Source organism: Quercus suber, unplaced genomic scaffold, assembly GCF_002906115.3.
Source record: "Quercus suber isolate HL8 unplaced genomic scaffold, Cork oak 2.0 scaffold_253, whole genome shotgun sequence".
In the NCBI taxonomy this organism is placed as follows: Eukaryota; Viridiplantae; Streptophyta; class Magnoliopsida; order Fagales; family Fagaceae; genus Quercus; species Quercus suber.
In genome coordinates this window covers 617185-745568 of record NW_027069709.1, presented here as the reverse complement: position 1 = coordinate 745568, position 128384 = coordinate 617185, and the positions used below count along the sequence as shown (strand labels likewise).

The 128384-nt window shown below is 34.5% G+C and overlaps 5 protein-coding genes across 6 annotated transcripts; all 5 read left to right on the top strand.

Annotated features, from left to right (window-relative positions):
- The first annotated feature begins 10174 nt into the window (after nt 1-10174).
- Nucleotides 10175-14752, top strand: LOC112002953 (cytochrome P450 714C2). 2 transcript variants are annotated; one of them, XM_065780999.1, is made up of 5 exons: nt 10175-10579; nt 11917-12143; nt 12542-12783; nt 13118-13472; nt 14073-14752. In XM_065780999.1, the coding sequence occupies exons 1-5, from the start codon at nt 10261-10263 to the stop codon at nt 14496-14498; spliced, it is 1569 nt and encodes a 522-aa protein (XP_065637071.1). In that variant the 5' UTR covers nt 10175-10260; the 3' UTR covers nt 14499-14752. The 2 variants fall into 2 exon arrangements, with proteins under 2 accessions (XP_065637071.1, XP_023890887.2); XM_024035119.2 differs by lacking the exon at nt 10175-10579 and adding an exon at nt 11185-11270 and having other exon boundaries at nt 14073-14747.
- A 9978-nt stretch (nt 14753-24730) lies between these two features.
- On the top strand, nt 24731-40972 carry LOC136070693 (fasciclin-like arabinogalactan protein 17). Its single transcript, XM_065780980.1, has 2 exons — nt 24731-24978; nt 40399-40972. Exons 1-2 carry the CDS (start codon nt 24731-24733, stop codon nt 40970-40972), a joined length of 822 nt encoding a protein of 273 aa, XP_065637052.1.
- A 10343-nt stretch (nt 40973-51315) lies between these two features.
- On the top strand, nt 51316-60531 carry LOC112006944 (uncharacterized). Its single transcript, XM_065780998.1, is given in 10 exon segments — nt 51316-51624; nt 51627-51707; nt 51709-51834; nt 51837-51883; nt 53752-53943; nt 54477-54564; nt 54566-54606; nt 56710-56879; nt 59129-59259; nt 60176-60531. Coding segments are annotated over 10 exon segments (1068 nt in total). The 5' UTR covers nt 51316-51513; the 3' UTR covers nt 60257-60531.
- Nucleotides 60532-100826: 40295 nt separating this feature from the next.
- LOC112006935 (auxin response factor 6) lies at nt 100827-117971 on the top strand. Its single transcript, XM_024039257.2, has 14 exons — nt 100827-101193; nt 101596-101708; nt 102639-102737; nt 102818-102874; nt 102956-103114; nt 103224-103308; nt 107056-107146; nt 108179-108343; nt 108420-108542; nt 109855-109930; nt 110072-110219; nt 110320-111464; nt 112030-112220; nt 117341-117971. The coding sequence occupies exons 1-14, from the start codon at nt 101145-101147 to the stop codon at nt 117543-117545; spliced, it is 2706 nt and encodes a 901-aa protein (XP_023895025.1). The 5' UTR covers nt 100827-101144; the 3' UTR covers nt 117546-117971.
- A 5631-nt stretch (nt 117972-123602) lies between these two features.
- Nucleotides 123603-127574, top strand: LOC112006937 (protein DETOXIFICATION 41). Its single transcript, XM_024039260.2, has 8 exons — nt 123603-123996; nt 124078-124622; nt 125805-125891; nt 126010-126066; nt 126191-126429; nt 126523-126641; nt 126719-126805; nt 127246-127574. Exons 1-8 carry the CDS (start codon nt 123688-123690, stop codon nt 127315-127317), a joined length of 1515 nt encoding a protein of 504 aa, XP_023895028.1. The 5' UTR covers nt 123603-123687; the 3' UTR covers nt 127318-127574.
- Nucleotides 127575-128384: the final 810 nt, after the last annotated feature.

Below are 128384 nucleotides of genomic sequence, written 5' to 3'. Positions count from 1 at the left end.
AGGTCCCACGGCATTGTACACGGACCAACCAACTTGTGAAAAACATAGCAATAAGTTTGCTACAGTGTTTTGTGTTTTAAAAATTATTTTGCTACAGTGCTTTTAATAATAAGTTTTCAGTTTTCAGCAAAATAAGCGGTATTCAAACAAACCCTAAGTCTAGAAATTCGGTCCATTTATTGGATTTAATTCAACTAATCATTTTTTTTTATTATTATAAATTATATGAAACAAAAAGCAAAGCATCCACAATTGACTACTATTTTGAGTATATATTTTCCTCAAAATCTAGCGCCAGAATTACCCCAAAATAAATATTAAGAAACAACAACTCAGCAAGTCCCACCAATATATCATCAATATGTTCCTTATAATAATGCCTTAAATCAAGATACCAAAATTTTTGAAGAAGTCATGGCTAAAATTAGGGTTGCCAATTTGGGTTAGCGTGTCGGGTTTATGTCAACTAAATGCCTCAGAACTTGACCCATTTAATAATTGTGTCGTGGTTTTTTAACCCTAACCCAACTTGTTAATAAAGTGAGTTGACATGATTCGATCCGACCCGACCAACTTGACACGCTTAATAATCGAGTTGTGTTGGGTTGACACAAATGTGACACAACCCATTTCAACCCGCATAATATTAAATATAACATCCATATTGAAATAAATTCTTTACATCCTGAAAGCAATGCATACACTTCAAGTCTTCAACCCACATTCAAAATAACATAGTTCAACAAAAATATAACATCCATCTAGAAAACAAGTTATTTACACTCCAAAAGAAGTGCATACACTTCAACTCAAATTCAATATAACATAATCCAACAAAAATATAACATCCATGGAACTAAATGCTAAGTATTAATATTGAAAGAGATGGTGCAATAGTAGGTTGATCATGACTAGGGTTTATAAAGTTTTAATTTACAATTATATCACCTGTAAGTTTTTGTAATTACTCACTTTTCTTTTTAAGTTTAAAATATAGATTGGATATAAAAGGTATTTAACAATTTAAAATAAAATGAATATTTATTTGTTATACGAGTTAGATGAGTTGTGTTAAATGAGTCATTTTCGGGTTGACACAAATAAATTAAAAGAGATGGTGCAATAGTAGGCTGATCATGACTAGGGTTTATAAAGTTTTAATTTACAATTATATCACCTGTAAGTTTTTGTAATTACTCACTTTACTTTTTAAGTTTAAAATATAGATTGAATATAAAAGGTATTTAACAATTTAAAATAAAATGAATATTTATTTGTTATTCGAGTTAGATGAGTTGTGTTAAATGAGTCATTTTTGGGTTGACACAAATAAATTGGCATGTTAAATATGTCTATTGCAGGTCATGTGGGTTGACCCGTTTATGACACGTTTCTTATCGTGTTGCTTTTGAGTCGACCCGTTTATAATCCAAACCTGTTATGTCCCAACCCTAACCCGCAAAAACCATGTCATATTCGCGAGTTGGGTCAAACATTGATACCCCTAGCTAAAACTCACGAAACTTTTAATGAAGCTGCAATTTCTCACATGCCTACAACTTTGTCAAGTCTTAAGGCCATGGTTCAAGCCCAGAGATTTCATGGGAAAGCTTGGGAACCTGTGATTTGGAAGGCCAAAACTTGTATTCAAACAACTCCAATTGTCCTCAAAATTGCAAATGGAGCTTGACATTGATTTGGGCTCTTGAAAAGAGGCCCAGACACCTAATCACTCATTTTGGTCTTTAGTAACAATGGGCCTTCCTCCTCTCTCCTGTAAAAAGTAAAATTAGAATTTAATGCGTCATTCGAGACTAAAACACATGGACTTATGAGTGTTAAAGCCATTGCCTAAGTTGGAGAAAACCACTCCCACACTTGGTTTTTCCCTTTCTTTTCCTTTTTTTTTTTGCTCAAACTTGGTCATTTGTCCTATATAAAGGTATCAAAAGGAGCACAAGAACTATAATAAAAATACCAAAATCATGCTTATACATGTTTGAAGTGCTTTCTAGGGTAGTAAAAACAGTTTTAGCTCAAAATATTTGCTTGTTTGTTTATTTATCCATTGTTTTCCAACTCTCTCTCTCTCTCTCTCTCTCTCTCTCTCTCTCTCTCACATACAAGTTTATTTATAAATAAAATAAACTATAAAAATAAGTTCATCTAATCATTCATACTCTTAACACTAAGATTAATTTTTTGATTTCCTTCATATCTTTGCAAATTAATAACAATTGTGTTTGATTTCTTTCTTTACCTTTTAATTGGGGGTCATGGAAAAAGAAGAAGAAGAGTAGTGCAATTGATTATAAGGATGCGATCACTAGTATGAACTTCCTTCTCCTTTACTATCTTCCTTCTAAAAAAAAAACCCTTTCCCTTTATCTAATGAGAAATTGTATTGGCTATCTCTCTGAACGCCATCATATTTACCATTTTTGTTATGCACTAATCACAATATAAATTACTTGTGAAAATAGTTGTGTTCCTAAACCTATTGTTATCCAAACCTCAGTTGGAAAAAAAAAAGGGATAAGAGTATCCACAGTAGTGGAGCCAAATTTTTAGCTTTTTAATACCACAAAAAGTCACTTTATCTATTTTACCTTTTCACATCCAACAACAGTGGTTTTATTTTAGCTTTTAACACAATAAAATAATATAAACACTACAATAAAATAATATTTCATTCAACCACCAAAATACAACTACAACCAAAAGTAGTATGAATGCATAGTGGACATTAGGAGAGACACGAACGGGTAGTGAGGAGAGAGACAAAGCAGTGTGAATGCAAAATAACTTCTTTTTTTTTTTACCTTTCGGCTACAGTGCACAGCTTTTGGCTGTGCACTGTAGTTGTGGAGCCAAAAAATATAGAGAAATGCTACATCCACAACATTTTTACAATATTTTCACAACAAATTATAGGTGGTTAGTTGTTATTGGTTTAAATTTGAACATAACACTAAGATTAATTTTTTGCTCCAACAATAACAATTAGTAACAACCTGCCACTTAAGATTTGTTGTAAAAATGTTGTGAAAATGTTGTGGACATATCATTTCTCGAAAATATAACTTTAGCTCCACTATTACAGGGTACATTTTGATATTTAGTGGTGCTAAATGCTAAATTTTTAGCATTTAGCACACTAACATAAAAAAATCCTCCTACATCAAATATTCTAAATCACTAAATGTTAAAAAATTTAGCATTGATAAATAGTATAATTCTAATAGTAGAACAAAATTGTAAAACTTTTGAATGTTTTTAAATTTTACTTCTCTCTCTTTCCCCATTTGCTTCTCTCTCTTAGCCTCCGTTTGGGAAGCGCATTTTACGCTTCCTAGCGGTGTGTGTGTGTGTTTTTTTTTAACGGGTCCCGTGTACTATTCATGGGACCCGCAAGTATTTTTTTTTAGCAAAAACAACTTTAAAACTGGGTCTCATAGCACTATTCACACATTTAAAAATTATTTTGCTACAGTGTTTTCAATTTTCAGTTTTCAGCAATAAGCGATATCCAAACAGACTCTTAGACTCTCTTCCTCTCTCATTCTCGCTCTCTACCTCTCCTCTCTTCCATTCTCTAGAGTATGCTGACGATCTTGCCACCTTACCCACTGTTGATCTCGCTAGACCTCTCTCTCTCTCTCTTACGGTGGTTTGTGATGGTTTTTTTTTTTTTTTTTTTTTGGGGTTGATTTTGATGGGTTGCAATGAGTTGTTGGTGGTGGTTTGATCTTTGTGGTTTTGGTGGTCTAGTGGAATGAGTTTTGGTTGGATTTGGATGTGGGTTAAGGTGATTCGGTGGGTTCCAATTGGTTTTGGGTGGGTTGTGGTGGCTGACTTGCTACTACCGGTGGGAAGGGTGATGATATATATATTTTTTTTTTTTTAAGTTAGTAATTTTTTGAAAAGTTATTTTAATAAGCGATATGCTAAAGTAAGCAATGTTAGAGCATCAGCAGTGGGCCTTCCAAATGCCAAATGTAAGGTACATTTGGCATTTAGGCCCAAAATATGCTTAGCAACTGGAAGGCCAAAACTGAGAAATGTCAAATTTTTTTGGCATAGTGCTACAGTACCATCTTAAAAAAAGTTGTTAAATCTAATAATATCTTTTGGTTTGCTGTATATTGTTCTGTGTTTTATTCCTTATATTCATACTATCTTTTATACTTTCTTAGTAGCCTACGTTATTTACCAGTTTCTATAATTTCCCTATCCCATAATCTTCTTACACTCCTTGTTTCTCCTGTGTGCTTTACCCCATCCCAATTCCAAAAAGCAATGGTAACACTGTTCCAGCCCCTCTTGGCAAATGCATTAATTTATGTGGATGATATTCTCTTGTTCTCAAAAGATGAAGAGTCCCATGAAAAATTGCTCACTGAATTTTACAATTTAGTGAAATCTCAAGGTTCACAGGAAGATTGCGAGAATGGTGGATTAATTTAGGAGAATACAGACAAAGACAGGCAGTTCAATGCAATACATTGGAAGATTTTTTCCCGACAATTCATAATGAGTTCCTTGGCTCTGTGACTCATTACACAGAAGTAGCACGAGAAGAATTCCTACTGATGAAATGCTGCTCATTTGAAAGAAAAGATTTGGAGAAACATTTTGACAGAATGTCAAGGAGATACTACTCTTTTAATGGCATGGATGATGTTAATTTCAAGCATACTTTTCTCAATTCCCTTCCACAACCATTGGGAGATGAAACTCTTCGCATAATGAATCTTCAAAAAATAACATTGCAGCAAGCCTCCTTGGGAGAAATCTATTAGCATGTGCTTATTGCCTTAGAAAAACTCTGCAACCAGAGAAAATTTCTTTCAAAAATTGACAAGATTCATGGCAAACTCAAGGATAACTGTAAAAGAAAAGATTTGCAGATCAAGTGTTATGACAAGAATTGTGCTTGCCCAACAAAAAGAAGAGATCATTCCAAGAAATATTCCTAGAAGAAAAAATACTATGCAAGTCAAAAGAAGAAATCCTTTAGAAGGAAGAAATGGAAATTCCTTAGAAGAAAACAGTTCAAAGGAAAAACTTCAAAAGTTTGTTTCGTATGCAGAAAGCCGGGCCACTTCGTAAAAAATTGTCCAAAAAAGGAAAAAAGCAGCAAAACTTCTGGAGCAAGCATAGATTCATGCAGATGATACTCCTTTTTCAGATGTAGAATCACTCTTTTCACTGGATGATGATTATTCCCCTCAAGCTTTGGCAGTTATGGCCTATTCTACTTCTGAGGAAGATTCAGATCTAGACAGTGAAGAAGATTCAGACCCAGAAATCAAAACCATCTTTACATCTCAGCCCATTATAGCCCCCCTAACTAGTCCCACACCTATAGCCCAAGTAAATATCCTCCTTGATACTTATGCCAAACCTATTTCAGTAATAGCTTAATTTGATACAGGAGCAGTAGCAACAATTCTCCATGCTAAGATATTACCTAAAGAATGTTGGTTACCTCATCATCGGATGTTCAGAGCAGCAAATGGAGAAACATTTTTGGTCACCTTGAAAAGCAAGCCTATCCTCATCAGAACTTTTCCAACCCTCACCATCAAACACCATGTCCTTGGATCCCTTCTTACAGGTAGATACCTTCTTATAGGATTTGATCTCCTCCATCAAATACCTAGCCTTAGATGGTCCTCAAAAGGACTCATGCATAAACAGCACCTTCTCACCTGGACCCAAGGTCCTCATTTATTCACCGTTGATTCCTTTGACTCTCTAAGATTTTAGATTATCAATGATTGTTGTGCAAACAGTCACTCTGAATTCCTCCTTAAAAATCAAAATCCTTTATGGAAAAACCCAAATTTCTTCATCTATTTACCCTTCAAAAAGAATGAAGATGTTAACCCCACAAAAGTCAGTCACAGAGGAATGAACCCAGAACACCTAACCTTGGCCAAGCAAGAACTTTCTACCCTCCTTTCAGAAAGCCTTATTGAACCTACAACCTTCCCATGGGCATGTGAAGCCTTTTATGTCAACAAGCATGCTGAGCAAGTACGAGGAAAATTCAGATTGGTAATCAATTACCAGGATCTCAATCATTTCCTCGCAGATGACAAATTTTCTTTGCCAAATAAGAGTGCTCTTTTCCAGTATCTTTCAAATGCCAGAGTATTCTCAAAGTTTGATCTTAAAGCAGGATTTTGGCAATTAGGAATCCATCCAAAATGACATTTTGCATCCCAGATCATCATTACCAATGGACTGTCATGCCTTTTGGTCTTAAAAATGCTCTATCCCAATTCCAAAAAGCAATGGTAACACTGTTCCAGCCCCTCTTGGCAAATGCATTAATTTATGTGGATGATATTCTCTTGTTCTCAAAAGATGAAGAGTCCCATGAAAAATTGCTCACTGAATTTTACAATTTGGTGAAATCTCAAGGGATATAATGCTTTCAGAAAAGAAAATGGTTATAGGATAGTCTTCCATAGACTTTTTGGGAGTAAATATTTCAGATGGAAAGTATACTTTGCAGCCTCACATAGCTGTCTCTCTTGGTGAATTTTTAGATAAGCTCACAAATGCCAAGCAGATACAACAGTTTCTTAGAATTGTCAATTATATGTCAGACTTCATCTCAAAAATATCCAAATACAGGAATTGTTTAGCTCAATTACTGAAGAAATCACCTCCAGAATGGAATTCTGTTCATACAAAGGCAGTCCAACAACTGAAAAAATTAGCAGAAAAGCTTCCCCCTTTGTAGATTCTAGGATCAGATAAATGAATACTGCAGACAGATGCAAGTGATGAATACTCTGCAGGAGCTCTTTTTGAAGAACTTAATGGCAAAAGAAGCATTTGTGGATATAAAAGTGGTGCCTTCAAGCCTTCAGAACTTCATTACCACTCCACTTTCAAAGAGATCCTAGCAGTCAAACATGGGATTGAAAAATTCCAGTTCCATCTCCTTGGGCATAATTTTCTAGTAGAAATGGATATGTCTTCCTTTCCCAAAATGCTTCAGTTTAAGAGAAAAATACTTCCACACCCTCAGTTACTCAGATGGTCAAATTGGTTTTCACACTGGTCTTTCTAGGTAAAACACATTAAAGGCAAAGATAATCTTATCACTGACTACCTTTCTAGAAAGTCTCCTGTCCTTAATACCACTATTATTCCTCCACCCCTGTGTGTATATCCTATCACTGATCCATCCTTATCCTCAGGCCCCCCTCTTGCAGACCCTGATGATATCCTTACCATGATAGAAACCCTTCCTCCAGAAATAAAAGACCAAATAAAAAATTAGATCCTTGAAGCCAGATCCAAAAGAATCATTAGAACCCTTCATGAGTATCTTAAAAAATACCAGTGTCACTTCCTAGCTATTTTCCCTGACATCGACCAACCATGGAAAACCCCTTTTGCCTTTTGGATAACCAATTGAAATGTTGCACATTACCTCTACATGTGGTATTTACTCAATGAGTATTACCTATGTCTTCATTTTGAACCAGAATTCTACAAGTATATTTTCCCACATGGAAATAAATATTTTCACAAATTCTAGTTTGAAATCTTAAAAAATGATGCGCATGATGGTGAATGGATAAAGTATCCAAAAATAGAACACCCAAGATTTGGTCATAAAGTCACTTTAGCGTGTTTAGTAGCTAAGCTCAATTTCAAAAATGATATCCAGGCGGATAGAATTTTCCATCCTGCAGAGATGCATTGGGTCACCAATTTAGATGGCACTCTCCATACACATGCGGATGTTCATTGGGTATCCTGTTTTCATGCTCTTATAATGGCAGAATCTCTTAACAAAGGAATCTTCCCTGAAATAATACCAACTGATCCAGAGCTTTGTAGACAACAATGGCCACATGAAAATCATTGGGAAATGCCTAATCCCCTTATTGGATATGATGACCCCCATTATCACAACCATGATCCAGATGATGATGTTGATGAAGAATAGTTCCAAGGAAGAGATGGATGGGATTAGATATCTTTAACACTTTAAAAAAAAAAAATTCCTAGAAACGTCTTCAAACGTAATCCTTTATCCTCCACTGTTCAATATATATCCCTTTGTCAGAACCGTATCTATGGCAGTCTACTCATACAACTAGACCCCTACTAGGTTTGGCACCTGTTGGTCAGCTCCCGGGCATCTACTCTTCATCTTATCCTGACATGAATATTAATACCTATGGCAGATCTTTATCCTTCAGAAGGCTCTTCGCAGGCCCCCCACCCTTTTGCCACTTGTAAATTCATGAATTAGGCCCCTACTTTTCTGATATGTATCAGGTATGCTATATTGTCTATAAATAGAGTCCTTGTAAGCCTGAGAAGGCAAGAGAGAGTGAAGGAAGCCTTCATAGTTAGACTAAGGTCTTCTAAGTCCCATATGTCTGATGTAAAAAAGTTGTTAAATATAATAATATCTTTTGGTTTGCTGTATATCTTTCTGTGTGCTATTCCTTATGTTTATACTATCTTTTATACTTTCTTAGTAGCCTACGTTATTTACCATAACGTTCTGTGTCAAAATTTCTTTCTCAGCACCTCGAAGTATTTCGTCTCCCTCTCTCTCTCTCTCTGACTTCTCTCGTCTCTTTCTCTTTGTGCTGGTGCTTGAGGTAGAAGACCTTAGAGTCATCGGTGGCGGCGGAGGGGATGAGTTTGGTGTCAAGGAGCTTAAGGATTTCGTCGCAAATGTTGGAGAGCTCCAACTTAATCTGGGTCAAAAAGCACAGCCGAAGTGGGTTGCGATCCGATTCTTCTGGGTTGCGATTTGGGTTTTCTCTATGTGTGTGTTGTTGTTGTTGTTGTTTTTTTTTTTTTTTCCCTATTGTGACCGATGCCTAAAGGAAGAGATTTGGGTTCTTCTGGGTTGCGATCTAGGTTCTGTGTTTTAGATTTGTTGTGATTTTCTTGTTTGATTTGGATGATTTTGGTATGGATTTTTTGTTGTGATTTTGCTGGGGTGGCAGGTGATGATTTTTTGTTGTGATTTTGGTATGAATTTTTAGATTTGTTGTGATTTTTTTGTTGTGATTTTGCTAGGTATGGGTTTGCTAGAGGTTGAGGGAGAAAGAGAGGAAAAGTTTGAGAAAAAGAGAAATAGTAAAAAAGGATTAAAAAAGAATATTTAAATAAAATGGGAAAAAAAATAGAGTTTTGAGATGTTGAGTGTATTGTAAAATGGTATGGTATAATTAATAAAGTAACTTTTTGAGATAATAAAATAGAATAAGATGACATTTTGAGATGTGGATGCTTTAATGTGGGGTTTACGATTAGAGGTGTCAATTCGTGTTCGCGGGTCGGGTTCGTGTCGTATCGAGTCATAAGTACTCTGCTATATGGGTTGACCCGAACCCGACCTGTTTAGTAAACGTGTCAAGAATCCTCAACTCTAACCCGACCTATTTATTAAACAGGTTGACCCAATCCGACATGTTTAACCTATTTAATTAATAAGTCATGTAAAAATTAATACAAATAACTCATTTAATAATTTGTTTGATTAATAGGTTATACATGATCTAAATAATTTATTATTATTTTCTATATATCTAAAATTAAAATATAATTACAACCATAAATATAATAATAAACATATAATTACAACAACAAAATTAAGCAATAATAACAAAATTTAATATCTTTATTATCTAAACGGGTCAAACAGGTCAGACGGGTTCACGTATTAAACACGAACACGACCCGTTTATTAAACGGGTCAGCCGTGTCGACTCGAATATGACCCGAACCCATTTAACCTCAACCCATGACCTGTTTATGAACGGGTTAATCGTGTCGGGTTCGCGGGTCGTGTCAGATTTTGCCACTTCTATTTACGATAAAGTAAAATGTTAAAATAAATAAAGGAATCTTTTGTCAGGTAAAAATAGATTTTTTTTTTTTTTGGCAACTGATGCTCTAAAGAGTAAAAGACAAGATAGTTTGTGCACTTATTAATCGTTATCATAACAAAAAGGGGATCATATAGCCTGCAATGTCTCAAGGTAATACGTCTCAGTTAGTCCAATTACACTTGTCAAATCAGATAAAAATCCAACACAATATAGGTTTTTTGGAAAATGCTAAATATCAAAAAAAGAAAAGAAAAGAAAAGAAAAAGACAAAAAATGTGGCCAGCAAAACAGACTATTGACAATTAATACCTGAAAGAAAACACCCTAGTTTTGATCGAAGTCTAGGGAGAAAAGAAGCAGAAGAAGCAGAAACATGGAAGCAAACCCAATTCTAATGGCGAAGATCACTGTATCAGTGGTTATAGGTGGGTTTATAGTGTTGTTAATGCAACTCTATAACCTTTTGGTTTTGAAACCAAAACTTCTCAGAGCAAAACTTCAAAGGCAAGGAATAAGGGGACCTTCTCCTTCTTTCTTCTTTGGGAACATCCCCGAAATGAAGAGAATTCAACTCCAAGTTCATTCAACACCAAAAACTACCGCTACAAATGAGTATGATCACCCTGATGCTGTTGCTCATGACTGGCCTTCCACTCTCTTCCCACATTTAGAGCAGTGGAGAAATGAATATGGTACTTCACTTTTCATTTCCTCTCTCTCTCTCTCTCTCTACCAAAGTAGGTTGAAATATAGATTAGGGAGTTGAAAATGAAAATAAGTAGACAATAGCAGTAGTCATAGAGGGTGTAGCTCAGATTTTAGACAACTTTGGATGTCATAATATTCCAATTGTAATTAGAGTTTTAAACTTTTGTAGTCCATACTTATGGCAATGACCTTGTATTTGTATTAGATGGTTCCTTTTGTTTTTGCTTCTTTATTATATTTCTCTAATAAAAGCATTGTTCAGAAAATAAATTAATAATAAAAGTTGGTACTTTTCTGTTTCAAATGTTTTTTTTTTTCCACTTTTCCAATAGGTGAACTTGGACATAGATTGGGATTTGGGAATGGGAATTATAGTAGATTTCATTTGAATGATGAATGCTTATTTTTACCTGTAACAAGTTGTAGAAACAATGGCATGTTTTGTCATAGCAAATACTTTCCTCTGTTTTGTAATCTTTAGCAATTAGTCCAAGACATGCCTAGAATATTAACAATGGACCTCTTGAAGATCATATGATCAAAATATGCATATCAACACTAAATCAAAATCAAAATATTAAATTGCTACAAATGAGTATGATCACCCTGATGCTGTTGCTCATGACTGGCCTTCCACTCTCTTCCCACATTTAGAGCAGTGGAGAAATGAATATGGTACTTCACTTTTCATTTCCTCTCTCTCTCTCTCTCTCTACCAAAGTAGGTTGAAATATAGATTAGGGAGTTGAAAATGAAAATAAGTAGACAATAGCAGTAGTCATAGAGGGTGTAGCTCAGATTTTAGACAACTTTGGATGTCATAATATTCCAATTGTAATTAGAGTTTTAAACTTTTGTAGTCCATACTTATGGCAATGACCTTGTATTTGTATTAGATGGTTCCTTTTGTTTTTGCTTCTTTATTATATTTCTCTAATAAAAGCATTGTTCAGAAAATAAATTAATAATAAAAGTTGGTACTTTTCTGTTTCAAATGTTTTTTTTTTTCCACTTTTCCAATAGGTGAACTTGGACATAGATTGGGATTTGGGAATGGGAATTATAGTAGATTTCATTTGAATGATGAATGCTTATTTTTACCTGTAACAAGTTGTAGAAACAATGGCATGTTTTGTCATAGCAAATACTTTCCTCTGTTTTGTAATCTTTAGCAATTAGTCCAAGACATGCCTAGAATATTAACAATGGACCTCTTGAAGATCATATGATCAAAATATGCATATCAACACTAAATCAAAATCAAAATATTAAATTTATCTTTTTCAACCTTGCTCACCTACCTAGTATGCATTGGTGGCAGGACCAATATTCTTATATTCATCTGGAAACATACAGCTATTATGCATAACAGATCCAGGGATGGTGAAGGAAATCAGCCTTTGCACTTCTTTGAACCTTGGAAAACCTTCTTATCTATCCAAAGATCGTGGGCCGCTTCTGGGCCAAGGCATTCTGTCGTCAAATGGCGCAACTTGGGCCCATCAAAGGAAGATTATTGCTCCTGAATTGTACATTGATAAGGTTAAGGTAAATCTCACTTATTATAGGCAATGTAATCCTCTACAAGACATAATCTGAAACCATTCTTTTATTACTTTCTATTTTTTATTTTTGTTTTTAACTAACTAACCTGAAACAAGTTTTGTCATTTCTTTTTTGGGATAGTCCAGTTTTGACAATATTGAAATGCCATTTTACATGAACAAAACTCAGAAACAATCCCAAAGCGCAATATTGTCCCAGTTTTCTGATTGTTTGAGTCAAGATTGCGATATACTGTTGTTACTTCAATGCCTCATCATATTAAGCTTTAGATTAATTAATCACTACTATACCATTATTTAATGAATCTCTATAGACTAAGGCTAGGTTGTTGTTGTAAACTTTTATACTGCTACAAATAATATATGCATTTCTTTCTGAAGGGCATGGTAAACCTAATGGTGGACTCAACAACCTCAATGCTAAGAAGTTGGGAGAGTAGAATTGAAAATGAGGGAGGGATTGCAGACATTAAAATCAATGATGATTTGAGAAGCCTATCGGCAGATATAATATCAAGAGCCTGTTTTGGAAGCAACTATTCCCAAGGAGAGGAAATATTCTTAAAACTTAAAACTCTTCAAGGAATCATGTCCAAGGGAAACGTTGGAATTCCTGGTTTTAGGTATGGTAACATTTTGAATCCATTGATCTTAATAACAAAGACTAGAAAACTATGACATTGACAAATTTTGGTTTGTTGTTTGTGAACATCTTTAATTGACTAGTGTTCTTATAGCCTAATGATACTTCCCTTTCTTATAAAAGAGTAGGATTTAGATTTAACACTGGCCTAAGGATTTAGATTCAACCCTGGCCTTCTATGGGTTGAGGATTTATGAGATAAGAGAACTAGGGGTATCTCTATTCTTTTATAAATGGGGGTGGAGGGAAAGAGAACATTGCTAGGGATGATTATTCCTAAATTTTTCAAAATGGATGTTATGTATATTTTATAGATTCTTGCCGAGCAAAAACAATAGAGCTATGTGGAAACTTGAAGAAGAGATCAACTCAATGATATTAAAGGTGGTAAAACAGCACACTGAAGCATCATATGAGAAGGATCTTTTACAAATGATTCTTGAGGGTGCCAAAAGTAATAATGACTATTATGGCCCATGTGACAAGTTCATTGTGGATAATTGCAAAAACATATACTTTGCTGGCCATGAGACCACTGCCATCACAGCCTCATGGAGCTTGATGTTACTGGCTGCACATCCTGAATGGCAAGCTCGTGCTCGTGCTGAGGTGCTCGAAATAGTTGGGGATAGTCTACCAGATGCCAACATGCTCCGAAACATGAAAACGGTATGTATTTTTCTTTAAAATTTATAATTCTAGTTACTGTATGATAGTACTATTAGTTTTAGCTATTTTTGTATTTGATTTTATCAAATTATCTTCCAAGAAAACACTCCCACTACATATGGATTCATGTTAATTCAGAATATCCCAGCAAACAAGAGAAAAAGAATGCATGTAGGAGTGTATTATATGGTGCTTCTGTGCATATGGTATATATTTAGAAGAATGCTTCTGCTCATATAGTGGTGTCATATGCACTTATAAATGTAAGATTGCCTTAGAATTGAAGGTGGTGCCTGGAAAAACGTTCAAGAATAAAATTTCATACCCCATTGAGGTATCATCAGAAAAGTGACTTCTAATGGCTAGTAACATGATTGAATATTCTTCCCATAATTATGCCTTTGAGGTTCTTTTTTTTTTTTTTCCATTTAATTTCACACATAAAGAACTTGATGCATCAGTTACCAAATATTACAAGGAGAGATTGACACCAATGCCTCACAAATACTGAAACCGTGTACTCAACATTGAGAAATTAATACATGAGAGTTGACACACCCATTCATTGACTAGGTTCACTAAACTTGTATTTGACTGCAGTTGACAATGGTGATCCAAGAGACATTGCGTCTTTACCCACCTGCAGCTTTTGTGAACAGAGAGGCCCTGGAAGACATAACATTCAAAGACATGATGATCCCAAAAGGCATAAACATTCAGATTCCAATCCCAATATTACAACTGCACTATGATTTGTGGGGACCTGATGCACACAAATTCAATCCGGAAAGATTTGCTCATGGAATTGTTGGGGCTGGTAAGACACCCCAGGCTTATATGCCATTTGGAGTAGGCTCTCGTGTCTGTGTTGGCCAACACTTTGCCATGACAGAACTGAAGGTGATTTTATCTCTCATTCTATCCAAGTTTTGCTTCTCACTATCGCCTGCATACCAACACTCCCCTACATTTAGGTTGGTTATTGCACCTGAACATGGAGTTACTCTCCGTGTGAGGACAGCTTGACGTTTCCTAGCTTTGACAAAGGCTTTGGTGGATAAAAGAAAATAAAAATATGAGAGAGGTTGTGGACTATTTTTACCATCTTTATGTACTAAAAAACAGAAAGCAAGGACACCTTCGATGCACACATCACATGCATCATTACGATTTCTTGTAATAAGTTCCTTCGGTTTTTACATTGTTTCTTACTGGTTATAAATATTTGAAGCAATGATGAAGAGCAGTGGGGATGCTAGAATTTGCAGAAATAGGAGTCATGGTCTAATCATGTAATGCTAAGCAATTTCTAACGTACATATGAAGATGAAAATTCAAAATCTTGAATCTTATGAATTGTTCAACAACCGGGATATGCTGGATTTAAAAGAATAAAAATTTTGATTCATAGGCACCCCACACTTCTGCCCCACCCGTGTCCTCCAAAAAAAAAAATAAAATAAAATTGAAAGCCATAGATGAACATTGTCATTGAAGTAAATGACTCCAATTCCTTTATTGGACTCAGGTATTCACAGAGTATAGTGAAATGACACATTCTCTTCTTACATTTATGGTAAACCCACAATGAATTTAATGATTGAATTCTATCATGAATGTGAGAGAAATGAGCACTATTCATTGTATTCCAAGAGTATCTAAAAATTATTTTGTTTACAATGACTCCTAAAGATTAAAATCAAGGCTGGAGTACTTCAAAAACCAAAAGAACTAATTTTGAAAATTTGATAATTATAGTTTTAAACCTTGATTCTCCTAAACAGAGAATGGATCAAGTCATTGAGTTACATGACTTTTGATACTACATACAAATAGAATTTAAAATTTAGTCTAAAATTGTTCAACAACATGATTATACTGGATTTCCACATTGCTATATAGAAACCGGGCGAAATCCTCCACTTACATTCAGAAAAAGAATTCAATCTGACAACACTAGGCTAAGGTTAACCGTATAAGCCCGTCTAAGTCTAGAAATTCGGTCCATTTATAATTCCTAGTCAATACTAGAACAACACTCAAACAAATTTGTTGCCAAAATTAACAAATATATAGAAAAGAGATTAATCTCCATTTGGTTGTTGAGAAAAACTAAGGAAAAAATAAAATAAAATTTTGAACAACTTCATAGGTTACTTTATAATTTTTTTTAATAAATTTTGAAAAAAAAGGGAACTTGAATAGCTCAAAAACAATTGCATGGACATTGGACACTGACCAAGTAAAGGGTCTTCGTTCCCCAGTCCACTCTCACATGTTAAAAGATACTCTAAACATCGCTAGGTGTTTTTTTTTTTTTAAGGAAAAAAAGAAGAAGAACGGTTCTTTGTAAATTGTGATCGTTGAAGTTTATAAGGAAGATTTTGAGTTAATGATATAGGACAGAATCTACAATTTAATTATTGTAATTTATTAATTTTGGTATTTAATTTGTAATTTTCGTTATTTTAGGTTTAGGGTTATTATTTTCTTGCTTTTAGGTACTTTTAATGCTTTTTAAGTCAAATTAGTTCCTATTATGGTTAGGTATTAATTATGAGTTATTTTAGAATATATTTTCTTGTCTGTCATATTTTATGAAGCCCTTAAATAGACCCCTAAGTCTGTACACGTTTTTGGAACAATTATTCAATCAATAAAATTTAGACTTTCGTCTTTTTATTCTCTGGTGGATTCCAGACCATTTCTCCTTGTGGATTTAAAGACCTTTGTGGATTCAAGGAACCCTTGTGGATTCGAAATTATTTTTCAGAAGCAAACGTGTTTTGTTTCTTGTTTTCTACAAGTAGATGTGTTCTACTTCTTGACGCTTCTACATCCTGCATCAGTTGGTATCAGAGCCTTGACATACCCTGGTCTGATGGCTAACCGGCGAGACGGTGACCACCACAACAACGATGGCGGCAACAATGTCGACAACATAGTCCTCACTAAGGCTGAGTTCCTTGTTTTTCGTGATGAAAATCAACAATTTCGTGAAAAGAGTTAGCAAATTATAGGCAAAATCAAGCAAATGATTGCTACTCTTCTTGCTAGAAAATCATCTCACAACAACAATGATCAATGTATTCAATGACGCACTCCTAACTACAAGAAAATTCCATTCTTTGACGGAGATATGTGTAAGTTGGGTTTTATTGACTGGCTTCTTGATTTGGAAGAGTATTTTAATTTTTGGAAGATTAGTGATGAATTAGTGATGAAGAAAAAGTGCGGCTTGCATCTAATAAATTGGATGATGAAGCAGAGGAATGGTGGGAAGACATTCAAATCGATAGAAAGCGACGAGATAAGCATCCAATCCGCTCTTGGCAAAGAATGAAAAGGGTATTAATTGATTTATGGTTTCCTAATGACTATTATGATATACTAGATTATACAAGTGTTGATTATAAATCTGTATTCATATGAAAAGCAATATGTTTACAACATGAAAGGTCAACCACAAAACCAAAATTATCACAGCCAAGTCCATGTGTCACGTAAAGAAAAGGGTTTGAGGGTTAAGAAGAAGCAGCCTATTTCTAAAGAAAATTTTGAAGTGGTTAAAAAAGATCAAGACTTGCAACAAGTTATTGAATTGAAGATTGAAGCTACCACTTGTCAAAAGTTTGATGAAGATGTCAAAGAAAAGAAGAATGAGTTGATTGTGGATAATGACAGAAATCAAGAGATGGTAATTAATGAGAATATTGTGGCAGATCCAATTGAGGTTAAATATGATGATGAGTCCATCATCCACAACCCCCAGGTTCCGGTTGATTTGTTGAAGATGACTACACAATATGTTGATTTTCTTGGAGTAGAAAATTTTAATTTTATTTTCAACCCTTTGTTGATTGATGTTGCAAATAAATTGAAGGTAGATGAGAAGAAATTTTCCGCTACACTTTATGAAGAATTCATGTTTCAAAATTGGATCAAGTTATTAAAGCATTCGAAGTATTTGTTTATTTGGAGTGGAAGATTTCAAATTTCGACCATCAACTTGAGGATGAGTTTGTTTCAAGTGGAGGGGTTTGATGTAGGACATAGTTTAATATTTAATTATTGTAATTATTTAATTTTAGTATTTTTATGTAATTTTTGTTATTTTAGGTTTATGTAATTTATTTCATTCTTTTTAGGTGCTTTTAATGTTTTTTAGTCAAATTAGGGTTTGGATCAAGTTATTAAAGCATTTAAAGTATTTGATTATTTGGAGTGGAAGATTTCGAATTTTGACCATTAACTCGAGGACGAGTTTGTTTCAAGTGGAGGGGTCTGATGTAGGACATGGTTTAATAATTAATTTTTGTAATTATTTAATTTTAGTATTTTTATGTAATTTTTGCTATTTTAGTTTTTAGTAATTTATTTTTTTAGTCAAATTAGGGTTTTATATACTTTCGTAGCTGCCTTAGGATTTCCAGTTGCCCTAGGTTTTGTTTTTACTATTTAAACGCATTGTAGCCTCTAAAGGCAAGTAAGTTATTAGACTATTATCAATAAACATAAATTTTTTGTCAAATTATTTCTCTTGTGGATTTTAGTTTTCTTCTTCTTGTGGATTCAAGGAAACCCCTTATGAATTCGAGGTTTACTACCAGAAACTAATAGTTTAGTTTCTGTTCCATCAAGAGAGCATCATGTGTGCTTTCTTCAGGCTTCCGTGACGTCAGTTAAAGAATGAAAAACTGTGGATGTTTGAGAGAAACTAATTAGAAATCTCTCTCTCTCTCTCTCTCTCTCTCTCTCTCTCTCTCTATATATATATATATATACCCATAGAAGTGTGTAGGTGAAATGTTCTTGCCTAGGTGAATGAGTGTTATCATTGTGGCTTCTTGCCTTTTGTGTTAGGTGCTAATGCATCATTAACTTTCGCACAAAATCCAAAATCTATTTTTATATATATATATATATATATATATATATATATATATATTAATAGGTAAAGTTTAGAGAAAGTTAAATTAGAATTTGAAATTAAAATCCAATTTTATGTCATGTGTCTAAATTTATGTGGTGACCACATCATAATTATTCACTTAAGTTTGTGCCATGTATCCACTTAAGTTTTTTAATCTTTGTACCAAGTAAGTTAATGAATGTAAAATACTAAGAATCTAATATTAATGAACTATAAAATTAAAAAAAAAAAAATCAATCACAGATCCTCAATAAAAATCACCACACAACAAAGATCACCACACTTTTTTTTTGGTAGAAAAGGATATGTATTAAAAACTAAGAACAAACATTAGAGTTAAATTGAAGCCTTTCAAAGAAAACTCTAGCAGAGTCATACAACAAAGGCAAAACTACCTCTGAAGGGGGGTATTCAAAGACAACAAAATCTTACTGAAGTCTTGCATCAGCCTTAGCCAATCTACCTGCACAATGGTTCACCTCACGAAAGTAGTGTTTGATTCTTACCTCTGGGAAAGTAGTCACCAAATCTCTGCAATCTGAAATAAGCAAAGAATGTTGTAAGTTAGTCCTCAAAGGATTTACTAACCAGTTAACTACAATTCTGCACCCAGTTCTGCCTTAAGGGCTTGAATTCCTATTGTTCTGCATAATTGTAAGCCATCCCGTACTGCCCACAGTTCAGCTTCCACGCTGGTTGCAGTGCCAATAGCTCTAGCAAATCCTGCCAACCAAGCACCATTCTTGTCTTTGATAATTCCACCACCACCTGCTAATCCTAGGTTACCCATAGCTGAGCCATCAGTATTTAGCTTGATCCAATTTTTTTCAGGTTTAAGCCACCTAACCTGTATTGGGTGCTTGCCTTTATGAGGTTGATGTTGCCCAGTACAGAAGTAGAATTCTATTACTGTGTTCCACACCTCCTCTAGAGAGAGCTGTATCGTAGAGTTCCGATTAAAGATCTTTCAATTCCTGAATAACCAGATTTTCCAAATACCAAACGCAAAGAAATACATCCATGGAAGTTGGTTCCTCATCATACTTAAACTATTTTCCAGATTATTCTTTAACCAAGAGCACAGGTCAACATTAAAGAAATTGTCATTGCAAATGTCAATATTTGCTCTTTACCAAAAGTCTTTTGCTGCAGCACAGTCCCTCAGCATGTGTAAAATTGTCTCCAATTCACTTCCATAGCCCTTACACTGGTCTACCTTTGCTATCTGATAGGCCAAGAATGTATAGACCCATTGTGATGAATTAATTGATTAATTAGCCAAGTTTATTAATTAATCAAATTAACATGCAAAATGCATGGTAGCACAAACAAATCACCAATTAAACTAAATACAGCGGAAATTAAATTGACACGGTGATTTGTTTACGAATAGGGAAAACTTACATGGCAAAAACCTCACCGGGTGATTTTAAGGTCACCACTCTTGAGAATCCACTATTATCAAAACAAGCAGTTACAAGTAAAAGAATCCCAATACCTACCTATAGTTGAACCCTTACCCCAATACCCAATTGGACTTGTTTTGTAGTGACAATCTCTCCTTTCAATGCATGGCTCCCAGTACGTGACTAATCAATAGATGCGCGGATCCCAGTACGATACTTAATCACCAACTTGAGAAGGATGTTGACTGCAAAGTTCTTCAGTTCATCACACGATGAAGATCAAGAAACTCCTTGTCACAAAACCCTACGGTATATAAACACAGCAGCTTCCTCAAGAAAAAGATGAACTAGGGAAAATTCTATTTTCACTCATAATTTGCATGAACAAGACTTTGCTTCACACTTGTGCAACTTGTGTAACCTGTGATGATCCTCAAAATAATCCTTATATATATTTTGGGTTATGAGAAAAGAAAGCCTAAACACATACTCACGGAATGGATGAAAAACAGCTCTGAAAAATTGAGTTTCATAAACCTCAATAGATAGCCATCTATCGAGATAGCTATCGCGTCACGGGCTGAAACAGCTTTTAAACCTCGATAGATGCTAGTTGTCGAGCTTTAAAATCCAGCACTTTTTTACTTGATTCTTGGACAGACTTGCATGGCTTTAACACTTGAACTTGAAATCTTGTTCCTTGAAGTATTAAACACATCCTAGATCTACCAAATTACAAGTAAAGTGCATTTTGTCAAAGGATTAGCCAATTACATAAAATAGTGACATATGTTCCTAATATTGAATCACATATGTCCTAACACTATCCCTCGATGAACCAACAAGGATTTAACTGGTAGGCACTTCATATAACACTTCTACACAAAACATTGAATTTTTGGCAGTGTGTCAAGCTTCCAAATCCACTGACCTTTAAAGCTTTACTGTAGTTGAGATACACCACAGGCCAATTTGTAAGCACTCCTCCCATTGAATTCACCTGAAGGAGAGTTTGACTAGCACAGACCATCCACTCTGGCGTCTAAGAAAGGAATGGGAATGGCCTTGATCTTCATTCTAAGGACTGCAGGAAAATCAAAAGAGCAGAGGTTAAGATTCCAAGAACCCTCATAAATCATACCTCTGATCAGTAATAGATCTTCATCTCTATTTAGAGGACCTTCCATTAAGCTCCTAAGGCTCCCCTCATTTAGCCATTTATCATACTAAAAATTAACTGTACTGTTTGCATCAATGAGCCATTTAGTGCCTTGGATAAACACTTCCTCCCCTTTCTTAATACTTGATTAGGTTCGGGAACACACACTTCGAGTATTTGCATATTTACTCCAAAGCACTCTGGCCCAAGCTTGATCCTTCTCCATTCGAAGTCTTCAATTCAATTTAGCAAGTAAGGCAATGTTCTTCGGTTTAGTTGCTGAAAGACCTAGTCCGCCTTCCTTTTTTGGTTTGGTAATACTCTTCCACCTAACCAAATGGATTTTCCGTTTCTCATCAGTGGAACCCCAAATAAAATCCCTTCCAATCTTATCAACAACTGCAAGAACTCGACTAGGTAGCAATGTACCCTACATGACATATGTAGGAATAGTTGCTAGAACAGACTGAGCCAGAACAATTCGACCAGCAAAGGATAGAAGATTTGCTTTCCAGCCAGCTAGACGCCTTTGAACCCTTTCCATTACAAAGTTGAAATCTTGAGTTGTTGAACCTGGATTCTTCAAAAGAAAACCAAGATAGGTGTGATAACGCATTAAAATGTGTACTTGTTATATATTTATGTGGGTGTTATCTCCTTATTACTATGCTTAATTTGTATTAGTCCCTATTATTTATCTTTACATAATTTCTTGAATAAGATGCTATTCATTGTGTGTAATTTTCTACTTTCAGGAAATCATGTGAGAAAGATGAGTTTATAGAAATTTGTGAGAGAATGAAGGCCAAACTAGAATTAAAGTGGAGCTAAAGGACCATGCCTAAATGTCTAAGGAGGTGCAGCTGGAGTGCTTCGATCATCTAACATGATTGGAAGCTTCAAATAAGGAAAGAAATCAAAGAGGCAGAATCTGAAAAGGAAAAATCTGATTTGAGCACTGATCAGTATTTTGGGCGTATCTCTCTTCTCAAAAATCCAATTGACACAAGACTGGATGGGTTGGAACCGTGACTTAAATATCTACAACTTTTCAGTTTTGAGTTTTTCGAAATTCTCAATTTTTGAAGGCCAAAATTAACTCACAATTTACTGCTGTAAACCTGGACGGAAATTTAAATAGTAAAAAGTTTTATTTTCTTTGGACACTTAGACATTAGGGTTTTAGAGGGAGGCGGTGAGAACGAATTTTGGCAAAAGAAAACCTTGTATTTTTCTTTCTCTAATGGCAGCCTAAACTCTTTGCTAGGGCTAGGGGTTATGTTTCTTCTCTACGGTATGAATATTCAATGTGATTCTTTCTAGGATTTTATCAATGACATATTTGATTGTTCAATTAGATTTCTTTTGATGTATTAGTTCTTCCATGCTTTCAATAAGTTCAATCATGTTTTTCTTATTGTTTAGAGGAATTTCTAATAGTTTCAAATAGAAATCATGTTTTAAAGTGAATGAGTTTTTCTGAAAACTTTTCTAACCGCATTATTAATCAAGGTTATCATGCGTTCTTGAATTGTCTCAGTTCAACCGAATCATAAGTTTTTAATTGTATAAGAACAATCAATTATGAAATATATATTTTCTTAGATCATAAAGAATTTCATATCGATATAGGGAAACACCCCGATGCCCTAGTATTTACATTATTGATTTAAATCAGTTTTTATTATTATTCTTGTTAACAATCACCAAGCAAAAGTATTTTTATTCTTCACCCAAATTACTGTTTAATTATATTGTCTTTAAATTTATCCTGCTCCTTGTGGTTCGACCTCGGTACTCCGAGAATTATATTGCTACGATCTCCTACACTTGGAAGTGAGCAAGCAAAGGTTCTACCCATATTTTAAGGTAAATATTGTGGCTTGTGTATATGTGTAAATTATGAAGATTTGTGTAATTTTAAACCATTATGTCTATCGAAAATTAGGATTGTGTTGGAGCAATAGATGGTACACATGTCCGTGCATCTGTGCCACTTGAAACACAAGGAAGGTTTCGTGGTCGCAAAGATGGAACCACACAAAATGTGTTAGCTGCCATTAGTTTTGACTTGAAGTTCACATATGTATTGGCTGGATGGGAAGGTAGTGCACATGATTCACGTGTGTTAAATGATACATTTGCTAGGCCAAGGGGATTTTCAATTCCTTAAGGTATTATAGAATTACTTCGCCTTTTGGTTTTATTAGTTTAATAAGTTTTGTGCATTTTTCTAAGCATAGTAGTGATTTGGTTTTATTTTTTAATATATGTAGGTAAGTATTATCTTGGTGATGCTAGGTATGGCAATAAAAATGGAATTTTGTCACCTTATCGGAGTGTGCAATATCACTTGAAAGAGTTTAGTGATCGTCCTTGTGAGAATGAACGGGAATTGTTCAACCTCTGACACTCTTCATTGAGAACTACCATTGAGCGAGGGTTTGGAGTGTTGAAGAAATGTTTTCAAGTGTTGGATGCAGAACCATTTTGGCCTTTTGAAACCCAAGTGAAAATAGTGTTAGCATGTTGTGTGATTCATAATCACATTATGGGGGTTTATCCTGCTGACTATATTATGGAAGCTGCAATGAATCGAGTAGAGTCTAGTGGCTCCCAACAAGAAACACAATCACGTCAGGACTCCATTGAAGATAGTAGAGTGTGGAATGCTAAGAGAGATGAGTTATGCCAAGCTATATGGTCTGATTATACCAACAGTGGAGAGTATTACTTTATTTAGATTTCTATGATTGTAATATGTACTGTATTTTTGTTTTCTGTATGGACAATGTATTTGCTATAGACTTTTAGTGGTGTAAGAATAATTATTTTCAACATTACATTGTCATTTCCAGTAGTTGTTTCGTTCTATTGTGCACATCTATAATCATGGTTGTATGTGTGTTTGATTTGTTGTTCATATGCACAGTAATTACTAAATGCTACTCCCATTATTAAATGCTAGTCTCATTATACAATTATCATATGTAGTAATGTCGAAAGGGAAAGAGAAGGCAGGCAGTAAGCAGTTCAGGTGGTTGCCCCCAATGCACACGACCATGCTAACTGTACTTGCCAAAGAGGTCATGAAGGGCAACAAGCCCTTGAACACTTTTAAGGCCGGCTCCTTTACTACTGTAGCCAATGCGATATCTGATCAGTTTGGGGTCAAGTGCCACCCCTCATATGTGGAGAATTAGATGTGTACTCTGAGGACCATGTGGAGTACCATTCAAACTCATAGAAAGAAGAGTGGGTTTGGCTGGGACGATAACTTGAAAATGATCACATGTGATGCGAAGACTTACCAGGAGGAAGTTATGGTATGGCTTCCAACTATATTTTCTTAATATAAATGATAATATATTTTTTTGGCTTTTATAATCTATGAATTGAGAACAAGACAAGGCTGCTCAAGTACCCTCTTTATATGAAATTTACAATGTCATTCTTTTTAGGATTCCATTGCTTTTACAAATTTTCACATGTAACTTTCATGTGCGGATCTATTGTAAAATCTGGTCTTAGCATTTGTGCATTGTATTTTTTGTTGTACATATCCCATAAATCATGGGTTATGTCTCCTATTTCCTAATAGCCTTTTTTGTTTATCATTGACATAAATCATCTAATGGCATCTATATTGAATTGAATATTGAATTTATGAGTGAAGTGATTATTACATTGTTATTATACGTTCTTTTCTCCCTTACAAGCGCATCGTAAGCATGCAGAGTATTTGAACAAAAAGATAAAGATGTACGATGAATTGGCCATTGTAATGGGGAAGGAAATGGCCACGGGTAGCTTCACTAAGTCGTATGTTGATATTGACACAAAGAAAGACAATGGGGAAAGCACTGAGATGGTGGCTGACAATGGGGAGGAGGGTGTGGTGGATAAAGGGAAGAATGTGGTAGAATCATCCACCACTAGGTCCACAATTTTGAAGTCCCGCAAAAGAGGCCATGCACCTCCCTCTGATGATAGTGTTCTGACTGATCTGTCTAATTAGCTAAAGGAAATTGCTATGGCCTTGAAAGAAATCAACCGGGGCCCTGTTGATTACACCAGTTTGTGAAATAAGAAGGCAGCACGGGGATTTCTGGCCAAGAATGCTAAGCTAAGGAAGCTTTGGATGGATAGTTATTTGTTCACTCAACTCTGACTTGTCTGTTTGGTGTTGACTGTGATGGTAGCTTTAGGGATTGTCATTTGTTGTAGTACTAGTATTCAACTATCATTGTATTATATATGTGATATAATTGTATTACCGGTAAGCAGGCTATGTATGTATTTCTAACCATGGACATATGTTGATGGTACGTATATATTGTGAACTGTTATGCTCTAAGGGATAACAGTTACTTACCTTGACTGTAGGATGTGTAGTCTATTATATTATTGGGACGATACAATTGCCCAAGTTATGTATGTGTACTGTTCAGATACCACGTGTAGGTATCATTTTTGTACACCATGGAGGTGTAATGCCAATGGTGAAAGTACATTATGTGCGTTTTGATATAAATATTATGGCTATATTTAGATGCTCTTTATTGATGTTGATGTTGAAATGGATGATTATTTTTGTATTGTTACAGGTTCGTCTAGGCAATGCAGGTGTTTCTTTTGTAAGGCATTTCATATGTTCCGTAAAATGTTTGAACAAACCAAACATGGGAATTGACTTTTCGTAAAACAAATTCCAAGGCAGCCAAATAGTGGAATTCGTTTTCTACCCTATTTTCTATGGTGCAACCAAACAGCCTAAATACATTTTCCTTACAGGAAAAAAATTTCCTCTGAAATTATTTTACGCTCAGAATTGACTTTTCATTGAACCAAACGCAGCATTAGTAATTTTCAAAGGAATTCTCTACAAACTTTACACAATCAAACCACGATTTGTCATTCCAGAACATGTGGAGGATTCCCTGAAATTCGCTTCATTTTTTTCATTAACTCCACACATCTCCCATGATGATAGTGGATCTGAGCAAGTAGACCCACTTCTAACTCTTTATAAAAGGATCAAGTTTCATTCAATGAAGGTAAGTTTTTACTATTCACAAAAACCACCATCCTTGTCTTCTAAAGAGAATTTTTTTTTTGGTTGTTGAACAAATGCTAAAGCTAAAAAATAAAAAATAAAAAAAAAAAAAAAAACCTTGCAAACACTGTAGCAATGAATGTGATTAGTGACACTTTAAGAAGATAATAAACAAGTATTTGAATGAATGATGTTAAGGATATTATAAATTTTACAACACGAGTTATATAAAAATATAGCACGAATCACAAAAAGTAATTTAAAAATGCATTTAATAGGTTGTTGACATCCACAAATCATATTAATTGTCACATCAATTTGTAAAAGTTTTCACGTAAAACTTATAGTATTTCTGGCATTTTTTTTATCTAATTATTTCTTATGATTAGTGATACATATTTGTAAAAGTTTTCAATTTTTGTCTCTAAATTTTAGGGCCTTTCTATAGTAAGTGGCCCTAGGCAATGGCTTAAGTGGCCTAGGCCTAGGCCCAAACTGCTAAGTCCATACATCTCTCATGATGTTAGTGGTACCTAACAAGTAAACTCACTCCAAACTCTATATAAAAAGGACCCAATCTCACCAGCTTAAAGTTTGTTCTACTATTCATCCACTCACTATACTTAAGTTCTAAGAGAGAAATTTGACTTAATCGTCAAAATGTCCTTAACCAATTCACCTTGGTCACCTTCGATAGTCTTTTTCTTTCTTTTTAGGTCATCCATCTGCTGTTGAAGACCGAAGCATTCAGCCTACTAATTTCACACATCATTAGTTAGTGCCATCTATAGGGAAAAATAAGTGTTAGCCACTTTGCTCTCTAAGACAAAAGGCTACATGATCCGGACTAGGTCGATGGCCACAAGTCTAAAGCACCCAAAAAGTGGAAATGCTTCCAGCCATCCCAACCGCATACCAGCCCCGCCACCAGCGTCCATCCAACAACAATTATAGTCTATGGCGGGTGCAATGGCAAACTTAATGCAGTAGAACCAGGAACTGACTAGGAAAGTCCACGAAAAAAACACACTCTATTTTATCTTTCTTACCATATAAATGGGAGAACAAATACATTGAAATAGTTAAAAATTAGCAATAATAAATACTTAAATTTTATAATTTATTATAGTACAAAATTCACTTTTCTAATAATTTCACAAAATTTCATCCAATAACTTCACAAAAAAAAAATCCCGAACATCATAACCTCATTTAGACCTGTTAAAGCATTTTAGTTTCTTGAAAATTTCTTCATTTTATACAATTCCACAACTCACCCATGATCACCATTAACCAAAACGATCCACGACAGCCAACCCAAGACCACCATCGCAAATAATTGAGGCCACCAAAATGACCCACAACAGCAAACCTAGGACCACCATCACAAACAATCAAAGCCACCAAAATGACTCACCCAACAATCACAAGCAAAACCAAGCAACCAAAGTCAATCCAACATCATTGATGTTGATACAGTATTTTGTCCACTCCCGATTTGCGTGCTCGACCCTGAAAATTCAAACAAAAAAATCATTTTCTCACCAAGGGATTGTAGGAACATCTAAATCATTGTGGTTCATTCCGTTTAGGCTCGAAGAGCTCAAAATGCCAGTTTAGGTCAAAATGACCAAAATGCCCCTAGTCGACTGAGAGTTAACCGAAGGTCAAAATTGGTTAAAACTTCACCAAAATGAAAATTTTCATATTTTTATATCAAATCCAAGGTTATTGCATCTTTTTATCAATTTTGACTAAATTTGACCTAGGGTTGAATTTTTGGTAGCAACTGAGGGTTGACTTTTAATCCGACCATCCTATTGGGATGAAACCAACATCATTACAAAACTATTGAATTCTCTATAAAACTACTGCTCACAAGTTGAAATCGTAGTTGAAATGATTGAGATATCATAAAAATATTGCCAAGAGTGTCAGCTTGCTTCTAAGGTCCATAACTCTTTGGTCCTCCATCCAATTTTCAAAAACTTAGATGATCTAGAAACTAGACATCCATATCTTTCTAATTCCACTAGAATCAGGTCAATCAAATTTTTGGAATGCTTTCAAATAGGTGTCCAAATTTGGAAGCTAATTAGTCGCAAAGATCGATGTACTGGCGCATACTATGTGTGCCCAGCATGACTAGCGTACACTATGTGTGCACCTGTGAATTTCGGGCACACACTATGTGTGTGCCTAGAATCGAAAGTCACAACAAATATATATAAAGAGGTCTCTCCCCTTCTAGATTTCCCAAAAAAAAAAAAGAGGATTTTGGGGTCTTGGGAAGATTTTCTCTTGGCATATCTCTCTATATTTTCACTATAATTCTCTCCCAAACACATACATCAAAATCTTTGATTCTTTCTAGCTCCATACATCAAGAGGTAGTGTCGTTGCTTCCATTTCCTCCTCATTGGTCCTCCTTCCTTGGTTTTAAGGTTTAGAGGGTGTAGATGTAGCTTTTTAGCTACTATCTACACCCGTTTAATTTAAAAGCCTTTTCTTGCCTTGTTTAATTTTCCTAGTATGCTTTATTGCTTTGTTTAATTTCTCTAGCATGTTTTCATTACCTTGATGATGTTGGTCTAGCCTTCTTGACTATGATATGTCTAAATTTTATTGTCTATGCTTTTTATGCCATATTTGCATGTTTCATGCTATGCTTGAGTGCCTTTTTGCTTTGATATTTGTTTATGCCTTAATTTTGTGTTTTGGAGTCTTAGGTAGGGTGTAGATCTTGATTCTCTAGTCAAGGTCTTCATCGAAACACTCATGCTCAATAAAGGGTTTGGATTAGTGTCTTAAATACATATTTGTGCTTGTTTGGCTATTTTACTTGTTTTTTATGTTTTTAATTTCGAGATCCTTTGTAATGAGATGTCATGTTTGGATACTTCATTCTTGGATCCATGTTCCTCTTTAGATCCATGCTTATATACTTAGATCTAACTTTTTGCATCTTCAAACATGTTTCCTATGCAATTTATGCCTCTTTCGTGTTTGGTTGCATCTTTTGTGCTTTTACTTTTCTATGTTTGGTTGCATCTTTTCCCTTTGTTGCTTGTATGGGTGCAACTGCTTGTTAGAGATCATATGATGATGTTGTTGGTATGCATATACATTGCCTCTCTCTCTTGCCTAACTTTGCATGTTAGGGTTTCTCATGTTAGCCTTGAGTGTGCGTCATAATGTGTTTAGCCTTTATCCTTGTATGCGATAATAACATGCTTTATGTTGCCTGCTTTATGTCATTATGTATGATTTCAACATGTTGGTTGCATCCTTTCTTGCTTGTTTGTCTTGATTATGCATGTTTACTTGCTTGTTTAATTTTGTCACCAAGCCTCACTCTAGGGTAGGGTTTCATGGGGGGTTTGCACCCGTCCATATGCACAAAACCCAAGACCCACTTTTAGGAGCTTGCTTGTTGACACGTGTGTCTTCCGTAATTTAATTCAATGGATCTACGGACACAATCCAAATCTACATTTGTTACATATGTCTCTTTGTTTGTTTACTTCCATGTTTTCATCCCTTTGTTGTTTGTTTGCTTGCCATGCTTTGCTTGTTTTGTGTGATGTTTAGTTTGTTTATATTCCATGTGGCGGATGGATCATGCACCCTACTTCCAAGAGGCAAGCAAAAGGGCATTGATCAGTAAATATTAGGGGTTTAGCCCCTCTGAGAGGTTTATTATTTCCTTAGCCTTTACTTTAGAACTATGTCTAGTTGCTTTCCTAGGTTAGGGTTCTTTCCTTACATCTTGCTTTGGGCCACACCTTTTGGGTGTAGATATATCTACATTTTCACTCTCTATGATGAAAATATATTGTACATGCTTTATATTGTGAAGGTGTATCATGCACTTAGGATTATGGACATCCATGATTAGGTGGCAACCCCTCCCTAATCATGGATGCTTCTTGACCTTGAAGTGTGGGTATCAATTCAAGACTTATATTGTAGATGCATATTAATACTTTTATTGGGTACATGATCTACCACGTGTGTGATTGCCCCTATCCATGTCATCTAGTGACATTTGGTTTCGCTGTGTATATGACGCGCACCATGTGTTTGGTACTTAGGTGCACCTCGGCGTGCCTTAGACCAAACATATTGGGGCAAGCCGTATAGTTGGTGTGCCGTGGCACACCTAACACAAAACTCTACTAGATTTTTGCTATGATAATAGGACAACTTCTTGCTATATTTTCACCATGAAAGCTTAGTGAAGATCACGTTTTGCGTGCCACGACACACTCGATTCAAAGTGCTATCGGATTTCTGCCACGAAAATAAGGTGAAATGCTATTAGATTTTCATCATAGAAATTTGGTAGTAATTTCAATTTGCTATCAAAACAATGATGAAGACCACACACTTTTCTAAATCAAACCTCAAAAGCTCAAATTCTTTAAAGCCTCAAAACCTATAGCCAATAGCTTTATTTTATTTGCTAATGACTAAAACTTAAGATTTTATCAAAATAAAGGATTGTCTCACGACATGCGTTGTGGGTGCCTAACATCTTCCTCACATGTAACCAAATTTTTGAATCTAAGAATCAAGATTTTTTTATTATCCATTTAAATTAGAAAAAAAAAAATCGATTTCTTCTTAACCTAGGATTGGTAATAAAATCAAAATAAAGTTAGGTAACTGATCACACCTAGAAAAACCCAATGATTGGAAGCAACTCTTGAACCATAATAAAAACGGGTCACTATAATAATTAACACCAACCATGCACATCCCTAAAAGGGGAAGAGAAAGGGGGACATACATGTTTGTTCCTTTCCCCTTACCCACATGTGTGGAGTGGGCACACATCGTCGTTCAAGGTGGTCATAGCCATGAGGTATAGACAGTCGCCACCATCAAACCACTGCCTTCCATTCTCAAAGCTGCCATCGTCAACCAGAGGGAGAGAGAGAGAGAGAGCAACAAAGAGAAGAGACAAATAAGAGAAAGAGTGTTGAGTAGAATAAAATAAATGAGTTTAAGTTTAGAAACGATGAACATTAAGTTTTATAAGTAACAAATTATTATAGAAAGATGTAAAAAATTTTAGATATAAGAATTTAGTTGTTGCAGTTTTTTTGTGGTTTAGGGTACTAAAATTTAGCTTTTAGCAAACCAGATCCTAATGCTCTTGTAGTATACAAAATGTTAAATAAAGATAATAAAATGAATAATTGGTATCAATGCCCTAAGGTGTGACCTATGAATGTCACAATGTTTATCATTTGACTACTCCCTTGGAAATGCCACGTTTAACTTGTGTTGGGGGCGGAAAAGTTTTCCTTTCGACAAATGGAATTTGTGTTAGGTTGGGGGCCTAGACCGAAACTCAGTAATGGGCTTGAAGCACGGCCCAAAAGCTATTGGTGAAACTTTTGAGAACTCGCCTTATTTTATGCCTTGGGCATAGGTTAGGACTGGCAAGGATTATGGGATGGCCCAAAAATGTTTCCTATAGCAAACACGTCAGTACAATAGAAAAACCTATTGCAATAAAGAAATAGTCCAACAGTAAAGTATTCCAGCAGTAAAATGAGACAGAACAGAATAAAGCTCCAACCGTTAATTATTTCATAAATTAAGGAAAGTGTCTACATATCCAAAATCATCATCTATAGGTTCTAGTGAGAAGAAGTCCTCCAATACAAGAACATGAGGAAAAAACTCTATAGTAATAAATACATTATAACCTTTAATAGTAAATAAATAAACAAACACTATGAGGTCCATTATAACAAGTAATGGACAAAGCTTTGTGTGAGATGAAGGGAGAGAGAGAGATTCCAGCTAGAGCAGCAAGATCATTATTATGCCTAGATATGCTCATGAAGATTGTATATACAGTGAGTAGTGAGGGTCATTTTGGTAGCATGAATAGTGAGAGGGAGAGTATTTAGCAAAGCTGTTGGGACTTTCTGCTTGGGGATAGATGAGAGATTATGAGTAGAGGTGTGAGGGCTATTTGTCAACTAGGGGTTGAAGAGCTTATTTTCTAATTTTGGAACTAAGAACTCAATAGCTCAAAACCTTACTAAGAGCTTTAAGAAAATTAGAGAGAGAGAGAGAGAGAGAGAGAGAGAGAGAGAGAGAGAGAGGAAAATAGAGAAGTTTATGAGAGAGTTGTTCTTCTCTATTGGTGTGTCTTGGTGTGTTGATAAGGAGCTCTATTTATACTTGAGTTTAAAGGGGTATTTAGCGAATAATCTATGCCAAAATCAGTCTCAATCTTTAGAAAATCCTCAAAAAATCATTCTTAGGATTTGGCCAAGAATGGTATGTTCAGTTGTAAAGTGTTCTTGCTGTTTTTGGTAACAATAGCTGGAGTTTTGACTTAGCATTAAATCCTGATTGTCCTTAGCCAATGCGATTAAAGCATGTATTTAGGCTAATGATGTTGGTTGTCTGCTACTAGTATCAGAGCTTCCTAGGGCAGATTGTGTCACCCCAAGCCAGGTGTCAATCTTGGAGCCCTTTGCTGGAGATTTCCTTGGTACTCTCCAAACCACATTTCCCTAAGTTTCCTCATTAGGGTTCATGTGCTTGGTTCATGAACCAGAAAATATACATTTTTGGCATGGTAATGAGTTATTTTTAAAGGATTCCAGAAGCTTCCATGGTCTGCTCATATCTACCCCTTGTTCCTTAACCAATTGTGTTGGAGAAGAGAGAAAGCATGGTTGGCTTAAGCCTCACAGCTTTATGTCTTGTCATGACAACTTTATGTCACATCAATAATCATGAAAATCAACTTGCCAAGGAAGGATGTAAGCTCAGTTAGACATGTGTCCCCTTCTGATCTAATTTGACAAGCTAAAAGTGATGGTAGTAGACCCCAACTGTCAGCTTAATTGTGCTGAAACTTGACTAGTGGCTAGTCTAACCACTTTCTTTACATAAGTGAGCTTTGGTTGCTGAGATTAGCACATGAGTTAGGCTGTCTCAGCCGAGCCTTGTTGTTGAGTTTCTTTGGGCTTGTTCATCTCTACAAAATGAATAGTTTTGCTATAGGTTTGTAATATACATGGGCTTTTGTAGTTAGAGTTTCTTATGGAAGAAATAAGCATAGTTCCCGTGAATTTCGTAGAAGACATAGTTTTGAAATATGGGTAATATGTCATAAACAATTTATGTTTCCCATGGGTTAGGCAATTTAGTATATCAAAATATGTTTTTGCCAAAGAATAGTTTTGGGTTTTCAGCATAATATAATTCTTTTACCAAATAATATTTGGGCTTAGGTAAAATAATTGTTTGCCCAATAGTTTTGGGTTTTTTGATAGAAGGTGCTAAAATAGTATTTGAGCTTTTTGTAAATAGTTGCCAAAATAATATTGGACTTTTTGTAAATAGTTGCCAAAATAGTATTTGGGCTTTTGTAAATAGTTGACAAAATAGTATTTGGGCTTTTTGTAAATAGTTTGAGATCTTGTAAAAAAACATTGCCATGTAGCAACGGGTTTTAGGGTGTCGTGTAACAATGAGTTTTAGGGTGTTGTATAGTAACGGGCTTTGTAAGAATACCGTGTAGCAACGGACTTTAAGGTGTTGTGTACCAACGGGCTTTAAAGTGCCATGTAGTAACGGACTTTTAGAGGTGTCGTGTAGTAACAGACTTTAGAGTGCCGTGTAGCAACAAACTTTAGGGTGTTGTGTAGCAATGGGCTTTGTAAGAGTGTCGTGTAGCAATTGGCTTTAGGGTGCTATGTAGCAACAAGTTTTAGGGTGCCATGTAGCAACGAGCTTTTAGAGATGTCGTGTAGCAACGGACTTTAGGATACCGTGTAGCAATGGGCTTGGGAGTGCCGTGTAGCAACGAGCTTTAGTTAGAGTGTATGGCCTTTTAGGGTTTTGCCCACAAGGTAAATGAGTTTAGGCTTTTAAAGAGATGGCATAATTTTGTGGCCCAATTTTGATAATGATATGAGAAGTATTTGTGTAGACCAAAGTTGGATAATATGGAAAATATTTGTGAGGGCCCAAAATAATTTATGGGGCTTGTATAGGAAATATATGTGGGAGCACAAGTTGAGTAATTATATGAGGAATATTTATGAGAGCCCAAGTTAGGTAATATGTGGGAAATATTTGGGTAATATGTTGGAAATATTTGTAGGGGCCCAAAATAGTTCATAGGCTTGTATGGTATTTTAGTGAGTGGGTCAATGAAATTAGGACCTAAAAAATTAGACCACAACAACTTGTTAGGGTTTGAGTCCTAAAATCAATTTATTGTCATGTTTAATATGTTGGAGATATTTGTAGGGGCCCAAAATAGTTCATGGGCTTGTATGATATTTTAGTGAGTGGGTCAATGAAATTAAGACCTAAAAAATTAGACCACAACAACTTGTTAGGGTTTGAGTCCTAAAATCAATTTATTGTCATGTTTTAAGCAATTGAAGTATTTATTATATGTACCAATTAAGATTGTTGATCTTGATCATGGAAATTGAGACTTCTAGTTGATATGTTAATATGTTTTAAGTGTGAGACACATTGAATTGGACTGCTGTAAAATTAATTATTCAATTAACAATTGTTACCTAAATAATAAATCATCATTTTAGCACGTGTACACAAGTTGAGTTGGCAAAGCTCCATAAGGAAAGTATTTATTTTATTTTATTTTATTTTTATGGAAATTGGTGCAGAACTGATCTCACATTACTTTGGGAATAGCCCTGCACTATAAAAGACCTCCTAGGCTCTTTTCCTAAAATACACTAAAACCACTAGAAAAATAGTGATTCAAGAAGGAGCTTTCACTAAACATATTTTGATTTCAAAATTTTCTTGGCTGTGACCATTTTTTGTTCTAAGCCTTCTAGTTAAACATTTACTAACCTACTAAGATTCTAGGGGCAAGCTTTTAACTTGTTTGCTTCAAGGTATTTCTTTTCCACTTTTCTTTTTCCTTTTTTTCATTTTTGTGCTTGCTTTATTTTATTTTTTTTATTGCTTTCTAGTTTTTTTTTGTTACTTAGTTTATTTCTTTTCTAGGTTAGAAGCAAGCTAGGTCAGATTTATTTTTCCATTTATCGTACACTAGTTCATCTCTGCATACATAGTCTACATGCCTACATATGTAGGTGTAGACAACTGATTCTGTATCTGGTTAATAAATTTTGTCTCTAGTCCTAATGATGAGCTTGATATGTCTACAAAATGTAATTGAAGTTATTTTGATAGTTTTGAAGTAATCACAACTCAAAATTACTCAAATAGCTTCTTTTTTTCTTTTTCTTTTTTTCATTGAGTTCCCATTTAATCCTTTAGTTATTTTCTTCTTTTATGAAATCCAATCTCATTAAACATAACCTTTAGTAACTCTTCACTAAAGTGGTTAGACCCAACACTTTGAATAACTAATTTCTATAATACTTATTTCAAGGGAATGTTTCATGCCTCTTATCGAGGTTAAGGATTCCGTCTTGAGAATATATGTTCCCTCAACACTACATGTAGTTTCCCACCATATTGAGATTTAGATCATTAGATTAGATTTCACACTTGATATATCAAAGCAACCTACATTTCATGATTAGGTTCACAATCCTCCTAGGATAGAATCTATAAAAATAAAAGTCGTGAGATTTATTATTCAGGCAACAATTATTAATTGAATAATTAATTTCACAGCGGTCCAATTCAATGTGTCTTACACACATAAGACATATTAACATATCAACTAGAAGTCTCAATTTTCATGATCAAGATAGACTATCTTAATTGGTACATTATAGTCATTGCAGATGAAACACCCAATTTCATCACTAACTTCGAACTATGTTTTTTAGTCTAGAAGGAACTTGTGATTTATATCTTTTGTAACTAAATCACATACAATTCATCTTAAGGATTATATGGTAATATCCAATTAGTTAATGTTCAAAAACATGACAGTAAATTGATTTTAGGACTCAAACCCTAACAAGTTAAACGTGGCATTTCCAAGGGAGCATTTCAAATGATAAACATTATGACGTTCATTTGTCACACCTTGGGGCATTAATACCAGTTATTCATTTTATTAACTTTATTTAACATTTTGCATACTATAAGAGCATTAGTATATGGTTTGCTAAAGGCTAAATTTTAGCATTTAAAATAAATTTTTTTTTTTTTTTTTAAAAGATTAGTGTATATCCTTCACATTGAAGAAGTTGATATGAACAAAAAGTCTAATATTAGTCTAATTTATGGAAGTGTGAAGCTGATTTTTTTTTTTTTAATTGAGAGAGACTTCGTTTGAAAAAGAGGTCAATATATAATAGTTGATAAGATTTCAATTGTGACCAAATTTTTGTTTTTTATTTTTATGTTTTATGCATCTTAGGTTTCTTAGGCTTTATCTAATTAGGTTTTTTGGTCATTGTAATTCATTTTAATTTGAAGTTTTATATTCCTACTTTATCTAATTAGTTTTGGAAGTGATATTTATTTCGAATTAGTATTTCAATTGTATGACAACACAATTTTTGTTTTCTCTTTCTGTACCTAGATTTATCTATTTTTAAAATTATCTTGATTGTAGTAACTTGGTAGGTCTAGATACTTATATTGGAAAAAAAAAGTGTCTCCTTATAATGTTAGAATTTTTAAGTATCATATATATATATAGAGAGAGAGAGAGAGAGAGAGAGTTTTCATTAATAATTGTTATACTATTTTAACAATTTTCATCAATTATATTTTCAAAATATGATTTAACTTTCTAACATTTGAATGCTCATATTGTGGTTAACATAACAACAAGGAAGCATATATTACGCATATAGGTACCAAATAAATGAAGGACAAACAATACTCTTTGGTGGTTGACTCTTCCACCATTTCATAATTGATGCATATATACAACTATTGAAGAAGAAAGACTAAGGTTTATAGGCAACAAATAACCACAATTATAGAGACCAAGATAAATGATACAAAACCTTCGGGATGAAGGACAAACAATACTCTGTGGTGGTCGACTCTTCCAACAATGCATAATTGATGCATATGCAACAACTCATAGTCCGAAGTTATACAGCAATACCTGTTTATTTACTTATTTACTTATTTGTTACACCAATGCAATTTATTACCTTCTTTATAATAATTATTTATTTTGTTATTTTTTTCAAATAAAAAATATATTTTAAAGTTTATGATAAAACCGTGCAACGCAAGGGCCTTTTTACTAGTATATATAAAAAAAATTTTAAAAAAATTGAAATCCTTTTAATTAAAAAAACAAAAAGAAAAAAAAAAGGTTAAACAACAAAATGATGTCATGCCGCACATAGACAATGTTTTTCAAGCTGGAAGAGAAAACTAATAAAATTAAAGCTTAAGAGCATTCACACCAAAGGTGTGATAAATGCTAAGAAACTATTTTTAGCACAAAATCACCAAAATGCAAGCTACAACAAAGATGTTATACTTTAAAAAAATAGCATTGGAGCTACATTAAGTTGTTATCTTTGACACCTTAGTGTAGCTACAATCTTATAATAAAAAAAAAACATTTTATTTATGGACAAAGTTCAGTTACAAAATTGGTCGTAGCCTTAAACTACAACATTTTTCAATATCTTTTTATTGATGGTGAATTCTAACAAATCCACCATTAGACTACACATTCTTCTTATATCCTTCATGCTTGCAAAATTTTTAGAAAATTAAAGATCAATAGCTATGTCATCAACAATTACTTAAATTGCACATCAACAAATTGCTTAAGTTGCAAGTCTTTACAGTTTAAAATTATGCATAAAATATAAGCTTATAGATGTGGGCGCAAGGGAGTACACCTCAACCTTTGGAGTGGACCGTGGTGGAGGGCGAAAAATGGAGTTGTCACCTAGATTAGGTCTAAGAATCATATTGAGCCTTTTGGGCCAGTCACTTACATGGATAGGTCTGCATACCAAATTATGAGTCCAGTATTTAGGTAATGTTTTGTAAGGTGTTAGACACCCAAGACTGCTGGGCTTGTGGGTCGGGCTCCATTATGTGTTACTAGACCATATTTAAATAAATAAGTTATTAAAAGAGTCATAATCCTTAATCTAAACATAAATCATGCACTTAAATGAAATAATACACATAACATTTTAAAATTTAAATCACAATATAAAAGGAAACAAATAAAACACAATCAAACAAATATATTTAAAAAAAGGAAAAGATAAAAATAAATAAAACACACAAGAAAAAAAAATCAAATAAACTAAACATGGCAAAAAGACTCAAACAAATTAACATGGAAAATAATTAAACGCAATATATTAACCTAAACAGAGTCAAACAGAATTAAAAAAACATGTGAAAAATGATTAAATAAATAAAAACAAGAGTTTTGCCATAATCTGGGTTCAAGGTGCATACACATGGTTGAACCATGAGCACACATACTCGATGATGCATATGCATCCTTTAGCACAAATTTGAAAAATCACATTTTTATAGATTTAATCAAACAAAGTTATAAACATAGAAATCAAATAAGCATGTTAGAAACCCTAAAAACCTAAACTAACATAAAAACAAATAACACAAAGCATCTATATAAACAAATAAACATGAAAAAAATCAATAAGTAGTAAACTACATTAAATAAATAAGCATGTTAAACTTTACATAAAACTAAAATAATAAAACAAGTACAACCAAAACAGATTATAAACTACCTAAAATTAGATTAACACATATTAAAAAAAATTAAAATGAACAAACAAATCAAATAAAACAATTAGAGGAACTACATTAAGAAACTCATGTGAATCCTATTCAACAAATAAAGAACACAATAGTTTTTAGGAATCACAACTCCAGAACAAAAGGTTTTGAAAAAGTTTTGTAGAAATCCAATTAAGAACAAGTTTTTGCTTTAGAACTAACTAAAGAGAGGTTTTTGAATCTGTAAAAAATGTGCTAGATGCTGCCCTAAGGTTTTTGAAAAGAGAAAATAGGGTTTTAAAGAAGATGGAGGCCAAAAAATAACTCTCTTTAGTTATGGTTTTGATTGGAGACATAAGATGAGTATTTATAAGTTAAAATTAGGGTTTTCGGGGCTTTTTAATAGTCTTTGGATATTCCTAAGGGTCTAGGGGCCGGCCCACATCAAAGCATGATATTATAAGCCCTTAAAATGAAGTTTTAAAACCCATAAAATCTAACTGCTTAGTTGGCCCAACTTCAAATGGTCATAACTTACTTGATAAAAGTTCAAATTAGACAAAATTTATGTTTAAATTGAAGCTCAGGATGTCTACTTTCTAATGGAATAAACCTCACTCAAAATTTATTTGTGGATAAAAAGTTATGATAAAAAAGTGAGAAAAGGTTATTTTTAGTATCCATTTCAAAGTGATTTAAGCACTTTTAAGTTGTAATTACTACCAAATTATTGTGAATTCTTTTATTACCCTTGGTTGACATATGTCAAGCTCATCATTAAGGACGGGGACCAAAATTGATTAATGAGTACAAAATGCGGTGTCTACAATAGATAATATAATAAATAATATCTTATTGATCCAAAATTTGACATGTGTATTAAGGGCGTAAAAAACATGCAATTCAACGGTAGATTTTCAAAATATGTTGTATTATTTATTTTAGGCAAAAAGCCACTTTTAGTCCCTACATTTTCAGGCGATTCTCATTTTAGTCCCTACATTTTATTTTTATCACTTTTAGTCCCTAATCTAAAAAACGCTTTCTGTTTTAGTCCCTACCGTTACTCATTTAACAGAATTATCCTACGTGGCAAACAGTCCAACAGTAAATGCTGACGTGTTCATTAAAATAATATTAAAAAAATTATTTACATTTTTTTAAAATGCCATATCAGCAATTTAATTTTTTAAAAAAGCCACATCAGATAAAAATATTAAAAACATTTCTAACCTAATTATTTTTTAAAATAAGAAAAGAAATTAGTTAAATTAATTTTTTTTCTTTTTTTAGAAGAACATGAAGAACTCAGAAATTTTTTTTCATTTTCTTCCCCAACTAAGCTTCCCAAAAAATTAAAAACTAAAAATTTACTTTCCTTTTCTTGCATTTTCTTAATAGCCAAACCCATAAAATTACTCAGATTTACAAAATAAAAAGACATGGCCATAAAAATTTACAAAACAGAAACATTCAACAAAATTTTCTTATGCTTTGAAACCAAACACGAAAAACACAAAACTCAAACCCAGATTTTCGGCCTCCATGCACAACCAAACCACAAACAACCACACAACCTTAAATTCCTTAAACTCCAAAACCCCAAAGTAATTAAACCTAGAAAGAAGCTCCAACAAAACTCACCTTTGCCTCGCATTGCCTGAAAATCCCAACCTCAGATCATCTTCTCCGGCGAATAACTCCAGCCAAATAAACTCCAACTCGGTCCTCGTCGCTCTTCTGGACTCGCATTACACTGAGCTCGCCGAGCTGGTCGAGAAAGCCTTGCTGTTGCAGACGCTAGAAGAGACAGTCGACAAGCACAACATCATAATCTTCGCACCCAGAAATAAAGCTCTAGAACGCGATCTCGACCCTGAGTTCAAGCGCTTCTTGCTTGAGCTTGGCAATCTCAAGTCTCTCCAAAAGCTCTTGATGTTCCACATTATCCCAACTCGGATCGGATCCAACCAATGGCCAACTCACCCCGAGTCAACTCACCACCACTGCACTCTCTCCCACGACAATCTCTTCCTCACCCACCACGAAAAGACCGGAGACAAAACCGTTGACCACGCGAAGCTCATCCACCCGGATTTCCTGACCCAACCCGACGAAGTCATCCACAGAATCGAACGCTTGCTCATCCCACAGTCTGTGCAAGATGAAAATCTGGGTTTGAGTTTAAGGAATTTAAGGTTGTGTCGTTGTTTGTGGTTTGGTTGTGTATGGAGGCCGAAAAGCTGGGTTTGAGTTTTGTGTTTTTTGTGTTTGGTTGCTAAGAAAATGCAAGAAAAGGAAAGGAAATTTTTAATTTTTAAATTTCTAGGCAAGCTTAGTTGGGAAAGAAAATGAAAAAAAAAAATTTCTGAGTTCTTCATGTTCTTCCAAAAAAAGAAAAAAAAATTAATTTAACTAATTTCTTTTCTTTTTTAAAAAAATAATTAGGTTAGAAATTTTTATAATATTTTTATCTGACATGGCTTTTTTTTTAAAATTAAATTGCTGATGTGACATTTTAAGAAATGTAAATAATTTTTTTAATATTATTTTAATGAACACATCAGCATTTACTGTTGGACCGTTTGCCACGTAGAATAATTCTGTTAAATAAGTAACGGCAGGGACTAAAATAGAAAGCGTTTTTCAGAATAGGGACTAAAAGCAGTAAAAATAAAATGTAGGGACTAAAATGGGAATCGCCTGAAAATGTAAGGACTAAAAGTGGCTTTTCGCCTTTATTTTATTGAGTAAGCTTGTAGCCTTAGGTTACAACTAATTTTGTAGCTAAATTTTGTCCTTCATTTATTCTCTCTCTGCTTTTCCTTAAAAAAAATATTTTTCTTATCTTTCTTTCTTCTTTGTTCAATCCATCTGTCTCTCTTTTTTCTCTTTCTTCTCTATTCAGTGTTCAGTCCCTTTTTTTTTTCTTCTCTTCTCATTGGTTCTCTCTCCTTTTCACCGGTGGATCGTGGTGGTGGTGAATCGTGGATCGTGGTCTTTAAATCTCCATGGTGGTGGATCATGGACTGTTCTCTCTACTTTTTCTGGGTTTCGGTGGTTCTGGCTGTAAGTGATTGCGGTTCATGGGTCATGATGTTTCTATGGGTCACTTTGATTCTGTGGGTAATGATGTTTTAGAGGAGGTGATGTGGGTTGATTCGGTGGCTATGGGTTGTGGCTAGGTTTTGCGGCTGGGTTTTTGGGGTGGTCATTACTGTTGGTAAGGGTGGCTGCATCAAATCAAATTAGGGTTGGGGTGGATCGTTTGGGTGGCTGGGGTGGGTTGTTGTTGGGGTTTTGTGGGTGGTGGTTAGTTGTGGGTTTGTGGAGATGGTGAATGGTGGGCTGTGAGGTTGATCAGACGAAGAGAGAATGACCAAAATAGGAGAGAGAAATCAATAAAAAAAAATGAATAAATTTTAGCTGAGATGTGAAAAATATTACTTTTTGATATTTGATCATTTGTAAAGTGTGTTGTTAAAATAGATAGAGTTATATTTTAAGATGTTAAAAGCTAAATGGAGACAAAAAAAAAAAATGGTAAAAAAATTTGGGTTCACCCTTGGTGTGGTGGTCACTCCACAAGTATAAATACTTGTGGGGTGTGGGGGGTAAAGGCGGAGGTTCAAGTTTCCAAGAGGGAATTTTACACACATATGCACTTAGATTAGGCTAGTAGAAATTCTATCTTGTATAAAAAAAATAAAAATAAAAATAAAAAAAAGGGTGCGAAATAAATTAAAAAAGAAGAAGAAAAAATTGAAAAAGAAATAACAAGAAGTTGAAAGGCGCAGATTCCAAAAAATAGAAAAGAAATGAAAAACGGCAATTTATAAATGGCGTAAATGCACTTTTAGTCCCTACATTTTGACTTTTTTTCTATTTTAGTCTCTACATTTTATTTTTACCACTTTTAATTCCTAAACCAATTAACGCGGGACATTTAAGTCCTTGAAGCACCATTTCGTCACCAAACTAACAGGGAAAGCTGATGTGGCTGACGAATCAATAAAATAATGACTTTTTTTACACATGGATCAATAAAATAATGGGGAAAGCTTACATGAAGCACTTACCAAGCAATCTGACATGTAGGTAAAGAAAAATCCCCAAATCAGACTTTAATCCCTAGATCAGCCTCTCTGTCTCTCTCGAACTATCAGCCTCCCAAACCATCTTTGCCACTTGAAGCCACCATCATCATCAACCATCTCTCAAGATCTTCAACCATTTCAGAGTCCCTGATCAGATGGAAGCAAGCTCTTCAACCAATTCAAGCTTGAGGAGGAAAGCTCCATTTAGGTGCTACTGTGCTGAAAAACTAGTGTTAGTTGTTTCGTGGACAATAGACAACCCTAGCAGAAGGTTTTATGGCTGTCCAAACTACTAGGTATTTCAATATTTGAGTTTTTTTTTTTTAATCAATCATGTTTTGTTGTGTTGACCATGTTAGAACACCCAATTATGTTTTTTTTTTTTCTATGAAGTAGTTGATATTTCTTTGCTATGCTTTGTTACCGTTGGTGGGTTATTGATGTTATTCTGTTTTAGCCTTGGAGTTATGGGTGATTCCTGGAATCTTTGAGTTGGGTGCTTGAAATGTTTTAGTTGTCATTCTGTTCTGTGCTCTGTTTATGGAGATTATTAAAAATCTCAACCTTTTGGTAATCCGCTTAAAATATCTAAGCTATTCTATGCTTTCTGCTCTAATTTTGTTGGCATTTCCCAAAAATTTGACAAATATTGGTTTTTGAGCTTTTGGTTAGGGTTTGTATGATTATAATGCTCCAATCATTGGATTTGAGTTTGGCTTTCTGCTCTAATGTGCTATTAAAAGTTTGGGTTGTTTATGGATTTTTTAATTGCTAAGTAAAATAAATGAATATCAATTAAAAAAAAAAAAAAAAAAAAACCCCTCAACTTTTAATCATGTTGGCAAAATGTAGGTTTTGAGTATTTCAATATTTGAGTAATTAATCATTTTTTTTTTCTGTGGACTTAATAGACTGAGAGTTTCATATATGCTTTCAGATTCATTTATTTAAGACACTAATTATTGTTCCTTCAATAAAATTCAAATACTATTTTTTTTTTTTTTTTATTTGGGAGGGAGGAGGGCTGAAAGACCAAATATCTTCATTCATCCTGTTTTTGCTGAAGTTAAGTTATTTGTTTGCTATGGAGTGCATGCTTAAATGATGTTGATCTTCAATGTTAATGTTTTCTTAAAAATTGGATTGCTATGGTTATATATAAACAACAATGTTTTTTCAATTTCATGTTAATTATACAGTCCTTATTGGTCATTAAGTAGCTTGATGGATGAAGAAATTGGTTTGCATTTCAGGTTGGGCGAAAGTGTAAATTCTTCCAATGGCGTGATGATGAAATATGTGAACGTGGTAAGGTGCTCATCCCAGAGCAAAGGCAACAGATTATCAGACTAGAGGCCAAGGTTGCAAGATGCTACAAGAGAGAGAAGTTTTACATTGTGGTTTTGGCATTCTTATTGGTGATATGTGGGATTTGTCTCTTTAATTGTATGGGTAGTTAGACAGGTAGTGGAAGTTTGGTTAGGCAGCAAGTTGGAAGTGTGGAAGTGTTTATGTTTGGTTAGGTGGGTGGTGGAAGTGTATGTTTGGTTAGCATGTTACATAGATGGGGGAGTTTCAACATCCTATAATTGCTAATGCATAGGGTTGGTAGTGTGTAAAAGTTTTGGTTAGGTAGTTAGCATGGAAACACCTGTTGGCTTTTTTTTGTGTACCATTCCTATAATGAAATGAATACCCCTGTTTTCTAATTGTGTTTTTCAATGGTAAAATATTAATAATGATTCATTCTCTCCTTTGTAACATTTTTGCCACATTGAATGATTTCGAATTTTTGTGTGCTTAACATTTGTTTTGTATTCATCAATGTGGGGTTGTTGGAATGTGTGTATCTATGTTCCCTTTCCATGGGTTTGTCTCCCAAAAACAGAACATTAAATATTTTTAATAGTATTGTCTATTTGTTTGTGTGTTTGATCATCTGAACATGTCAATCCATTCCAGCTGCCTATGTGAACTTTGGCATACCAGTTCTCAAGAACCCCTGCAGGATCAATGCTGAAGGAACAAAAAGTTAAAGAGAGACCACTTGTGCTGAAGTGAAACATATAATTTGTCTTTCCTTTTTTTTCTTTTTTTCTTTTTCTCTAGGCTCTACTTACTGTGAAGATTACCCAACTTATCTGTAATATCACCACTGAAGCTGTAGCTAGCTAGAATTTTGAAAGATGGAAAAAAGTTTCAGTTATATAGAAAATAAAACATAAGAGAGTTGGATCATAGATAAGAAATATATAGGAAACCCTATCACCATTACCATTACCATCACTTTCTACAAAATAAAGGGCAATGTTCCATAGTTAACCCTATCATCATAAATACACAAAACAAGCAAAGGAAAAATGAACTTGTGCTCTCTTCATTTCCTTGGACCATGCACAGATGATTCACTCCTACCATGTCTAATTGCTTCCATGTATCTAGATACATTCTTAGAAGCCTTTAGAGTCTCTGATGTGACCACCCTTGTCTTTTTCTGCCTTGAATTTGGGTTGCTCCTGCTGGAGTTCTGATGTGCACCTAGATTCTATGTGATGCTGCCTAACTAGTGTGGTGTAGCTGGAGTGGAGATGTGCTGCTGTGTATATGAGTGGATGAATGTGCTTTTGCTGGCCTAAAAGTTTGGATGAGCTTGTCTTGGCATGAGGTGTTACATTTGGACTGGATTGGTGCATCCTGGTCTGAGATGGTACAAATTGAGTGGCTAAGCTTGTCTTAGCCTAAGATGGTGCACCTGGCCTGAAGCTGGGCTTGCTGGACTGGTATAGTGCACTTTGAGTGGCACAGCTATTCATGCTAGACTGAGGTAGTGCACTTGGCCTAAACCTAGGCATGCTGGACTGGTATGGTACACTTTGAGTGGATGGGCTATGCATGCCTAGATTGAGGTGGTGCACTTAGAGTGAAGCTGAAGCTGTGCATGTTGGCCTACAAACAAGAAATTCACACACATTAATATTGAATATTGAAAAGCAACTATTTCACACAGATGTCCATATATTACTTTATTAAATGTACTAGTTCTGTTTGTGGTGCTTGGCAGTAAGAAATTCCCTCCAATCTCACCCTTGCATTGCTTAGAGATGTCAATTCTCCTACTTGTTGGCTCATTAGGTTCCCTTGCTCTCTTCTTCTTAGGTCTGTTAGGTGTCTTCTTTTGATGGGAGGCTAAACTAGGGTCAAACCACTAGGTCTCCACATATTCTGTCCATTGATTGGTGATATGATTGGTTTATAGTAGACCTTGTATGTAGAGACATGGTAACATGGGTGAAAATACTGCTTAGCATCTTGTTTATTGAAACATATGCAGGAGATTACATGAGCACAGGGTATGCCACTTATATCTCACTTCCTACAATTGCAGCGTGCTGTGGCCAAGTCAACGGTGAAACTTTGCAGACCATTTTTTACTTCAAACTGGGTCTGCCCTGCCCAATAAGCTAACCACCTACTGACTGCCAGTTTTTCCTTGTGCAACCTCTTCAGAACCTTGGCACAAATATCTGACTCTACTCTCAGAATCTTCTCTCTATTCTCTTGAAACCTAGCCATGAGATATAGCCTAATACACTCAAGCTGCAAGCACATCCAAGTACAATGAAACATTAGATATTAATTGTAACACCTGCTAAAAACTGTACCAAACAATGAATCTAATTAACTGTAGGTGATCACAAAGACTCACACCATGCTAATTATAAGCTTAGACCTGAATTTAAGAATCCTGCTGTTGAAACTCTCACATATATTGTTTATTATAGTGTCAGTCAAGGCATCCTCACTAAACATGTGTCTAGCCCATTTTGTTGTTGAATGAGCATCCAACCAACTATGTGCATCAGCATCAATACCCTTTAGCTCATCTATCACCCTAACAAACTCTTCTTTATAAGTTGCCTTGGCTACCCTCCAAAACAGTTCTCTGATCAGAACATTAGGATGGTTCTTCTTCAAGTTGTTGTAGAGGTGCCTTTAGTAAATCCTATGTTCATATTTTGACCAGTTATCAATGAAAGTTTGCACCAACCCCTGTCACAAATAGTATCAAAGGAAAATATGTCTTAAAGATAGATACAATGAGTAAATGAAGAAAAAAAAAACAACCAAATAGAGAATAAACTGCACACCTTTTGCTGGTCTAACATAAACACCCATCTCCTATTTTGACCTATGTCTATAAGTAACAGATTGATGAACCAAGTCCAAGATTCCTTGGTTTCAGCCTCTACCACTGCATATGTAAGTGGGAAATACTCCTTATTAGGGTCTCTGCATACTACAGTAATCAATTGCCCCCCTGGCTTGTTCTTCAAATGGCAGGCATCCAAACCAATAAATGGCCTGTATCCAGCCAAAAACACCTTTTTGTAGCCCTCCAAACATATGTATAGCCTCTCAAAATAAGGCACCCCACACACTAAATCCATCTCAGCTACTAATTCACCATCGTGGAAGATATGTACCTTCATAAGTATGGTACTACCAGGACTAACCCTCCTTAATTCCTCACAGTACTCCCACAACTGGTTGTTCTGTTGTGTATAAGCCCCATCAACATATTCTTGAGCCTTACTCCTAGCCCTACTTGTTTTTCCTACACTTATATTTAGGGTATACTTGTCAAGGACAGTCTCTTAGATGTCTCTCAGCTTGATATTAGGTTGTCTTTTCATTTTCTTCATCAACTTCTTCCCAATGTGTGATGAAGTACACCTAGGATTCTTATAACTTCTAGAGCATGTGTGTTCCAATGTCAATGTCCTTAGTTGGTAGCTCCTCTCCCTTGGCACCTTTGTTAGATAGGCAACAAACTTGCACCTTTCTTGGCAGACAGCTCTTACCTTTTATAGATCATTTTTAACAAATCTGATCCCCATCCACCATGAACTACATAATCTGTTATAGCTTCCTTGAATTGCTTAGGTGTAGTAAATAACATATCTTTCTCAAAATAAATATGCTCAGCCTTAGCCACTGGCTTAAACACAGGGAAGTTCCTCACTTGCTCTTTTTTCTATTCCCTTTCATCTCCCATATGTGCCCTGTTATCATCCTCAGATTTATCATCACTATCATATCCAAGCTCATCATCAGATGATGATTCCATAAGATTGTGCAATTCCTCACTCTCATAATCAGAGTTCATTACACCAGCACTCATTTGGCCTGGTTCATTAACATCAGCACCCATTTGGCCTAGTTCATTAACATCAGCATCATCCTTATCATCCCATCTGTCACTACTATCTTTAACAAAGTCCCTAACACCATGGTTCAACTCTTCATCATCTTCTAGGCCATTTCCCCCACCATCACTTCCCCCACTATCACTGCTATCACTTATATGAAAGACCTCAAGTGGGTGCTCAATGGTTTACCTACTCTTCTTGAACCCATTTGAGAAGCAGCCACCTCAGTAGGAACATTAGCATTAACCTCAAGCTTATCCTCATTGTTAAAAGTTTGATCATTAGCATACATGTCATCACTATCATAAAAACTGTAAAAATCATCCCCATCATGGTCATCATGTTCACTGCCATCATTATTGTCATAATAACCTATAAAGTCTTGCTCCAATGCCAATGGCTGCACGCCCTCACCAGCATCCTGCCCTTCATAAACTAATATAGGGTCATGTATTGGGTGCTCTACATACACATGAATATCTTCATGACCTCTCACTAATTCTGTCAGGTACATGGCATCACTATCATCAACAATCAAATGGAAGTCTGCCAGCTCTTGGTCCACTCCAGGCATTTTATACCACAACCTGCTAACAGATGTGTACCCAAGGTCCCTACATATACTCTTTATCTCAACCTAGGACCACCTTTCAGGATCACAATTATCAACTACATTTACTGCACCTCCCACATATTTTCGGCCATTCTCAATAAAATGGCCACCATGATGCACAGATATACTAAATAGCTCATCCATTCTGCATGCAACATAACCCCAAAACCAATTAAACAATGCTAGTTACAGAACAAAATATATATTATTTAGAACAAAATAAATATTATATTTAACAAAAAAAACACTCATACCTAATAAAATATTCCATTCTGCATGCAAACAACACAACACTTAATAAAGTATTAGGTGATCACAACACTTAATCAAATATTTAAGTAACAATATAACACTTACTTCAATAGTTTTGTCATACTAAAAGAAACAGAGAAAAGTACTTTTGTCATACATGAGGAACACATGGACCATAATATAAACCACAAACAAACACATGCAGACAAGGACCAACAAACAGTCAAAAAGCCAAAATATACAAAAACATTGTGGCCCCTACTAGGAAAAAGCCAAGAAGCTTATTGTAAAGCTATAAATAAAGACAGAAAGAAGAGAGAGAAGACGTTTTCACAAAGACAGAGATCTCCCGGCTTTCATTTTCTCCACTCCATAAAAAGTGTGGGTATCAATTGACAGAGATGGTGGTTTTAAGAGATGGTTGATGATGATGGTGCTTCAAGTTAGTGTCTTTCAAAGATGGGTTTTGAGAGATGGTTGATGATGATGGTGGTTTAAGAGAGAAGTGGGATTTTTCTTTATGGTTGATGATGATGGCTGTTCGGCAGAGGCAGAGAACTGATCTAGGGATTAAGTATGATTTGCGAAAGCCCTTTACCTGCGAGCTAGAGAGGTTGGTGAGTGACAAACATGTGTGGGGTGGGAAAGCCACGTGTCGAAATGGGTGAGTCTGATTTCTTTACTTGCATGCCATGTGAACTTTCCCTGTTATTTTATTGATCCATGTGTAAAAAAAATCATTATTTTATTAATCCATCAGCCACATCAGTTTTCCCCTTTAGTTTAGTGACGGATTGGTGCTTCAAGGACTTAAATGTCTCGCGTTAATTGGTTTATGGACTAAAAGTGGTAAAAATAAAATTAATGGCTAAAATGAAAAAAAGTTAAAATGTAGGGACTAAGAGCATTCACATAAGCTCCTCTAAAATACAAAAAAGTGTACAATTTTACATAATTTTACACATTTTACCTTGAAAAGCACCCGCATCAGGTCTTCTAAAATTGTGCAAATTTCAAAAAAGCTACAATAACCGTGTAAAGATACACGGTTATCGTTCACTTGTAAATCAGTATTTAATTAATTTCTCTCTCTTTCTTTCTATTCCATTTTGTTACTTGCTTCCTTCTTAATAATAAAAAATTAATAAAGAATGAATATTTTATTGAAAAGTCTTGTAAAATAGATAAACTAATGTAGATATTTTGTAAAAGTGACAGTGTAAAACAAAAAATAATAATTTTTTTTGTATAAAATAGACGGAATCTTTTCCATAAGCTGACATGGTTGCTCTAAAAGTACATTTGCGCCTTTATAAATAGATGAGAGTTATAGAAGTAGTGTTTGGCTGATTAGAGCATTCTTATCAGGTGTGCCAAATACCAAATATTTGACATTTGGCACACCAAACACTAGAAACAACCTCTCATAAGGTGTGCTAAATGTCTCAAAATTTTGAGACATGCTACAGTACGCTCTCAAATATGAAAGTGTATGGACAGAAATGCTATAATTCTTTTGATTATTTTATTTACTTTTCTCTCTCCGTCTGCAACACAACTCTCTCTATTCTCTCTGGTCTCCATCTCTCCGTTGCTCCCTATTTCTTTCTCACCTTTATTTTTATTTTTTTTATCTCTCACTCTCTTCCTCTCTCTCTGCATTTCGGTATTATTGCCGCAGATCCGACCCATCTCTGCGCCTCTTTCTCTCTCTCTCTCTCTCTCTCTCTCTCTCTCTCTCTCTCTCTTTTCTGTCACTATCTCTCTCTCTTTCTTTTCCTGTCACGAAGAAGGCGATTCCAATCTGAAGTAGAGCTCGCTGATTGAAGGTCGCCAATCAGAACCTCTGCTCACCGATCTGACGCTCTACTTGCCCGGGGGCAATCTCTGATCTTTGCTCGTCGTCCTCCACAGCTCTCGCCGCCGATTGATTGATCTGTTGGGTTGGGATTTTGTTGAAGATTTTGAGTTTTTTTTTTTTTTTTTTTTTTTTTTGTTGAGGTTTTTGGATTTGGAATTTGTTGGAGGATCTGGTGATTGTGGTTGTAGTTTGTGGCAGTGGTTGTAGCGGTGGTTGTTGTTGTGGTGGTGGTTGTAGCAGTGGCTATTGGTTCTTGGGTAGTGGTGACTGCCACTGGCTGTACATTTGTATATTTGCTGGGTTTTGGGTAAATATATTATTTTAATGTATAGTAAATATTATTTTAATGTATAAAATTGAATTATGAAATATCTAATAAATGAAATATTATAAAATGATGTGCTAAAATAATAAAATAAATTTTTAGTGTGTTAAAATGGTATTTTTTATGAGGGAGTTGATGAAAATGTACTAAGTCCGAATCAGAAACGTAAATAAATAATTATAGTATTAATATATTTCTCTATTCAGGAGGCTGTGTCCCAAGGGGGTGACCCCACACATGTGGGGTTCACACCCTCGTGAGCGGGAGCATGTTTCCAAACATGCTGAATTTTCTCGTCTCAAAAGGCCAAAAAAAGCGTCATTTTCCAAATTCGGACCTCTTCTCATTGTTCTCTTCTCCCTGTCTCTCTCTGACTCTCTGACTCTGTTTGTGTTAAACACACATCCGAAACAGAAACCAAAGCAAAGCAGATATAATGAAGAAGAGAAACAGGAATGGAGAGATATGGCAGTTCGAAACGGAGGGCATTGAGAGTGAAAGTAAGGTGGTATTGGGTTTGGACGGTGGGGCCACCTCCACTGTTTGCGCGTGTGCATTCCATTCTCTAACTCAGTGGAACCTCTTGCTCCTCCTATCCCTGTACTATCTCGAGCCATTGCAGGGTGCTCCCTCCAACCACAACAGTGTGGGTGAAGATGCGGCAAGGGAAACTTTGGAGCAAGTAATGGCAGATGCACTTTCTAAGTGTGGTTCTAATCGAACTGCTGTCACTGCTGTTTGTTTTGCTGTTTCTGGTGTGGTGTTGACCATCCCTTCGATCAACACAGAATTTTATGTTGGCTTAGGTGCTCTCCCTTCCTACATAGTACCTACATTCTGCTCAATATTTGTTATTTTATCTCAAACTATAAGAATATTTTTCATGTTCATTCTAGTTTTTGCGGAATGAGAACACATTCAATTTTATTGTTATAAAGTGCCAATTATCCTAAAAGTAAGTTTAAGATAATAGGAAATAATGGGTCATAATTCTAACATTCCCACTCACCCTGTGGAGCCCAACAAGCAGACAGGATTTGAACTCATGATCACCAGCTCTAATCCAAGATAAATTGCTAGTTGTTCCAAAATATTAAACTATTAGGAAATTGTGAATTTATTCATAATTCTGATAAATTGTATTGCATTTATTGTCTTACATTAATTTTCAGGACGTTCTTTGAATTATATTATTTATTATTTTTTGGATTAGTTTATGATCCTGAACTTGTAATTTTCCTCATAGTGATTAGCTGCTCTCTCATTTTTGCTCGAGAATCTGTCGCACTCTGTATCTAACTTGTAAAAGTTGGGAAGGACTTTGTTTAATTTGAGATTTTGTCACCTGGATAGTGCCTAGAAAATTTTCAATTGATTATGTTCTGTCTAGATATGATACCTATAAATTTTGCACGATGGCAAGTGCCCTCCGCCCAAGCGATATGCCATGAGTTCAAGCTTGGGAATTAGTCTCTCCCACATTGGGGGTAAGGCATCAACCACCTCTCTCTAACCTTGTACAAATGGGAGGCTTAGGTACTGGGTATGACCTTTTTATGTTTTCTCTGGGCTCAAGCCAATGCAATCATTGCATTGTAGGAGAGGTGGGGGCGGTATATGTTGGATCCTTTAAAACCTAATTATGATTTTTAATACTGTTGAGGACTAACTGTTGAATTGTAAGTGAGGAGGGGATTGTGGAACACTATATATGTTGGATCCTTGAAATTCAAAATCCTATTTCTATCATTTAAGAAACTTGTCATCAAAGTTTGGTGCATGTGTAAAAGGGGATGGGGAGACTAGTGATCACTTACTCCTCCATTGCTCTGCCACTTGGGAACTTTGGTGCAGGGTATAATCTCTTTTTGGGGTTTAGTGGGTTATGCCAAAGGGTGTTGTGGAGTCCTTAGCAACCCAGCAAGGCAAGTTTGGTGGGTGTCATAATGTGATGATTTGGAGAATGATCCATCATTGTCTCATATGGGGCATTTGGTGAGAGAGGAACGCCAGGATGTTTGGAGGACTCAAAAATTATGTTTCTGGCCTGAAGCTTTTATTCCTCAAGAGTCAAGTCTTTATTTGAATAGATAAATGCTTTGGGGCTTTTGTCTTTTGGTTCTTTGCTTGAGATACTTGACAGTTGTTCTTTTAGAGGTTTGATGTTGGTGTATTTGTCGAACACTCCCTGTGTATTTACTTATAAAAATAATAAAAAACTCGTTGTCAAAGTTGGATAGGAAACTTTTTAGTTAACTCATTGAATGTTACTCCTCTGTCCTCACATCACACATTGCATGTGTATACTTCTTCTATCTCTCTCTTTTTACTGTTTTTTTAAGCAAAAGGGGGGGGGGGGGTTGAGCATTTTGATTGAAGGTGTGCAGTGAATTCCCCTTGGATTTATTATTGTAGAACATTATCTGCAAGTGATTTTGGATTATTTCAACATCCTTGAGAGGTAGAAGCAGTTATGGCAGAACCTGCTACCTGTATATCATTGTGCCCTTGCTTACACTATATTTCATTTGGCCACCAATGCCACTTTAGCTTTTATGAATTTAGTCTTCATTTCCAATCATGACAAACTAGCTTTTTCCCTTCCCTTTTTATATTTACAGATGCCTATTTAATATCTTGTTATTTAAAATATGTTTTGTCCTGATGTGAACAGGGATATATTCCCCAGCCATGTGCGACTATATGTTCAGAATGATGCTATTGCAGCTCTAGCAAGTGGCACTATGGGAAAGCTTCACGGATGTGTTTTAATTGCTGGTACAGGGACCATTGCTTATGGATTCACAGAAGATGGCAGAGAAGCTCGGGCAGCTGGGGCAGGACCCATCTTAGGTGATTGGGGAAGGTATAGGCTTTGTCACTAATCTTCTATTATATATATATATATATAACATGCCTTTTGCACACAGCCAGCACTCTCAAGATGATTCTGTCTAATTCTGCAGAAACTATTGGGAAAGATTGATACTGTCAAGCTATAATTGTTTTCTTAGGGTGTTTGAGAAATTGCTGAGTATGTTCAGCTTATTTCACTTATTTATCGGAAAAAAATTTGCTCTGCTTGTTTCTCTTGTTTAATTACCATTTTCTGGTGAGGGATTTAGATCCAGCTGATCTAACAATTTTGTTTTGTACTATATTTTATTTTATGCTATAACATTTTTGGCCTAATCTATGTTTTAGAGTCCAATGGTTTTGTTACTAAGATAAATATATTTACGGATCATGTTGATATGGTCCATTAAGGTTCTTCAAAAGGTTATGACCTTGGCAATAACACCATATAGAGCAAGTCTTTTGTCTTTAATTAGCTGGTTTAATATTCTCAATTCTCCCTCTGAATTATAGCCTTCGACTGATGGATTCATTTACTTGCAGTGGGTATGGAATAGCTTCACAGGCATTAACCGCCATCATAAGCGCTCATGATGGTCGTGGATCACAAACAATGCTTACAAGTAGTATATAACAAAATACTTGGCCTTTCATCTCCTGATGAGCTCATTGGGTACCTATCTAAAAACTTTTAGTAGTCATTATCACGTGTGTGAAGTTACTAGTTGTCATTTTGGATTCTACAGTGTACAGCCAATCCTACGCACAGTTTCTGAAATAAAATACTTGACTAGCTTTTTTTAATGAATAGAAAAGGACAACAAGCTTTGTTGCATTAAACTAACAATTTTATATTTGAGCAATCCACTTGGATATTGGAGAAATGAAAATAAGATTGAGGAATTTATATTTTTATAACCACCAAAATTCACAGTGGAAATAATTTGGTTAATTGCAGGAAGTTCCATTGATTTTCTAAACTACATAATGATACATTGAAGAAAAAATGCCTCCCGGAAGTATAATGAAGATCAACCTTTCATTGTTCTTTTGTGGACCTTTGTCATGTGTTCTTGGTTGGAATATAGTTCTGCTAAAACAAATTTGCTTTTTGGGAAAATTATAGTAAACCCACCTGTAGTTAGGCCCATTTTCACGTTGCCTACCTGTGGTTTAAAACTTAATATTTTGCCCACCTGAGGTTACTTCTGTTAGGGCTCCATTACTCACCTCTGTTAAAAAGATGGTTAAATATGTATTTTTGCACCATTTTTTTGTCTCTCTACTCCCAAAACATAAAACACATAAAAATTCAAGAGAAAACAATATCAAAACATGCTATTGGTAATAAATATTATGCAATTTCTTAGAACTTCAACTTGTATTTGAACTTATCATCTCAACCACAAACAAACTAATTATACATCTGAAAGCATGATAAAGCCGTATGAAAAAAATTGGATAAAAATTAAAACTCCTAATCTAACTCAACAAAATTCAAATAAATCAAATCAAATCTCCTACTCCTCATGTCCTTGCCAACAAAAATTGAAAACCCAGAAAAGTTCAAAAACTAGAAACCCAGAACTGGCACTACAAATGCCATTAGATCCCACAAATGCCACTAGTACACCCACAGTCCACAACCACCGCATCACTATCAGTCAATGTTACATGTAATTTAGTGACCAAACGTGTTGCCAGCAGGCCAAAGTGGAACTTGAGAGGAGGCAATACATGGGGAGACATGAAAGTATCTGTGTGAAAGAGGAGATTTTGGAAATGGGTCACATCCAATCTTCTCTGTTGAAGGAGATTGAACTAGTGGGGGTTCTTCCACTTGTAAATCTGATCCCTGAAAACCCAGAACTCAAAAAGATGAAAAAAAGAGTCATAGAATCAAAATGAAAGTGAAAGAAGCAGATTAGAGTTAGACCTATAATTTGAAATATAAAGAAAAGGGAGAAGAGAACAAAACAAAGAATAAAGAACTCAATTTTCTGTAAAAGAGAGAATAATTTTTACAATACAAAATGTACCTGTTTGACCCACTTGATTGTGCATTCATCCAGGCCTTCAGTAAACATCTTTGTGTGCTTTTTGGTTTGAGAAAAATGGTTTGGAAATGAGCAAAGCTTGATTGAAAGGATAGGAGAGGATCTGAGAGTAGAAGTTGAAGAAGTAAAGAAGAAGAGAGAGCGTGGGTATCATTGGGAATTTTCGTGATTCTAGGAAAGAGTTTTGAGGGTTCGTGGTTTTGATCCATCTTATGTTGTGATTTCTATTAAAAAGGTTTTTTTCTAACGTCTGAGGATGAGGTGGGTAACGGAAAGCAAACTGATTGAAGCTCAGGTGGGCAAAGTATTAAGTTTTAAACCATAGGTAGGCAAAGTGAAAACGAACTAAATTATAGGTGGGTTTACTGTAATTTCCTCTTTTTTTTTTTTTTGGTAGATGTTTCTCAGATCATTGCTGAAGGAATTTAAATATTGGTGGACCCCTTTGTCAACTATCCTTTATTCATTTTATTGACTAAGTTTCTAAATTTCATTCTAGCCTCCTATGTGGTTTTCTCTTGTATACAGTTTTTACACTTGGGCTACACCCCCTTGGCATCCTTAACTAATTTTCTTTGTTTCCTAAAATTAATGAGTTAGGAGATTGGTCAAAATTTTCATCTTTTGAACTGTAATTCACATGATAAGTTAACATATAAAGAATATCATGGAGATAATTGGATAGAATATGGGGTCACAATGTTTTTCTCTCAATTTAGGTGGACCTATGCAGATCCATCTTGGGCTCACATTGCAACACTTGTTCCAGTTGTTGTATCTTGTGCAGAGGCAGGTGATGAGGTTGCAAATAAGATCTTGCTAGATTCAGTCCAAGAGTTGGCTTCAAGTGTGAAAGCTGTTATTCAAAGACTTGGTTTGTGTGGTGAAGGTGTGGTGGTATCCAACTGAAACTGAAACTGAAACTGAAACATACAAAAGAATCTTTTCTTTTCTTTTCTTTTTATTCCTTGTTTGTATCATCATATATTAGGCATGAGGCTTAACATCTTAAAGCATTTTACTATTCAACATTTGCAGTTATCCCTTCCTCCAAAAGTAATATGATTCATATAGTTGAATGGTGGCGTCTACAGACAAAAGCTTTAGATGGCTATGATACCAATTTGATGTAGGATTTTTAGGAATTCATTATGATTCTCGATAACTTCTTGAGTAGGATTTGATGTTTAAGGATTTAGGAACAGTTAGATAATAAAAAATTGGATCTATCTTATAAAAAATAAAAGATTGGATCTTGACCAAATCTTGAAGGAATGTGATGGTAGTGTGGTGTTGAAACAATGAAAGATAAACCTTAGGCAATCCCTTTTTGGTTTCCTAAGAAATCACACATAGGAAGGCGAAAGCACTCATGCCCCGTAAGCTTAACAAGTTGCAGGAATTATTAAATGCAATCTCTTTGAATCTTATTGACTACATAAAAAGCCTTTATATAGGCTGTTGCCAATTCTTTTCACGGAAAGGTTAGGGCAGTGAAGAGCATTTTCCTAGAAAGCGTTGGACTCCCTAATAACAAAGAAAAGTAATTCAATGTGGTTCAGAGTATAAGCATTTGAACTCAATCTCCCCATTGTCTTGTGTGGTGCATTTGAGGGAAAGGAATTAGTAACTAAAACAAACCTTTTGTTGTCAAGAAACATAAAAGTAAGATTATTAGTAACTAAAATAAGCTGTGAAGCATCCCACTTAAAAACTAGACCATATTTCATAAAAAATATTTTCATCTTCGATCTTTTTTTCCAAGAGATTTTAGCTGTCAGCATCAAGTAAGTAATATTGTTTGGATTTCATTTAGAAAATACTTTTAGAAACTTTTTATGGGAAAGAAAAAGAAAAAGAAAAAATGATTTTTTGACAATTTTTTATATTTCCCACAAAAGTGATATCAAAACTTTCGTTAAATGGTTCATTAACAAATGCCCTAAGTGCACCTATTAACCGGACCCATATTGTTTTTCAGCATTTACTATCTTACCTCAACTACTACAAAGCTGCTTGTTGTGTGTCACAGTAAGCAACCCAAGCCTCATTGTCCTATTTTCTTTTTGTGGAGAATGAATGCCAATGTAAACTTTGTCATTTATATGAACAAAGTCAAGTCTATAAGATCAAAAGTGAGCAGAAGAGAAGATGATTTGGAGATAATTTTAAATTTTTCATTGAGGCTTTAGGTTTTGTATGACAAATAGTAAAAATTAATAGCTATGATTCATTATGTAACATCCTTTATGCAGCCAGTTCTGTGACTTATATTTTAACTCAATCTACTAATAAATGTGTTGATATGCTTTTTGAGTAAACATTGCATGCCAAAGAATAAACTCTACACAATGCAATTTGGAGCAAAAGCATTGTTTCCAGCCTATGAGATCTGACTCAAATGGGACTTCTTCCTCCCAAAAGAATGGATGGAGGGTAAGGTCACAGGTTCATGATCAATTGGGTGAATGTGTAACTTACGAAAAAAAAAAGAAAATTGTTGTCATACCCTTCCAAGCATTTATTTCACTGCGTCTGTGTGTGTGTGTTTTTTTTTTGGGTTGAGGAAAGAATTTCATTGTGTATTTTAAGATCTGAGATACTTGTCATACATATGAACCAATAAGTTTCATATTTTAGTTCCCACCCTCATTTGCCACCCTACCCCTTTCAGTTTTATTACTACTTTTAGTGATCAAATACCGTTTGAATGCATGCCAAAATCCTGGTTTGGTATAATGCTTATAGGAGGGGAAAAAATGAACTGTTTGTCATACCTTTCAGGGTACTGGTATGGCCTTATTGACCATATAAGATATTGCACCATCATGTTAACAAATGTAAAATGAAACAAAATCTCTATTTAATAAGTTATAATATCTAGTAAGTCAAATACTTTTGGTCTTTGCTCATTTCTTATTCTTATGGGCTTTATGATTAAGTCTGTAAACCATGCAGTGGCTATTAGATGTTGTTTTCACTATATGTTCATCAGGAGTAATGCATTTATACTTTCCCATAATTATTGATAGTTAGGAAGGTTTTCCACTAAAGTGTGCCTTTTTTACTTTCTTGGCGTGTCATGTGAATGTGTTGTGCTGATTTTACATATTTATGGGTGAAAAAAATTTATTGCAGTTGGAAGAGACTCTTTTCCCCTTGTAATGGTTGGTGGTGTTCTTGAAGCAAACAAGAAGTGGGATATAGGAAAGGAAGTTATAAACAACATATCAAAGGACTACCCTGGGGTACAGCCAATTAGGCCGAAGGTAAGCACATTTAGTAACAGTAATCTAAACTGAGGACCATTTATTTTTTTAGTACAGCAAGTGACGCTAATTTCACTTAGCCTATCTACAGATGTCAGCTGAAGAACTAAAATTATATGAAGCTAAAATGCTTCTGTACATTTAGTATTGGGTAAATTGCACTAACACTCCTTAAACAATCTTCTTGTGTCATAACTCATATGTTTCTCATTTGTGTAGTAAACTGGTAACCAATGATCAATAACTATGTCATCAATCGTGCTTGCAAAATTTATAGAAGGTCAAAGATCAAGAACTATGTCATCAATCAAATATTTAAATTTCAAGTTTTTGTAGTCTAAAATTATGCATAAAAAATAAATATATGGATCAAATGGTAAATAACATTTAATTGGCACGAAATTTGACTTTCGTGTTAAGAACTTAGAAAACATGCAATTCAACGATTGGATTTTCAAAATATGTAGTCATGTTAATTTTTTTAGTAGGAATTGTATTTATTGGCTACAACTAAGTTTGTAGCCAAACCTTTTCTTCTTCTTTTTTGTTGGCCAAATCACAGGATTGCGTGGTTTGGGGAAGTTTATTCTTTATTTATTTTATTTTTTTTGAGAAGAAAATTAATTTGATGTCAATAAATTACCTTGGTTAATAAAGTTTTTGCAAATGTGTTAACCGTGGTATGATGTTCAATACACTAAATGAATAATGGACAACATCAATAGTCTATTAAAGAAACAAATCGATTAAAATCATTACCTGCACTCTTTAGAATTTTCCCTCTAAGTAATAATATATGTTTCCTCATTATTTGTTTTAGTGGGCATATAAAGTAACATGCATGCGCGTATACACACTTGTAATCTGTATATTGGTAATACTATTTACAGTATTTGTCTTTTTGAATCAACACCAGGTGGAGCCTGCAGTTGGGGCAGCTCTGTTAGCTTGGAGTTTCTTCATGAAAGAATCTCAAAAGGAAGTTTATAGACGCTGATGGTTAATTATTCATAAGGAGCTCATTCATTGTATAGTGGCTGGAACGAACAACAATTGAAAGGGAAATTAGCATTGTGAAATTAGAAATAAAGATGATTTTGCAAATATTCTCCATATAGTGATGCAATCATACCAGCCTTGTGCTGTTTGGTTGATTTTTATTTTTATTTTGGTTGATTTTCGGAGTGTGATCTTGTGTGAAATAATTCTTTTTTGATGAACTTGTGTGAAATGATTCATCAATGCAAACAAAAGTAACTGGAATTATGATAATTGTGCTGTGTTTTTCTTTTTCTTTTTTGGCTTTGAAGTTTGAAGTATTTTTCTTAGGGGCCCGTTGGTTAAGTCTCACGAGTTGTCTAAGGGGATAATTTCATGTTCAGACTTCACAGCATGAATCAACACCGATAGCACGTTTGCTGACGACTTGTATGACTTTGTTGGACTTGGTAATAAATATGATATTGTACCGGCCAAAATACTTTGTATGGGTTGGTAATAATCCATTATACTTTAGCCCCTTGAAACAAATTGGTTTAAAACGAATAATTTAGGTATTTCCAACTGACAAAAAATTATGCATTTTTTATCAATTAATGGAGCTTCGGTTTTTTATCTTCATCAGATGAAATTTCACAAAGATATTGAAACTGTGTTTGAAACCTAATGTAGTTATTATGTATTTCTTATCATGCCATTATGGTTGACAAATGCATTAGTTGCTTTTCATGCCATTAGGGTTGACAAGTGCATTGGTTGGTTATTATCAAGGGTTTTGAGAAGGATTCTCCAAGATTTTAATGAAAGAAAATGAAGTATAAGTGGATATTATAGGGTCAGGCTTGGGTCCAATGTCCAATGACACTAGACTCGTTGAGATGGTAACACGTGTCACTATCTAACCGAGTCTAGTGCACTAGATGAACTAGACCTAAACCAAATCTAATATTATATGACTATGAATACAGTTTTCATGATTTAAAGTAGAAGTTGATTACCATCCCTGGCATCCCAATACTTCCCTTACCTTTCATGTTATGGGGGCTTTGTGATATACAAGGGTTTACATTAATTAGGATGTGTCCTGATGCATCATGCATGGAAAGGTTGACTTATAGCTTATGCCTCAAAACAAGCTAATAATGTCATTTGAACGAAACTATCATACTCAGGCACTATCTATACGGTGAACCCCGTATGACATACATAGATCAATATTGTGCTTTGGTGGTTGTGTTTGATACTGGAATATTAATTGGTCAAGATCGTGCCAAGATAAATTAGGACTTTGATTTATTCTTGAATGCAATGATTTTTTTTATTTATGAAAGATTGATTTTTCTGATTGGAATTGAAGGATTTGTTCTAGAATTTTCGTGGGTGTCGGTGAGAGTGACCTCGATCATGCTCAGTCCTAGCTATTTTTTTAGAGGTGGATTTGAACAATTAGGTCTCCATTGGATGGGTGTTTCGTGTTTGATTATGTAATTTTGTGGTCGGTGCTTATCATATTTTGATGGTGGGTATATCATATATGCTTGTTTCAACGTGTGTTTGATTGAAGATTTTATTAAGCACGTTGACAGAAGAAATTAGGGAAATAAGGTGGAAGATTGATTTAAGGCAGGGGTACTTCATCATGGCAATTCCACTTGTTAATGGTGACATAGCAATTCCACTTGTTTATATTCCTTTTTTATAATAGATCATAGCAATGGGTAAGTGAGCACGAAACTCAATTAATCTATTATACGTTGATATGTATAAATGTTTAAAATATTTATATATATACTAGAATTTTTTTTAATACAAGATAAAAATTCTACATTAGCCTAATTTAAATGTATATGTGTGTGAAGTTCACTCCTGAAAACTTGAATTCCGGCCCTTTCTCTCCACACCCACAAGTACTTATACTTGTAAAGTAATCATTACATCAAGGATTTATGATGGTTATATATACTTGAAATTGGATTGTTGTAAATAAAGTCATGAGATATCAAATTATCACTTATAAGTTGTTGATGAAATAAATATTCTTTTGACAATACAAGGTTAATAACTCTAATTTTTATAAGTTTATAAACAAAAATTATTTTATCTAATTAATTCAAATTATACAATTTCAATTAAAACCAAGTTATTAATTATAAGTATAACTTAGTTATTAACAGTTAGTAAAATACGGTATATGTACAATATGATAAATGTATGGATGGAGATAATTCAGCATCTTTAACAAAAGTACATTTTAAAAAATTGGCAGAAAAATACAAAAACATAGAAATAACGGAACATATATAGTATGTGTATAATACGTTTATATTTTAAAACTTCATCACAAAAATACGGACATATTTACCATATTCTTTTTATAGATAAATACAATGATTCAACAAATTACAATCATATAAAAATTTCTCAACAATTTAATTTGAAATAATCCACTTAATAGATAAAATTAATTCCATAATCAAGAATAAATCAACAATTATGTATATATCCACCCTAACAATAATAACCAAATTACGAATCAAATAACTTATTCAAAGATCCAAACTATTTTACCCAATATCATAACTAAAATTTTGAAACCAAAAACTAATCTAACAATACAAGATCTGTACCATTCATAACATCATCATTAATATTTTCAATCACTCCACTTGATATCTCATCTTGTGTATCTTGTTCATGATCAACATACGAATGGCATAATTCCTTAAAATAGGAAGACTATCTCCACAATAATCCCACCATATTCCTATAAATGAAGTCATAATTAATATGCAGTTCATAAAATTGATAAAGAAATAATTTATTATATAATTAAACTATATTAAAGTTTTTTAATTTACGAGGATGAGATGTTTTTAACATTGTCATTGCAGTACTAGTAAACAAGCTTGATACTTTCATGAGATAAAGTTGCACTTCTCCCATAAAAGCTATCTTTTCTTTAGTAGCCACCAAATTATCTAGAACAAAACTTATACCCTCTTTCATCTCACGATTCTCCTTAAATGTTTCACTACACATGTAAGTCGGATTAAAAAATGCTGTAGCAACGTGCACTGGATGGATTATATTTTGAGATCGCCTACTCTCAAATAACTCCCACATCTGTATGTATTTGTCTACATTATTACCACAACGTTGCCGAATTGCTTCTTTTGCTCTTTCCATTGCTTCAAATAAGTACCCAGCAGCTGACCCATCACTATCAACTAATCGAAGAACTCAAACCAGTGGTTCCAAAACTAGTAGCACCTCATGTCCTTGACTCCAACATTATGTACCTTGAATTATATTAGTAACCTCTTTGGCAATGCCCTTTTTGTTATACTATAATCCTCTCCAAACAGAAGATGCTACAAGTAACTGTAATTCGCTTTCAACATTCAAAATAGATTGAAGCATCAAGAAATTAGAAGCAAACCTATTATACAAGGATGTTTTAACTCATTATTTGTGTGTGCTCTCATGAGTGACAGGACAATTGTTTACTTGTACATATATGTAACAATTGATTTTGCATCATCAATTACCTTTTGCACTCAATTCACTCCCTCATATATATCCTTCAAAAGTAATTGAATCCCATGAGCAGCACATCGAGTTTTGTACATCTGAGGATACTTACCAATTAGCATGTCTCCAGCCGACTCATAATTTGAAACATTGTCTGTGATAAACTAAACTACATGAGCAAGCCCAATATCTTCAATTACCTTAGAGACGATTTCTTTGAAATATAATCCTATTTTTTTTCTCTTTAGAAACATCAAAGGAATGCATAAATACTGCTTCCCCAGGAGAATATGCAAATATATTGGTAAAAGATCTTTGTTTCATATCACTCCATATGTCTGACATAAGAGTACAACCAGTTGTAACTCAAGACTTTTTCACCTTTGATACATATTCTCCAACTTCTATTCTTGAATTTGGAATCAACTTTATTCGAAGAGTTGAATAAGAGGGTAACTTATATCTAGGACCATATGCAGCAATACCTTGCACAAAGCGAATGAAGGGTAGTGTTTAAACAATATTAAATGCTATGCTATTCAGTATAACATGTTGGGTAATCATTTTATCCACTGCATTTTTATCCTTCTTTTTGCACATCTCTAAAATGGTAGTTTGATGCAAATCATTTGACATTGAAGGTGAAATCGGCTTGCTCTCTTCTGCATTGCTTGAATTTGATATAATCTTAAGTTTTTTGTTGTGCCCTCCAATTGCTAAAAAAGCTTTTGCTTGAACATCTTCAGGTACTTTTGTACAAACATCAATATCACGTCCTATAACTCCTGCTAAGTATGCTTTAATCCTTGGAGCACCTCCAGCAAAATCACGTTCACAAAACTTACAAGTGAAGTGACCATTTAATTCCTCAACATACTCCCAAAAGTGTTCTCTATTTCTGTTGAGGACAAATTTTTCACACCACATGGAATTTATTTCACTGGCAACTCGCACCACATCAACAAATTATGAATTTTGCAAAAACCTCTTTTAAAGCCCAAAATAGCCCACATTCACAAAATGACACTGAAGCCTATGGTCCAAAACCCATGGCGATATTACCTCATCAAAGCCCATAGTTCAAGCTCATGGCACAACTTTTCATTCTCGGCTCATGATCCAAGCTCATGAATCTCATCGGGGAAATTTTAGGAGTCATGGTTTGGAGGGCCAAAAAGTATGATCAGTAAAGCTTCAGCGGTTTAAAGTTGATAAAGGAAAATATGTTGCTTGGCATGTCTTTCCCAATTTTCTGAACTCTGACGAGTCAGTGTGCAATAGGTAGCATCTGGTAAGCCTCTCATATCACATTACACTTAAAATGATAAAACTCTCCATGCTCTTTACATAAAAAATAATGTCCATCATATAATATAAGTTTAAAAATGTAATTATATTATTTCATATAAATTATATTATTATTTTCATTTAAATCAATCCTAAACACATGGCTAAATCTATATTAATATCTCATATCTAACATTAAATGCTCTCTTTGCTCTCCAAGATTTGGTCAAAACACAAAAAGACCATAATTACATCTCTAAAACTTTATCAAATATCAACCAACTAGTTTATTACTTACCAAAATTATATTGTAATAAAATCATGGACTAAACATATACTTTTCCAAAAGAGGCAATTTAGCCAAAAATATCAGCAATAGTTCCAACAGAAACTGTCTTAACTCCAGCAAAAGCTACAATAGCTCCAGCAGCAGCTGCAATAGCTCCAGCAGCAACTGCAATAGCTCCAGTACTAGCATAGGCAACTGACATATGTCCAAAAGTGACATCATCAACTCATTAATGCCCAAACCCAGCAGCTTGCTGCCATACCCAAAGAAGCGAGGGTCCTATAAAAGAAATCATACAATTTTAAATTAAGATCCTTAGCCTCTAGCTGCAATACCAGAAATAGAAGGATCTCATAAAAGTTATCTTACCATTTTCAGCCAAACCCATGAATTTAATATTGAATCTTTCCTCCAGCAAAAGCTATCATCTAGGTAACATCATCCAGCAATGTCAGCTACTACAACAGTTACTGCTGTAGAGTTGACAGCTGTGACTGACAACTGTAACAATAGCTCCAGTAGCATTAAAGTCTCAAAATTTCTTCTTTTAACTAAACCAAAAAACCAACTAAGGAAATCACTTGTTTTGCCAAAAATCTTTCCTTATTTGCTGATTTTCCCTTCAACTAATTCAAATTTAGTTACATACTTAGCTCTATATAAAGAGGACCAAGCAACACACAACTCACCACACCATTATCCACTATCCATCTCTCTCTCACTCTCTTGTTTTGAAACTTCGTCATTTTGCTGCCTATAAACACATCTCCATATCTTTCTCCATTTCTCTTACAAAATCTCTCTTCTTAGATAACATCATTACAACACACCTATTACACCACACCATTACCTCATCATATACTTACTCTCTCTTTCCCTCTATATTCAAAAAATGCCTATATTTTTCTACATATAAACACATCTCCATCTCTTTCTCCATTTCTCTTACAAAATCTCTTCTCTTAGAAAGAAACATAACTCATTATCATGACACAAAAGTCATTCCAACAACAACTATAATCTCATGTATTTACTATATTTAACCTCAATATCTCTCCTACTTCCCTATATTTTACAAACGCATGCCTCACAAAATATCCATACATACTTCTCATTTATCTTTAAACTCTACGTTTCATAAAATAATTATATACAAGATCCATATTCAACAAAGTATCTACATATATTTCTAATACATCTTACAAACACCTTATCTCACAAAACATATATATTTCTCACCATCTTCATACACCTGAAAAGATATCAAATACTCTTCCAAGAACATGTTACAAAACCCTTCTCATGGAAGGCATATAATTATAATGCTAAAGAGTCTTTCTTATGAAAGGCACAAACTTATAATATAAAAAGCCCTTTCTCATGGAAGGCAATATCACTCATATTTAAATAAAAAATAAAAGAGAATTACATGGGGAAAATCATTTAAGTGCATAATAAAGGAGATAAATTTAACCAACCTATGCACACGGTTGGACATATTCTCTCTCCCTCCAGTTGCACTCATTTTTTCCCTTCAATCATGAAGTCATCATGAAATGACTTATAATATCATATTGTATCGCTGGACTCATTTTACTGTGCCGCTGAAATGTTATAAGTCCACTGATGTCATAAGGTTGAAGCCACAAATCACATAAAAATAAGTCATTATGTCTTTATTTCTAAATTTACATTATTGAATATATTTTACTTCGTTATCATTGTACCACTGGACTTATGTTATTATGCCACTGGAATGTTATCAGCTCACTAATGCTATACGGTTGGAGCTACAAATCATAAAAAGAACAAAGTGATGCTATACAGTAGGAGTCAGAAACATAAAAGATAAGTCAATGTTTTTTTCATCTTTGAAATTACATTATTAAGTATATGTTAACTCATTATCATTGTATCGCTAGATGCAAGTTACTTTAATATCATCTCACTATTTAATAAAACATGATTTCACTAATACTTCATTAATGAACATATATATTAATAAATTGATCTACCATCGCTGGACATATTATTCGGACATAAACCACCAATGTACATATATTATTCAGACATATATCACCGATGGACATATATTACTTGGACATGAACCACTGCTGGATGTGTAATGTTTGCACATAAACCATAGCTGGATATGTATTATTTGAACATAAACTATAAGGTTGAATTTAATCAACCATCTTGTTGGATTTATTCTGTATCAATTTGCTTGTATTTCAGCACTTAGAAACCATGTATTTAGGTGGGAATCTTGTAAGGGTAGTGAGTGAGAGAGTGTGAAGAAATGTTCAAGATTGTGTAAAGAAGCAGGGACTTGCGACTGGATCTCGCGGGTGGCTCGCGGCTTGCAAGTCGCCAGAAGTTGCACACGTGCCGAGCATGCTAGAAGCTAAAGAGTCACGCCAGCTGTTGCATTAGGACAAAAGTCCCAGGCTGGCCAAGTCGTTAGCTCGCGGCTTGAACTCGCGACTCAACCCAGTCGCGAAGTCAAGTTGCCAGAATACCTTGTTTAGGAAAAACTGACTCTTCGCATTCCATTCTCACTCTAGTATAAATACCCCTTATTCCCACGAAATGTAGAGAAGTTCCAGAGAGAATTTTGAGAGAGAAACCCTAGAGAAAACAAGATTGCCTTATCATCCTTGAGAGGTTCTTGACCAAATCATTTTCTCACCATACCCACATTTATGAGAAGGTTCTTTTGGTGCTAAGGGAAGCAGTTTAGAAGGGACCAATGATTATTGGTTGATACTATGGTTTATAGCGGAATCCGGTAAGTTAGAAAAGAAAAAAATTCGGCGCAACCTCGTTGGAGCAAGAAGTTTAAAGGGCTTAGGTAACTAAGTAGATTAGGGTTGGAGGGTCTATTGATGTTCATGTATCTTAACTACATTTTCTAGTGGATTATTAACCGCTTGGAGGGCAACAGAGAGGTTTTACGCCATGGGCTTCGATTTCCTTTTTGATAACACATCGTGTGTTGTTCTTGTATTTGCATCTCTTTTCCATTTATCTTTACCATTTAATTACTACTGTGATTGTAATTATTTGTGGTTTAGATTGTTTACCAATTCTATTTTAAGCTTGTTATCATTTTCCGCACATACATTGTTTGATATAAAACTTGAATTGCTAATTTGTATTGTTTGATATAAAACTTGAATTGCTAATTTGTTGTTTGGGAGTCTAAACTTTCATAGTGTTTTCAACGCTATTTGAAATTTTATAAACTATTGCTAAACATATATTATTTGGACATAGACTATTGCTAAACATACGTTATTATATTGAACATTAACTATACCACAACTGAAAATGAACTATTGGACTCATTCTATTATTAGACATATGACAATTAATTAATCATTCTAATGGACATCACTTAACACACATAATAATAACTTTCAACTCATCATTTAATCAAATCTATTATACTAAACATATTATTTATTTATTTCAACCATTATCATAATTCTAAGACTTTGGGATTTATCTATTTTGTAGGCTTGAAAATGCACCGGAAACCATTGGTCCATGCGGCCCAATGTCGAGTTCTTGATTGAGCTCTCCAAAACAAATTCGAATCTAATAGAGTCATACTTCTAACGAAAGACACGTGACTACGCACAAAAACCGCCCCTGACAGTTTCGAACCATATTTTTTTCTACATAATAGACACACAAAAAAGTATTATAAGTAGAATCAAATATAAATTTTAAAAAAGGATATTCATTAAATTAAATAATATAATAAACTTGTTAAGTTGTTTGGTGTCTTCTTCTTCTTCTTCATTTTTTTTTTTTTTAATTTCTGGATAACCGTGTCTGCTTTTCAGTTGAACCTACTTATTGTATTAATTATAATTTGATAAGACTTTTACAGTTTTACAATTAATTCCATTAATAAAATACTTACTACCAGATTAAAATCAAATAAATTGTATAAGTAACTAGATACTACTACTATTCAGTAACCAAAAAAAAAAAAAAACTAGATACTGCTACTAATAAAATAGAATAAATAGTTCAATATAGAATCAATACATATTGTACAAGCAAATAATATTATATAATACTAATAGAATTTTATCAAAAAAAATAAAATAGTAATAGAATGGATCAACGGATAAAGGATTTTGGGAAAAAAAAAGTAACAAAGAGTGAACTTACAAGGAATAATTTGATGTTGAAAACCGTGAGAGCTAGCCTATAGGAAGTAGGAAGTAGGAACAATGAAAAATTGATTATAAAAAAAAAAGAAAAAGAAAATGGGCCTGCAGATGGCAGATGGCAGATGGCAGATGGCAGATGCAGAGTGTACTAGCATTGATGAATTTTACTTTTGACGGTGCTCTCAGTATTATGAGTTTTACGATGTTTAAATGATATGTGTTGTCTGTTTTAAAGTCTATCTTTTAGGATTATTTTGATATTTTATTATAGATTTTACTAATGTGTACCTAAGAGCATATAATAGTATAATATTTTTGAAAAAAGTTTTATTAAAAATTGAAAAAGTTTTGACAACCTTTTTAATTCTCGATAAAAAATTTTCAATACCGAGTTTATTAATGTATGTTCTAAGGGTATATATTAACCGGACTCTTTTATTATAGCTGAATAGTTGATAAACTCTAGCCCTCCTAGCAATTCTTAGACTTTAGAGTTTTACTTTTATCATTATTTAACTGCTATATTTATGTACGGAGTTAACACTTATCCGTAACAATTGGGAATGAAAATTTTCATTCCAAATTTTCGCACATTTTACCATACATTTGAGAATTAGACGGTAGACATAAGCTTTTTTAGTTGTTACGTAGGTACATGTACTATACAGGTATGTTATGCGTCTTTACTAACTAGGGTTATTAACTATAAGTATAGGTCTGTGAAAAGGTTAAAAAAATTAGTCATAGTGTTTATTATATATGAAAAAAGAATAAGTTAATTAAGTAGCTCGCGAACAAGTTTGGGCTTATATGACAGTAAAATGAACCAATCTTATGTTAGAAAAATGGTTTTTCTCCAAGTGTTTGAATGACCAATTTTTACCCAAGATAAAAGTGGGATTCATAAGTCATTTGAGGCAAGTCCAAGCCGGGACAAGTTCTCCTCTCTAAGAAGATTAACGTCATGTGGCCACTAAAAAACCTTTAAGGAGCAACTAAGAAATTGACTCCCAAAGTACAAACTTGAATAAGGTTTAAAGTGGTGAAATCTTTGAGTCCCACATAGGAAAATACTGAACTTTGGATGGGTAATACAAGTTGGCTATTGGATTACGCCCCAAGGAGCACCCTGTAGACACCGCATTTTGTACCCCTTACGACTCAGGTCCTCGTTCTCCAATGATGTAAGAATTCTAAAGCCTAAAGTTAGTTTAGGACCCAATCAAATGAAAATTAACTTGAGGAAAGTGATTATGGAAAATATAACTTATTTTTTGACCAAATAAACTATTTTTGGAAAAGAAAGACCATGGAAACCCTAGGGCATTCGTACACATACACACGTATGCACACGCATGCTCAAGATCTATGTGTGCATGCTTCATGCACGCGTACACACATGCATGCGTGCGCATGCTAGGGTTCCAGAAACTATAAAAGGAAAGGTTTTCTATATTAAAACTTGGTTTGAAATGAATTCCACATCGTCTGGTAGCCACCCCAACCCCATATTTTTCGACTATATAAAGCCATAAAAGGTACATTTTCAAGGAGGACAAACTCTGGTGGTAAAACACATAAGATTCACTAGAAAATAGTGAATCAAAGAGAAAGTTTTTCACAAAATATCCTCAAGTCATATTTTATTTGATTAGGACCTTTTCTAGTCTTGATCTTTGAGTTCTAAGTTTACTAACTTGTTTTTGAATTGATTCTGACTTGATTGACTAAGAGGAACAGTCAAAATCAAACTCTAAAGAGTTCTTGTGTTGAGGTAAATTTCTAACTTTGGCTCTTCGCTTTTCTTTAATTTTCTTGTTTTATGCATGTTTTTATATGTGTTTATATGTTTGTAATATGTTTGTTTAGTCTAAGTTTACTTTGTGTTTGTGTTTTATGCATGTTAGGTTGTTAGATTCTTGTTTTCTGAGTTTTTGTTTTGCATTTTACTTGGTTTTGTGTTCCGGGTGTGTATGCGTATGCTTGCTTCATGCATGAACACGCATACTCACAATATGCGTGCGCATACAACTGGGTTGCACACGCATGCCCTATGTATAAGAATGCATATCTCTGCCCAGAAATCCTAATCCTTTTCTGCTTGTTTTCCTTTTGTTTTATTCATATGTTCTAGCCTCTATTTAACATGTTTTATCTGTCCTTGAGTCTATGTTCCCCTGTTTTGTTTTGTTTGTTTTATCTCTTTTATGTCTATTAGGGTTTTGATTTGTTTGAATACCATGAACATGCATATGAATATGAACATGCATTGATGCATAGTTACTGTGATGCAATGAGGTAAGTCCTGCACTCACATGAACATGCATTAATTGGAATATGAGCTTGATATGTCTAAATAACATGAACATGTTTGGTTAAATGCCATGTCTATGAGGTTTAGATGCTTTAACATGTTTGTTTGATTCTGTCATGTGATGTTTCTGCCCTGGGTGATTTGTGTTTAAATGCCATGATAGATGAATGATTAGGTTTGGGATGATTATGCCATGTTGTATGTCTTAGATACATGCTATTGTGTATGTGGGTTAGAATAACATATTAAATTTGTCTTTAATAAGATAAAGATTTGGAAAACAATAAGTGGAAGCCGACCCACGGGTCAGGTGAAGTTGGGTGCCTAACACCTTCCCATCTCCATACCTAAACTCTAGACATGTGCTCTGGTAAAAGATCAGTCCTTCCACAAAAGACACTATATTTATGGTTCCTAGACCTAATCTAGGTAGCGACTCCATTTACACCCTTCGCATGGTCCACCCTACACCAAGCTGTCCTTCCCAATCGCAAGGATGAAACCACATCGTGGGCGCTTGCGCCCACACACCCCACTTTTAGTGGAAGGAGGAAGTCTTACCCTAGTGGGTCTTCTACCACTTGCTCTCATTGAATCGGGCTGGGTCAATGTGGTCATGAGTCCATGTTAGTTGGACTCAATTTGTTTAGTATTAGATTTTTTGTTTTTCATTTTTTTTTTTTTTTTAGTTTTAACTTATGGTTGCTCTACAACTATAAGAAACTTTACCAATTGAGCTAATTTGAACTCACATTTTTATAGTGTTTGTTTATTGTGCATTGTTCTTTAATTTCAGAATAATGTGTCTATTTGGATTGATTGCACCTATTATGACTTGGTGCATATTTGCCTATAAAATAGCTATCCGTCATTTCATTTGTCAATTTTTCATTCTCATTTTCATATATAATAGTATCTAGAGAGAGAGACACACGATGATGATGTTCACTTGGCATGGGGATTGTTGTGCTTCTTTTGCATGTATTTAATCATTGTATGTTAGGATATATACATCCATGAGACTCAAAGCACCACTATAAGGGGCAAAATTTGTTTTTTAAAACATGACTATGAGACTTAAAGCACCATTGTGAGGGGCAAAATTTGTCTTAAGAAAATAGTGTCAAATACTAGCTTTTATCATATTTGCATTTCGGTTTGTGAGTATATTTAATCGTTATTACTTATTTATAAACTAAAAAAATTATATTCTATTTTGTTGTTATAGTTTACATAATCCTAAAAGAAAATTGTTTTTTCGATCATTTTCAACAACTTGAACCTATAATGTATTTTGGTAATGAATTCGAGTCTCATGGTGAAATATTTATGTTTGGCCCATGTAAATTTATTTATGTCATTGTATAAAAATTTTACTTAAGAATCAGATTGAGATCAGATAGTCTCTCTCATTTTACTCACCTCCCTTCTTTGTTGAAATTTCACCTTCTTTCCTTGAAGTCCTAAATCTTTCTTTTGGATAAAAGAAGAATGAAAAGGAGTTCACACCTCATGCAGATGTGCGCACACCAACCTAGTCATAGATCCAATCAAAGCTAGTCCTCCCCAATTTGTCATGATTCATTCCAACCTACATGTTAGAGCATATTGATCCAGGGTTGTAAAAATAAATATATTGTACACTCTAAAACACTACTTTATTTATTTTACCAAATCATTTAACAACACACCCAACATTCCAATTCTTATTTTTACATACAACTTAATAAAATAATATAAACTATCCAATAAAATAAATATAAAAATACCCTCTCTCTCTCCTGTCCAATGTCCCTTTTCTCTCTTCTTCTCTGTCTTTCTTTATCAACCACCCCCATCACCCAAACCCAAACCCATAACAACCTATCCATCGCCAGCCCCCCAAACCTAGATCAACCTAACCACTAAAGCTCAGCCACTACCACCACTACCACAATCAGCCACACCGCCAACCACAACATAATTAATAACCACCACCAAAACCACAGATCTGTCGAAATTTTCCACAAACTCAAAACAACAAACTGCTAAAACCAAAACTACAACCATAATCAACAACCACCACTAAAACCGTAACCACCTCTGCCTAGCTATTGATCTACACCTCTCTCTTTCTCTCTCTAGGGAACCCAGTAACAACCACCAAATCCAGTAAACCCACCACTGCACCTAAAATCCTAACTGCCGCTACCACCGAAACAACCACCGATTTGGCCAAACACCAATCCAAAGTCACCAAACTGCCACCTAAACACCCACTGAGCCAACTGCTAATCCACTACCACCACATCCCACCGACACAGCCTTGTCGAGCCACCACAACTATGCCAAGCCACTGTCACCCCCAAATTGTAAGATAAAGAGAGTCAGGAGTGAGAGAATCAGAGAATGAGAGGGAGAGAGAGAGTTCGAAAGGAAAGGGAGAGAGAAGATAGAAGAGTGAGTAAATAAAATAATAATTTTTAGTTTTACAATCATGCTACAGTAAATTCTATATATTCAATTTTATTGTTCCCAGTTGCTAAAGTGTTTAGCAATAGAAACTAAGGCAATGTACATTTAGGGCTTCTGAAGATGTAAAATAGCAATTAGGGTGGGTTTTACACCCTAATGCTAATGCTCTCATGTTGGTTCTTGGCCATTTTAGCTAATTTCCAAGGGAATATAGTATGCTTATGACCTAATCTTAACATTTACTCTAGATTAAGCCACACATGGCCTTGATTGTGAATTGCTTTGGGATTAAGAATACATGACTTTACAACCTAGTATACTATACGCCATTATTATTATAAGTTGAATCCCAAGGCCCAAATCAAGTCATAAATATTCACTGTGCAAAAATTGGACAAGACAAAATGTGGCATATGGTTACTTTTTTTTTACACTGAGATGTTGAATAAAAGAAGGGGAAATTTTGATACCACCACATTTTGTTCACCTTTAATATTTTCAATTGATTACAAACCAAGCACATGGAATATTATCGTTTTAGCCTTGATAGTGTCAAACTTGTTAGAAGCTAACTCCATTAGAGTATTAGCATCAGTTGTTGCAAAAATATGTCATTTTAACAAATAAAAAAAAATCTACTTTACTATTTTAGCACATTATTTTACAATACAACCTACATGACTGTTCTATTTTTCATTTCAATAAATTAAAATAATATATTAACACAAAACTCAATTAACATACAAACACACAACCAAGTGGCAGTGGCCACCAATTAAGAATCAACAACCGCCGCCACAACCAGGGACCACCAAGCAACAATTACCGCCACAACCACCACATCCTCTACCAACCAAAACACAACTTAAAACAAACACAACCAAATACCCATAACAAATCCATTACCAAACCCACAACCACCAACAACAAGTCAATCATCACAAATCACAACCACAACCACAACCACCGGATCCTCTAACAAATTTCAAGTCCAAAAACCTCAACAACCAAAAAAAAAAAAAAACTCCACCAAAAGAGAGATTAAAAACTCAACCAACCACTGCCATTACCACCACCGGCCCAAAATTACACCAATCACCAGCCTAAAACCCCAACCCAATCGATCCATCAATTGCCAAAATCAACCAACCACCGCCCTAAAACCCCAACCAACTGACCCACAACCCATAACATCGTCAGAACGTCAATTCAAAATGCCACCATAACATCGATCCACAACGTCGCTACTTGATATAAAGAGAAGAAAGAGGTTTTATATAGGTTTGATATGAGAATCTGACAATGAGAGAGAAGTTTGAGGTTGAGAGGGGGTTGAGAATCTGACAATGAGAGAGATATTGGGAGGACATGGGGATGTGAGAGACAGAACTGAATAAAAAATACTCAAAATATATTTAGCACACCAATTGTACCATTCTACTATTGGAACACAACTGTAGAACATGATAAATAAATTTAGCATTTAACACACCTCATGAGAGTTGATTTTTGGTGTTTGGTGTGCCAAATATTAAAAATTTAGTATTTGGAACACTTGACGCTAATGCTCTTAGGCCAATTTACTCAAATTGAATAAGAGATTGGAAAATCCCATAAAAAATGTAGATGTGGGTGAGTTGGGCCCGGGCGACCATGTCTACCTACTTGACCAAAGCCCAACATGAAGCCCGAGGCCCATAAAGTGAATTAAACTTGATACACACAGAGGAAATTAGCCTTGGGCCTTATCACAGTGGGCTCAACCTAAGATAGGGACCATGGCAAAGGGGATGGCACTTGAGAGGCTTTTGAGTGGTCGGCTAAATGTTGATTGATAATAAAGGTGGTCGGGGTGAAACGCAACCCTAGTGAGATTGGTAGCCGAGGACTAATAGTGTCAGTGAGGAGCCACCCCCCAAACACTATTTGGCATCTAGAACAAGTTCCAAGGGAATCCTCTAAAGTCGTGAGGATCCCTTGGGATTCTGATGAACCTAGGAATATGTGTGTAAGTTAGGAGATAATGATCACGGCTTCACTAATAAAGACTACAAAAAGGAGAAGAAGGCAGAGGGATGGGGGTGGGAAAAAATATAAGGAGTGAGAGACAGAGAGCTGAAAAACTGGGAAACACAAGGGAAGGAGGAGTAACCAAGTGAAGTTTAGGGCCTAATTTGTAGGATTAAGGCTCAGCCCATGTACAAATAACTAAGACCCTTCTAGTTTTTTATGACCACAATTGGCGTCGTTTGTGGGGATCCTACTCCAATCAAGGCATTGAACGAGTTTAGTGCCTCCCAATCATGGAAAGTCCACATGAAGGAGAGGGATCTACTAGAGGAAATCAGTTCAGGGCCTCCTCAAGAGGTAGAAGGAGGCAGGGGTGAGAGCGCAAAAAGGAACAGCAACACATGTAGGACAGACACAAGACTAAAGTAGATTCAGAGAGGGATCTTCTTGAAGGGAGCAATTCGTGTCTAATATCCCCAAGTGGTCTCGGTGAAGAGATCGACAGCAAGAGTTGGAGAATCTTTGCAAATAGGTCAACGACCTTGAGATTAAGCTAAGGGGGAGGCACTGTAGGAGGGATTGAGAAGGGTCCTCTAATGATCCTGATTATGAAGCAGAAGAGTCATCCCAAGGGGGTGGTTCACGAAGGTCCAGGGATCGATCCTGTGATACCGTGGCGCAACATAACGACTCTCCCCACCATGGTCAGCACGAGCACAACAACGTAGCTCTGGACGCTATGAGCCGAGCTTTAAGAAGGGCTGCTCAATCCCCCTTTTCAGAAGAAATAGAATGTACGAAAATGTCGAGATGATTTGCTCGCCTCCATTTACCATTTACGATGGAAATATCGATCTTGTCGAGCACATAAGTCATTACATACAGATGATGTCGTTGTACTCGCAAAATGACTGTTTGATGTGCAAGGCCTTCCTGTCTAACCTTGAACCAACGGCGATGAGATGGTTTAATGGTATAAGAAATGGATCTATTCAGAATTTTGGAGAATTTATGCAAGCGTTCAAAGCACAATTTATCACAAGCAGTAAAGTTCCCCAACCAATTGGAGCACTGCTATCCATGAGGATAAGGAGTGGTAAGACCCTTCGATCTTATACGAATAGATATTGGGAGTTGTACAATGAGATTGGGATGAGGGGGAATGAACAAGCAGCGGCCAGTACTTTCCGATTGGGATTACCCGAGGAATCAAACTTGAGAGATTTTTTAACCATGCGGCCACCTAAAGACTTGCACTAGTTGATGAGAACAATAGAAGGATATAAGAGGTTAGAGGATGACAAACTACAGGGAAAAGGTAAAGCTCTTGCCTCATCCCAGTATTGCAGGGAATATCACCCTAAGAAATTCCAACAGAGGCCTTGAAGAAAGCTGAGGGCTCCCGAGAAGGGGTCAACATTGCATGCCAAAGAGGTCAATGTGGCGTTCAATGAGTCTATTTATAAAATCCTAGAATGCATAAAAAATAAGCCTTACTTCTGATGGGTACGAAAAATGGGAAAGGAGCTTTAAGGTAAGGGACCATCGTATGTCACAGTATTTAAAGATATTCGAAAGCTTGAAGGCAGGTTTCCAGAAGGTTAGTGTGGCAAGAGTCCCAAGAAGCCAAAATAGTCGTGCTGATTTGTTGGTCACGTTAGCATCTTCCTTAGATGATTACATACCCCATATAATTTCCGTGGAATTATTAGAGTAACTGAGCATCGAACAGCAAATAGTGATAGCAGCTACGTTGAAACTAGAGCTGAGTTGGTTAGATCCTTACATAGCCTTTTTGTTCGACAAGTCCCTACCGAATAAAGTCAAAGAAGCCGAGAAGATGCGGAGAACAACAGCTTGTTTTTGGTTATCTAAAGAGAGGAGATTCTATAGGCAGTCATTTGGAGGACCATACCTATCGTGTCTTCACCCCAATAAAAATGCCAAGTTGTTAGTTGAGTTTCATGAAGGGATATGTGGCGAACACTTGCGGGGAAGGTCGCTCGCCCACCAAGTCATGACTCAAGGATTCTGGTGGCCAAATATGGAATGAGAAGCAATTGTCTATGTCAAGAGATGAGATTAGTGCCAAAGGCATGCACTTATGTTGCATCTGCTAAAGGGAGAGCTTAACTCGATCCTCAGCCCTTGGCCTTTCGCCCAATGGGGGCTAAACATAATCAGTCCATTCCCTCGAGCTTCTGGGAATAGGAGATATGTGGTGGTGGTCATAGATTACTTTACCAAATGGGTGGAAGCTGAAGCCGTGGCAAATATTAGGGATATAGATGCGAAGAAATTTGTTTGGAAGAACATTGTTATAAGGTTTGGGATCCCTCAGGCACTAGTGTCGGACAATGGGTTGCAATTTAATAGCAAGGTATTTCGAGAATACTATGGAAGCCTCGGGATAACTAACTAACAGGTACTCATCGCCCACGTACCCCCAAAGCAATAGGTAGGCTGAGGTAACAAATAAGACAATTGTCAACGGTCTGAAGAAGAGAGTAGAGGGGGTGATTGGAAATTAGGTAGAAGAGCTGTCAAACATTTTGTGGGCTTACCGAATGACTCCTAGAAGGTCTACAGGCGAGACACCCTTCTCCATGACCTACGGTGCTAAAGTGATTATAAGGCAAGTCTAGGCGCTCGGGACATTTGTAACTGAAGGAGTTGATGTAGGTGCGTTTGGGTTGGTTGAAGGATTAGTGGGTGGAAGGTCTGAGGTGACTATGGGCTACGAAATGTTCGGGTTTAGTACGGCCATAGTGGTTCTCGAGTTGTCATCATCCAGCACCATTACATGGGAATCGATCTGCTTAGATAGCTCCCTGGACTCTAAACTCTCGACGCCCTCCTCTTTATCACTACTGTCCTCTCCCTACTTTTCAGCTTAGGTTTCAACAGCAGGGTCTTTAGGTAAAGGTACTTGGTTGGTACTCCTGAATGGGGAGTCCTCGGGAAGGCCGATTGCGTTAACTGCTGCCATCCAACCTTCCATGACCCCGAACTTCCGGGCCTAAAAGATCACTGGACCAACTGAGTTTTCGGCATCCTTGAAACCCCTGTTGTAGTAAGTTTACTTTCGAGCCATTTCTCCTCCTTTATAGTCAGTGAATTTCTTGTCCCAGGCAAAAAGGATGCTAGCAGTCTCTATGAGCTAAGCTCGGTCTCCCCAATCTTACCCTGAGCCTCACTAGCCTTCTGCTTGGCTAGCTCTAATGCCTTCTCAGCAGATGTTGCCTGCCGTTCCATAATGTTTAGCCCCAAGGTCTTTTCTTTCAAGCTAGCCTCGGCTACCTGTTTCAGGGCCTTTTCTTTATCGATCTCCTCCTACGTCTTCTTCAGTCGACCCTCCACCACATGGGTCAATTGGGTGGCCTAAATCAATAAAAAGGTAGAACTGGGTTATTCAAGTCCAATTGGTAACACTTATAAATTGAGAGATATGCAAATATATACATACATACATACATGTATATATATATATATATAAAGTTTGGGTGGAGGTAAAACTTACTGCTATAGTGTGCCACTTTAACTTATGCACCAAGTCATCATCTCAGTAGCCAGAATAATGCTCCATGTAAGTGGGAAGCAATAAAGCCTACCCGAGGCTATCTGATATGTGGCCTCCCTCACTGCTCTTCCATGTCTTGAGATAAGAGTTAGAAGGTAGGACTTTATCCCCCAGTTGGAAGGTGCACTCCTACCCGGCAGTAGAGCCTAAGGAAAAAGTCGTTACTTGCGAGCCAATTATGACAGGTTGGCTTGAGGGTTGTTTCTCCTGGGGGGGTCTTATTGGTCGGTGGAACAGTTGACCAACTTGAAGCTTAAATGGGTAGGTAGGAAGCAAGAGGGGTGCTGTCTCCAGCCATAGCACCAGTGGTAACCTTTTGGTGCTTCCTCCGCTGTTGGGATGTGGGAGGAGTGATTTTTTGACAGGTGGACTGGGTGGAAACTTGGCCCCCCAAAGCTTGTGCGATTGGAAACCAGCAATCCAAGGCCATTAACCATTTTTGAACCATCCTTTTTGCTAGATTTGGAAGGATGGGATTTATCTCCTTAGTAACCGGACCCTCTTCGTTAGGATCTCCTAAGTGGGAGCCTCCATAGGAATGTGTTCTGCTTGGCCCTAGAAGGCAGTGTCTACCGAACATTCTTGAATAGGCTCGAGAGAGTCGTGTTTGGCCAATCGAGGACCTAAGTGCCTAGCTTTCTCGAAAGTGGGCCCTTTTGACAAGAACCCAGGCAACCAAATGTCTAGGTACGATAACAGCGAGCTGTTGACTGTCAAAGCACTTGATGAATTCTGGTAACTTATGTAAAAGGGCACGTAACCCAAGATCAAGCAAGAAGCCCTTAATTGACCATCGTAATGCATAAATATCTCCGAGCTAAGAATGAAGTTGAGCTTCTTGACGTGCATTACTCTTATGTCCAGTTGGAATTTCTTAGAAGCTACGATTGGGAAAGGGGTAAATGTAAGTGAGAAACTGAGAAAGTAGTGAAATGGATGATAAGTAAATAATAACGAACATATTAATAAAATAAAATTAAAAAAGAAAGGGGGAAGTGGTTAGTGAATGCTTAGGGATCAGTAAAAGAAAGTACCGACCTATTTGACTGGGAGAGGTCAAGCAGGTCATCTCTCCATTCAACCAGTTACCACTCACTCTCACATACTCCCCCGCTAAGTTCCTATTGGAATCGTGGAGGTAGGATATCAACCTAATCATGGTATTTTGGGTTTGAAGGTAGTACCCGTGCTTTAGACTTCCCCAACTAGCATACAAGAAGTTGATGTTGTAATGGGTAAGGCTCAGGCCATAAAAGAGGTTAAGATGCCCCCACATAGTTAACTACCTTATAAAAATTGGGTAAACACTAATCAGGGCTAAGGCTGTAAAAATTGAGGGTCCTAAGTAATAAGGGGTCTGTTGGGAATCTAACCTCACCCTCAAGAATGGACATTAAAGGGAAAAATACAACACAGGGAAGCCCTTGGTCTGGTATGTCTCCCTCGTGACAGTATGAAATTTCAACATCATGAGGGATATTGTATCTAACTTTGAAGGATTCTACGTCTTCCCTAGTCTACAATAGGTATGCAAAAGGCATATTATTGAATCTAACTAAGTTACGAGGAGCTAGTCAAAGGGAAGAAGACTTACAGAGTGATTTCTTGTAGAGGAGAGTTATATTGTAGGGAGATTTAGGGCTCGGGAGTAGAGGAAGGCAGTGTTTAGAACTTAACAGAAACTAAAGAAAGCAAAAACACAGATTATGAGTGGTATTTTTAGAAGCAAAGGCAATTAATTGTAACTGCCCAATTGCAATAAATGCATACCATCATTTCGTTTCATGTGTGCCTCAGTAAATGAAGTGTCAAATCATCTGGCTCATCTGATATCTCAGACCCTGCCACGTATTTCAAATGAAGCAAGCTGTCTTGTCCATTGCATTAAAAGGTGGACTATTGGCCTTCCCAAGATGTAACCGTCATTCCTTTTAGACAGGATAGAAGCAAATGCCCAAACCATGGGGTAACAAAACCCTGATCCTATCTCCACTTTGCGGAAACAGGATCAAGGGGGGCTATTTTGGGTGATTTGGGCCTAGACGACCATGTCTGCCCACTTGACCAAAGCCTAACATGAAGCCCGAGGCCCATCAAGTGAATTAAACTTGATATGCACTGAGGGAATTAGTCTTGGGCCTTATCATAGTAGGCTCAAACTTGAGATAGGGACCATGGCCGAAGGGACAACACTTGAGAGGCTCTTGAGCGGTCGGCTAAACATTGACCGATAACAAAGGTGGTCAAGGTGAAACGCGACCTTAGCAAGATCGGAAGCCGAGGACTAATAATGCTAGTGGGGGAGCCACCTTCGAACATTATTTGGCGTCTAGAACAAGTTCCTAGGGAATCTTCTAAAGTTGTGAGGATCCCTTGGGATTCTGATGAACTTAGGAATATGTGTGTAAGTGGGGAGATAATGATCATGACCCCACTAATAAGAGACTATAAGAAGGAGAAGAAGGCAGAGGGATGGGGGTGGGAAAAAAATCTGGGAAGTGAGAGACTGAGAGCAAAAAAACTAGGAAACACAAGAAAGGGAGGAGTAACCAAGTGAATTTTGGGGCCTAATTTGTAGGGTTAAGGCTCAACCCACATACAAATAAGTTAGGTCCCAAAAAAAAAAAAAAAAACTACAAGCCCTTCCAAGTTTTTGTGACCACAGTAGAATATATATATATATATATAAATGTCTCAAAATTTACTGACTTTGACTAAAGGAGAAGAATAGAAAAGAAAATTGAGTCTTAATAATTGTGTGATTATTGTTTTGTTAGATTGTTGTGTTGTTGGGAATTGTGTTTAGCAGCTAAGAAAATGTTTTAAGAATACAATAGCAAACAAAAGAAATTGAGAGTATTTATTAAAAAAAAATCTTATTTTTTCCTTTCAACTCATGCTTTTAAAAAAAAAATTAAAATGCTTATGTAGTTTTTTAAATATTTAATTATTTAATTTTATATTATTATGTTAGCCATGTGTGTGTCAACAATGTAAATTGTTTGCCATGTAGGCATTTTCTGTTAGTTTCTTAATAATAAGGACTAAATTGATTGCAACTTGAAAACAATAGGGATCAAATTGACTACTACTAAAAAAATGTAAGAACTAAATTGAATGCGACCCTAAAATATAGGGACCAAACGATGTTTTTGTCAAGAATTGGATTGGAAACTGGTGGCTTAGAGCATTCTCATCAGTTTCACCAATTCAACATTTCAGCAAAAATTTGACTAAGTTTTTAGCAATGTTGAGTATCCTTGTTACATGTAGTGAGTCACTCTTCTCACTACATTTAAAAGAAAGATTATTTTATTTAATTTTTCAGTCTGCCTCTCTTCTCCCTTCCTTTCTCTCTTCATCTAACTCTTTCTCATCTCCATCTCTTCTCTCTCTTGGTTTGACCTTCTCTCCTTTGGGTAGAGGTGGATTATGCAATGTAGTGGCAGTCAGATCTGTTTTTTTGGCAGTTTTGTGATTTGGTCTGGTGTGGTGTGGATCTGTCATTTTCAATGGTGTTGCGATTTGTTTGGTGTGGTGTGGCATTGTGATGTGTTCTAGTGGCGGTGTTGTGGTACGATTTGGTGGTTCTGGTGGTGGTACGATCTAGTGGTTCTAGGTGGTCAGATTTGGAATCTTGTACTTTTATTTTGATTTTAGTGGTTTTTGTAATTTGGGTTTTTGATGGTTGTGTGTTATGGGTTGTACTTGTGGCTATGCTCGGTGGTTTTATCATTTATAATTTGGGATTTAAAATATGAATGAGAATTGAGAATAAATTATATTTAATTGCTACAATGATATAATATTGAGATTGATGTATATGTATGAAAAGAATTAAACAGTTAAACTAGAAAAAGTAGAGATTTTTGGATTAATTTAGCCAAAAAAATTGAGAAGACTGATGTGAATGCTTTGTGTCCGTTTGGGAATAGCTTATCTAGCTTTTTTCTTTTTGCTTTCCCTTTTTTTTTTTTTTTTTGGCCGAAAATGTGCTAAGTGTACTTGTACCTTTAAAAAATTTGAAAAAGTGANAATGTCTCAAAATTTACTGACTTTGACAATGTTTGACAAATGCCAAAATTAGGTCATTAGAGCTTTCTTACCCAAAATTGTGTACATGAGTCCAAATTACATTTGAATAAAATGTCAATATGCCCATATTTGGATAAAAATTTTGTAGTTGAAATTTAGGAGTTTGATGAAATTTAAATTTCTATTAAATAAAATTCATTAGGATATGTCATGTGAGAAAGTTCTAAATTTTGATAAGAAATTTTAACCAAAAATTAAAGGGTCATTATTTGTTAAAAGCTTTGTACCTCGGCTGACACTTTTTTGTATGTTTCTAATAGAGGCGTCCAAATTTCAAATTTCCTAGTACTATCAAATTATTTTAAAAAAATGTCACAATTTAGGGGAAAAAAAGCTTGTTTTATTGTTGGTAAATTTCACTAGTGTCATTACTAAATCCCCTCTTGACATTTTAATTATTATTTTTATCTAGCAAGAGGATAAAGTTTAGGAAATTTACTCTAACTCATTATGGGGTAACTTATAAAATGTAACAATATCTAGCAAACACAACAATTTGAAACCAAGCACTATAAGCTTTTACATAGGGCTGTAAACAAGCCAAGATTTGTCGAGTAGTGCATGTTCAAGCTTGGCTTGTCAGGAAAAGTCAAAAGCTCAAGTTTAGCTCGAGCTCGTGTCAAGCCTAGAAATCATGTTTGAGCTTCAGCTCGTGGGAAAGCAAAAAAGTTTGAGCTTGGCTTGGCTTGGCTTGATTAATTAGTCAAGCCAAACTCAAGCTTAATATCAAGTTCAACCTCAAGATCAGGTTAAGTTTTTGAGCTTGAGATATAAGAAAATTACATTATCAAATGCTTAAATCTCTAAAATTAAGAAAAAAAATAGTATACTCATTTTATCATACGTCTATTCATACTTATGATTAGCTATTATTCAAATTAAAAATTTGCATAATTAAATTCATTCATTCGTCCTTACTTGTCTACAGCTTTTGTGGGCGCAACGGGGGGAGTATGCCTCGACTGAGTGGACTGGGGCAGAGAAGTAAATAGAGTCACCACCTAGATTAGGTTTAGGAACCATAAATGTAGCACCCTTGTGGAAGGATTGATCTTTACCAGAGCACGTGTCCTGAGTTTAGATATAGGGATGGGAAGGTGTGACATCCAACCCCACTCGACCTATAGGTCGGCCTCCACTCATTATGTTCCAAATCTTAATCCCATCAAAGGGTCCTCTAATGTGTTATTCTAAACTCACACACACACACTAACATACATCTAATATCCAAACATGGCATATGTCCTATACTTATTCGTAGCATAAAATCCTACCATCTATCTAGCAATACATATCCAAGGGCAGCAAGTATATCACAAGGCAAAAACATCAAGAAGGCATTAATCATTAGTATATTCAATCATCCAAACCTAGCATTATGGTATTCATCAATCAAGGAGACCAATCATGGTATTTAAAGATGCATGTTCATATTCATACGCATGATTTACCTTCACTTACCTCCCTGCACCATAACTCCTCAACACCTATGCATCAATGTATGTTCAAGTTCTCATGAATGTTCATGTGGTTCAACAAAGACATAAACCCTAATTATTACTTTATCAATTAAAGCATGCGAAACATGTTATTCTACTAACCCTAATGCTAAACATGTGAAAACTAAACTCAACAAAACCTAAACATGTGATTAAAACTAAATAAAACAAACAAAAAATAAGAACCCTAAATCTGTGATTCCGGGCACGAGTATGCATGTGCATACCTAGGGTATGCGTGCGTATCCCAACTGTATGCGTACGCATACTTCGAGTATGTGTATGCATGCATAGAGTATGCACACGCATACACGCCCAGAAACATAATTTTAAAGCAAGCAACAAAATGATAATCAAACAAAACCTTACATGCTTCTAATATATTAATCTAACTCTCCATTCAAACATGGTGAGACATAACAAAGCAAAACCAAATAAATCAAAACATATTTCTAAACATGCATAACTTATAAATCAATTAAGAACAATAAGAACACAAGTTATACAATATCCAAATTTAGGAAAAGCCATGAAGAGAGACTAACCTTGCTTATAGAACACAACTTTGTTGATATTTAACCGACTCCTCAATGCCTACATAACAAGATTCAATTGAAAGAATAAGAATAATTGAAGAACACAATAGTTTTTAAGATAATCACAACTCAAGAACAAACTTATAATTGAAAAGGTTTTAGAAAATGATTTGGGAAAATATTTTTTGCCTTAGAACTAACTAAAGAGAGGTTTTTAATTTGTAAAAAAAAAATGAAAAGATGCTGCCCTAGAGTTTTAGAAAAGAGAATTAGGGTTTTAGAGAAAATAGAGGCCAAAAATAACTCTTTCTAGCTAGAGTTTTGATGGAAAACATAAGATAAGTATTTGTAAGTTAAAATTAGGGTTTCGGGGTTTTTCAATGGTCTTTGGACGTACCCAAGGGTCTATGGGCCAGCCCACATCAAAGCATGATGTTTTGGGCCCTTAAAATGAAGTTTTAAAACCTAGAAAATCAAACTGTTCATTTGGGCCAACTTCAAATAGTCATAACTCACTCAATATAAGTATAAATTAGGCAAAATTTGTGTTCAAATTGAAGCCCAGGATATCGGCTTTCTAATGAAACAAATCTCACTCAAATATTCTTTGTGGATCAAAAGTTACAGTCAAAATAGTGAGTAAAGGTCATTTTTCAGTATTGTTTTCAAAGCGATTTGAGTACCTTTAAGTTGTGACTACTTCCAAACTATCAAAATAACTTCAGTTACCTTTTTCAGACATGGCAAGCTCATTATTGGGACTGGGGAGTAAATTTTATTAATTAGGTATAAAATGAAGTGTCTACAGCTTTAACAATTGTTTAAAATACAATTTTTACATTCACTTTAGATGGTGAAGAATTAGAAATACTTGTTTGTAACTATTATTAATGGGAAAATAATAGCATATTTCATAATTTTACATTAGATGATTGATGGGGAAGGATCATATGTGGTCCACTTAATTAATTAATTTATTTTTAAATGTAAGTAAAGTCTAAAATGGTTCTTGATCAATTTAAAAGAAAAAAAAATTAAGGTAGTAGATGGTGGTCCCATGTTAGCCATATCATTATTAAGATATGTGTAATGAGTATATTTAGCTAACACATATAAACTTATAAATGAGTCTATACTTGAAATATTTTGTATTAAGTCTTATAGCTCACGGGCTTGTTTGTAAACAAATTTTAAAAAAAAAAAAAAAAGTAAGATTTTAAAAAGCTGTACATAAAAACTAAAAGTTAAAAGTTGAAATTGATGCTAAACATGCTCGTAATAGTATATATATATTTTTAGTGTTTTTAATTTTAATAGGTAGCTAGGTGGGCAATAAATAAAAAGTAGTGTTGCAGTAAAAAAGAATAGTACAATATTGGGCATCCTTTTAATTTGATTTGATATCTCTCACTCTCTCTAATGCTTATTCTGAGTCATGACACCGTCTCTATTAAGGGTCCATTTGAGAATAGATTATTAGCTAAAATTGAAATTTTTTTTACTGAAAATACTGTAGATAAAGATAAAAATTAGTTGAAATAATGCAGTATGAGTCATAAATAATACCAAAAAGTGCGGTGGGACCTATAAATAATAGCAAAAATAAGTTGAATAGTAGAAAAAATAAGTTAAATAATAAAATAAGCTGAGTTTAAACTCTAATTCCAAACCCAATCTGCCTCTCTCTCCATCAATAATTAACCTTTTTTTTTATAAATTTTTTTATTAATTACTTAATTTCTTTGTCTCTACTCTCTAGTGAGTCTCTACCAAAATAATTAACCAGAAACAAACAAACAAACAACTAAAAAAATAAGAAGCGGCAGCTCTACCAAGCCTCCGCATCATCCTCCACCTCATCCTAGTTTTTTTTTTTTTTTTCAAGTCTTTCAACTCTCTTACTTACTATTATTTATTAATATTATAACAGTAAAATCAATCATCACTATTCAGTATTCACTACCCGAGAGAGTAAAAGAGCAAAGAGTAAATAGTAGTAGAGAGTAGAGAGAAAAGTGGATTTCCCAAAATTTTACAACTCTCAACTCTTCTTACTCTTCTTCTTCACTCTCTCATGATCTCAATCAAAATTAAATAAAGATCTACTTCCTCTGTTCATTAGGGTTTGTTCTTTGGCAACTGTAATTTTGGTGGTTGAGGTTAGGGTTTCTGTTGTTTCTTAAATATTAAAAAAAGATGTACTCTTGCTCAGTGCTAATGACTGGGTTTGGATGAACCAATATTATTAGTGGTTTTAGTTCCTTTATTATAATAAGCATTGGTTTCTTTGGATTTTTCAATAATGAGACTCTCTTCTTCACCAAACACTGGCCTAAAACCCTAACCCAATCGATCCATTGATTGCCAAACTCAACCAACCACTGCCCTAAAACCCTAACCCAACTGACCCACAACCCATAACATCGCTAGAACATTGCTCCAAAATGCCACCACAACGTCGATCCAAAACACCACCACAACGTTGATCCACAACATCACTACTTGATACAGGAAGAAGGAAGAGGTTTTATGTGGGTTTGTTATGAGATGTAGAGAGAGAAGTTTGAGGGTGAGAGGGGGCAAAGAATTTGACAATGAGAGAGATATATAGATGACATGGGGATGTGAGAGAGAGAAATGAATAAAAAATACTCAAAATATGTTTAGCACACCAGCTGTACCATTCTACTATTAGAACACTACTATAGCAGACGCTAAATAAATCTGACATTTAACACATCTCATGAGAGTTGGTTTTTGGTGTTTGGTGAGCCAAATGTTAAAATTTTAGCATTTGGCACACTCGATGCTAATGCTCTCAAGCCAATTTACTCCAATTGAATGTGAGATTGGAAAATCCCATGAAAAATGTAGAATATATATATATATATATTTCTCAAAATTGACTGACTTTGACAATGTTTGACAAAGCCTAAAATTAGGTCGTCAGAGCCTTCTTACCCAAAATTGTGTACATGAATTCAACTAACATTTGAATAAAATGTCAATATGCCTATATTTGAATGAAAAATTTGTAGATGAAATTTAAATTTCTATTAAATAAAATTCATTAGGATGTGTCATGTGAAAAAATTCTAAATTTTGATTGGAAATTCTAATTAAAAATTAAAGGGTCATGATTCGTTAAAAGCTTTGTACCTCAATTGACACTTTTTGTGTTTTTCCAATAGAGGCGTCCAAATTTCAAATTTTCTAGTACTATCGAATTATTAAAAAATGTAACAATTTAGGGGGGGAAAAGCTTGCATTATTGTTGGTAAATTTCACTAGTGTCATTACCAAATCCCCCCTTGACATTTTAATTATTATTTTTATCTAGCAAGAGGATAAAGTTTAGGAAATTTACTCTAACTCATTATAGGGTAACTTATAAAATTATTGATACACATTATTTGAATAAGTAGCATGACTCATTAAATAAGTTTAGTTATATATATATATATATAAGATATATATATATATATATAAGTAAAGATATTAATCAAAGGAAAAAGGGAGGATCATTAAATAAGTTTAGTTATATATATATATATATAAGATATATATATATATATATAAGTAAAGATATTAATCAAAGGAAAAAGGGAGGAGGGTCTAAAACCATCTCTAGAACTTGGGGTGGAGACTCAATCAGAAAGAGAAAAGATGTTTAGAGATCCATTATATTTACAGTGCACAACCCAGCAAGCAATGTTGTGAGCTAAATAGTTAAGGTTCATGTTTAGAAAACAAAAAAGATAGGGAATTAAGGGAAGTTAAAACAAATGGCAAAAAAGGAATAATAAAGTGAGAAGTATTAAGTGAAGGATGATGAAGAGTGTAGCAAAGAGATTCATTTGTGAGGAAATTATATTTTGCTTTAAAAAGGGAAAAAAATATGATTTTGGGATCACAATCAATTTGGTCTATACATTTTAATAATAATCAATTTGGTCCATGTTATTTACAAGTTATGATCAATTTGGTTCCTACTGTTAAATCACTAACAAAAAATGCCTATGTGGTAAACAATTTACACTTGTTGGCACACATGTGGCTAAAAAGTCACCTACGCATTTTAATTTAAAACAAAATCCATGTCTAACAGAAAAATAGTTAAAAAGTCACCTAAGCATTTTAATTTGAAACAAAATCCATGTCTAACAAAAAAAAAAAAAAAGATTGAAGGAAAAAAAAAGTTTTTTTCTTTTAAAATCTTCAATTTGTTTTATTTTATTTTCTATCATTGCACTTTCTTAGATACCAAACATAATATCCAGCAAACACAACAATCTAAAACCAAATACTATAAGCTTTTACGCCTCTCTCTCTCTCACACTCACACACACACACACACACACACCCACACACACATGCACGCGCGCACACACTGAAATCCAAATCCCTATTTCCAATAACCATGGCCGAGCGTGGTGGAGTAAGAGGAGACATTGATGGCTTAGGGCAAGGCTTCAACAACAGATGCCCAAGGGGAACCACAAACGTGGAGGAAGTAGCCATGGGCGACGTAAGGAGAAGAAGTGGGTCTCGTTCATTTAGATAACTTACTGGAATAGATCTACCTCCACTCACTCTGTGATGGGTGATTGGGATTTGATATCGACGACAGTGATACAGATATATGCCTCGTGGTTTTGAATGTGTTGTTGGAGTAGAAATGACAAAACCAATTTCTAGTGGTTGGGTGGTTCAACCTTTAGGGGTTTGGATGTTGATGGTGGCTGTAATTTGTCAAATCTGTGGTGGTTTTAATAGTTGTGTGATTAGTGTTTGGTTGCTAGGAAAATAGATAAAAAGAGAAGAATAGAAAATAAAATTGAGTTGTAATAATTGTGTGATTATTGTTTTGTTAGATTGTTGTGTTGTTGGGAATTGTGTTTGGTAGCTAAGAAAATGTTTTAAGAATACAAAAGAAAATAAAAGAAATTGAGAATTTGTATTAAAAAAAAATCCTTTTTTTTTTCCATTCAATTCATGTTTTTTTTTTTACATGAATTAAAAAAAAATGTTTATGTGGGTTTTTAAATATTTAATTATTTGATTTTATGTTATTATGTTAGCCATGTATGCGTCAACAATGTAAACTGTTTGTCATGTAGCCATTTTCCCACTAGTTACTTAATAATAAGGACTAAATTGATTGCAATTTGAAAACAACAAGAATCAAATTGACTACTACTAAAAAAAATGTAAAAACCAAATTGAATGTTACCCTAAAATATAGGGACCAAAACAGTGTTTTTGTCAAGCATGAGATTAGAAATTGGCGGCTTAAAGCATTCTCATCAGTCTCACCAATTCAATATTTCAGCAAAAATTTGACTAAACCTAACCAAAACAATGTGCATCAGTTTTGGTAGATTAATATAAGTTTTTAGCGATGTAGAGTATCCTTGCTACATGTAGTGAGTCACTCTTCTCACTACATTTAAAAGAACGACTATTTTATTCAATTTTCCAATCTACCTTTCTTCTCCCATCCTCTCTCTCTTCATCTTACGCTTTCTTATCTTCGTCTCTCCTCTCTCTTCGCTGGACCTTCTCTCCTCTAGGCAGAGGTAGATTATGTGATGTAGTGGCGGTTAGATCCGTTGTTTTTGGCAGCGTTGTGTGGATCTGTCATTTTCAATGGTGTTGCGATTTGGTCTGGTGTGGTGTGGCATTGTGATGTGTTCTGGTGGTGGTGTTGTGGTGTGATTTGGTGGTTTTGGTGGTGGTGTGATCTAGTGGTTCTAGGTTGTCAGATTTGGAATCTTGTATTTTTATTTTTATTTAAGTGGTTTTTGTAATTTGGGTTTTTGCTGGTTGTGTGTGTTGTGGGTTGTATTTGTAGTTGTGCTCAGTGGTTGTACAATTTTTAATTTGGGATTTAAAATGTGAATGAGAATTGAGAATAAATTATATTTAATTGCTACAATGATATAGTATTGAGATTGATGTATATGCATGAAAAAAATTAAATAGTTAAACTAGAAAAAGTAGAGATTTTGGATTAATTTAACTAAAAATTTGAGAAGATTGATGTGAATGCCCTTTGTCCATTTGGGAATGTTGGAAATAAGCATGTACGCAGCGGAAAATTAATGGATCTACTTCATTCTCAATCTATAACATGCACTATGTAAATTTCAGATTTCGAGTATAAAAGAGCATACCTTGAAGCAGTGAATTTCAAAACAAAGATCGAAACACTTGAGAATACTTTTAATCTTCACTCCAATTCCACTTGATACCCAAGAAGTGTGGTCTCTCAATCAATTTCCAAGGAGAGAATAAAAGAGTGTCCAACACTCACATACATCATTTCATTCCTTCTATAACCTTAATGAAAAACCACTTGAAAGACTTATATTAATTCTGTATGTTTCTCTCCTTTTTATACAACTGATTATCTAATTGGGCTAGCCTTTTGGGTCATTCTAATAGGGCTCTAGTGTGTGGCTTGGAGTGGGACCAAAAAGGACCAATAAGACATTAGCTCCAATGAGCCTTGGGCTTTTCTGTCAACTCTTGACAAGTTTAAAGTTACCATTAATTATATTTAATACTACTATAAGAATATAATTGCACTCTAGGCCTTATCTATAAATTATATCCCAAGACTTTATTATACATGCAATCCCTTCATTAAAATATTTGTAGTAATACAAAGTCTTAAATATTGACTGCCACTTTGAAAATTACTACATCTTAATCATTGAGTACCCAGTTTAAACCTTTATGTTTTTCATCATATATTTATGAAATCTAATTTCATAAATATATACTTCAGTAACTTCTTACTAAAGTGGTTAAGCCCAACACTCTGAATAACTAAACTTATTAAATTTATCTCAAGGGAATATTTTATATCTCCGTTAAGAGATTATGAATTCCATCTTGAGAATATATGTTCCATCAACATTAAATGTGGTTGCCCAACATACTAATATTTTAACCATAACTTATAGATCTCACTCATGATATATCAAAGCAACCTACATCTCATGATCAGGTCCATAATTCTCTCAGGATTTAGAATTGATGTAAATAGAAGTCGTGAGATTTATTATTCATTTGACAGTCGTTAGGAGAATAATAAATCTCACAACGGTCTAACTCAATATATCTTAACTCTTAAAACATATTAACATATCAACTAGAAGTCTCCACTTCCATGATCAAGACAAATCATCTTAATTGATATGTTATAGTCTTCACAGATAAAATGCCCAATTTCATCACCGACTACGAACTAAAATTCTGAGTTTACAAAGAACTTGTGATTTATATCTTCTGTGACTTTTCACATAAATCACATACTATGCATCTCATATAATTAAACTATTTAATTATTTATAACATGCCAATAAATTGGATTTTAGGATATAAATCCTAACAATTTTCCACTTGCCCTGAAAGACAATTTACCATATATCTGACACTTATCTCCCTTTAGAGTAATACATAGTCACTCTAAGGCAAGGTTTGGAAACAAGTTTCAATCAGATTTATTGCATAAATTATCTTTTCTACTACTAATTTTCACGTACTCATATCTCTCTAATGAGATAATACTTATGCTTAGTGTGTATCTTCACCACTTAGGATGAATACATATCTTGAAGTCCAACTTTGTGAATCACAATCAAACTATATACCAGTATTTGTACATCTAGTATCTATCAAAATCTCACTTTTGTAGACAAGCATATAATCCCTTATTCTCCTAAGATATTTGAGTATATGCTTTACTACCACTAAATTAAGTGATCTTTGATTCAATTGATATTTGCTTACTATACCCACCGCAAAATAGACATTTAGCCTAGTATATAGCATAGCATAAAGACTTCCTTTTGATATGGTATAAAGAACCTTCTTAATATGTTATTCCTTTTATATGTCTTAGGACTATAGTTCTATATAAAAGAACTTTAAACTTAAAAGGAGAGAATCATTTCTTGAAGTATTACATGCTATACTTGGCTAGAATCTAATCCATTTAAGCAGTTGAGATAGACCCAACATCCTAATTCCTGAATTTTAACAAAGTTTAATTTTTAGGATGTGACTAGTTTTTCCCAAGTACTTTATATCAAACCGGACTAGACAAGAAAAAAAATTCCATTTATGACAATAACTTTACATCATTTTAAATGATTAGAATGTCATCAACATACATTGAGAAATTTATTATTCTATATAACTTTTACACACATAAGGCTTTTGAATACTTGATCAAAATCAAACAATTTGATTTCTTGATCAAAGATGATATTTTATGGTTCATATGCTTGCTTTAGTCCATAAATAGACTTTTAGCAACTTGCATACTAATCACTATTGGTTCTTTGCTATGAATAAGTCTAGTTACATCATATAGATGTCTTCTTCAAGATTGCTACTAAAAGAAACTTTCTTGATATTCATTGTCATATTTCATCTAAGTGAAATATAATGAATAAGAGAATCTAAATAGAGTTTTAAACTTGACTATTGGTGAAAAAATCTTTTCATAGTCGAACAATTTCATTTTGAATAAATCTTTTCACCACTAGTCTTGACTTTGAAGTTTTGCACCTTCAAATCTATCAATCTCATTTACTTGTAGACCTATTTAAAAACAATAGGCTTAATGCAATTAAGCGCCTCTACAAGTTCTAGACTTTAAATAGAATTTAATTCTATTCACATAATCTTGAATCAGTAATTCATATTCATATCATCTAATACCTTTACGTAGGATCGATAATCAAATTCATATCCTTGTGGAATAACTACAAAAGTTTATTCCAAAAGTATGAATTTACAATCCTCCCACTACGATATTGTACCGGTGTACTAGCTATATATATAGAATAATACCTTGTGGTGTATCTAATACAACTATCTCATTTCTAAATGTATTTTATAGTTGTCTTACAAAAAAAAAAATTGACATTTTCTTCTAGAACAATTCTTTAAGATTATTCACATAGTTATCATCAAGAGCTTTGTATTTGTACTTTACAAACATCTTGTTTTCTTTATGACTACCAAAATAATCTTATGCAATTCCTTTTGGATAACCTTCACAAACACACATTTTTTTACCTTTTGATTTCAATTTGTCAAACTTCCTTTCTAGCACAAGTGTTGGACATCTCCAAAAGTGGAAGTATCATATACTAGGTTTTCACCCAATCCACAATTTGATAAATGTTATAGGAACAAACTTTTCAAATCAATTTAAGAAAATGTATAGTAATTATTAGAATATATCTCCAAAAGAAATAAGCAAATGGAAATACTTATCATGTACTTTACTATTTCTAAAAGAATCTTATTCCTCCTTCATGTATACACTGACTTAAAGAAGTCATTAATACTATATTCCTTTACAATAAAGGTGTCCTAGATCATATTATCATCTAAATAGAATTCATAGATTGGAAATCTAATAAAATAATGGTTCTAAAAGACCATCATTCACCAATCTTAAATATTATTTAGATTAATAAGATCTAAACATAAGTGACAAAGCATATAGTAACAAATGATGAAAATTTTCTCTTTAAAAAGTAAAACATGTAAATCTCCATCTAGAAAATAATTGTGGACAAAGCTTAGTTTAACCAAAACAAAAATACTTTCCTTTGGTCATAATTTTTAGTCTAATTTCCTTTTGGCAATTACTATGGCAACTTGCTTGCCCAGTTTGGTGTTATAATTCTTCTTCTTATCACCCTTACCTTTCGGTTTAGGCTAAGAATTTGAATTCAATCATATTGATCCTAGCCTTAACTTTTAAAATGACTTCCATTGCATAGAACTCACTCATCAATTCAGGTAACATAAAAAGAATTTATTTTCAAAACAATTTGAATTGATCAAATGATTCTAATAAGGACTTGTAGATCATATCCATATGAGATTAACAATTAATCTCTATATCCAAGAATTCTAATTCATTTTTAAAAATAAAATATTTTCATAAATGACATAGAATTGGAACTACTGAAGCTTTTCTTAGCACTCAATATGATTTATATCGATCATCTAGTAACACGATATTTCATACCAAAACATCTCATTCAGACTTAATACAAAGTCTAAGTCTAGCACTAACTCTTGCATCTCATGCTGTAGCACAATTGAGATAGAAGCCAATGTAACATTTTAGTATTTGAATGAAGACTATTATTACATCATAAGCTATCTTCCATAAATGCATCATGTATAAGAAATTCTGACAATGCTGAATCGAAACATAAATATGTACTTCAGCTCCTTTAAGCACCATGTCCAAAATTATTTCTTAGTTAATGTGATTCAACTAAAATAGTAGCTAGAGGACAAAATTTATGACAACTTTATATTGAGACCATGAACTTAAATACCAAGACATTATTATTTTGCATCCGTAACTATATAATATGGAACCCGAAAATCATACCATACTAGGTGCAACGGTAACCTAATCCCACAATTAATATTCCTCGGAAGCGAGGTCATACAATCACTATGAACAGGCGAGAATTATTCTCATTATTAATGCTATCATGGTAACTCTTATCAAACAAAAATAATTTGCCACTTTTCCTTTAGCCTCTAAGTAATAATGACATAGCTTCTAAGGGAGGTTAACATTACACTTAGTCTAATATACACCATTGCCTATAATCAATGTGAGTCACCAAATAACTCCACAGAAGCATGGTCGTTCTTAATGTTAAAACACACTTCATCCATCATTAAGAAGTTTAACCTGTAATACCATGAATTAAACGCCTTCTGAAGGGAGCAAGGCATAAACGCCAAGGCGAGGTGACTAATCACACTACTATAAACCAGCAATGGAGGCCGTGAGAATCAACCTTTGAATCTCTCTCCCACTAGAAATTTTAAAACAAATGGATTATCTTGAAATCATTGTGATCTAATCATAATTTTAACCCTACACATTAAATGTGTTTAATTGTTTAAATTCAATGTGATGTAACTAAGCCATGTCACAATAATTTAACGAACATTCGTGCAATCACAAAGAAGTTTAACATTGTAATCCATGAAGTAAATACCCTCTGCATGGAATGCAAGACTCGAAGTCAAGACAAGGTATCTATTCACATTACAATAAACTTAACAAAAAGGGTTATTTTAGCACTCCCACTCATTATTAGGGTTTTTCTTTAAATAATTGTGATCCCATCACAACTAATAACCTTGCACTTAACTAAGACTCTAATCTCATTAGAATCACTAACTAAAATGGAAGTCCTAAACTATTTAGGATTCCCTAAACACTAATGAATCAAAAATTAGTTATATAGAACTTTATCCTTAATTTACTAGATAAAGTATTTTAATCTCATTAGAAACTATATACCTTTTAATTAAGCTTTAATCTCATTAAAACTTCTAATTAAAATAAATTAAGTTAAAGACTTTTCATCATACAACAATTCTAATCTCATTAGAATGTTCCTTAAAAGACAAGTCTCAAACTATTTAGAACTAAGAGTTCTATTTAACTAATACCTTTGATCTCATTAGGTCTTTTAGTTAGAACCTTGTGTAATCTAATCACACATTGCATTGCTCTTTATACATGTGAAAACACTTAGAAAAAATTATGATTTTCCTTCTTTCGATCAATCGAATGTGGCCCTCAATCGATCGAAAAAATTAAAAAATTCAAACTTAACCTCCTAACTTGTTCGATTGATACTCAATTGCCTCTCAATCGATCGAAAAACAAATTTGATCGATCGACTATCAATCGAAAATCAATCTATTTAAAAGGTCTGATAACTGTTTCACTCGATCAATTGAAAGTGATTTTCGATCAATCAAAAATCGTGAAACTCGAATTTCCAAAAATTTTCTAAGGTAGTTTTCTTCGTTTTTCATGAACAAATATTCGACATGTGAACATTACAGACAAAAATTAATGTCAAAACTGAATTCTATTGATGCTATAGCCTTAAGACTCAATTTAACGTACTTAAATTTAAATTTAAACAACATCATAATATAAATTTCAATTTTCATCAAATCATAGTTTCAACAACATGCAGAAAATTAAAAACCATAATCTTCTAACAATATGAAACTATCATCTCTAATTCCAAAACTCACAAAACATGTTAAACATATTGAAAATTGAAGACCGCTCTAATACCAATTGTTGGAAATAAGCATATACACAGTGAAAAATTAACGGATCTACTTCATTTTCAATCTATAACATGCACTATGTAAATTTCAGAATTCGAGTATAAGAGAGCGTACCTTGAAGCGGTGAATTTCAAAACAAAGATTGAAACATTTGAGAATACTTTTAATCTTCACTCCAATTCCACTTGATGCCCAAGAAGTGTGGTCTCTCAATCAATTTTCAAGGAGAGAATAAAAGAGTGTCCAACACTCACATACATCATTTCATTCCTTCTATGATCTTAATGAAAAACCACTTGAAAGACTTATATTAATTCTATATGTTTCTCTCCTTTTTATACAACTGATTATCTAATTGAGCTAACATTTTGGGCCATTCCAATTGGGTTTTAGTGTGAGGCTTGGAGTGGGACCAAAAGAGACCAATAAGACACTAGCTTTAATGGGTCTTGGGCTTTTCCGTCAACTCTTGACAAATCCAAAATTACCATTAATTATATTCAATACTACTATAAGAATATAATTGCACTCTAGGCCTTATCTATAAATTATATCCCAAGACTTTATTATACATGCAACCCCTTCATTAAAATATTCGTAGTAATACAAAATCTTAAATATTGATTGCCACTTTGAAGATTACTACATCTTAATCATTGAGTATCCAGTTTAAACCTTTATGTTATTCATTATATATTTATGAAATCCAATTCCATAAATATATACTTTAGTAACTCCTTACTAAAGTTGTTGGGCCCAACACTCTGAATAACCAAACCCATTAAATTTATCTCAAGAGAATATTTTATATCTTCATTAAGAGATTATGAATTCCATCTTGAGAATATATGTTCCATCAACATTAAATGTGATTGCCCAATATATTGAAATTTTGACCATAACTTATAGATCTCACTCCTGATATATCAAAGGAACCTACATCTTATAATCAGGTCTATAATTTTCTCAGGATTTAGAGTTGATGTAAATAGAAGTCGTAAGATTTATTATTCATTTGACAGTCGTTAGGAGAATAATAAATCTCACAACAGTCCAGTTCAATATGTTTTAACTCTTAAAACATATCAACTAGAAGTCTCCACTTCCATGATCAAGACAAATTATCTTAATTGATATGTTCTAGTCTTCGCAAATGAAATGTCCAATTTCATCACCGACTACGAACTAAAATTCTGAGTTTACAAAGAACTTGTGATTTATATCTTCTGGACTTTTCACATAAATCACATACTATGCATCTCATGGACTAAGATAATGTCCTATTAGTTCATTAATAAATACTCTCATATAATTAAACTATTTAATTATTTATAACATGCCAATAAATTGGATTTTAGGGCATAAACCCTAACAGGGAGTAGCTTATTTAGCTTTTTGCTGAAATTTTTTTGTTGCAAGTATACTAAAGCACACTTGTACCTTGAAAAAAATTTAAAAAAGTTAAAAAAAAGGCGGGAAATAGATAGGTTTTAAAAAACTATACATTAAAACTAAAAACTAAAAATTAAAATTATAAATTGATACTAAACATGCTCTTAATAATAGTATCTATTTTGTTAGAATTTTTAATTTTAATAGGCAGTAGGGTGGGCAACAAATAATAAATGCTAAAAAATAATGTTGGGTAAAAAAGAATAGTACAGTATTGGGCATCCTTTTAATTTGATTTGATAGCTCTCACTCGGCAAGGTAATTTGTAGAGTAGCATTATTTTTAGCAACTATATTTTTAGTTGGCATGTTTTGGAAAGATATTAACAAACTAGCGTCTTGAGCGTTAGAGGATTAAGATTAGTGACGGAAATCGAGTCCTTAATACTCGAATTCAATTTCGATGTGGAAGAAAAAAAGCCACATGGAAATCGTGTCTGTAAGACTCGAGTTCCATAGAGAGGAGAGAAAGAACGAAGAAGGGGAAGAAACCCAGCAGAACAAAGAAGAGATTCCCAGTGGAAGAAACCTAGTAGAGCAAAGAAGAAGAAACCCAGAACATCACTACCCCATGTGAAATTTTTTTCAAAAACCAAAAAAAAAAAAAAATCAAACCTTAACGATGAAGTTGTGGATTGATTCGGTTTGGACTTGGCTAGTCGTTGCCTGTATTGATCGAAAATCAAACAACAAGGGCCTCAAAGAAATGGGTCCCAAAACGAAGAAGATGCCTAGTAGAAGAAGAACAGGATGCAGATGAAGAAGAAGAAGAAGAAATCCAAAATGAAGAAACCCAGTTGGACGGTAATTCTTAATGAAGGAACTCAAGTCTCAGAGACTCGAGTTCCATGAGACTCGAGTTCCATGTGGATTTTTTCTTCCACATCAAATTGTCAACACCTTGCAACTCGAGTTTTACATTGAACTCGAGCTTCAAAAATTCGAATTGCTTGTTAAATAGTTTTGCAAATTTGACAACTAACTAAAATATTTAAAAATTAATAATAAAAGCAAAAAAAAAAAAAAAAATTGAGTGTCAGCTCTACTAAGCCTCTGCATCGTCGTCGTCGTACTCCTAGCCTTTAATTTTTTTTTTTTTTTTTTTAGTTCTCTTACTTACTATTATTTATTAATTAATATTGTAATAATAAAATCAATCATCACTGTTCAGTATTCACTACCCGAGAGTAAAAGAGTAAAGAGTAAGTAGTAGTGGAGAGTAGAGAGAAAAGTGGATTTCCCAAAATGTCACTACTCTCAACTCTTCTTACTCTTCTTCTTCTTCACTCTCTCATGATCTCAATCAAAATTTAATAAAGATCTGCTTCTTCTGTTCATTAGGGTTTCTTCTTCTGGCAACTGTAATTTTGGTGGTTGAGGTTAGGGTTTCCAGCTCAGTGCTGATGACTGGGTTTGGATGAACCAATATTATTAGAGATTTTAGTTCCTTTATTATAATAAGCATTGATTTCTTTGGCTTTTTCAACAATGAGACTCTCTTCTTCCTCCGCTGCCTTCAATCAACACTCTCAGGAAGGTAACCCCAGTTTGTTTTTCCTCTTTTTTTTTTTTTTTTTTTTTTTTTTTTGTTTTCATAATTATGCCAACACCTTTTGTAACACTATCCAATTATTATTTTATTTTTACTTCCCCAATGTTGTGGTTTGGGTAAAAAGAATTGGCTTAATAAGTAAACTTGACCCATTTCAACATCTAAATTTATGGTCAAGCTTGAGTTGATTTATGCTTTAGTATTCATGTATGTTGGGGTTTTCGAAGTAATGGGTGGATAAACTTCAGCCATTTCAACTTGTATAATAAGATGGCTTAATCGTTGAATACTCTATTTTTGCTGCCTTGACTTCCAATGCTGATTTCTTAGGTAATTCAGTAAATTTGATGACTCATTGTGTATTCATTTCATGCAAGCATGGTGCAGGGGAGAAGAAATGTTTGAATTCCGAGCTATGGCACGCATGTGCAGGCCCTCTGGTGTCTCTGCCTCCTGTTGGAAGCCGTGTGGTCTACTTTCCTCAGGGTCATAGCGAGCAGGTTAGTGCAAGTCGTAATTATTATTATTATTATTATTTGATAGCTAAATATATCTTATTTAAATACTTATAGAGAAACAGAGGAAAATTACAATAGAATTATATCAAGCTAACATTGCTGTTGTTATCATCATAATCATCTTTGATAGTTTAGTATATTTTATTTAAATACACTGGAGTACTTATAAAAAAGAAGAAAAATACACTACAAGTATATCAAGCTCAAGAAGCGTTTGTTCAATATATAATATAGACACTGCTTAGTGCAGCCATCCAATCATACAATGATCTCAAAAATAATTGTTTGCTACAACATGAATGAAGATAAAAAAAAAAATTGTACTTTTTTGGGGCTAACACTTAACGGGATACTGAGGAACTAGTGGACTAAAGTGGAATAAACAATAGGATTTGTACAAAGGGAAGCCACAAATAGCTTTTGCTTTGCTATTCTCGCTTGATAACAATGGAGGAGGCATTTTAAGTAGTATGTCCAATTGAGGAAGAATTGCAAAGGAGGTAATTTTCAAAGTCATAATAAAGTAATATTCAAAATAGGTAATTACAAAGAAGAAGAAATATACCCATTCCTCATATGCTTTTCCCATCATCCTCTTCCTTCCCCTCTTCTCTCTCTCTCTCTCTCCCGCCCCCCCCCCCCCCCCCTCCCCCCCCACTCCTCAAGAAAAAAAGAAAAAGAAAAACCAAATGTTGTGTAAATGAAAATTTTAGTTATTGTCTAATTTGAAGCTATTGCCTTATGTGCCATTGTCTTGCTGCCTGTCGTATCATATAAAACAATTGAATACAAATGTTGTTGCTTGAATAGCTGAATCTCCTAGCTTGAAGATATCTCTTAAATTATGCCATTATTTCTTAATCCCAAATTTTCCATATCGGTAATTTGTTATCCTCAACGTTACATGTGCAGGTTGCTGCTTCAACCAACAAGGAAGTGGATGCACATATTCCCAATTACCCTAATCTGCCCCCACAACTTATTTGTCAGCTTCACAATGTGACCATGCATGTATGTCTAGATCTGTTTAGTTACATCTGCTTTAAACATTGTGTTGGCTGCTCCAACTATTAAATCTTGTGATGTTACAGGCAGATGTGGAGACAGACGAAGTATATGCTCAAATGACGTTGCAACCGCTGAGTCCGGTACTTTGCTTTGCTGCGCTTGGAGTTTTGAGATTGCTATTATTTTTTAAGTTTCCTGGGATAACATAAACTGTTTTGTAGCAAGAGCAAAAGGATGTATATCTACTGCCTGCAGAATTGGGTACTCCCAGCAAACAGCCAACCAACTATTTCTGTAAAACATTGACTGCAAGTGATACTAGCACTCATGGAGGATTCTCTGTTCCTCGCAGGGCAGCTGAAAAAGTTTTTCCTCCTCTTGTACGTGACATTTGATTTAAGTAATTAACCATGGTCTGATTTTCATGAAAAGTTTTTATTTTATTTTTTCTCTTATTAATCATCATTTTTTTATAAATTGTTCCTCCAGGACTACTCACAGCAGCCTCCAGCTCAAGAATTAATTGCTAGGGATCTTCATGATAATGAATGGAAATTCAGACATATATTTCGAGGTAGTTTCCCACAATGCCCTTGTTCAAAACTCTATTTCGTTAGCCATGAAATATAAAATGTTGAAACTTGCTTTGTTTTTCTATCATGGCACTTTTTTATTGTTTATTCTGTTTCCTTCAGCATTTGATTTCTCTAGTTTACATGATATCGTTTTTCTAGCTTTGCAAGTGAGTAATATTAGTGAGCTTGATGTTCCATTAATTTGTGTTTTGAATTTTTAACAAAAAATTTACATAGAATACTTACTTAACTCTCGCTTGAGCAATATATATGTGGTCTTGTATTTCCTACCATGTTAATTTCTCTTTGGGATTTGAATTTACAATGTAACAACCTCTCTAGTTGGATGTTATGCATTAATGCCGCTGTTGTTTTACTTGTATACATGCTGTTTTCATTTGTAGTTTGGCTCCATTGGCTTGTTCAGATTGGTTCAAGTTTGTGTTTTATGTTTTTTATGGTGACACTGTTGTCCTTCTCAAGTTAGGAAGGTCATACTCTTGGATTATTGAAATCCTAGCTAACCTTTGGGGTCTTAGCTAGAATCCTAGTTGCATTGTCTGTTTGAAGACATAATGATTTTATGATTGTGTGATTGTTTGGTAGAGAATTGTGTGATTGTTTGTGGATGTGATGCACGGCATGTTTCAATGTGGTTGATATAGGAATTTGTCCAGTGTGGTGGCTGTGGACTGAGTTGTTTAGAATAGAGAATTGGGTGATGATGTAGGAAAACTTTCACAAATGTTGGTTTTTGGCCAGTGGTTGCTGCAATTGGGATTTAGACACGTTAGTTGGCTCAAATTGAAAGGAAGAATCTCTCTCTCTCTCACACACACACACACACACACACACACACACAAATATACACAAAAGATTTCTGACTTGGTTATCAAAACCCTTACACCCACACACAGTCGATAGTCCATCCACCAAACTCAGTCTTGGCAGATAGATGCTGGGAAAGCAAAAAAATATTTATATTAATTTAGTCTTATTTAATTTTGAAGTCAATTATATTTTTATTGGTCAATTTTATACTCTTTTTTTAATAGGTAATCAGAAAGATATAATTAATGAAAATAGTCAAGAAAAATACAAGTTGGTCATGATGATGAACAATAGGGAAGGGATAAAACAAATTACAAAAAAAAAGAAGAGGGAAATTAGGAAACTAATCTAAGAGAAAACATGAACTCAGAGAGAGGAACAATAAGTAAAACCCCAACAACAAGACCACTCAAAAAGACTACATTGGCATTACACCTTTAACTCTTCCAACATCTTCTTAGTGTCCTCAAAGGAACGGCGATTTCGTTCCAACCAAGCAATCCACATCAAGCAACCTAGAATCAAATTCCAAATATTCGAAATATATTCCCAAGCCATTGATGCTAACAAAATAATAATCCCACCACCGATCCTAGCATAACCCAATGAATATCGAAATTCTGAAGCATAAAAGTCCATAAGGTATATGTAATAGGACAGTGAAGAAGGAGGTGGTCCACTGACTCACCATCACATAGACACATACAACACTGATTTGCCAAAGAATGACCCCTAAGCATGAGATTATCCAAAGTAAGAATCCGACCATGAGCAGTTGTCCACAAAGAGAGAGCCACTCGCTTAGGAACCTTTGGTTTCCAAACACCCTTCCGAGGAAACAAAGAATTCTAAGCACCTTGAATCGCATGGTTGAAAGACCGGGTGTCAAACTTACCATCTCCTTTGAGACACCAACAAAGGGTATCTCTCCTTTCATCCCAAAGAATACAAGATTGGATAAACTACAAAATTTCAATAACTTATTATTTTCCCAGAAACGTTTGCAAAGAGCTTCCCCAGAACCCAATCATGTATATCGGCGAAACAAGAGAGAATCCACTCAATGCCTTTATGTCCTACCCAAATTTTGTACTCTTAACATTTCGGCAACTCTTGTGAATTGCATATGAATCAGACCGCCCACCATTGAAAGAAAAAGAGAAAAGCTTTGCATCAATATGAAAAGAACTTTTCCTGCCCCCATGATCAGAAAAAGACGTAGAAGGTTTGGTGGTAATTTTAGGTAGTGTAATCACAGGTAAGAGTGGAGGTTTAGACACAGAAGGTTTGATGGGTTGTGAAGGTGAGGGGTGTGATGGTGGGGCTGAGTTGGGTGGGATAGGGGGGTAGCAAAAGGGGTATGTAGGACAACCAAAAGATGGGAATGGAGGTGGGAACAAAAAGGGATATGGAGAGATAGAAGGAATATGTGGGGCTGGCAGTGCTAGGAATGGGAAAAGAGTAGGATTTGGGGATGGCTGGGGGTGAGGGAGAGGGTGGGGATGAAGATGGGGGAGGGGTGGAGGAGACACCATCTCACACCACAACCATTAGCAACAATGAGCTTTGTGTTTATAAAGCAGATAGACATATCTCAATAAAAATAAAAAACTAGATTTTATACTTAGTAGTTAATTAGATTATTAGTACTTATATTTAATTTCCTAGAGTCAAGGGTGTTTTCTGTAATTCAATAATTGTGAATTTCCAAGTAATTAGAGTTTCTGTGTCAGTTAGAATTAAGGTTTGGTAGTCTATATAACTACAATAATCTCCTTCTAAGGAGATTGATTATTTTGATGATGAATAAAATTTCTCTTGAAATTCTTCGATATATATATATATAGTGCTGACTCCAACCAAGCGGTTCACAACTGAAGATTTTCAAAAAAAAAAAAAAAAACGAATAAGCCTACTCCAAACAAGCCTAGGTGCTAACTCCTAGGTTACCTTTTTATTATTATTTTATTTTATTGTTCTTTAATTTGTGTGTTGCATTGTTTCAGTTTTGTCCTGCATCATTAATACGCCTACATAATGCAAACATGAAATGCCAGCCCAAATTAAAAATAGAACAGCTCTTACTCCAATCGAAGCCTCACTGGCTAAATCACCCTTCAAAATCAAACCCCAAGCTGCCATATTCAAACAATAGAACAATTATCATCAACCACTCACAATAATGAGTCCGCTTAACCAAGTTTCTCATGACACCACCTCAAGCAACTGTTGAGCCCATTCCTCCCACCACCACCACCAATTGGCCGATCTGTGACATAAATTGCTGGGAGATGTTGTTGGTGGATGACTTTGGTGAAGGGAAAGAGAGGTATAACTTGGGTTAGATGAGGGAGAAAAATAAATAAAGTGGAAAGAAAAAGATGTGGGTGTCATGGTGGATATGTAATAGTGTTATTAAAATGCGATGTTTTGACATACATGTTAAGTAAATGGTGATAGGGAGAAGTGGAAAGGGAGTGGATTAAAACCTTCCAAAAATCAGGTTTTAGTTGAAATTCTTTAAAGTTTAGGGTTCAATTTTAACCCACCCTCAAACCATATGGTTTAAAAGGTATTGCCCCCCCTCCCACTGTTTTCATCAATTTTTTTTTTTTTTTTTTTAAATCACCATGGCAGAAGGGTTGGAGCTGTTCTCGTTGTTGATTTTTATTGTACAAGACTTACATATGAATGAGCCAGTGCTAGAGGCTCAATGTGTTGGGAGGTTGCTCAGCTCTATTTTTTTGCTTGGCTTGGTCATAGGACAATGACTTAAACACTGAATGATCAATTATTATATTATATGCTATCAGGGAAGTGTGCATTCTCTGCCTAAATAAATATAAAAACTGGTCATGAACTTCTAAAGGTACAAATCTGGCTTCTAATTAGTCCTGAATTGTTCACTTTCACAGGCCAGCCCAAGAGGCATCTTCTTACCACAGGATGGAGTGTCTTTGTGAGTGCAAAGAGGCTTGTTGCTGGTGATTCTGTCCTTTTCATATGGTAGAAATGTTTCTTATTCTCCATTCATTTGTTTTTGTGTTTTTTTCCCTGGTAATTTAGACTCTTGTTAAGTCAAACACTGAGGTGGTTCAAGACCTGTGCAGTCCTTGCCAATTATTATTCCTACTGGATGAAATGATGCTGGTTATGGAATCTCTATTTTAATGCTAGCAAAAAGTCATTCGTTCAGTTTAGCAGTGAGTGTAAATAGTTCTTTTTTTTGGACAAGTAACAAAGTTTTATTAATGAAAAAAAGGATCCCAAGTACACAGGGGGTATACTTTGGGAACCATACAGTCAATCACACAAATTACAACGCTCAATCAAATCTAACATAGAAAACACAAGAAAAAGATTGTAATGCTGTAGTCCAATCAAACAAAGAATGATGGAAAAGTTACTTAAGCTTGAGAATAGATTGTTCACATCCCTCAAAAACTTGTAGAATTCCTTTCCTGCCTAAGACACCTCATTAAGAATGTGGCACAGCCTTCGAAAGAGTGATGTTTCAATGATGATCAAATTGACCTTGCCAATATGCTAATACATCCAGGACCCTCTGTGGAATAACCCATTGAACTCCAAATAGATAAAACACCATGGACATGCCTCATAATTAATGTAACTTTACCTCCCTTTGTCAAAGCTTACATCCTGCCAATTGCTGCTCCATCTTTTTAAGAATTTGATTCCAAATAGTCTTCTAAAAGTTACCACCCAAAATACTTCATTGGAAGTGTTGACTGTTTACAACCCAAGGAGATGGCCACTAATGCCTCAATGTTGCTTATGTCCCTGTCTGAAACCATCTCTGACTTGCCCAAGTTAACCTTCAATCCTGATTACCAATTCGTTAGGTCTTTCTTGTAAGGATGTTTTTGTTTGGACCTGCCAAATAGTTGGTTACTGCATTTGAACTACATGTGTGGTGCACCCAATGAGGCCAGCTTCCCTCAATGTCCCATTTTTAATCTATTGATAGTGCAAAGTAATCATAAGTTGAAATTCCTAATATGTGTTCAATTCCATCAGGAATGAAAAAAATCAACTGCTCCTGGGTATCCGCCGAGCAAATCGTCCACAGACTGTCATGCCTTCCTCAGTTTTGTCAAGTGATAGCATGCACATTGGTCTTCTTGCTGCTGCAGCTCATGCGGCTGCCACGAATAGCCGCTTTACTATATTTTATAACCCAAGGTGGAGTATCTTCTAGTGTTACAGTTTAAATATGTTATTACATACATTTTGTTGATGTTCATTGCCTTAATTGCAGGGCTAGTCCATCAGAATTTGTCATACCATTGGCCAAGTATGTTAAAGCAGTCTATCACACGCGGGTTTCTGTGGGCATGCGATTTAGAATGCTGTTTGAAACAGAAGAGTCAAGTGTCCGACGGTATGTCCCATTTCTCTCTGCAAGTCTTCATTGTGCTTATTGGTAATTGTAATTCAAGTTAGCCTTCATATTAATGTTTAACCAAAAAAGTTTGCCTTCGTTTAGACTGTAATGTAGCAAAGATGTTAATGCATTCAGAATATAGTGTGAGGCACTGCATCCAATAATATGAGTGCTCTACTTTTTTGAACCTCTCTTTGAATTGTGGGAGGCATTGATTCCAATAATCTAAGCATTGTACATACTTTTTTTTATCTCTGTTTTTGAGTTGCTGTGGGCTCTGTTTCATGGTTTCATTATCCTAATCAGTCTCCTTTAGTTTTCCCATGGTAGATGAAGTCTAGGAAATATTCCCTTTAGATGACAGGGTAAACAAAGATACTTCTTGATGTTACAGGAACTTATAATCAGTGTCCTTCTATGCCAGTGAAAAATTGATAGCCAGTGATTAGTAATGGGATTCCTTTTTGGTGGGCTAAAAACTAGCTAATTTATTTTCGAATGGTTTTTTATATACTGTACAGTATAAAATTTTATTCTCGTCATTAGAACGGCTGTGATAAGTATGATTTTTTATTGTTTTTTTTTGTTTGTTTAATAAACCTTATTTTAAGCATAAATAACTAGTTAAACTTGGGCTTTCCAAGTATGAGTAACTTGTTCCTATGCTGTGGAATGGAGAATTGATTTTTATCAAATTTCTAATTACCAATTACCAATTACCTTCCAACTTTTTCATACAATTGGTCATATTATTGGTATACTACAGCTGTATGCAGCATGTTTTTGAGTTCCAGTTAGTTCTTCCTTTTGTTTTAATGCATGTTACACATACCAATCCAATAATCCTATTTGTGTTTTAATGCATGTTGCACAGATACCAATCCGACTCATTGTTCATCTAATTTATTGTTTAGCTGTGCTAGTAGTAAACTCTTGTTTGAGAGTTCAGTAAGACTTTTTACTTGTCTTCTGTTGAATAATGTAATGCTGTGGTGTGCTGTTGCAATATTTTTAGTTTTCTTCCCCCATTCAATTTTCTTATTTTTCTTTCCTTTCAATACAATTGTTAATGTTACTGGTAGATGCTTTCACTCACTGTAGTATCTCACTCAGTTCAGAATTTTATATAAGATTATAATTTTTCATTTATATGAACAAAGTAAATGTCATTGGATATTACTGGATTGCTTTCATATTATTTTCACCATTGTTATTTTCTTTCGTTTCATTAATTGCATGTACTCTGAAGTTCTACTTGCAAATGTAACTAGGTAGGTGCTTTTGCTCACCTAAGTATATTTTTGTCCAGATACATGGGTACTATTACCGGAATCAGTGATTTAGATCCCGTTCGTTGGCAGAAGTCACATTGGCGCTCTGTGAAGGTTGGTTGAGAGAATTTGGTGATTTTGATGCCCCATAACTATGACATTCTGCTATTATAATTTGCTGAGATTTTGCTCAAAATTTGATCCTGTTATTAACTATGTAGTATGTGCTGTCTGAAATGTTGTTCTACTGTGCAGGTTGGATGGGATGAATCTACTGCAGGGGAGAGGCAGCCAAGAGTCTCCTTGTGGGAGATTGAGCCATTAACAACATTTCCAATGTATCCATCCTCATTTCCCCTGAGATTGAAGCGTCCATGGCCATCAGGACTACCCTCTTTTCACGGTATGACTGGTTTACCTACATGAGACAAAAGACACATGGTATCATTTTGACTTGTATTCGTACCTTTTTCCCTGAATATTTTGAGTATGTTTGCTTCCAGGTCTAAAAGATGGTGATATAAGCATCAGTTCCCCTCTGATGTGGCTGCAAGCTGGGCTTGGAGATCAGGGAATTCAATCTTTGAACTTCCAGGGGTTTGGGGTTACGCCCTTGATGCAGCCAAGGTTTGATTCTTCTATATTAGGTCCCCAACCCAATGTATACCAAGCGATGGCAGCTGCTGCACTTCAGGAAATGAGGACAGTGGATCCTTCCAAATGTTCTTCTCAATCTCTTCTGCAGCTCCAGCAATCTCAAAACGTTTCCAATGGGCCTAATTTGATTCAGAGGCAGATGTTACAGCAGCCCCAATCTCAAAATTCCTTTCTTCAGAGCTTTCAAGAAAATCAGTTGCCCACTCAAGCTCAGCTTCTGCAACAACAATTGCAGTGTTACCAACCATATAATAATCAGCGGCAGCAGCAGCAGCAGCTTCAACAGTCCCAGCAACTACACCATTTGTCTGTCCAGCAGCAGAGCCCAAATGTAATTTCTGCTATATCTAATTTTGCATCAGCCACCCAGTCACAGACCCCATCTCTGCAGTCCATTCCTTCACAGTGCCAGCAGCAGTGCTTTCCTGACCCTGTTGGGAATCCTATATCCACATCTGATGTTTCCCCTATACACAGTATATTAGGTTCATTATCCCAAGATGGAGCATCCTACTTACATAATTTGAATGGATCCAACCCTGCAATAGCTTCTTCCTCCATGTTACCCAAGCAAATCGCAGTTGAACCTCAGCTTCCATCTGGTGCTGCGCAGTGTGTACTGCCCCAAGTGGAACAATTGGGAACACTACCGTCAAACGTCTCTGAGCTTGCCATTTTGCCTCCATTTCCTGGGAGGGAGTACTCTGGATACCAAGGTGCTACTGATCCACAGAGCAATCTTTTGTTTGGGGTCAACATTGATTCCTCATCACTTATGCTGCAGAATGGGATGGCAAACCTGAGAGATATTGGCAGTGAAAGTGATTCTTTGTCTATGCCATTTTCTACTTCAAATTTTACAAGTGCTACAGGCACTGACTTTCCACTAAATTCGGATATTACAACTTCAAGTTGTGTAGATGAGTCAAGTTTTTTGCAGTCTTCCGAAAATGTGGATCAAGTAAATCCACCAACCAGAACCTTTGTGAAGGTAACAGGAATTTTATTGTCTTTTTGTATACATTCGTCTTAGTGTATTATTGGAATGGTCATGTGCCTGGGAGTTTTTCTGTTGGTAGTGGGGCCATGTTTGGTGCACTTAATAGTCTCCTAGCTTTGGAAGTCCTTGCAGATGCATATCATATGGCAATATTTCCCCTTTAATGTCTTTCTGGGCGTGTCACCTTCAGAAGATCTTCATCAGTGTTGCCTATTATTTGAGACATTGAATTGACTTCTTCTTTGCAAGTACTTAAAAAATAATACATGATCTGCTTGCTTCATCCATACAATTTTTTTGAAGACTATCTTTACCTAGGCTAAATATAAACGATATTTTCTTCTGAAACTCTAAGTTAGTTATTTACTTTTGACTGAAAACTGTAATTATTTCTTGATGTGCATAACTTACTTCCATGTGGATGATTGTCTATGCTTCGCCTTATTGATCTAATTTATTTATTGTTCAAATTACAGTGGCTGTTACTAGTAATTGTGGTTCTATTATTTTAAGACACCAGGTTTTTGTTTGTTCATTAGTGGTCTTATTTTGACAGGTTCACAAGTCAGGGTCCTTTGGGAGGTCACTGGATATTTCCAAGTTCAGCAGCTATGATGAGCTGCGCAGTGAGCTCGCTCATATGTTTGGCCTTGAAGGCCAATTAGAGGACCCACAGAGATCAGGCTGGCAGCTTGTATTTGTTGACCGGGAGAATGATGTTCTTCTCCTGGGTGATGACCCTTGGCAGTAAGTTGTGAATTATATTCGTCATTTTCTTTTATTTGTTGGGATTGTACTATAGAGCTACTACTTTTTCATTCCTAATTTCTCAGGTTTTCCTGCATCTTTAACAATTTATTCAGACATATATTAGTTGTTGACTGATTCTGGTGCTGGCACCAATTAAAGGATATAGAAGGGAGTAAGGACAGCTTACATAGGGAATTATTGGTTTCTAGCTCTCCTTTGGTTTCTCTTTTTATGATTTTGACCAATCAAATATAATTCGTGATTGGGTGCATGATTTTTTTACTATTAGGAGCTAGTTTATGAGTCTAATATTGATGTAATTAAAGACGTTACTGAAGAGTGCGAAGGAGAGCGCAACTACGTAGGGTGTGTTAGGGCCACAACATTTCAAGATGAGTACCCAGAGGGTGTTTAGAAATACTTTTGACTAGTGTATTCAGGTGTGCCTTAGCTCAGCCCAAAGTGAGTGATGTTTGGCAGAGTGAGTGCAATTTTCCACACGTGGGGCCAAGGATTGCAAAGTCATCTGGGAGTGGGAGTTGGAATAACGTAGTCTTTTCAAGTGTAATTTCTTTCCTAGGATTGAAACCAGTCTCTCATCCTAACTTGTTGAAGGTTTCTTAGGTAGAAAGGGCATCCATAGCTATCAAAGAGTGGTATCTTGTCCTTGTTTTGTTCCTCTCTTACACAAGATAAAAATATGGTGTGATATAATCCTAATGGTTGTGGGGTTATCATCTTAGGTAGACCTTGGTTTTATGATTTAGATGTCACTATTTTTGATTGTTTGAATTCATGTTCTATTTTTTTTAGGGGAAGAAAAATCCAACTCAATCCTTTGCAACCCAAGCTGACTAAAAAGATGAGATGAAAGAACAAAAGAAAAGGCTAAACATTATAAGCTGAAGAGAGTTCAAAAAGACAATGAATGAAGATTCCATTTCCACTGCTAGCCCAATTTGCGTATGATATTCCTACCACTAGGTCTATAGGTATGAAGTCATTTGAAGACATACATGGTCAAAACCCTAAGAAGCCTTTAGATTTTCTCCCAATATCACCACATGATAGAGAAAATGAGTCACTAGGAGCATCTGCATGTCATTTTCATGCATTACATCATGTGGTCAACAAAAGAATTTAAGCAAGTATGATCACTATAAAATTCATGCTAATTCAAATAGAGAACTTACAGTTGGGGTTATGTCGTGGTTTAATTAGGCTTGAGTGGGTTTCCCCCAGAGCCGTTTGGAATTGCTAGCCTAAAGTATTGGATTGTTCATCAGATCAAATTTCTCTGCTACTTTTGATATAGAGGATCCCTTTGCTCATAAAGGTACAATTGTCATACTAGAAGACCCTTCCTTTACCATTGGCAACCTTATCCTTGACCTTGTACCATTAAACCGTATGGTCCATACTCTAGCACATGAAGAATCTATTGATGCTGTTTTGGATGAGCAGATTATTTTTGACAAGGATGGTGGTGCTCAATGTTTCTTGGTGTGTTGGAGAGGACGATTAGAGTTAAACTATGCTAGGGTAACCATGGTTTTAAAATCTGGACCGGTCAAAGAACCGGAAGAGGGAGTGCTTGGTTCTCTGGTTTGGACTAGGTTTTGATGGATGGTCGAACTAGTGACTTCATAAATAATTTAATTAGTTATAAAAATTATAAAAATAAATAATTAAATATATTATAAGTTTTGTAATTAATAATAATAAATATATTTAATTAAAAAAAAAATTATGTAAGCTTTTAGACCTTAATTCTTATATTTAGAAAATAAAAATAACAATATGTAACTAAAGTACCAAAAATATTAATATTACAAAGATATGACTGCGTTTTTTGCAGTGCATTTGCAAATTTCAAACTCTGTTTTGGTAAATTACAAATTTCAAACTCAATACCCTTCTTGTTTAGGTTTATTGTCAAGTTTTTGGTAGTGTGAAGGAAAAATTCCTTGGGGTATTTATTTTTGGCAGTTCTTTTTTAAAAGGAAAGTAATGACGGTTTTGAAGGAAAATAATGCATTGCGGGTTAAAGAAATATTTGGATTTACTACTTGTGGAAGTCAAGTGATGGATAAGGAAGGTGTTGGGATGGAAAAACAATTAAATAGAATGGAGGTGGGACGTTGGAGGAAAATGTGTAATTGACTCCCAAAAGTTCAAAAGCTTTTTGGTGGTGGTCATTCTTTATGTCAGCAATTATTTTTGTTTTTGGCTTTTAATGCATTGATGTGATTTCCTAATAAATATAAAATAATAAATGTCGTGGGGGTAGTACCCAATCTTACTTTCTCTTAGCTTTGACTACATTAATGCTATCGTATTGATGAGAAATATTGTCAAAAACCACATTTTTGCATCAGACAGCTTGTCAAAAAACCAGTTAACCGGCCTGATTTCTGGTTCAGCCGGTCAAAGTGCTTGTTTCTGGTTTTTTTTGGTATTCCGGTTTTTAGCGAGAACCAGATTGGATTTAGGTCTGGTTCTTGATTGAACTGGTTGAACTGGCTGGTTTGGTCCAGTTTTTAAAACCATGGTTGTAATGGCTTGACCTTGGGATGATGGAGCACTACTAGAGTTTCACAAGTCACACTTGACGGGTTGAGTTCGTCCCAACCCGAGAGAGTTGGTGTAGATGCCAGACCTGTGGATGATGGCAGATTGATGGGCATTTATAAAGCTAGGATTAGTTTTGATGGATTTTATTTAATTTATTTGAATTTTGGTTTCATTTTAAAATTTAATATAATGTATATTGTTTCTTTACTTATTTGTTGTAACTATGTTATATTGGAAAATTTCCATAAGCTCGGTGGTGATTCCAAGTAGCCGTAGGATGTGAATCTTAGGGCTTCTAGCAACTCTAGGTGGAAGGGTTGTTTTTGTTTTCCTACAGTTGCAACCCACGTGTTACATCAGACAACTTCAACTAAACCATTGAGACTTCTATGTATTCAAATATACGATAATTCCTCTCTCCATAGCATCCACATTAAGCATAATGTGGCTAGATTCCAAACAAATGAAGAGTTTTTACCAAAAATTCCTCCAACCAATTAACACACTAATCACGCTCAACATCACACATTGAACTCTAAACACACAGAAGACGAACACTAGCAATGTGCAACGTTATAGTGCAACCTATGGCTCAGTCTCTCCATTTCTACGCATTCTGCACCATTCAGCTGTATTATAACCTTTATTCATAAGATCACAAGTTAGGATCTTTCCCAAGCTGTTGTTTTCACAAAGAATGCAACATCTTTTGAAGTTTTGGCTCACCATATGGTTTCCCAAGGGAAAAACATGTCATTAGAGCCCTGAAAAAACCTTATAGTATGAACAAATATTATACCTACTATTGCCATTCATCCTTCATCCCAACTAATCAAGGCCTTATCTACTTGGCAATCAAAGATTCAATTTTCCTCCAATTCCAGTTCTCTAATAAACCTGATATTCCATGCGTGCATCCTCCCCTTTGGTTCTCTAAATAAGAATTAACTGAGGCATCCTTATCTACTGCAATTGCAAATAACTCTGGGTATACCTCCTTCAGAGAGTGAACACCCACCAGCCCCCCCGCCCCCCCAAACACCAATTTTAAAGCAACCATCCATCTCCACAAATGGCTGTCTTCCTCTTAAAATGCCATAGCCAACCCAATAGGGCTTCATTATAGTGCCTAGCTTACATCTTCCCAAATCCCCACAAGAAATGGTAGAGCAAATTGTATTCTAATCCACAAAATGGTATTCAAACCTATCTATCTTTGGAATGACTCCACCAAAAAATTTCTCTGCAACCTCTCCGGTCTATTTGCCACATAAGATGGAATGGTGAATAGTGAAAAATAATAGTTTGGTAAATTGGTGTGGGCTTTTCAAGAGTGTCAATCTTCACCTTTTGACAAATATTAGTGTTTTCAACCCACTAACATGCTCTCCATTTTCTCAAAAATTGGATTCCACCCTATCCCTGCCTTAGAATGCGACACCATAGGCATGCCTAAAATAATTCGTTGGTAAACGCCCCCACCTTACAACATTGTATGTTAGCCATAGTAGCTATCTCTTCAACCTCTCCCACTTGGACCACTTTACTCTTACCAAGTCAACACAATACTATTATAAAGATGTTCCACATTAGTATCCCAAGAACAAAATAGTATTATTTGCAAAGAGTAGATGTGTGAATCATGATACTATTATCTATTCCTTTCCTGATTATCAAAAAAATAAAATAAAACATCTACTCTATTACCAACTGTAAAGCTAGAAAATAAAACCTTCCTCAGTTCTCAACATTCTATTCAGTACCTCCATAAATAGTGAGAGACAATCACTTTGCCTTTAGATCCAATTCAATTAGGCTATGGTTCCCGGATTGAGCTTGGCCATTCCCTTCAAGACTTGCTAGGTCACGTCCAGACTACCTTTCTGGCATGACAAGAATATAAAAGTAAGGCAAATAGAAAGAGTCTAACCCAAATCAGTGAATTGGCATCCCGCATCCCGGAATGTGAATTTTTGTCACATCATCATTATTATTATTTTTTTAATTCCAAACTTTGGAAATTGTGTTTGCAATGCCAAAAGCATTATGGAAGAAATGCAATGAGACCTTGTCTTAATTTAGATTCGTACACCCAGGCTTGGACAAATAAATGAATTGTTCAAAAATTGTTTTGGTAAAACTTGAATGCTGTAACAAAAGGCAACAAGTTCATTAAACTGTTCAAGCCCTGAACAATATGGATTTCTATGAGACAGTAGTAGCATCAAATTATTGGGACTCTAAAGCTTGGAGTCTGGCCTCTCTGAAGATGGCTAGCATTTGGGGTAATATGTACTTTTAAGTTCATCTACCTTCATGTAATCAAATTCAATGACAAATATTGTGAGGAGTTCAAATTTCATTCCAATACATGGACCTTTTAGTGCATATTCTTACTTTACTTTGGATTTGTTAAATATAAATTGTAACCATCATATATTTTTGGAATAAATGCTTAATTACTTTTGATAGTCAGCATATCGATTTTGGTGATGTTCTAACCTGTTTGGTTCAATTTATTTATACCTTGCTTTCTTCCCCAGGGAATTTGTAAACAATGTATGGTATATAAAGATATTGTCTCCAGTAGAAGTGCGAAATTTGGGCAAAGAAGGGATCGATCTTGCAACTTCTGCTCCAAGTCGCAAATTGTCCAATAGTAGCAGCAGTTGTGATGATTATGTGAGTCGTCAGGACTTGAGGAATTCAAGCAATGGCATTGCAGCAATGGGGTCTCTTGACTACTAAGGCCTATGCTTCAAATCAGAAAATTAAGAATTAGCTGCTAAAGAATGTTTAACAATATCATGTATCGTTTGACTTGTACGGATTAGTGGCATTCTCATAGACTTTTGTGGTTAGAGAGTTGTAGTACTTGGAGAAAGTCTATCTAAAGCTTGTATGTCAGCTTATAACTGTAAATTATAATAGGAGACTGTTCCCAGTCTACGGTCTACCACTGGAGTGTTTAGTTTAAGTGTATTCATTAGGAGAATGAGATCTTAAAGATAGTAGTTTGCTTGTCTTCTTATATTGTAACTTACAAGATGAGATTAAGACACATCTTGACATTTAATTGAGTGTGAAGCTTTTAGTTTTGGCTCATGGATACCTGAAGGGTGGTCATTCAAGACAAGTAAAGATATCAAATTTCATTTCTCTTATTTGGCTTAACTTTCGAATTGCAATTTACACTTTCATGATATAATTTAATTTAATTTTCTTTGAATTTGATTGATATGTTGCATGGATTACAGCCTTCCTAATACATAGTTACATTGAATTCAACTAGTAAGTTGTATGTGCGATGCACAAATAATGTTGTAATACTTTATGTAAATTTTTTAAGGAAAATGTTGTATGTATATTATAGCATATTTGTTATAAAACTTTGTTAGTAATAAGTTCATCATAAGAAATGATAATTATAAATTGCACACACAAATCCTTTATAAATATTTTGTTCAAGTAATGAACAATAAAATAAACAACTTTGGAGTAATATTGTATAATAAAAGTTGATAAAAGTAGGTTAAATCATTTTATATTATTGATTTTTATTATGTGATGTAATAAAGAGCTTCACTGCGAAATATTGTTTTTTTGTAGCTTCAATGCTTTGTTTTTGCAGTATGGTGATGCTTGTAAATCTTGTTAAGGGGCATATTATCATTATCTGTTTCTTTATCTTCAAGGTGTGAAGTTTGGTCGTCTCTATTTGGTCAATTTTGAGATTTCATCAGTTTTTTCTTTTGTTGCATCATTTGTGTTCTTTTGTTGCATCATTTGTGTTAATTATTAATGAATTGGCATTGGAAGATTCCTAACTGGATTTTACAAAGTTTGGACTTGTAGATTTGTTGTCACTAAAATTTTGCGTAGATATTTGCATTCATATTATAAATTTCAGTGATTTGACAGTTTTTTGTAAATACTTATATATATATATATATATTTTGGTTACTTTATAAGGAATAGTGTAGCAAAAGAGTTAATATAGCATATTGGATTGTGTAATTTTTTTTCTTCTATACCTTTTTGTTATTTGAAGGTGCATAAACATCTTAGCAACTGTATACTTTTCAAAACCATTCTTTAAATTGTAGAGAATAACATTTGGTTTAATTGTTAAGAGTTGCCCATATTTTATGTAACAATAAAAACTAGTTACTATGATTTATTGGGTAATAGTAAAAAAGACTTAATAAAAAGAGGTTAAAAAGGCTAAATGAAATATTAGAGTGTCACCTGGTAGGAGCTCGTGCACTTCTGCATGAGGTATCTGCTTTTATATATATACTGATTGTTTTTGCCTCTTTGGAAAGTATATCATGGTTTGTGTTTTATTGATCAATACAACCATGTGTTTGACTTTAATTAGATGTCCTGTGTGATGTGTGAGTGTAGACATTTTATTTTGTACCCCTTACAACTTGAGCCCTTGTTTTTCACCTTCCCATCCCCGTACCTTAATTTCAGACATAGATTTTGGATATACAAGGCATTCTACAAGGGGCCCAAGTTTGGTTTCTAGACCTAAATCAATTGGTGACTCCCACTAAACCCTTTGTCTCCAGTCCACTCGGTTAAGGCGTATTCCCTAGAGCATGGCGATTGTGTGTAGCAAGGGGAGTTGATAAGCCCACAAGCAAGTGCTTGCGCCCACAATGATTGCATAACAAGTTCATATGAAAACATTTTGTTAAAAATTATCTTTGTAGTTCATGTATGATACTCATTAAGTAGTATTAGATTTGAGAATTAGTAATAGTTGCAAACCCATGTGATGCATGGAAATATATAAGTATTTTATGATATAGTATATGTATAATTTATTCTCTAAAATTTTATGAAGATTGAATTATTTTTAAAAGTATTTTTCATCTCTCTATTTCAATAAATATATCATTATATTATTTTGGTTTATTTATTTATTATTATTAGTTTAAGAAACTTGGGTATGTCTAATCTTCTAGGGTTTAGGGTATATTATTTGGTTTATTTATTTTTTTGTACAACTAAACTTTTTTTTTTTATTTATTTATAAATTTTTAAAATTTTTAAGTTTCAAATTTCTTGTTATCTTAAGGAGCTTATCATGATATTACTCAAATGCTTGATAGGCACATTCAAATATATAGTTATGTAGATTGTATTTTGATTTTAACTCAAATTCTCACTTACAAAATATCTAAAAATTAACTCAAATCAAAACTATAAGAAGGAGAGATAGAGAGAGGACATGTGACAGGGAACTCAAAAAATACAACATTTAAACGTATCAATCTAAAGTAAAGATATAGAAAACACAAAAATTCATCAATATTAAAAAAAAGCAAATTATCGAAGCCATGTTACGTAATAAAATAACATTATATCATTATATAATATGTAATTTCATAGGATAACATCTAACTGTCTGAAAGAAGAAAAGAAAAAAAGATAACAAATTAAAACACAACTAAATTGTATTAACCCAAAATAGAGTTCAAAACAAAAATTCATCAACCTAAAGTAGAGATGTAATAAAGAATTAAAAATCTAGAGAGAGAGAGAGAGAGAGAGAGAGAGAGAGAGTATTCACATTTTTCTATGGGCGAAATATGGATTGATTGGAAGAAATCAAATTTATAGTAAATAAAATGGAGAGAATAAAAGTCAAAATAGAAGAAAGACGAAGGAATGAATAAATTGTAACATTAAGGTATAGATTATAAAGTAGTGAAGAGATAAAAGGATAAAAGCAAAGGGAAAATATTGGAGGAAGTGTAATTGTAAAGTGAGAAATTAATAAGGAAAAAAATAGTTAAAAATGAGAGAAAAAAAATGTTATAAATAGGTGGATAATGTGGCACAATAAGAAAGTAACAAAAGTAATTGATACATTTCAAGTTTTATATATTATATATTATATAGATATACATTACATGTCATATAAAAAAAGTGGAAAAATTGTTTAATAAATTCACAATTATTAAATTATTTTGACTAACTTAACCACATAAATATTAAATTTGATTTTGTTTTGGGTTGCTTTTTTGTTTCAATTATTGCTAAAGCAAATAAACTTAAGCAAAACTGTCATATTCCAAATAAGTTATAAATATTTTAGTATAAATCCTTAAAAAAAACCATATATATTCTTCGTACCCTTTTCTCATAAGTTATTATTATTTTAATATAAATCCTAAATAAAAATAACAATATATATATATATATATATATATTTGGTATCCTTTTGTCTTAGGCATTTCCTTGAAGAACCTAAATTTAAATCTTCCCTCCCAATTTATTGTGAGTGAAAAAAGAAAAAGAAAAAGAGCCATATAATCTATTTTTTAAAACATTAAAAATGAGTGCACCAAATCAATACATGTACTGTCATTGAACATGTATCAAAAAATTAATATTTTACTGTAAAAGAAAACACTTATTTTTGCTGAATAGAAAATAATGCTAAAATAATTAAACAAAGGATTAAAAGTTTTGTTGAGGCTGAAGATTAAAAGAAGAGTATTCTATTTTCCTTATTTCCTTATTAAGGAGCATGCCACATAGAAACTTAAGATAACGTATATGTACTGGGCATCTTTTATTCTGAAGATTTATCAACCAACATGCTACGGTTTAGATGCTTGGAATTTTTTTTTTTTTTTTGAGAATCTAGATGCTTGGAATTTACACGTGGTGGTACTTTATTTTTGAATTTTTTTGGCTATGAAAGATATATTTTTGCTATGTGGTACCCAAAAATTTTAGTAAATTACTAAGAAAATAAAATTTTTATTTTTGAATATAAATAAATAATAAAAATTAGATATTAAATTTTTTATAACCTTTGTTTAGGTGGAAGGTTAAATGAATAATACCCATTTTCCTTTCAAAAAGAGTAACACATGAAACTAATTAAAGATGAGGTAGAAAATTAAATGAAAGAATTCTCAAAGAATGCATCACTTCAACATATTTGGTAGACTATCTAAATAACATATTTTCAATTTTTAAACAATATTACACACATTTCCATACATTTTTTTACTCACACATATTTTAAAAAACTACAAACAATATTACTCAAACTCCTTTACCAGCCCTAAGTCTTCTGAACAAGGTATTCTGGTGTATATGATGAATCTATGGGGCCTTTGTTTCAGAAAATTGTTTACTTGAAGCAGATCAAGCTACAAGCTAAAAACCAAGCTCAATTACATTAACTAGACAAGCTTGGGGTAAGGACCACACTAATAAATGCCCTAGTTTGTAGTCATAGTGAGAAAAATTATTACTATTTCCTGAAACGAAGTTCTCATAATATGTGGGTCATATTGGTGTGGTCTTCCCATAAGTTCTTATAATTTCTCTCATGACAAATCTATTCCACCCTATCCATAAAATAAAGAAAAAAAAAAAAAAATCAAAACCAACCATCTTTTAAACGACAAGGAAGACACGGAGGGACAAGAATGGAGGGGCTTGTGGCCTACAAGATAAACAATGGACCAAGAAGAAGAAGAAGAAGAAGAAGAAGAAGAAGACTAAAATTCAATTTACTCTCTTGACTTTTACCTCAATTGTCAAATTTGTCCGTAAAGTTTGATTTTTGTTAATTTAGTATCTAGTTTAAAATTAAGTCAATCTAATCCTTTTGTCTAAATTGTTAATAAAAGTCATTTAAATTATTATTATTTTTAAATTTTAATTGAAAACATTAATGAGATGCACCATCTAATAGATCTTGTTATTTGATAAGTCTTGGCTCATTTTTGATTAAGTTTAGTTACAAAATTAGTTGTAGCCTAAAGCTATAACCTTAATATCTTTTTATTGGAGGTGAATTATGCATAAATGATAAGATTTATTGATCATATAGCAAATAATATCCAATTAGCACAAAATTTAACATATGTATTAAAAGTGTAAAAAACATATAATTCAATGGTCATATTTTTAAAATATATGGTAATGTTTATTTTTTTTAAAGAAAGTTGTAGTTTTAAGCTACGACTAATTTTGTAGCTAAATTTTGTCTTTAAAAAAAAATTAATTAAAAAAAAAAAAACAAAATTCAATGTTTGTGGGTTGTGGTCGTTGATGAGTTCCATATGAGTTGAGCGTTGTAGCATGAATGAGACGGCACAATAACTCAAGATTCAAGAATCAAAATTGGCATAAGCATAAGCAGATTAAGTGCAAACAACCCTAACAAGTATTTTAGTCTTTCAGCTAATTCGTTTTTTATCTTCTATTTTTTGTTGTTTGCCCATCATTTTCTAGTGCCTATTAGTACTCGCATCTTTGTTAATATAATAACATACACAAACATTTAAGAAAGAAAAAATGTAGGAATCCGGCGGGTATTGTCGATTTGTCATATAGTAGGTGCACGTGATGACCAAACTAAAAGAGCTGTTAGTTAGGAGTGGGAGTGCAATTTACTTGTTAAAAATCTCCTAGAAATTGCCGCTTTTTATTTTAATCAATTTCAGAAGTCGGCAGAGAAATTACCACTTTGCTTGCTTAGAAGATTTTTCTTTATGTTTTTTTTACTGAATGAATAGAAGTTTCTAATTTGAATATCCACATTATTCCCTCTTTCGAGGACAAGAGTCAAAGAGGTGACACGACAATAACGAATTAAAAAACTAAGTAAAATCTGTTAGGTGAGAAAGACACGGGTCTAGCTACCATTTTTTTCACCTGAATCATATAAACTGGTTGGTAGCTCACAATTAGAATGGTAGCTTCTTAGATTGTGAAATTTCAGCTCATTCAAGATAAAAAAAGATATATATCAGCGTACTTCTTCATCCAAGTGAGTGTCAAAACTACAAGTCAAAAATTAACTAGTCTAGTAGTGGGAGTGGTGGGTCTAAGAATTTATATTGGAACCATGGGCTCTGCTGAGTATCAGCCACTGCTACTTGGTCTGGACTCACATTCTCGGATTCCTGATCTGTCATCGATTGCCATTGAAGAATTCTTGGAACACAGACCAGTGGCAGTTCGATGGTGGCCTCGTTTAGTGTGTTGGGAGTCAAGGCTCCTTTGGCTTCTATCAGGAGCTTCTATTGTTGTTTCCATATTCAATTACATGCTAAGTTTTGTGACCCTCATGTTCACTGGCCATTTGGGTTCTTTGGAGCTTGCTGGTGCCTCTATAGCTAGTGTTGGAATTCAAGGTCTTGCTTATGGGATAATGGTAAGATTTCCTTAATTCTTTTCAGGTTGTTTTTATTATTTATCGTTCAAAATTTTATTTGACGTGACACTGGATACGCAGTTGGGCATGGCCAGTGCGGTCCAAACTGTGTGTGGACAAGCATACGGGGCGAAGAAGCTCGCGGCAATGGGTATCATATGCCAAAAGGCAATAATTTTGCACTTGGGAGCAGCTGTTCTACTCACATTCATCTATTGGTTCTCAGGACCACTCTTGGTAGCCATGGGGCAGTCAGCGAGCATAGCTGAGGAAGGTGAAGTTTTTGCACGAGGTTTGATACCACAACTTTATGCATTTGCAATAAGCTGCCCAATGCAGAGATTCCTCCAAGCACAGAACATTGTAAATCCTCTGGCTTATATGTCTGTTGGGGTATTTATCTTGCACTGTATACTATCATGGTTAGCAGTTTATGTTTTGGACTATGGCCTTCTGGGAGCTGCTTTGACACTAAGCCTCTCTTGGTGGATTCTTGTCTTGGTAAATGGGCTTTATATTCTTTTAAGCCCTTCTTGCAAGGAAACTTGGACGGGCTTCTCTACAAAAGCCTTTAAAGGACTTTGGCCTTATTTCAAGCTCACTGTAGCTTCTGCAGTCATGTTGTGGTATGTGCAAAACCTATCCCTCTCTCTCTCTCTCTCTTCTTTGTATTTTCTTTCATTTTAAATAATTATTCTTGTAATTTTCGGATAATGAAGGGCCTCATTCACAAAACAACAAAATTTAATGTCAACTTCGTATCTACATTCATGTGCTATATGAAATTATAAATTCTAGTAGACCAATATTTGCAAACTACACTCACAAACTCTCCCTCACCACTTCCACAATCTTTGCAATCACAAATGCACTCTATCTTTTGCTAGGTCAAACAAAAATACACTCACAATCACGTAATAGGAAATGAGAAATGATATGTCCATAATATTTTTACAATACTGTCATAACAAATCTTAAGTGGTAGGTTATTAAGGGTAGGAAAAAATTAATTTAAATTGTAGATTCAAATTAGAACCAATTACAACTTACCACCTATAATTAGTTGTAAAAGAGCTGTGAAAATGTTGTGGACTTATCACTTCTTAATAGTAAACTCTCTGGGTAAAAAAAAAAGAAAGAAAGTCAACTCTCTCTCTAACATATTTCCAAAGGTACTAGCCACATTTAGTCTCCAAATATAATTATATTTGGCATATATTTACTTCTTTTAGAGTCCGTTTGGATACTGCTTATTTTGCTAAAAACTGAAAATACTTTAACAAAATAATTTTTAAATATGTGAATAGTGCCGTAAGACTCATTTTTAATATTTTTTTCCTGAATAAAGTACTTGTGGGTCCCGTGAACAGTTCACGTGAACCACTGAATAATGCATAGTGTCTCCTGAAACGCATGCATAAAAAAAAAAAAAAAAAAAGGAAATGCCAAAATGCAGACGTTATCCAAACGGGTATTTAATCTTGATAAGGAAAAGATTTAGCCTCCTTATATAACTATATGTAGGTGTCTATATATAAGGCTCTAATTCTTATTTCTTGGTGAATAAAGATATAACTTCTTTGATAAAGAAAAAAAAAAATTGTTCTACACCAAAAAGACTAAAAAAAAAAAAAAAAAAATAGATAACCAAGTTTTTTTTTTTTTTTTTTGGTAGGCAGGGTTCGAACCCAGGTCCGGTCGATGAGAAGAGACTATATTAGTTGAGCTATTACATAGATAATTAAGTAAAAATAGAAATTTGAGTGAATTTTTAACATTTATTAATTTTGATTATAATGTTTATGCAGTTTGGAGATATGGTACAACCAAGGATTAGTGCTTATATCAGGGCTCCTCTCTAACCCTACAATCGCACTAGATTCCATATCTATTTGGTATGTCAACCTACTCCTGTTTGCACAATTTTGCCCTTTTCCGACTATTGTTACCTGACTCACAAATTCTATTGTGCGTGTATATATATATATATATATATATTTTTTTTTTTTTCAGCATGAATTATTTGAATTGGGACATGCAATTTATGTTGGGGCTAAGCGCAGCAGCCAGGTGTGTGACACAAGAAAAAACAGATCCAAATTAATGGGATTAATATTTTTTTCTTCTTTTCTTGGCCTATTATAATTAGAAAGTAATAATGAAATGATAGTTATTTTGCTATTATGGATTGCAGTGTTCGGGTGAGTAATGAGCTTGGGGCAGGACATCCAAGGGTAGCAAAATTTTCAGTACTAGTAGTGAATGGAAGCAGCATCATCATTAGTATAATTTTCAGTGCTATTGTTTTGATATTCCGGGTTGAGTTAAGCCAGCTTTTCACAAGCGACACTGAAGTTATTGACGCAGTGTCCAGCTTGACTCCATTGCTGGCAATTTCTGTTTTCTTAAATGGCATTCAACCTATACTCTCAGGTAGTAATGATATACTAACAAATACAAAACAAAAACATGCTGGTAATAAAGCATCATTAATTATTCAAAATTTTCCCTTTTTGGGAATTTCAGGTGTGGCAATTGGGAGTGGATGGCAAGGTGTGGTGGCTTATGTTAACCTGGCCACTTACTATGTAATTGGTCTTCCAATTGGATGTGTTCTTGGCTTCAAAACTAGTCTAGGAGTAGCAGTAAGTTTAATATCTATCTCTCTCTCTCTCATTATTAATTATTTTTGTCTTATCAACAATGGAGTGGTCATTTTCAGGGGATTTGGTGGGGGATGATTATTGGGGTTCTTTTGCAAACGGCAACTCTAGTTATTCTTACAGCCAGAACAAATTGGACTGCTGAGGTAATTTATTTCTTTTCATTACTTGTACCTTGAAACCATTTGATAAATTATCACTTATTTAAAAGCTTAAACTATTAAAAAAAAATCAAATTTAATTTACCCTTATTAAGTAGGATTTAACACGTGAGAATTTTTTAAATAAAAACTAAGGTGGAGATATGTTTTGACTGAATCTGAATGTTTTTAGACCTAACACTAGAATTTAAGGTTGAGATAGAATTTGAACTCAAAAACCATTTAATCTAACAACTATATATCGGACTTTTGTTTTTTAATTTATTATAATTTTTTTGGGTAATACAAGGTAGTTAAGCTCTTTATGTGGTTTTCAAAAATCTGTTGATGTATAACTATATGTCATGTCAGTCATAGTCAGACTTATTATAGTGCATTTGACAGGTTTTTATCTTTATCATTTGTCTGATGCTTATATTATATAGGTTCAAAAAGCCGCTGACCGGTTGAAGAAATCTGCAGAAGAAGATACATTGGACTTGGTAGCTGCCATATAATACAAGCATGTGTATGTCTTGATCAACAATTTAGGTTGTGAAAAATTGTGTGTTTTCTATATAGCGTCAGCGTATGGCTAATGAAGATTTAGAGGCTTGTTTGGATAGGTTTTTCAGAGAATACCTGTTCTTTTTTAGTTTTAGACAAATGTGTTCGGAAACTTGTGATCGAAAAACAAATATTTTGGTAACAAAATCTGAAAATGTATTTGAATGAATTACCTAAATTAATCTAGGAAAGTTCTTAATTCTAACAATGGTATATTTTTATGCATGAAGTGCTTGGAGAATCAAGAGAGAAGGATTCAAGTTGTAGGATGAACAACATATTAACATATTATGTATGTATTTCTAACAACCTAAAAAAAGATGCTATCTTAATGCTTCCCACTACTTGGCGGCTGCTTGTGAGAGGGTTTTTCTCGAGACCTTCAATGTCAAATATCCCTCTTTGGAATAAAAACACAGCTTCACCATTTGCTTTATTTTAGTGCTCTATAAAGAAGTCGATCGATATATATCCCTGTAATTAGGTAATAGTTATATATATATTTTTAGAAAATTATAATAATTATCTTATATTCTCGCAGTTTGTGAGACTCATAAGATGTGTAACAGTTATTAGGTGCATAAAATGTCTTCATCTCATACCAATATAAAAACTAGACAATAAGACAAGAAGAAATTATAGTGAAAATCACTATTATGGCCTCCAAGAATGTTGTCAACTCCTATAATAGATAAGATATACAGAGTGGCCCAATTATTAAGATCTTCTGATATTTGCAATTACAGAAGACTGAAATGTAATGTGATTTATTATTTATTTTATAGGGTCCGGCGAATCTCTTGTTAGAAACCCTCCTGTTCTCTCCCTTATTATTATTATTATTATTATCATTATTTGATAATATTTTATTATTTATGGAAAAGACACATGACAATTAAATGATCTAATAGTTGAAAAAAAGCCACCTCAAACCATCCTATTTTTCATTGCAATCTCTCTCTCTCTCTCTCTCTCTCTCTCTTTGCAACGTCACCATCGGAGCCCTCATAGTCATGGT

What these genes read in the sequence shown, in the direction of transcription:
- LOC112002953 (XM_065780999.1), top strand. Translation starts at nt 10,261, where the DNA reads ATGGAAGCAAACCCAATTCTAATGGCGAAGATCACTGTATCAGTGGTT. An exon ending in GCAGTGGAGAAATGAATATG is followed by an intron (nt 10,580 to 11,916) that starts GTACTTCACTTT and finishes CATTGGTGGCAG; the next exon opens with GACCAATATTCTTATATTCA. An exon ending in TGTACATTGATAAGGTTAAG is followed by an intron (nt 12,144 to 12,541) that starts GTAAATCTCACT and finishes TTCTTTCTGAAG; the next exon opens with GGCATGGTAAACCTAATGGT.
- LOC136070693 (XM_065780980.1), top strand. Translation starts at nt 24,731, where the DNA reads ATGTACGATGAATTGGCCATTGTAATGGGGAAGGAAATGGCCACGGGT. An exon ending in GATAGTGTTCTGACTGATCT is followed by an intron (nt 24,979 to 40,398) that starts GTCTAATTAGCT and finishes TCCCAACCTCAG; the next exon opens with ATCATCTTCTCCGGCGAATA.
- LOC112006935 (XM_024039257.2), top strand. Translation starts at nt 101,145, where the DNA reads ATGAGACTCTCTTCTTCCTCCGCTGCCTTCAATCAACACTCTCAGGAA. An exon ending in CAATCAACACTCTCAGGAAG is followed by an intron (nt 101,194 to 101,595) that starts GTAACCCCAGTT and finishes AGCATGGTGCAG; the next exon opens with GGGAGAAGAAATGTTTGAAT. An exon ending in AAAAAGTTTTTCCTCCTCTT is followed by an intron (nt 103,115 to 103,223) that starts GTACGTGACATT and finishes TTGTTCCTCCAG; the next exon opens with GACTACTCACAGCAGCCTCC.
- LOC112006937 (XM_024039260.2), top strand. Translation starts at nt 123,688, where the DNA reads ATGGGCTCTGCTGAGTATCAGCCACTGCTACTTGGTCTGGACTCACAT. An exon ending in CTAGATTCCATATCTATTTG is followed by an intron (nt 125,892 to 126,009) that starts GTATGTCAACCT and finishes TTTTTTTTTCAG; the next exon opens with CATGAATTATTTGAATTGGG. An exon ending in GAACAAATTGGACTGCTGAG is followed by an intron (nt 126,806 to 127,245) that starts GTAATTTATTTC and finishes TATATTATATAG; the next exon opens with GTTCAAAAAGCCGCTGACCG.